At 43.8% G+C, this 144179-nt stretch overlaps 1 protein-coding gene and 1 long non-coding RNA gene across 2 annotated transcripts; one reads left to right on the forward strand and one right to left on the reverse strand.

The window, feature by feature from the left end:
- Window positions 1-52479: 52479 nt before the first annotated feature.
- LOC309339947 lies at window positions 52480-100553 on the reverse strand. Its single transcript, XR_014155689.1, has 2 exons — window positions 100520-100553; window positions 52480-52711 (listed from the first exon to the last, which is right to left on the reverse strand). It is a non-coding gene; the product is annotated as an uncharacterized lncRNA (long non-coding RNA).
- Window positions 100554-127418: 26865 nt separating this feature from the next.
- On the forward strand, window positions 127419-134378 carry LOC309340633 (uncharacterized protein; the record flags this gene model as incomplete). The annotated part of the gene is made up of 2 exons (XM_081859515.1): window positions 127419-128247; window positions 133357-134378. The coding sequence occupies 2 exons, from the start codon at window positions 127419-127421 to the stop codon at window positions 133929-133931; spliced, it is 1404 nt and encodes a 467-aa protein (XP_081715641.1). The 3' UTR covers window positions 133932-134378.
- Between the last annotated feature and the right edge of the window lie 9801 nt (window positions 134379-144179).

Here is a 144179-nt window from a genome sequence, read left to right on the forward strand (position 1 = left end):
AGTGAAGCCGCACAGCTGTTATCGGAGAGCGCTGACTTTTTCCTGAGCAATTGGACTTTAAAGCAGCTACCCGTGAGTAGGTTTAAATTGAACTAATTGGAGGAATAAATTGAATAAATTTGGCACCGAAATGGGAAGGTACAAACAGGAAGTCTGCCTTCCCTGCTTGTAGATTGATCAAAGCAAAGAGACTGTAAAGCGGAAACCTTCAAAGAAGTTTCGCAAAGACTTAAAATCCAACACAAAAAAAAGTGGTTTCCCCTCCAGATTGCAGGAGTGGAGGGGGAAAGATTTGAACATTCTCTACCTGCATGAAAAAGGGGGAAAGAAAGTTATATCCGCTGCCTCAAAACCTGGGAACGGACTGCCTTTAGATAGGAAATGCCGATCAGTGGGAAGCCTGTCCCAAACTAGAGTTTAAGAGTTAAAGACTTTCGAATCAGCTCTGCGAGAGAGATACAGTGTTTCTGGACTTCTCCTGTTTTTAAAGTAACTTTTTCCTGACCTTAAAGTAACTTTTTAGGGACATTGAAACTGTGGCTTTTAAGTGATTTGAGGGACTTATAAGGATTATATTTGTTTCTAAAGAGTTGCGAACTGAAGTTGTCCCCCTAGAGGAACATTGACATTGTTGCAACAACATCTAAGCCACTGGATAATTCCCTTCCATTTTTTTTTATATAAATATTTATTAAAGTTTTTTAAATATAAATGCACAAATAATAAACAATCTTACTTCTGTCACAAACATAGTTTCATCACTTCTTTGGACTCCCTCACGTCTCCCGCTCCCATTTACATTATTAAAAGTTTTTTTTCCAAACAAATTATCAACTTGTTTACAATCTCATATCCACTCATTCAAATATGATCTAGCAATTCTTCCAAAAAATTTTTATATTTTCTTTAGTCTCACTTATCATCAAATTTAAATCTAATTTAGTGGTGGCCAATTTTTTATAATCTAGCATCCTTCTTAACATTCAACCAAATTACAATGTTTTTGTAGATACATCTTAAATTTCTTCCAGTCTTCCTCCATTTTCTCTTCTCCCAGGTCTCGGATTCTGCCAGTCATCTTGGTCAGTTGCATCTCGGCATCAGCTGCATCTGCCACTCTTCCAGTGTGGGTAGATCTTGAGTTTTCCAATTTTTTGCGATGAGTATCCTTGCTGCCGTTGTTGCATACATAAAGAATGTTTGGTCCTTCTTTAACACCTTCTGGCCGACAATACCCAGAAGGAAGGCCTCTGGTTTCTTAGTGAAGGTATACTTAAATACCTTTTTCAGCTCATTATATATCATTTCCCAGAAGGCCTTCACCCTAGGGCATGTCCACCAGAGGTGAAAGAATGTTCCTTCATTTTCTTTACATTTCCAACATTTATTATCAGACGAATGGTATATTTTGGCAAGTTTAACTGGGGTCATGTACCATCTATATATCATTTTCATTACATTTTCCTTCAGAGCATTACATGCGGTGAAGTTCAACCCAGTGGTCCACAACCTTTCCCAATCCTCAAACATAATGTTATGCCCAATGTCCTGTGCCCACTTTATCATAGCCGATTTAACCATTTCGTCTTGTGTATTCCATTTTAACAGCAAGTTATACATTCTAGATAGTACCTTAGTCTTTGGTTCTAACAGTTCTGTTTCTAACTTCGATTTCTCCACCTGGAACCCTAACTTTTTGTCATTTTTAAAAACTTCTTTAATCTGAGCATAATGTAACCAGTCTCGCACCTTATCCTTCATTTTCTCCAAACTCTGCAATTTCCAATTGTCTCCATCTTTTTCTAATATTTCCCAATATTTTGGCCATTTGGCCTCCATATTGGGTCTTTTTCGGGCCTTAGCTTCCAGAGGCGAAAGCCACCTTGGAGTTTTATTTTCCAATAAGTCTTTATATTTTGTCCAGACATTGAACACTGCCTTCCTGACAATATGGTTCTTAAAGGCCTTATTGATCTTAACTTTGTCATACCATAAGTATGCATGCCAACCAAAAGCATTGTTAAAACCTTCCAAGTCCAATACATCAGTATCTTCGAGAAGTAGCCAATCTTTTAGCCAGCAGAAAGCTGCGGCTTCATAATACAACTTTAAGTCTGGCAGGGCAAAGCCCCCTCTTTCTTTCGCATCTGTTAATATCTTAAACTTAATTCTGGGCTTTTTGCCCTGCCAGACAAATTTAGATATATCTTTCTGCCACTTCCGGAAGCACTCCGTCTTGTCCACAATCTGTAGTGTTTGAAACAAAAACAACAGTTTTGGCAATACATTCATCTTAATAGCAGCAATTCGGCCTAACAAAGAAAGCTTCAGTTTTGTCCAACTGTCCAAGTCTCTCTTAATTTCAGACCAACATTTTTCATAGTTATCCTTAAATAGACTCAGATTTTTAGCTGTTATGTTTACCCCTAGGTACTTTACCTTTTTAACCATAGTTAGTTCTGTTTCTCTCTGAAACCGTTCTGACTCTGTATCTGTCAAATTTTTTCCCAGCACCTTGGTTTTCTGTTTGTTTAATTTAAATCCCGCCACCCGACCAAAGTCCTGAATCAATTGTAATACTCTTTTCGTACTAGATTCTGGCTCCTGCAGGGTCAAAACTAGGTCATCTGAAAAAGCTTTGAGTTTGTATTGTTTCGCTCCGACCTGAATCCCTTCCACCAACCGGTCCCCTCTGATCATGTTCAAGAGCACCTCCAGAACCGAAATAAATAACAGAGGGGAGATCGGGCAGCCTTGTCGTGTTCCTTTTTCAATTTTGAACTCTTCTGTAACCAGAAGCTGAGGAAGCAAAGGAAACTGCAATTGCCGCTCAAGAGAAGATACTACCAGCATATAAGAAACTAGAGGACCACGACCTGACATTGTCTATGATCAAACTACAAGGGAAGGAGAGGAATTTGAGAATTAGAGCGGTACCAGAAAGTGAGAAAGATAACCTGGCAGACTTTCTTACAAAAGAATTTACAGACTTTTGGCAACAGGACTTGGGGAAGGAAGAATTCAAGATAGTGAGTGCATTTAGAATTGGAAAACGACAAAGAAAGAATAAGGTAAGAGACTGTTTGATTACTTTTCGAACAAAAGAAGAAAGAGACAAAATTTTGAATTTGCACTACCAAAGAACCTTGGAAATTGAAGATTCATTTGTGGAGATCTTTAAGGATATTCCAAAATATATTTTGGACATAAGGACCAACTACAGAGATCTAGTGGCCCTACTGAGGAGAAATAGAATACTCCTCAGGTGGGAATTTCCCCAAGGCCTATCTTTTAAATACAAAGAAAGGAAAATAAGAATAAGAACAGTGAATGATAAAGACAAGTTTTTGAAAGATCACGGAGAAGACCTACAGAAAGAAGCGGAATCCGCAGAAGAACCAAGAACACTGGAAAAAGGAATATTAGACATAGCAAACTTATCATTTGGACTCATTGGTCCAGAGAAAGAGACACTACCGACAGAACAAGAACAGCTACTTGGAGCAGTTGGAGGTAAAGTGAAGTAACCCCACCATGGCTCTGCAACTTCTAAGTTGGAACTGTAATGGACTTAATTGAAGAGAAAAAGTGTTTTCCATATATTAAAAAAGGAACAATTCATAGAATCATAGAATCATAGAGTTGGAAAAGACCACAAGGGCCATCGAGTCCAACCCCCTGCCAAGCAGGAAACACCATCAGAGCACTCCTGACATATGGTTGTCAAGCCTCTGCTTAAAGACCTCCAAAGAAGGACCTGATTTGTCTACAAGAAACACATGTAATGAGGCTACATAGGAAAATACTTATTAATAAGAGATTGGGACAAGAGTTTATTTCATCTGATAAAGTTAAAAAAAGAGGAGTGGTGATATATGCAAAGGAGAGACTTTTACCGAAATTATTTTTTAAAGATGAGCAAGGAAGATTTTTGGCAATTGAAATTCAATTCCAAGGAGAGAAATTTTTGATAGTAGGAATTTATGCACCGAACGAGGGGAAATCTGAATTCTTTAAGAAATTGCACGAGACCCTACTGGACTATCTAGATTACAATCTGATTTTGATGGGGGATATGAATGGAGTAGTATCTACAAACATGGACAAGGCACAAAGACAGGTACTCACCAAAGATGGTAGACTACCAAAAACTTTTTTTGAAATGACTGACAATATGGATTTGGTGGACATTTGGAGAATAAAGAACCCCTTGGGAAGAGAGGGAACCTTCTTTTCTGAAGCCAAGATGACATGGACTAGAATTGACCAAATATGGGTAACTAGAGGAATGGCACCAAAGATAAAGAAAGTGGAAATCTGCCCCAAAATGTGCTCCGACCACAATGCTGTAAGGATGCAGATGAAACAAATAGCAACTGGCTCCTTCAGATGGAGGATGAATGACACCTTATTTAGAGATGAAGAAGTTTACAAAAAGGCCCAAAAAAACTTTGAGAGACTATTTTGAAATAAATATGAACACTGAGGTTGAAAAAAGAGTAATCTGGGACGCAAGTAAAGCCGTCATGAGAGGGTTTCTGATACAACAGAATGCAATAAAGAAGAGAAGTCAAAATGAGAAGAAAGATAAAATTTTGGAGAAAATAAAAGAAGGGGAGAAGAAATTGAGAGCAAAACCAAAGTCGCAGGAGATCTTGAGAGAAATAAAATTATACCAAACACAATATATGGAATTGATGAATCAAGAAATAGAATGGAAAATTAAACAAATGAGACAAAAGACTTTTGAATCAGCGAATAAATGTCGGAAACTCTTGACGTGGCAAATGAGAAAAAGACAAAAATTAAATACTATTACAAATCTAGAAGTGGAAGGAAAAAACATACATAACCCAACTGAGATTAGAAACTGTTTCCAGAAGTATTTTAAACAATTATACTCACAAGGGCCACAGAAAGAAATGGACATAGAACGATTTTTAGAGACAAGTGGATTACAAAAAAATTCTCAAGAAAGTAAACTGACGTTGAACTATAAAATATCAGAACAGGAAGTAGAAGGTGCCATTCAAAATATGCAATTGGGCAAGTCTCCAGGACCAGATGGGCTGACTTCCAGGTACTACAAATCTTTGAAGGAGTGCTTATTAGAACCTTTGAAGGAAGTCTGCAATGAAATTTTGGAAGGGAAAAGGGCGCCAGAGTCGTGGAAAGAGGCATATATCACACTTATACCGAAAACAGAGACTGAAAAGACTCAACTTAAGAACTACCGCCCCATATCGTTATTAAATGTGGATTACAAAATTTTTGCTGACATTTTGGCTGAAAGATTGAAAAAAGTATTGATGGAAGAGATTCATAAAGACCAAGCGGGCTTTCTCCCGGGAAGACATTTGTCTGACAATTTGAGGAATATAATTGATATTTTGGAAAAAAATAGAAGTGAATATAAACACTAAAGCAGTTTTGATATTTGTGGACGCGGAGAAAGCTTTGACAACATTTCTTGGAGTTTTATGAAAAAGAACCTACAGGGTGTGGGGGTAGGGCAAGGTTTTGAAAATGGTATAGGTGCAATATATTCTGAACAGAAAGCTAAATTAATTGTAAATAATGTGGTTACGGAAGAATTTAAGATAGAAAAAGGGACACGACAGGGGTGCCCAATTTCCCCACTGCTTTTTATATCGGTTCTGGAGGTCCTGCTGAATATGATTAGAAGAGACCAGTTGGTTAAAGGTATACAGGTCGGAGCTAAACAGTACAAATTGAGAGCATTTGCAGATGATTTAGTTTTGACGTTACAGGAGCCAGAATCTAGTACAAAAAGGGTTTTAGACTTAATTCAAGAATTTGGTCAAGTGGCAGGATTTAAATTGAACAAGTTAAAAACTAAGGTCTTAGAGAAAAATTTAACATCAATTGAAAAAGAAAGGTTTCAGAATGAGACCGGTTTGACTGTGGTTAAGAAAGTGAAATATTTAGGGATTAATATGACAGCAAAAAATGTGAACTTATTTAAAGATAATTACGAAAAATTTTGGACGGAAGTGAAAAAAGATTTAGAAATTTGGTCAAAGTTGAAGCTTTCCTTGTTGGGTCGAATTGCAGTTATAAAGATGAATGTATTGCCTAGAATGTTGTTTTTGTTTCAAACATTGCAAATTGTGGACAAGATGGACTGTTTCAAGAAGTGGCAGAAAGATATTTCTAGATTTGTCTGGCAGGGCAAAAAGCCCAGAATAAAATTTAAGATATTAACTGATGCAAAGGAAAGGGGGGGGGATTTGCCCTGCCGGACTTTAAACTTTACTATGAATCAGCAGCATTTTGCTGGTTGAAAGACTGGCTGCTTCTTGAGAACACAGACATTTTGGACTTGGAAGGTTTCAATAATGCTTTTGGGTGGCATGCATATCTCCTCAACACTGCCTTCGCGTTTTATTGTTTTATTGTTTTATCACCGGACTCGAGCTTCAGCCTTGCTGCCTTGCCGCACCCCCCGCCGTACATTTGGTGCTGTGGAGCTGAGTAATCTCCCGAAACGAGTGAAAGGGGAGGGTAAGAGGCCTGGCCTGACTCCCCTGTTGTGAAGGGACCCCCGTCACTGGGAAAGGAAGAACTCAAGGTGGGTGATCGGAAACACTGAAAAAATGGGGTTGAAGCAAGTCCCCTTCGAATCCCGCCGGTGTGAGTAAGAGCGTCTTCAGCAAAGCAGGCTGATAAGAGGCGCAGCTTGGAAAAAACCCCAGCTTCTATCAGCAAAAGAACACTGGGAGCCGACGGAAGAACTCTCAAACCTTCCTCCCTTCCTCCCTTTTCCAGCTCCACCAAAGCTGCCTTAATAGCTCACGGGTAGCATACCCTCTTGGGGCTGATAGTTCCTCTCCCTCGAAGCTCCGGAGCAACACGCACAAGTAACCTGCGTGAAGGCGGCTGCTGGACACTGGAACAGATCCTGAGACCCAAGCACCTCATTGCAACCTATACCCTACAACAGCAGAGCCATTTCTTTCCCCTCTTTTTCTTCTTTGTTCAGCAAGGCAGTTCTTAATTCAGCACTTTTATTGCACTAGCGTTTCAGCGTCTTTATTGCTTTTTACCTTCTGATACCTATATTCAAGCAGAGAAACATACTGAGACTGAGTGCTCCCTGACAAGCTAAGCAGGAGAAAGCTGCAGATACACCCCTACTCATCCATCGGCCCTGTAAATTAGGAAGAAACACTTGGGGACAACTGGCTTTCTAATTGGAAGACAACTACCCAACTACCCAACATGGTCCTCACCAGAAAGATATGTAAGGAGCTGGGTATCTTGCCAGATCCACCACTCAACCCCCCAGGACCTGGAAAGAGACAAAGTAAAATTATAAATTATTTCCCCAAGAGGGAGGAGTGCATGAGTGAACAAATTGAACTAATTACTGATGAAGTCACTCCTCCCCCCCTTACTCATCTTGACTGGTCACACTACTCCAAAGAGCTTCAACAAAATTCTGGAAACACAAACTCTCCAAGAAGCTTGGCGCAAGAACTAGCCCTAGCGGAGAAACCTGAGGAAAATATTTCTGTTATCAATAATCAGCGGCCTCGGGCAGAATTAACAACATTCCATCAAGACCAGACGCCCACTTCTAAGTATACTCAAACTGAACTGAGTGATGGCCTCTTTCAGGCCCACCTCCAAGACATAAATACAGACCTTTCCAACATAAAAAATTATTTGACAGTAACAAATGGGTTATTGCTGACCCTCGTGGAAAACTTTACTCCCCAACCAAAAGAGACAACAGCAACTGATGCACCTCAAGTGCATAAACCAGATGAACCTGTGAAGATGAGACAAGGAGTAACAACCAAGAAATTGCAAAAAAATAGACCAAAAGCGAGAGAAAAGAAAACCAAGAACATTAAAACAACAAGGAAAATAAAGATAAGTCGACATAAACAATGGCAGAAATTATTTAAACTACTTCCATCGGACTCAAACAAATCTGTCGCACGAGATAAAAAAGAGAAAGGTAAGAAGGGGAAAAAGAAGGCACTGTCACAGCTAATGGCTAAGGAGGTATCTCCAAACCGGAGTTTAGAACTAAATGGGAGGATGGAAGCAACGCCCCAGAGCCCTGGCAATAGGTCACTCAGTGAACTTGATACTGGGGGAGAAGCGGTCCCTAACAATGAAGGCAGCAAACCGCTTAGCAAATTGAGAAATGGGGACGATGCAATGCCCAATCGCGATGACAGCATTATACAAGATGGGCAAGCCTTTACTCAGGCAAGATGTTGGAACCTGATCTTAAATCCCCAAAAATTGGTATTTACAAACTTCCCAAAACCAAAGGGCTATCTTACAGGGAAAGATCGAAGAATGAGCTCCTTGAACATCCTGAATGATATATTGCCAGGAGCAGTAAAGCCAAATGATATCACTTCTGTAGATTATTTACATCATGATGGCTGTTCTATGAGAGCAATGATCACATTTAGGGACCAGAACCTGGCCAAGTTTATTTACAAATCAAGATATATATTCTTAAAGGCCCAGATAAAAATTCTCAGATTTTTTGAAAACAAGGCACCATTGAATCCCCTTCTGGAAGCTAAGCACACAACCCTAGTAAGGAGAAACAACCTCCCAAAACCTGGCCTGGTCTCCAGAAACAAGTGCCTCAAAACAAAAAAGAGAAAATGCTCACCTGCAAGACCCGCAATTTCAAGCGAACGAAGATGAGGACCTCTTTTCCGCGGAAGAAAATGCCTTGATCAGGCAATTTTGCCAATTTCCATCTCTAATACAATCTGAAATATTAGAGAGATTAGATATGCTGAGAATTAAGCTGGCTGGAAGAGACATAAATAAGGAAATCAATGTGGACGCCCATAAAAAGGACCAGACTTCCTTTAATTTGAACCCTATACAGGAACAAAACCCGGCGGCCTGTTGCCCACGTTACCTTCAGACGGTGGCTGAGATTAATCTGCCTTCAATCAAGGAAGCCCAGCACACCAAAGAGAACACTATACCACCTCCAATATGGAGAACCATCCCCAAGGTGAACTCACCAGGCTCTTGGGACAAGCTGAGGTATCTAGACGAGGCAGAATTAGGCCACAATCAGGCACCGGAAGAACACCTACAGAAGGAGATAACACACTTCAAAGGCCCGGTGACCACTAATGTCAGTACTCAACACTTACCAGCCGAAACTATAGAACATTTGGCCAGTTTGCCATGCACGGAGAACAATGGGCCGGCTCATAAAAGAGCAATCCCTAAAAGTTCCTTGGGAAATAATTGACAAAGATCAGACCAGAGGCAAACACCAGCCGGCTCCCTATCTCCGCGGAAATTCGACACCATTAGAAACAAACAGGCTCAATCCTTACCTACAAACCAAGCAAAAGTAGTTCTTTCCCTGAAAGGCGCATCCAACCCACCCCAGAGCCTTAAAATTGTCTCCTGGAATGTTAACGGCTGGGCGACAAAGCAAATGGATCCTGAGGCAATAAACTTCATCTCTTCTTTTGACATTGTGTGCCTCCAAGAGACCTGGTCCCAACAAAATATCGCTCTCCCAAATTATTGTTCCTTTAGCTCCTGTGCTCGCAAACTGGCTAACAGGGGTCGCCCTCAAGCTGGCCTCGCCTGTCTTATTTCAATCAGCTTATCCCTCACTATCTGCGAGGAACTCAAATCTTCCCCTTACTTTCTCACTATAAAGATCCACCTTCCAAAGACCAAAAGCCCATGGTTGATAACTACAGTATATCTGCCTCCAGCAAGAATAGGTCCCAACGACGATGCTATATTATCTTCCGCAGCACTCCTGGACAACCCCCTGCAGCCTCCTTGGGGAAACAGATGCTCTCTTGATCCCATAACAAATGCGTCAGGGAGGCTGATGGCCCAATTGGCCATCGAAAACGATCTTTGCATCGCAAATGGCAACGTTACTCCCTTGTCCTCGCAGCAGTTAACGTGCATCTCTTCCCGGGGAACCAGTGTTGTCGACTACATTTTATTGACGCCGGAGCTATTCTCAATCTCTACAAAAATGGAAGTGGCTGAATATTTTGGTGGTGACCACCTTCCATTGACTCTATTGTTAAACCTAACAGAGCCATTCTCAGTCCCCTCAAACTATAGTCCCACGGGACAAAACTACCCTGTATACAAAACAAAGAAATGGACAAGCCTCAGTTCCTCTCTTGCCCTGGACATACAAAAATCATTGGATATGCCTGCAGTTCTTTCTGACTCAATTCTGCCCGCTGACCAGTATCGGAAATTAATTGATGCTTTCTCAACAACTTACATAACCACCACCTCGCCTACCCACCAACGCTTCTTCTATGAATCACCCTGGTTTGACAAGGAATGTAAAGCCCTAAGAAGGCGAATTAGGAAAATGGTCAGAATCATCAAATTTTCCAACGACCCCCAAACCTGTGCAGAGCTTCCAGATATCAAAAGGACATACAGAAACATGATTCATTGCAAGAAACAGCAACACATCCTTGAGGCTTGGTCCACTCTTCGTTTGGCTGTAGAGAGACATGACTCCCGCTCCTTCTGGCGCTTAGTTAGGCCCTCGGCACCATTTAATCCAGCTACCCTGATTTCCGCTGACGAATGGATCGCCTATTATTCAGCCAGTTTCGCTTCTCCAAATCATCTCACAGATCACCTTCAATCCCCGTTGGACCTCTGTTCCTGTTCTCATAGTACCACCTCCTCAGTAAATTTTACCTCAACCCGCATCTTCAACATCATAATGTCCATGCGAAAGAACAAGGCCCCCGGCCCAGACATGGTCCCGTTGGACCTTTTCCTGACTGATCCTCTTTGGTGGAGTGAACAGTTGACTCCTGTATTCACCGCTATCTTCTCCGCCCTAGACATCCCCGACTCCTGGAGAGAAGCCACAATAGTTCCGATCTTCAAAGACGGCCAGCCAAACATCCCTAGGAACTATCGCCCCATCAGTCTGCTATCCATTCCGGGGAAAATATTTGCCGCTGTTTTACTGGAAGAACTTCTTTCATGGGTCCATGAGAGAAACATTCTACCGCCAGAACAGATTGGCTTCCGGAAGTCAGCATCAACCATGGACCACTGTCTAACTCTCTATCACCTTGCCAGTAAATACACTGCACCAAGGCAAGGCCACCTGTTTGCCGCCTTCATGGGCCTGGAGGCCGCTTTTGATTCCATTCCTAGGCAGAGATTATGGTCCAAACTTGCCCATCTGGGAATTGACCCGCACCTCCTCTCCCTAATTATTTCCCTTTATTCAAACACCACAGCTCGCGTCCGAATTGGTCCCAACGGCTCCCTTACCACTCCATTTCCAACGGCCAGGGGCGTCCGACAAGGTTGTCTCCTGGCCCCTTTACTATTTAATCTTTATCTTCATGATGCTCTTTCCCCTTTGAAGCTAGCAATTAAGTATCCTCCCCACTTAGCAGGCCACCCCGTTGCTTCCCTTTTCTATGCAGACGATGCCGTCATCTTATCCAGAACAGCTGCGGACCTAGCAAATGCAGTTAATGCATTTATCGCCTATTGTAAGGCGGAAGCTCTTAATATTAATTATAAAAAATCGAAAGTCCTTCACTTCACTCGTTCCCGCAAACTCAAGCTGGAGCCGATTAAGATCACAGGTGGCTACTTAGAAAAGGTAAAAGCCTTTAAATACCTAGGCTTAATATTTACTTATAATCTCTCCTGGACCACCCATCTACAATCTGCTTCTCTTGCTGCTACCACGACCTCTAATGCCATTGTCCGATTTTATCACCAGAAGGGCGGCAAACACCTTCCAGCAGCAATTCAAATATTTAATGCCAAAGTTGTCCCTAAATTATTATATGGCTGCGAAGTATGGACTACAGCAATATCAGGCAACTTGGATCGCCCACTTCACATGTTTCTGAGATCTCTTTCTGGCGTCCCGAGATGTGTCTCAGGTGCAGCCCTACGACTTGAGTTTGCCCAGCCCTCAATTGTAAAACGAGCATGGAGTCGAGCCATTTCCTATAGCTCCCACCTTCTAGCCTCGGATGCTCGAATTAGAGGTGGTTTGGAAAACTACAATTAATCTCAAATTCCGCTCTCTTCTCAATTTGAACTGCAAAACTGTTTTTAACTTAAAGTGTATTCGCCCGGTGGCCCTACCTCTAATCAAAAAGAAGCTCCAACAACTTGACTTCTCTAACACAGCTTCCCATGCTAGAGGGCCGTGTTCAGGCTTAGCCCTAGCTATTCCACCCCCTGAAAGGATCCCTCTATACTGCTTCACAATTCCTTCAGAGGCTAAGCGAAGGGCCTTTACCTGTGCCCATCTCAACTGTTTTCCTACAGCAGTTCTGTCGGGTCGTTACTCCAGAGTTCCCATCGCAAATAGAACATGCACCTGCAATGACACGGCTCTGGAGACTATGGAACATGTAATGCTCTTCTGTCCCAACTGGACAGATGAAAGATCTCGGTTTCTAACTCCTCTCGTGAACAAGCTTCATCTCCCAATCCAGCCTTGGATAGTGTCCCTTCTTCTGCAGGATTCTGACTGTTGGATTACCGAGATGACAGCTAACTTCCTGCTTAGTGTGATGAAGAGGAAAGCGGCACCAACTTCTTCTTTAATACCACAGATGTAGTCGATTCGTCGCACAATCGAACCTGTTTTTGTACTCTCTGTCACTCAATGTTTTAAATCCCCTGTTACTTTTGTTACCCCCCCCCCTTTTTTTTTTCCAAAGTATTTCGCCCAGGACGACATCCACTTTTATTTCCCCACCCCCATTTTATCTTGTTATTTCTATGTATATTATGCTATGGCCATGGCTAATGCAATAAATCGAAATCGACTTGGAAGGATTTAACAATGCTTTTGGATGGCATGCATATTTGTGGTACAACAAGGTTAGAATACATAAAGGATTTAAAAACCATATTGTCAGGAAAGCATTGTTTAATGTTTGGATAAGATACAAAGACTTATTGGAAAATAAAACCCCAAGGTGGTTGTCACCAATGGAAGCGAAAGCTTTTAAAAGACTCAATATGGAGTCCAAATGGCCAAAATATTGGGAAATTTTGGAACAAGAGGGAGATAAATTGAAATTGCAGAATTTTGAGAAACTAAAAAACAAAGTGCGAGACTGGCTTCATTATTATCAGATAATGGAGGCATACAAATTGGACAAGAAAATTGGATTCCAGGTGGAAAAATCGAAATTAGAAACAGAATTGTTAGAACCCAAAACTAAGATTTTGTCAAAGATGTATAACTTGCTGCTGAAATGGAACACTCAGGATGAAACGGTGAAGTCTGCTATGATTAAATGGGCACAGGATGTTGGACATAATATTATGTTTGCTGACTGGGAACAGTTATGGACCACCGGTATGAAATTTACGGCATGTAATGTCTTAAGAGAGAATATTATGAAAATGATTTATAGGTGGTACATGACCCCAGTCAAGCTTGCAAAAATTTATCATTTGCCCAATAATAAATGTTGGAAATGTAAAGAGAATGAAGGTACATTCTTTCACCTTTGGTGGACGTGCCCAAGGATTAAGGCTTTTTGGGAAATGATTTATAATGAAATGAAAAAGGTATTTAAATATACCTTCTTGAAGAAACCAGAGGCCTTTCTCCTAGGCATGGTTGGCCAATTGGTGCCAAAGAAGGATAGAACTTTTTTTATGTATGCGACAAGAGCAGCAAGAATACTTATCGCAAAATATTGGAAGACACAAGATCTACCCACTCTGGAAGAATGGCAGATGAAGATGATGGACTATATGGGATTGGCAGAAATGACCGGCAGAATCCGAGACCAGGGAGAAGAGTCGGCGGAAGAAAATTGAAAGAAGTTTAAAGACTATTTGCAGAAATATTGTAAAATTAATGAATGTTAGAATGATGTTGGATAGAAATTAAGTGGCTTCCAGCTGTAATGCTTAAGGGACATGGAAAATAAGGTTTTGAAATAAGTAAAAACCAATGGGTGAGGATTTGCTGAACTAATAATTTGAACTGGAATATAAGAAAGGGAGGTATGAGGAGGTCTGGAAAATAAGTTAAAAGAAAATAAGTAAATGGAAACTCTATGTGTTTTTAAGTGTGTGTTTTTTGTATTTTTGTATTTTTGTTGTTTCTTTTCTTTTTGTTTTACATTGTATTATTATTGAAAACTTCAATAAATATCTTATTAAAAAAAAAGGAGGAGGGAGGGAGGAGGCGCTGCCGTGGTGTGTGAGTTTGGGGGGATGGCACCACCTGAACAAACAGAAACCCCACGCCGATCCACGGACAGTCCGTGGGCTGTCCTGAACGCAATTGGGCCTGATCTAGCCCGGGAACTGTAGTTTGCTGACCCCTGGGCTAGAGCTTGGTGTATGACTCATTGTCAGGGTGACCAAACACATGCTAGAGCACATAATCATGCTGATAAAATTGCAGTCAGAGCAGAAAAGAAGGCCTACTTTGCTTCTTCAATTATAGCCTCCAACATAATTTTCCAAGTGGTGTGAGGCATATTAACATCCGCCCCAGTGAATGATACACTGGAAAGCTTAGAAGCCTTCTGCAACAATTCTGTCAGACATTTTAAGGGCAAAATTGCTTGCCTCCACGCTGACCTAAGTAAAAAGGTTAGTTGGACAGTTAAGTCCAGTCATCTCACGTTCAGGACAAGGGATCCGGCATTTGTCTGCAGACAGTTTTCTGGGTCATGGCCAGTAGGTCTAAACCACTTCTGGCGCAACGGAACACAGTGAGACAAGTGCCAGAGTGCACAGAAATGCAATATACCTTCCTGCCACAAGCGGTATCTATTCGAACTGCCGACCTTCCGACTGGCAAGCCCAAGAGGCTCAGTGGTTTAGACCACAGTACCACCTGTATCACTTGCTGACCTAAGTACCAGTGATTCTGTGACATGAATAACAGTGCTGTGACATTGGGCAGGAGGTTTCTGAGGCATAATCTACTTGATTATTAATCTATTCCAATTTTATGGGACCAGTTTCAATTGATGTGGCCTAGGGATGTGGACCAGTTGCTTATACCTCTGTACAGCCAACCGGATGTCCTTTCAATGCATCTCCACCATGTGGGAGGTTGATAAAAATGGGCCCAGGATGTGGTCAATGCATCTCTGCACAAGGGTGGGGCACTAGCTACCTTAAAAAGGTGGCTTTGGGGGCATTTCTGAAGGAAACCCTCCTTGAACTCCAATGCTTAGGAGAACTGCTGCCCAGCCACAAACACCTCCCTTTCGGACAAGATGCTTGAGAGGGCAGTGGCAGTCCAGCTGCAGATGCTTTCAGAGGATATGGATTACCTTCACCTAGACTGGGTCCAGGCCTCGTTTGGCCTCTGAATTGGCCTTGGTTGCCTTGATGGATGGCCTTTATCAGGGGAAGGATTGGGGTAGACCCACGCTGTTACTCATACTGGGTATCTCAGCAGCTTTCAGTACCATCAGCCAGAGATCTTCCTGGACCAACTCTATGAGGTGGGAGTTGGGGAAACTGTTCAGCAGTGGTTCCACTCTTACCTGTGTGGCCACTTCCTGAAAGTAGCACCACAGAATTGTGTCTTGCTCTCTCTTAACATCTTGAGCAAGGTATTATCTCTGATAAGCTATTTCTCTGATGCATCTGACTCAAGTCAGCCTTGATTAATTTCTGGATCTAGTGGTAGGCTGGGTGACAACCATAAACTTAAATTTAATCCAGTGAAATGGTAATTCTGTGTGTGGACAGTTTCTTGGTCTGGGAATTGGGGAATTTACATTTCCCAGATGAAGTAGTACCCCCTCTTTTGCACCCTTGGATTGTAATACAGAACTACAAATCCTCCCATGGGGGCTCCACAATGGTAGCCTTACATCTTCATGTATGTCAGAATAAATAAATGTGTATGTTCTTGGGACCAACCACAGTTTATCCTTCACCCTTTTCTAAATATTGCCAAAACTGAAGATTTAGCAAGCTGAACTTAATTAAAGGTTTTTGATGATGATGCATGATCAGTATTCAAATTCAGCTCATGCTCTTGTCATCATGATGCCTTCAAGGTCTAAGAGGGGAAATCATGCTAAAATTATTCATCAGCTTAAGACTCCATAGATGGACAGAAAAGGTCACTCAAGCAATAATACCTCATTTTCCAAGAAATTTCACATTTGGAAGTATAAGCAAGCTTCAGGCTTTTTGCTCTGGAACAATATTACAATTCAGTTCTTTAAAAGACTCACTACTGTCAGGATTTTTTTTCTTTTCCTATGGTAGAAGGTTCCTTGTAGGGGGATGAGAGACTCTACAGTGTACTGGCTAATTTTGAAAGATCTGCATCATGTGTGTAATGATCTCTGGCAGGCAAGCAAGCCCTGATAAGAAGTAATGACTCTCCGGCAGTTTTATGTACAACAAAAACGCCTCTAGAGCACGGCTTCTTGCCTGCTCGCATTAACAATAGTTGGCCGGTCTGAATTTTTGCCCCTCCCACAGCAGGAAGGACGCCAAACTCTCGCCTTTCCTCTCTTGCCCTTCCATTGCCCTCTGATCTTATCCAGTCTCCTAGAACAGGGACTGAGAGGCTGGCCTTCACCCTCCCCACTTTCAGCTGACACAGTCTCAGACCTTTGCTTATCTGCTGATTGCCTAGCAGTGCTCTGGCTGCCTTCCAACTCTTCCTCTTCTTGAGAGCGAACAGTATCTTCCCCGGGAAGGGGGGTCAAACTGCCCTTTCTCGACTCTGTCAGCCAGCTCTCATCTGCAGAGCCGGTCCCTCGTTCATTTAGCTCAATTTCTGAGTCTGACTCTTCCCCTGTGCTCTGGGGGGCCACGTTCCTGACACTGCTAAAAACATAGAAAAATAATAGAATCATCTAGTCCAGGGATGTCCAACAGGTTGATCATGATCTACTGGTAGATCCCCACGAGGTTTTGGTATATTGCGATCGATCTCTGGTTCCCTTTCCTTAGTGTTGCTAAAACCGACTTATGCCCTGCCCTCCATTGTTGTATGATCTCTGGAAGGGGAAACAGAGCTTTCTCTGTGCTGCTGTTTTGATCCATAGCAATCTTTTTGTGAGAGACTTTACCCCTTTGTCCCTTGCTTTTAACCCCCCCAAAATGGAACTCCCCCCAAAAAAACTTTTTTTAACCCCTAAAAAAGCGGGACTTTCTTCCTTTGTATAAAAGCTCAACAATTTTGAGCTGAACCTCCCCCCAAAATGGGGCTTTCCTCCTCCCTAAAAAAAATGGGGGTAGATCACTGCCAGTTTTTAATTATGAAAGTAGATCGCGGTCTCTTGAGAGTTGTCCACCTCTGATCTAGTCCAACCCCCTGCTTAAAAATTTCCAGTGAAGGAGAGTCCACCACTTCCTGAGGGAGACTCTTCCACTGTCAAACAGCTCTTACTAACAGAATTCTTTTCCTGATGTAAATCAATCATTAAAGTACAACTAAACATTGAAAGAATCAAATTATATACATATACAAAATCTGTTTAAAACATACCAGTAATTACAATAAAAATAGCATGGAACCAGCCCTTTCATTGAAGCAGTCAATTGCCAAAGGTGTACCAGAACTGGAAAGACAGCAAGGAGGGAGCCCGTCTGGCTTCGCTAGGGAGGGACAAAATTGTTCAGGGAACTCCAATTAAAACCAGTGAGCCAATAATAGTAATTTTATTACTTGTGCCCCGCCTGTTAAGTTGTGGGTGAACATATAAGACGACACAGCAATTCTTCAAACAGCTCTTGTTTATTCAGAGGCCAGAACAGAACTGAACTGAAGAGCTGAGTCAGCCTGCTTATATAGAGCTCCAGTACAATGTTACTGTAGCAACTTTCTAAAATTATCCAATCACTGAACATCACTTTCGATCCTTCATTTGCATAACTATTTACAGTATTCCCCTGCTGGCCCAGGGTGAGAACTTCAGTACATAACACCCCTCCCCACCAAGATAAGGCGTTAGTTACAATCATAATGGTTTTCTTATATATAGCACTACACGTATGGTTCAACAGCAGCACAACAGCATATCGGTTACATTTCACATTTCACATACTTCCACATACTTAGACCAACAGTGATACATGTCCAACAACATAGTCCTTTAAATAAGTTGGGCGATTGGAAACTCTGCCAGACCGCCGGGGACTGGTAGCCAAGTCCAGGGGGGGGGCACCCAATTCTTGCTGAGGCTGTGGTGCGACCCTAGGTGGTGTTGAAACCCAGTCCCCTGGATCTGATGCTGTGGGTGGAACCTCCGCAAGTGGAGTTGGCAGAATGTCAGGCACGGCAGTGGTCTGAGTCTGTGGTAAGTCTGGCAGACCCTCTGAAGTGGCTTGGTTCGGCTCCACACCCGCAGTCTGCGAGAGAGGTGTAGGTGGAGCCTCACCATCTGTAAGTGTCTGTTCCAGAGCCACGAGCGCAGGTGGGGGCACCACGGTAGTGTCCAAGTCCCCAACCCTGCGCCTAAGCTGGTCTATGTGCTGGCGCTACAAGCGTCTGTCTTCGAGTGCCACCTGGTACGAGCGAGGTCCAGTGACTCCCACTACTGTGGCTGGCACCCAAGGAATGTCCCCCACAAAGTTCCGGGCAAAGACCTGGTTTCCTGGAACAAATGACCGTGGCGCGTTGGCACAGCCTGGGGGTTCGGCCACGACAAAGTCTGGTTGTGAATGGTTGGAACTCCAATGCAAAAGGCCCTTGTGGCCACCCCCTCCACACCCAGTTGAGCACACAGCTGATGGTGCGATCCTGGGCAGATGCGGAGGCCACAGTGGCAGCCGATACAGGCGCTGCCGGAAGATCCTCAATTAGGAGGAGCGATGAAGCAGGAGCCGGATCTTCCACAAACGCTGGAAGAGGGCAACGGCTGAGGGCATTGGCATGGCCCATCGATTTCCCCGGGCGATGGACGAGCCGGTAGTGGTAGGCAGCCAGAAAAACAGTCCATCGCAGCATGAGCGGCGAGAGGACCGGTGGAGTTGGACGATCACCGGCGAGGAGGCCCAGGAGTGGTTTGTGGTCAGTGATGAGGTCAAAAGTCCTGCTGTAGAGGTATTGATGGAACCTCTTCACTCCAGCCACAAGTGCCAGTGCCTCCTTGTCAAGCTGGCTGTAATTCCGCTCAGTCAGAGATAGCGTCCTGGAAAAGTAGGTGAGCGCTGCTTCTCTTCCGTCTGGAAAACGGTGACTAAGGACAGCGCTGATGCCAAAAGGTGAGGCGTCGCAGGCAAGGACCAGCGGCCTGGCTTCACTGTACTGTACCAGCACACTGTCTGATGAAACGAGAGCCTTGACCGCATTGAAGGCCAATCTCCCAATGACCCCAGGACCAAGGTGTCTTTGTGCTGAGGAGTCGGCGAAGAGGCTCAGCCACCGTGGCTTTGTTGGGCAGGAACATGTTATAAAAGCTCAGCAGTCCCAGGAACGCCTGCAACTCTGTCTTGTTCTTTGGGATGGGGGCCTGCTGGATAGCACGGATCTTGGATGTGGTCGGGTGAAGGCCGGAGGCGTCAATAAGATAGCCCAGGAACTCCACCTGTGGAACGGCGAACTGGCCCTCCTGCCCTCCTGGAACCTGGCCAGCATGGCACAGAGGCGCTCGAACAGCTGCTGGTGTGAGTCTGTGGACACCAAGACGTCATCAAAATATGGTACCACGCCCGGAAGCCCTTGCAGGAGACGCTCCATAAGGCTTGGGAAGATGCCAGGAGCCACACTCACCTCGAACTGCAAACGGTGGCAACGGAATGCCCCTCGGTGGGTGACAATCGTCTGGGCTTCAGCAGTGGCATCATCGACGGGCAGTTGTTGATAGGCTTGGGCAAGGTCCAGCTTAGCAAAGACCTTACCCTCACCCAGGGAATGCAGCAGGTGTTGGACAACAGGAACCGAATAAGCGTGCTGCTGAAGTGCCTTGTTGATCGTGCACTTGTAGTCAGCGCAGATTCTCACTGACCCATCTGGCTTGACAGGCGTGATGATGGGGGTTTCCCACTTGGCGTGGTCAACTGGCTCCAAAACTCCTTGGGCGATCAGCTTGTCCAGTTGTTCGTCCACCTTAGCCTTGAGAGCAAAGGGAACCCGGCGTGGCTTTAGCTTGATGGGGGCGACTTGTGGATCAAGGCTAAAGGAGATGGGCGTACCTGTATATTGCCCCAAAGTGCCGTCAAAAACCTCGGCAAAGTCTTTGACCAGACCCTCAGTCTCTGCGTTAGAGATGCAGTTGATGCCGGTGACTTCCAGGCCGAGGGCATCAAACCAGTCTAGCCCTAGGAGGCTTGGCCGCTGACCTTCGACCACCACCAGTCGGAGCAGGCCTGAAAAATCCTTGAAGGCGATCCGGAACCGGCCAACGCCTACCACAGGAATGTTGTTTCCCTGGTAGTCTCTCAGGTGTACGCGGTGAGAGTCGAGTTGCCTTTTAGACACTCTGGGTACCAGTCTTTTGATGGTGCTCCAAGACACGATGGACAGGGCAGACCCGGTGTCAATCTCCATGTCACATGGAGCTCCTTCAATGAGCAGCATGACGTTCAGCTTGCATCGCGTAGGCGAGTCGGTTTGGCCAATCGTGGTTCCAGACGGGCAGCGGCAGTTGGTGAGAGCGAAACAGCTTTCCTTGGCGGACTGGAGTGAAGACTTGGACTTGCGAGTCGATGAAGGGGGGGTGTCAGACGGAGCCGATCGGCAGATCTTAGCGATGTGGCCCCTTCTGGAACACTTCCAACAGATGGCATCGCTGAATCGACACTTGGCACAGGAATGGTTGCCTCCACAGCCGGCACATTCCGGTTGGCCCTTGGACTTCTGTTGGAACTTCCTGCGCTCCCGCTTTGTCTGGTGCACGTCATCGTCTTCACTGGAGGATGCCTCATCATTGCTGGCCTCTTCATGATGCACTGGAACTGGCTCCCTAGCAAGACGCAGGCTGCTGGCCTTGCTGATCTCCTGGGCGGAGCGTTCAGCAGCTTCCGAGGCCACAGCCTCCTCAATGGCTTTCTGCAGCGTGAGGTCTGGCTTGGCGAGGAGACGCCGTTGCAGACGGATGTCCCGGACCCCGCAGACGATTTGATCCATCAGGGCATAGTCTAAGTCTTGGAACTCGCAGTGCATTGCAGCCTGTCGCAGGGCGGTAGTGTAGTTGTTAATTGACTCCCCCTCTGCCTGGTTCCGGTGGTAGAACACATGGCGGGCAGCAATCTTGGACGGCTTTGGTGCGTAGTGGTTGCGGAGCTTCTCCTGGATCGTGTCCCATGGTGTTGCCTGGACTGCTTCAGGCGCAACCAGTGCTCGGGCCATCTCAAACACCTCAGGCCCACAGAGGCTGAGGAATAGGCCCCGCTTCCGCTCCTTTGATACTTCTGTCAGCTCGTTGGCTTGGAGGTAGCAGTCAAACCGAGCGAGGTAGGAGTCCCATGATTCAGAGGCTGGCGCAGACGGTGATAGAGGTACAAGTGAAGCCATGATTCCGATGCTGGCGTGAAGGGTGATGGATGGAACACAGTGCTCTAGCCAGAACAGTCAGTTCTGAATTGGTTCTGTTCAGTGATTTCGCTCAGTGATTCAGCTCAGTGATTCAGCTCAGTTCAGAGGGTGGCCACATCTGGCTGTGCTCTGATGTCCATCGATCCCATCCTCGTTGCCAGTGTTAAGTTGTGGGTGAACATATCAGACGACACAGTGATTCTTCAAACAGCTCCAGTACAACGTTACTGTAGCAACTTTCTAAAACTATCCAATCACTGAATGCCACTTTCGATCCTTCATTTGCATAACTATCTACAGTATCCCCCTGCTGGCCCAGGGTGAGAACTTCAGTACATAACACCACCCATCTGGCTAGGGTTCCCCAGCCACTCTGGGCAGCTTCCAGCAAAATGTAAACAATAATAAAATGTCAGGCATTAGAAACTTCTCTGAACAGGGTTGCCTTCAGATGTTTTCTAAAAGTGGTGTAATTCTTTATTTCCCTGACATCTGATGGGAGAGTTCCACAGGGAGGATGCCACCGCCAAGAAGGCCCTCTGCCTGGTTCCCCACTGAAACCTCAGAAGTGGAGCCACTCATGACAGTTCATCTGGGAAGCAGCTCTACAGATGTGTCGGTGCTATTTGTCTGGGATTAATCAATGAAGCATTAATCAATGAAGATGGGTTAGAAAGTTGTTTTTGCGTTTCCATGCACTGCTCTGGTTCGCCAGAAGCAGCTTAGTCATGCTGGCCACATGACCCGAAAGTTGTACGCCGGCTCCCTCGGCCAATAAAGAGAGATGAGCACCGCAACCCCAGAGTCGGCCATGACTGGACCTAACGTTCAGGGGTCCCTTTACCTTTACATGACATTTATTTATTTATTTATTTATTTACTTTTTATCCCACTTTCAGCCAAAATTAGTTTTAAGTGTAGTTTCCAGATCACAAACAAAAAGACATTCCCCACCTCAGGCATGACACAAAAGGAAAATGGATAGGGAAGGAGGAGGAAGTATGCAAACTCAGGTACCAGATCTTAATGACAAATTCTTCTAATGACTAGTTAGGGTGAAAAATGTCAAGAAGAGGTACCAAACTTTTCTGGGAGCAGTGCTGTACCCCTTCCCTTCTACCATATGTTGCACCCTGATATTGTGACTATTGCAGGGTGACAGGGGATGAAGAGAAAGTGCCTTATATGCCCCCCAAAAGAAGGAAGGTCTCACTTTGGGCAGAGGAAGGGACAAACAGAAAGAAGGTGAAATACATGCCATATATCTCCATATAATCAGTTGTGCTGGGTTTGCAAAGGAAATATCACATTCAGCACTGGGATAACTCATCTGGAATGTCTTACTTTATTCCCCCATAACAAGATTTCCTATGAAACTGTGAGGTGGAGGGGGGTGGGTATAAAGTCTTCTGCTCTTCCCTCAGAAATTGTGTTTTTTATTTTGTAGAGTGAGTGTAGGAAGTGGAACTCTTCAGGCAGGAAAAGGACTAGAGTGACAAGCTTTGGTTCTGTGGAACAGAGGAAACTTGCAACGCATCAAGCTGAGTGCAGCCCACAAGCCGCCAATGGCAGGTGCTTGGCGACACTTTTGCAACCCTATGAAGGCAGCAAAAATGAACTCTATGCTATCCACGGTAGGCCAACAGATATGTACAGAGGGATATATTTGCCTTGCTTGGTCACATCTTATGCAACCCTGAAACAGAGGCAGGGCTATAGGAGGGGGTGGGTGGAATTACATTTCTTTGCATTCCTCTTCTCTCAGGCCTTTGGCCAATTAATCTAGGGTCTCCTAAACTGTGTGGAGGGGGTATTGCTTTTGTTTGACACTATGCTGTGTATTTTTGTGTTTTTATATTGTAAACTGTCTTGTGATCCTTGGGTGAAGGTTAATAATAATAATAATAATAATAATAATAATAATAATAATGTTCAATCCTCCTTCTCTTCCTCCTCCTTTTCCTGTTCCTGATAATGACAGTGATGTCCGGGTGCCTCTGCCAAGTCAGGTGCAGCAGATTTTCATTTAATATTTGATTGTCTTTGTAAGCCACTAAGAGAAATTGGTTACTGGAGAATGTATAAATGCTGTTATGAATGAATGTGTGTAGGTAGCACCTGCAACTGTTAGAAATATTTGGAGAAAGTTTTGAGGCACCCTTATCCATTTAGTGGTGCATAAAATAAGAGAACATATGGCCTTTTGAGTAATCACATATTTTGCAAATTACTTAGTAATTATATTTGAAGTTACCAAGTAGTTCAAAAGCAATTACCTTTGGGTTTCAGATCATGTAATAAGGCTTTCAAATTAGAAGAAAATAACTAGATAATTGTTTTCTGCTTATATGATCATTAAACAATGGCTTCAATAACAGCAGCCTTGCCTGAAAAAGAAGAGAGACCTGCCAAACAGCCACAGTGGCAACTTTCTGTCTCCTAATTAAAAGAGCTGAGTTATCTGCCGCAGATAAGAAAATGTCACATTGCCTATAGTTTAAAAAAGCAGCATTATTATTAATTGTTAGCAGAATATAAAAGGGCCACTGCACACATTACATTTTAAGTTATCACGTAAGATGCTTTAAATGTAAATGCAAAATATAAAATAAAATAATGTTGTAAATCAAATGCATTATACAGAAACTCTTGTCAGGGAGCTAATATTGGTTTTAGCTCCCCATTGTATGTGCTATTCAGTAGCAAACTCAGCTTTGCTCAGTGTGTAAGGTATGAAGTGCTCTTTAGACTTTTATTTGCTGTATTTCCGTCAAGCAATATGTTTAAGCCTAGTCTTAGTAAGTGATATGGTCTCTCCATAAACCTTTCATAGCATCCATCCCACCTCTTAGGCCCTAAGTTGGTTCCAGCTGGATGTCTGCTACAACAGTCCAGAGCATATTAGGGAGGATACGATCTGCAATTGCTCAGCAAAGCCCATGGTCTTTCTTGTCCCTTTTTCCTAGCCCAGTGAAGAAAGATGTGGATGGAAGAAGTGTGAGCAAGCAGCAGAGTGTGCTTGGAAAAATGCTGTTTCACCTGTTGGTTCAATTCTTTCCTTAATTCAGAAGCATGATAGCACAAAAAATGCCAAAAGGAGAAAACCAAAATAAAACAACCCACTTTTTCATTTTGGTAACTGAAAGAAGGAAAATATAATGGTTTCAGATTACTTCTTAAAGAATTATTCCTAAGAAAGGAATGTAGAGCATGGATCAAGTGTGTTAAAACTAACTGGAATATGTTGAATAAAATGAAGATAGTTGAAAATATAAAAATAGATAATCTAATGTTATCTATTGTTAGATAACATCTAATGTTATTTCAAAACTAGCATTTGCTAATAGTAAATGTGTAGCATATCATAGTAAAAGTATATCTATTAATTGTCATCAACAACTAAGCTTATTAGATGTGCATAATTTTACGCTTCAAAAGTCCCAGGACCAGGATTCTCCCAGGACAGCTGTGAATTAACATAAATTATTTGCACCTGTCACCTCAGCTGGTGTTGCCCCCTTATAAAGTACTCAGGCTTACAGGTTTATCACGTCTGCAAATCTATTATGAATAAGTTCCATGTAGCTGTTATATACAGTAACGGTATGTACATTTACAGATAGGTAGCCGTGTTGGTCTGCCATGGTCAAAACAAAATAAAAAAATTCCTTCCAGTAGCACCTTAAAGACCAACTGAGTTAGTTCTAGGTATGAGCTTTCGTGTGCATGCACACTTCTTCAGATACCTATCTGAAGAAGTGTGCATGCACACGAAAGCTCATACCTAGAACTAACTCAGTTGGTCTTTAAGGTGCTACTGGAAGGTATGTACATTTGTTATATCTTTGTATGTTTCTTTGAAATTTGTACAGCTAAGATATTACAAAGTGTCTATGTTTATATGATTTACAACTACGCACAGCTGATGAAGCCCCTTGCGGCGAAATAGGGGAATATCCAGGAATCCTTGTCTTGTCTGCCTGTGCAGCATCCACCAGGGCCAGTTTCTTATGTCTACCAACCTTATCATCATCATTAGACACTTAGAAGACTATTCCATGGTACTCTCCGTCAGATAGAAATATACAAGAGAAGATGAAGAAATGAATATACTATGGGACTGACAAAATAGGAATTGCATTCTGTACATACAGGACTTGGTGGTTAATTGAATAAGCTACATTTTAATATGTTATGCCATGGTGTTGATTTTGACATTATGAGAAACTGTTTTTAATTGTGAGAAGTACCGGTAGTTTCTAGTAAATAACTTTACAATTGTTATTATACAGCCTATTATGTTTACGTGTTTTTTCAATAGTAAATGTGTAACATATCATAGTAAAAGTATATCTATTAATTGTCATCAACAACTAAGCTGATTAGTTGTGCATAATTTTATGCTTCAAAAGTCCCAGGACCAGGATTTTCCCAGGACGGCTGTGATTTTCATATACTTATTTTGTACGTATCATACAGCAATGGACAGCTGTCCTCCTCTTAGTCTCTTGTCTGTGGAAAACTCTATGGTCCTACCAGTCCCAAGAAGCCGGTAAGATCTTGAAGAAGAAACGTTATCAGTCTGTCTAGACCCATTTAATCTTTTCCTATGTGGCAGAAAAGAGGAGTGAGGTAGACGAGACACCATTATTAATGTTGTTTTTATTGCTAGTAACTGGATTTTTGTTTTTAAAAAGAGTTAAAACGAATGCTCCTGCAGTGGCATCAGAGGATTCTTTCACCACAAAGTAGCCTTGCAGAGTTACCAAGTATTTTTGAGTCAGCATCTGTAGAGAGGAGGTAAAAATATCTGCAGGCAAAAATATATTCTGGAAAAAAAAATGCTACTATTTAAGATAAGACTGCAGAGAGAACTGCAAATGGGGAAGAAGAGGAAACCCAGAGAGGGAAAGAGTTACATTTTTTTAAAGAAGCAAAGGAAAAATAAGCATGGGTTTATGTTGAAGTGTGGAGAGCCAGATATGAAAGAAAAGTTTTAACTAGTGAAATGTTTGTACAGTAGTTATTGCAATTTGTACTGCTAACTGCGCTGGGATTCCATTGGGAGGAAATGCAGGATAGAAATGAACAGGAATAAATAAATAAACCTGTCTGCAAATAGAGAGAAAGAGCTGAAAGATCAGGACAGGAGACGGCAGAGAAGCTGAAGGAAGCCTTATATCTGTCTTTACAGATCCCAGTGCCTGAATAAGCTTTTGAAGGAAGGGCATCTGAGGTGATGAGGTAGATAGCGGCGAGGGGAGATGAACTTCTAGGCCTAATAGGGAGGGAAATGGACAAATTGCCCGTTCTGGATGGCATCTAGCTGAGAGTTCTCAAACAACTCAGATGTGAAATTGGTGATCTTTTAACAGAAATATGTCACTTGTCCCTTAGACCAGCCTCCACACTTGAGGACTGGAAAGTATCCAACCCATCACCAATCCTCCCCCCCCCTTTTTTTTTAAAGTATCCAGGGTGGGGTATTTGTGGGAAATTATAGGCTAGTTGGTTGAACATCTGCTCTAATAAAACTGGTGGAAACATTATTAAAGCTAGAATGATCAAGCATATAGAAGAGCTACTCTTACTGAAGAACCAGCATGGCTTCTTCAATGGCAAGTCCTGTCTCCTAAACCAGGCACGTTGCCTGCGATCTACCAACAGGTATCAAAAATTGGCAGTGATTTACCACCTTCCGAAGTCATTTAAGTTTATGAAATAAATAAATGGATCTTTATTTCACAGATACAGTAGTTATGTTTGGATATCATTATGACAGATCCAAATGGTTACTAGATTGACAAGTAACTAAACAAGTGAGAAAAGTCAAACTATATTTTTATATTAGTTTGCACAGAGCTGAGGAGCCATCTCTCTCTCTCTCCTCTTTCCCTTCCTTCCTTCCTTCCTTGCTCCGTGTTTCTCCTTCCCTGCTTCTCTCTCTCCCCTGTCAAAGGGAGCCGCACAGCTGATGTGGATCCCAGTAGTGCCTGCCCTCCCTTCCTCTTCCTCTCTCGGTCTTCGGCAGCCGCCCCCTTCCCCCATCAGGAAAGCTGCCCTGACTGAGCCCACCTCCCCTCTTCCAGCAGCAGCAGCATTGCACAGACCTCTCCCCAGCTCCCTCATGCCTCCTTCCATCGCCCCACATGCTGCTCAGGGTTGCATCCCTGAGGAGACTGGCAGCAGTGGCGGCTGCTGCTGCTGCATCTGAGGTTGCAGAGAAAGGCCCTGCAATCGACCAAAAACAACCCTGCGGTCCACAAGGGGCTCGTGATCGACGTGTCTTAGAGAGTGTCAACAAGCAAATAGATATATGTGATCTGGGTGACATTGTATATTTGGGCTTTCCAAAAGTTTTCAACAAGGTATCTCACCAAAGACTCCTGAGTAAGCTTAGTAGTCATTGAAGAAGAGCAACCAAAATGATCAAGGGGGTTAAGCAACTCTGCATTGAGTGTGACCTGGGGAATTTTTAGTTTTGAGAAAAGGTGACTAAGAGTTGACATGCTAGAACAGAGCTTCCCAAACTGTTTGTCGCAACACGTTCATGTGTCGGCTGCAGTGTGTAAGTGTGTCACGCAAACATCCCTGCACTCCTGGTGGGAGGGAGAGGCTGAGTGTGCCTGCCCCCTTCCTAAAAGTTCTCCGCATGAAGAGAAATTAGAGAGTTCTAGGCTACACAGGAATTTAGGAATTACTGTGCTGTGTGTTCTTGGTGGCTCCCTCACTTTGAGAAGATGTGTGTGTGTGCGCACACACACACAGGGATGAACTTTGGTTTTTCAAATTTCAGTGGCGCCCTGTGTGAGGCCATAGAGGCCTCTTGCCTTCTGTTCTGCTCAATTCACTCTGACTATTTCATAGTTGCAGCACCCTGCATGAGTGCCTGAGGGCCCCGCTCCTGCCACTCACCACCTGGCCCCGGGCGGGGCCTGACAGGCCTCATAAGGATGGTTGCTGTGACTGCTGCTGCTGTCCAGGAGGACTCGGAGGGGTGCAGAGTTCTTTTAAAAATGTTTTAAAATTTTCTTTTTCCCTTTTGAATTTTTTGTATGTGGAGGGTGGGGTGGGATGGATGTTTGGTTGGGCTTGGGAATTTGTTTGATTTTGACGGATTTGTAATTTTTACAGGTTTTAGTTTGTATTGTTTTATTGTGGGGTTTTTTAAAGGTTTTATTTTGTTCTTAAGGGGAGGGGTCAGGGCTGCCGGGGAGTGGGTCCCAGTCAACAAAATGGTTGGGGGATGTTCCACAGGGGGGATCTCAGTGATCACGGGTAGGAGGGGGAGTTACGCTAAGACCAGACCATGTCATTACAGAGGAGGCAGGTTTAATCGTTGTCTGAGGACTATCCCTGCCTCCGGGTCTGGTCCTGACCAGACAGATTCTAGAATCAGCAAGGGATACTCACATGACGTGAAGGTGCTGCTGTGCAATGCCAGGTCAATGATTCATAAGACCACTACCATGCATGACTTGATCATGGATGGAGGACTTGACCTGGCATATGTAACAGAGACTTGGTTGGATGAAGCAGATGGGCCTGTTCTTGCCACTGCTTGGCCACCAGGTTTCTCTTAAGCACAGCAACCCAGGCCTTGTGGGTGGGGAGGGAGAGTTACAGTGATTTTTAGGAAGTCACTAGTTTGCACCAGGCATCCTATTGGGAAGACCCAGTTCTCTGAGTACATGTTCTGGAAGTTGGGCAATAGGGGCAGTACAGGATTCCTTTTGGTGTACCGACCTCCCCACTGCACCAAGGATTCCTTGCCCGAGCTGCTTCAGGTCGTGGCGGATGTTCTCCTGGAGACACCTAGTTTGGTTGTCCTAGGGGATGTTAACATCCATGCCAACAAGACCTTACAAGGAGCCGCTCAGGACTTCGTGGAAAGCATGGCCTCCATGGGGCTGTCCCTGAATAAGTCTGGCCCAACCCATAGCTGCGGACATACCTTGGACCTGGTGCTTACCTCTATGGATGTTGGTGATCTGACACTAAGTAAAAGCAAAACAAAAGAAGTGCCATGGTCAGATCACTTCCTGGTGCAACTGGACTTCTCCGCAACCCTTCCCCTCTGCATGGAGGTGGGACCGATTTGGATGGTCCGCCCCCGCCACTTAATTGATCCAAATGGTCTCCAGAGAGTGGTAGGGGATGCTTTATCCCATGTTGATGGCCTTTCAGCTGTTCCCTGGTGGCCCGCTGGAATGTGGAGTTAACCAGGGCTATTGACTGTTTGGCTCCGAAGCGCCCTCTCCGATTGCATGGAGCCCGGACAGCCCCATGGTTTTCCACGGATCTTAAAAAACCATCTTTAGATGCTGCCAATATGGCCAACCATCACCCAGACCCAAATCTTTTTTTTTTTTTTTAAAGTAATATTTATTAAATTTTCCAATAAGAACATACAGATACAAAACAACTACAATGAAAACAAACACAAACAAAAAACAACAAGTATAATTTCAAAACTTATTTTCTCAAACTTATTTCCCCGACTTCCTCATACCTCACCATTTTGTATTCTAGTTTCATTATCCCATCAGCAACTCCATTCCCTTATTTCCCAAAAGTTTTTTACTAATTCCATTCCTTTTCTTACTCTAATGTCTCTGAAAACCAATATTTTTAAGTCCATGTCAATCTAACATTCTTTAATCTTGTAATATTTATTAAGATAGTCCTTAAATTTCTTCCAATCTTCTTCCACTGTCTCTTTCCCCTGGTCTCGGATTCTGCCCGTCATCTCTGCGAGTCCCATGTAGTCTGTCATCTTCATCTGCCATTCTTCCAGAGTGGGTAGATCTGATGTCTTCCAATACTTTGCAATAAGGATCCTTGCTGCTGTTGTGGCATACAAAAACAAAGTTCTGTCCTTCTTTAACACCACATGGCTTACCATACCCAGGAGAAAGGCCTCTGGTTTCTTCAGGAAAGTGTATTTAAACATCTTTTTCATTTCATTATATATCATTTCCCAGAAAGCCTTAATCCTTGGGCATGTCCACCAGAGGTGAAAGAATGAGCCTTCATTTTCTTTACACTTCCAACATTTGTTATCTGACAAGTGGTAAATTTTTGCAAGCTTGACTGGGGTCATGTACCACCTATAGATCATTTTCATAATGTTTTCTGTCAAGGCGTTACACGCCGTAAATTTCATGCCGGTGGTCCACAACCTTTCCCAGTCAGCAAACATAATGTTATGACCAATATCTTGCGCCCACTTAATCATAGCTGATTTAACTGTTTCATCCTGCGTATTCCATTTCAACAGCAAGTTATACATTTTTGATAAATTTTTAGTATTGGATTCTAACAATTCTGTTTCCAATTTCGATTTCTCCACCTGGAAGCCAATTTTCTTATCCATCTTGTAAACCTCCATTATTTGGTAATAGTGGAGCCAATCTCTCACTTTATCCTTTAATTTCTCAAAACTCTGCAGTTTGAAGTTACTACCCTCCTGTTCTAAAATTTCCCAATATTTCGGCCATATACACTCCATATTGAGTTTTTTCACAGCTTTTGCCTCCATTGGTGAAAGCCACCTTGGAGTTTTGCTCTCCAGTAGGTCTTTATATCTGATCCAAACATTGTACAAAGAATCTTCCATTCTTTGGCAAGGTGATTGAGCGAGTGGTTACTGAACAACTCCAGGCACGCCTGGAAGAAGCGGACCATTTGGATCCCTTCCAGTCAGCATTCAGGTCTCATCATGGGACTGAAACTGCCTTGGTCGCACTGGTTGATGATCTCCGGCGGGCTAGGGACAAAGGTGAGAGCTGTTTCCTAGTTCTGCTGGATCTCTCAGCGGCTTTTGACACCATCGACTATAACATCTTTCTGGACTGCCTAGAGGGGCTGGGAGCTGGGGGCACTGTTATATAGTGGTTCTGCTCCTTCCTCCTGGGCTGTGTTCAGAAAGTTGTGGTGGGGGATGAGTGTTCAGACCCCTGGGCTCTCACTTGTGGGGTGCCTTGGGGTTCCGTCCCCTCCCCCATGCTTTTCAACATCTACATGCAGCCACTGGGAGAGATCATCAGGTGGTTTGGGCTGGGTATTCATCAGTATGCGGATGATACCCAGCTCTACCTCTCTTTTAAATTGGAACCGGTGAAGGCAGTGAAGGTCCTGTGTGAGTGTCTGGATGTGGTTGGAGGATGGATGGCGGCTAACAAATTGAGGGAGAATCCTGACAAGACAGAAGTACTGTTTTCGGGGGACAGGAGGCGGGCAGGTGTGGAAGACTCCCTGGTCCTGAATGGGGTAATTGTGCCCCTGAAGAACCAGGTGCGCAGCCTGGGAAGTCATTCTGGACTCACAGCTGTCCATGGAGGCGCAGGTTAATTCTGTGTCCAGGGCATCTGGTATGCAGGCTGAGACTCTATCTGCCCGCGGACTGTCTTGCCAGAATGGTGCATGCTCTGGTTATCTCTGGCTTGGACTACTGCAATGCACTCTATGTGGGGCTACCTTTGAAGGTGACTCGGAAACTACAATTAATCCAGAATGCGGCAGCTAGACGGGTGACTGGGAGCGGCCGCCGAGACCATATAACACCAGTCTTGAAAGACCTACCATGGCTCCTAGTACGTTTCCGAGCACAATTCAAAGTGTTGGTGCTGACCTTTAAAGCCCTAAACAACCTCGGTCCAGTATACCTGAAGGAGTGTCTCCACCTCCATCGTTCTGCCCGGACACTGAGGTCCAGCTCCGAGGGCCTTCTGGTGGTTCCCTCGCTGCAAGAAGCCAAGTTACAGGGAACCAGGCAGAGGGCCTTCTTGGTGGTGGCGCCCGCCCTGTGGAATGCCCTCCCACCAGATGTCAAAGAGAAAAATAACTTCCAAACTTTTGTTGCTGTTTAGTCGTGTCCGACTCTTCGTGACCCCATGGACCAGAGCACGACAGGCACTCCTGTCTTCCACTGCCTCCCGCAGTTTGGTCAGACTCATGTTTGTAGCTTCGAGAACACTGTCCAACCATCTCATCCTCTGTCGTCCCCTTCTCCTTGTGCCCTCCATCTTTCCCAACATCAGGGTCTTTTCCAGGGAGTCTTCTCTTCTCATGAGGTGGCCAAAGTATTGGAGCTTCAGCTTCATGATCTGTCCTTCCAGTGAGCACTCAGGGCTAATTAAGAATGGATAGGTTTGATCTTCTTGCAGTCCATGGGACTCTCAAGAGTCTCCTCCAGCACCATAATTCAAAAGCATAAATTCTTCGGCGATCAGCTTTCTTTATGGTCCAGCTCTCACTTCCATACATCACCACTGGGAAAACCATGGCTTTAACTATATGGACCTTTGTTGGCAAGGTGATGTCTCTGCTTTTTAAGATGCTGTCTAGGTTTGCCATCGCCTTTCTCCCAAGCAGCAGGCATCTTTTAATTTCGTGACTGCTGTCACCATCTGCAGTGATCATGGAACCCAAGAAAGTAAAATCTCTCACTGCCTCCATTTCTTCCCCTTCTATTTGCCAGGAGGTGATGGGCCCAGTGGCCATGATCTTCATTTTTTTGATGTTGAGCTTCAGACCATATTTTGCGCTCTCCTTTTTCACCCTCATTAAAAGGTTCTTTAATTCCTCCTCACTTTCTGCTATCAAGGTTGTGTCACCTGCATATCTGAGGTTGTTGATATTTCTTCCAGCGATCTTAATTCTGGCCTGGGATTCATCCAGCCCAGTCTTTCGCATGATGAATTCTGCATATAAGTTAAATAAGCAGGGAGACAATATGCAGCCTTGTCGTACTCCTTTCCCAATTTTGAACCAATCAGTTGTTCCATATCCAGTTCTAACTGTAGCTTCTTGTCCCACATAGAGATTTCTCAGGAGACAGAGGAGGTGATCAGGCACTCCCATTTCTTTAAGAACTTGCCATAGTTTGCTGTGGTCGACACAGTCAAAGGCTTTTGCATAGTCAATGAAGCAGAAGTAGATGTCTTTCTGAAACTCTCTAGCTTTCTCCCTAATCCAGCGCATGTTTGCAATTTGGTCTCTGGTTCCTCTGCCCCTTCGAAATCCACCTTGCACCAAACTTTTAGAAGACAGCTAAAGGCAGCCTTATTTAAGGAAGCTTTTAATGTTTAATAGGTTATTGTATTTTAGTGTTTTGTTGGAAGCCGCCCAGAGTGGCTGGGGGGTATAAATGATAAATTATTATTATTATTATTATTATCATCATTATTATTATCATCCCCTAGGTTCAATGCCCAGTGTTTGTGGGGTGTGTGTGTGAGAGAGATAGAGACCTAACTTTGGCAAAGGCTGTGCTGTGTGGGCTGGCAGCCCACCCCCTTTCTGAAAAAGATCCTCCACAAGGAGATCAACGAGAAAGCCTCATGGGGACCACCTTCTCCTTGTCCTTGCCAGTACACTCTTCATCTGGAAAGTGCCCTCTGATAGCGAAGCTGACAGAGGCATTATTCACAGCTCAGCCTTTCTCGGAACTCACCCCAAGAAAATGGATAAGACTTTAATATATTCAAATATACACCAAGCTTCCCATTTGCAGCCCACCCACTCCCCTTCAAAACCAATTTGTTCTTCATGCTGTGTACTTTCCAGAAGGCTCCACAAGAATTGTGAGGCAGCCTGTTACTTCACTGTAGCCATCAGCCAGTCAGTATTCCCCGACTTCTAATATCACCATGTTTAACAAAGAAAAAAAGAAAAAAGGCACCAGCAGGAGTTTTCCACCCTAAGGACATCCCTTTGTTCAGGGAACAGCTTGTTGCTGTTGCAGAAGAAACTAGATGTGGGCAGTCTCTTTGCTACCACGTGCTCACAGACTCCACTTTGCCAGAAAAATGTGGGGAAATAGAACTTGAGATTCATTTAGTTCTGAAGATGGATATCATGCATTAGGTTTCTTCAAGGACCATTAGCTGTTAGAAGGTGACCATTTGGCAGCAGAGTCAACACTGTGTCTGTTTCCTGGACATTCAATAAATCTCAGTGTTTGGTCCCTCAGAAGAGAAAATAAAGAGCACACTCAGAGTTTGGGAAGAATGGATGAAGCACCCCAGTTTGTAAGCCTTTTTAAAACACCTAAACACAAAGGCCAATCCACAATTCCTTGCTATCCTCAGTGTTACCCCACCATTCCAAAGGTTTTCTGAATGTTTGATTCCTCCTACTAGAATGAGTGAATCTACCAGTTTCAATTTTCTCAGTTTCTAATTTCCAAGTCTTCAACTCAATTCTCCATGTTTCCACATTACTTGTGATTGTTGTTGTTATTATTATTATTAATAATAATTTTAAAAGTCCTCATGAAATTCAGTGCACATTTCCCCTAATGTAAACATTTTTGTGTGCCATTTTGCTTATTACACACATTTTTGCAAAACAATTCCCCCCTAAATTGAATCATAGAATCATAGAGTTGGAAGGAATCTACTCCAACCCCCTGCATTGCAGGAAGAGGCAGCTGTCCTGTACAGGGATCGAACCTGCAACCTTGATGTTATCAGCACCATGGTCTAACCACCTGAGCTAATATGTGAATTTTATTCATCTTTTACTGTGGTATATGCATTTTTGTATATGGCAAAAATCAGAGAACTGCAAATTTTGAAGGCTGGTACATTTTATTTCATGTGCTGTCTTAGAAAGTGAGGATTAGCTAAGTTCACCTTTGAATACAAACTGAATCAAATTTATTTCCCATTCCTAAATTCTTGTAGAACTCCGTTTCAGTCCTCTTATATTTAGCAAATTTTCCCCACCCTCACACTTATTTTTCTTCCTTCTTTGGGGTATTCTAAGAGTCCCCCATCATGTTAGCAGCATGGAACAGGAATGACAATTTCAGTGCTGGGGAAACAGTGTGTGAGTGAGCTTAGTGGGACAGAAGAATGCCTGTCAAAGGCTCTCAAAACAAAATGGCTTTGAACTCCAAGGGAAGCAGCCTTATATAGACCTTGAGGAGATTTCACCCCTCCCATATCCAAGAATCTCCTGAGGTCTCTGCTGACTCTACAGAGAGGAGGAGCAATGTACTGCTCTCTACTTAATTAGTCAAGTGAGTGAGTCAGTCTCTGTGTGAGAGAGAGAGTCAGTCAGTGTGTCGGAGAGAGAGTGCAAGAGATCGTGTTTAGTGATAAGATTGCTGCTAAGAGCAGCTGCAGGCACTCAGAGTATAGCATTGATTTATGCTTAGAATTTGTAGCTCTGTATATAGTTTTGTATTATAGCTGTAGCAATAGAATAAAAGGAAGATATTCTACAGAGCTGCTCTCCGAGTGGTTTATACTCTGCAAGACTCTGCAAAACGCTGCTGCGCAACGACTGTATTATTGAGACAGTGAATCCGGTGCTCTCAGCTCCAAGCTGTGAGTCCACAGCACTGTGACCTGTTCCTGTGGGAAAGGAGGTCTCTGGCAGTGCTACCCAGCTCGCCTAGCCCAGTCGGGGCTGTAGTGCATGAGTCCAGTTGGCGCACTGGATCAAGGGCGATGCTGACAGACCTTCCCCTTCCCTCTTCAGCAAGGGCTTTTTCCCATGAGCACATCACACAGAGATGTGTTTTGCTGCAATGGATGGTCCACAGCACTGCCAGGCAAAGGCGTCCCACGCTTATTATGAGACTTCTAGAAAAATAGCATTGAATAAAACTATATACCATATTTTTCGATCTATTGGACGCACCGGATCATAGGAGGGGAGAACAGGGGGGGGGGGTTCTTGTTCTCCCCCTCTAAGTCAAGGTGCGTTCTGTGCGTTCAATGGGTTCCCGCTGGGCTCTGGAGGCTTTGGGTTCCTTTCGACCTGCTCTTTGAGGCTGGAGGGGGGGAGCGCTGCTTTCCCCCACCGCCAGCCTCCAAACCAGGTCGGGTTTGGAGGCTGCTATCCGCAAGCCTTGGGAGCCCGGCGGGAACTCTATTTTTTTTTTTAAAGAATATTTATTAAGGTTTTACAAAGTCATAAATACAAAAATACATAGTAAAACAAAAAAAGGAAAAAAAACTCTCATACAGAAATACAAAATAGAGAAAACAAGAAACATAGAAGAAGAAAAAGAAGTTAAAACAAATCCATTTCTTATAACTTTAAACTCATTAGCTTGTTTCTTTGACCTCCTCACACCTCCCCTTTTTGTATTCCCATTAATATAATCAAATCAGCAAATCCTTACCCTCTTTCATTTATCTTAACTCTATATCTTAACATATTATAACTCTATATTTTCACCCATTATCAATTCATTTTTGCGTACTCTTTTTAACTTTGTTGCTAATGCCACTTATTTTCAATCCAACATCATTTTAACATTCATTAATTTTACAGTGTTTCTGCAGGTAGTCTTTAAATTTCTTCCAATCTTCTTCCACCAGCTCTTCTCCCAGGTCTCGGATTCTGCCAGTCATTTCTGCTAATTCCATATAGTCCATCATCTTCATCTGCCATTCTTCCAGAGTGGGTAGATCTTGTGTCTTCCAATACTTTGCAATAAGTATTCTTGCTGCCGTTGTTGCATACATAAAGAAAGTTCTATCCTTCTTTGGCACCAATTGGCCGACCATGGCCAGGAGAAAGTCCTCTGGTTTCTTCAAGAAGGTATACTTAAATACCTTTTTCATTTCATTATAAATCATCTCCCAGAAAGCCTTAATCTTTGGGCACGTCCACCAAAGGTGAAAGAATGTACCTTCAGTCTCTTTACATTTCCAACATTTATTATTGGGCAAATGATAAATTTTTGCAAGCTTGACTGGGGTCATGTACCACCTGTAAATCATTTTCATGATATTCTCTCTCAAGGTATTACATGCCGTAAATTTCAAACCGGTGGTCCATAACTGTTCCCAGTCAGCAAACATCCTGTGCCCACTTAATCATAACAGACTTCACCATTTCATTCTGAGTGTTCCATTTCAGCAGCAAGTTATACATCTTTGACAAAATCTTGGTTTTGGGTTCTAACAATTCTGTTTCTAATTTCGATTTTTCCACCTGGAATCCAATTTTCTTGTCCAATTTATAAGCCTCCATTATCTGATAATAATGAAGCCAGTCTTGCACTTTGTTTTTTAGTTTCTCAAAACTCTGCAATTTCAATTTGTCTCCCTCTTGTTCCAAAATTTCCCGATATTTTGGCCATTTGGACTCCATATTGAGTCTTTTAAAAGCTTTCGCTTCCATTGGTGACAACCACCTTGGGGTTTTATTTTCCAGTAAGTCTTTGTATCTTATCCAAACATTGAACAATGCTTTCCTGACAATATAGTTTTTAAATGCTTTATGTACTTTAACCTTGTCGTACAACAAATATGCATGCCACCCAAAAGCATTATTGAAACCTTCTAAGTCCAAAATGTCTGTGTTCTCAAGAAGCAGCCAGTCTTTCAACCAGCAGAATGCTGCTGATTCATAGTAAAGTTTAAGGTCTGGCAGGGCAAATCCACCTCTTTCCTTTGCATCAGTTAATATTTTAAATTTTTTTCTGGGCTTCTTGCCCTGCCAGACAAATCTAGAAATATCTCTCTGCCACTTCTTGAAACAGTCCATCTTGTCCAAAATTTGCAATGATTGAAACAGAAATAACATTTTTGGCAATACATTCATCTTTATAGCTGCAATTCGACCCAACAAGGAGAGCTTCAAATTTGACCATATTTCTAAATCTTTTTTCACTTCTGCCTAGCATTTCTCATAATTGTCTTTAAATGGATTTAGGTTCTTAGCAGTTATATTAACCCCTAGATATTTTACTTTCTTTTTTTTTTAAATAATATTTATTAAATTTTTCAATAGAAACATACAAATACAAACAACCATAAGAACAAATACAAACAAAAAACAAGAAGTATAATTTCAAACCTTATTTTCACAACCTGGTTTCCCCGACTTCCTCATACCTCACCGTTTTGTATTCTAGTTTCATTATCCCATCAGCAAATCCATTCCCTTGTTTCCCAAAAGTTTTTTACTAATTCCATTCCTTTTCTTACTCGGCATCTCTGAAAACCACATTTTTTTTTTTTAATAAATATTTATTAAGGTTTTTAAATATAAATGCACACATAATAAACAATCTTACTTCTTTTACAACAATTTCATCACTTCTTTGGACTCCCTCACGTCTCCCGCTCCCATTTACATCGTTAAAAATTTTTTCCAAACAAATTATCAACTTGTTTACAATCTCATGTCCACTCATTCAAATATAATCTAGCACTTCTTCCAAAAAAATTTTATATTTTCTTTAGTCTCACTTATCATCAAATTTAAATCTAGTTTAGTGGTGGCCAGTTTTTTATAATCTAGCATCCTTCTTAACATTCAACCAAATTACAATGTTTTTGTAGATAGATCTTAAATTTCTCCCAGTCTTCCTCCATCTTCTCTTCTCCCAGATCACGGATTCTGCCGGTCATCTCGGCCAGTTGCATATAGTCCATCAGCTGCATCTGCCACTCTTCCAGTGTGGGTAGATCTTGAGTTTTCCAGTTTTTTGCAATAAGAATCCTTGCTGCCGTTGTTGCATACATAAAAAATGTTTGATCCTTCTTTAACACCTTCTGGCCGACAATACCCAGAAGGAAGGCCTCTGGTTTCTTTGTGAAGGTATACTTAAATACCTTTTTCAGCTCATTATATATCATTTCCCAGAAGGCCTTCACCTTAGGGCATGTCCACCAGAGGTGAAAGAATGTTCCTTCATTTTCTCTGCATTTCCAACATTTATTATCAGACGAATGGTATATTTTGGCAAGTTTAACTGGGGTCATGTACCATCTATATATCATTTTCATTACATTTTCCTTCAGAGCATTACATGCGGTGAAGTTCAGCCCAGTGGTCCACAACCTTTCCCAGTCCTCAAACATAATGTTATGCCCAATGTCCTGCGCCCATTTTATCATAGCCGATTTAACCATTTCGTCTTGTGTATTCCATTTTAGCAGCAAGTTATACATTCTAGATAGTACCTTGGTCTTTGGTTCCAACAATTCTGTTTCTAACTTCGATTTCTCCACCTGGAACCCTAACTTTTTGTCATTTTTAAAAACTTCTTTAATCTGAGCATAATGTAACCAGTCTCGCACCTTGTCCTTCATTTTCTCCAAACTCTGCAATTTCCAATTGTCTCCATCTTTTTCTAATATTTCCCAATATTTTGGCCATTTGGCCTCCATATTGGGTCTTTTTCGGGCCTTAGCCTCCAGAGGTGAAAGCCACCTTGGAGTTTTATTTTCCAATAAGTCTTTATATTTTGTCCAGACATTAAACACTGCTTTCCTGACAATATGGTTCTTAAAGGCCTTATTGATCTTAACTTTGTCATACCATAAGTATGCATGCCAACCAAAAGCATTGTTAAAACCTTCCAGGTCCAGTACGTCAGTGTCTTCGAGAAGTAGCCAATCTTTTAGCCAGCAGAAAGCTGCGGCTTCATAGTACAACTTTAAGTCTGGCAGGGCAAAGCCCCCTCTTTCTTTCGCATCTGTTAATATCTTAAACTTAATTCTGGGCTTTTTGCCCTGCCAGACAAATTTAGATATATCTTTCTGCCACTTCCGGAAGCACTCCGTTTTATCCACAATCTGTAATGTTTGAAACAAAAACAACATTTTTGGCAATACATTCATCTTAATAGCAGCAATTCGGCCTAACAAAGAAAGCTTCAATTTTGTCCAACTATCCAAGTCTCTCTTAATTTCAGACCAACATTTTTCATAATTGTCCTTGAATAGACTCAGGTTTTTTGCTGTTATGTTTACCCCTAGGTACTTTACCTTTTTAACCATAGTTAATTCTGTTTCTCTCTGAAACCGTTCTGACTCTATATCTGTCAAATTTTTTCCCAGCACCTTGGTTTTCTGTTTGTTTAATTTAAATCCCGCCACCCGACCAAAGTCCTGAATCAATTGTAATACTCTTTTCGTACTAGATTCTGGCTCCTGCAGGGTCAAAACTAGGTCTAGTCACATGTGTTTCTTGTAAGCAGATAATGTCCAATTGTTCTTTTTTTAGTATATAAAAAATTTTCCTCCTTTTTTCCGGGATGTTACAGCCATTAATGTTCCAACTCAAAAGTTGCAGAGACATCCTGAATAAATCTGGTTATTTTTCAAGGGGTGGTACCTTATTTGAAGGATCTTCAGGGTCCAAGGGTGCAGGTACCTCTGGTGTTTCAGGCCCTGGAAGTTGATCAATTCCTTTGTGAAGGTCCTCTCCGTATACGTTCAGAAATTTATCTCTATCTTCCAATGTTCTGATTTTGATCTTCTTCCCTCTAAAGGTAAAAGATAGTCCTTGAGGAAATTCCCACCTAAAGATGATTGAATTCTTCCTTAGTAATCTTGTCAACTCCAAGTAGTTAGATCTAAGATCTAACAGTTGTTTAGGAATATCCTTGTAGATCTCAATTCTTTTATCCAGAATGTCCAGTGACTTTCCGTAGTGTAGGCCCAGAATCCTGTCCCTTTCCTCCTTTGACCTCAATGTTATCAAACAGTCTCTGGGCTTCTCTTTCTTTATAAGTCTTCCGAGCCTAAAAGCTGAAACAATTTTAAAATCCTTTTCCTCTAGGCTCCAAAATTTGGAGAATTCTTTGGTCAAAAACTCAGCTAGGTTGCCTTCTTCCACTTCTGGTATTGCTCTTATCCTTAAATTGCTCTCCCGGTTCCGCAGTTCAATCATAGATAGATAGGTCTGGTGTTCACCTACTTGTTTGCAGAGTGGTCTTACCTCTTGTTCTAAATTTTCAAGTTTTTGGCTGGTATCTTCAGCCAATTTCCGATTTTCCCCTGCAGCCTCCTTCAATTCTCCAATTGCTTGAGTATTCTGTGCAACTTGTCCAGATAATTTATTTAAACATTCTGTGTTCTGGTCAATTTTATATGTTTGCTCATCGGCCTTCTTGTCCAAAGATTCTACTTTCTTGTCCAAAGATTCTAATTTTTCAAAAATTTTCTCTAGAATAGTAGTGCTTGCCCCTGAGGCCATATCTTCCAATTGTAATTCCTCAGTTTCTCCCTCCCCTGCCCGTGGCAGAGAGGCAGCTTCCTCCTCAGAAGGCAAAGTAGGCACAGATGATCTACGTGCCTGTGAGGCTGCGGTTAAAGTTGTCAAAGTTGTTTGTTTAGTTCTTCCTCTCCTTCTTGCACCACTCATTCCAAGTTATCTAAAAGTCAAGGTCAAGCTGAGTTGTTCCCATGAGAAAGCAGCAGCCCAGATGGTAACAGTCAACAGAGGGCCGGGAAAAGGAAAGTAAAATACGAGTCACTGCTATAAGTCCCAAATCCTCTAGGGGGAGTTTAAAATATTTCAAGGAAGAGATCAATTTCAGTTAAAATAAAGTCAAATTTCTAAAGTCCAAGAACCTTCAATAAAAAATTTTTCAGCAGAGTTAGGGTTTAATACAGCAACAGTGTTTCTGGTGGTGCAAACTGGTAATCCAAATGCCTCAAAGTAGCAAGTTCAGACTCTCTCAGATTGTTTCAAAGTTCAGATTCAAAGTATCCAAACTGCAAACTGCAAACTGACAGCTCAATTTCTCAGGCAGCTCCAGCACCTGGGGTTTTTAGTTAAAATGTAGCTCCAAGAGAAGGAAGATATCCCCATGCAGCTAAAATTTATAAAGTCCAGTACATAAAATTGTTATTCCACTTGAGATAAAGTTCAATGGGTGCTCAGATCAAATAGTTTAAAAGGTCTCTCTTTGCCTCCACTCCTCCAGCTCTTTGCGTTCAAGTTCAACGGGAGCGGAAGACGGACTTCCTGTTTTTCGTCACTCCGCTTTCAGCCAAATTTAATGTTTTAAAGTTCCAAATTGCATACAGTCAATTATTTACTCACGGGTTGTTGTTTTCAAAGCAAAAATTTCAGGAAGAAAGGTCAGCGCTCACTGGCAACAGCTACGCGGCTTCACTCCGCCGATTGCAGAACGACCCTCAGCGCCGCAGCCTCCTCCACGATCCGGAGCCCCTTACGGGGTTCCTTCAACGTTTTGGGGGCCGCTACTGGCGCCCGCCGGGTCCCAGGACCGCAGGCTTCTGCCGCCTGCGGGTTTCCGTTGTGGGTCTCCGCTTTCGCCGTAGCGGACGACTCTTTCTCGAGCGGAGCTCCCTTCCCGGTTAGGAAAGGGCAGCCATTACCCTTCGCGCCGCCTCCGGAAGTCGAAAACCACATTATTTTTAAACCCATGTCAATCTAACATTCATCAATCTTGTAGTATTTATTAAGATAGTCCTTAAATTTCTTCCAATCTTCTTCCACTGTCTCTTTCTCCTGGTCTCGGATTCTGCCCGTCATCTCTGCGAGTCCCATGTAGTCTGTCATTTTCATCTGCCATTCTTCCAGAGTGGGTAAATCTGATGTCTTCCAATACTTTGCAATAAGGATCCTTGCTGCTGTTGTGGCATACAAAAATAAAGTTCTATCCTTCTTTAACACCACATGGCTGACCATACCCAGGAGAAAGGCCTCTGGTTTCTTCAAAAAAGTGTACTTAAACATCTTTTTCATTTCATTATATATCATTTCCCAGAAAGCCTTAATCCTTGGGCACGTCCACCGAGGTGAAAGAATGAGCCTTCATTTTCTTTACACTTCCAACATTTATTATCTGGCAAGTGGTAAATTTTTGCAAGCTTGACTGGGGTCATGTACCACCTATAGATCATTTTCATAATATTTTCTCTCAGGGCATTACATGCCGTAAATTTCATACTGGTGGTCCACAACCTTTCCCAGTCAGCAAACATAAGATATTTTACTTTCTTAGCCAATGTTAAACCTGTCTCCTTCTGAAACCTCTCTTTCTCAGTCGGTGTAAAAATTTTCTCAAACACTTTAGTTTTTGACTTGTTCAGCTTAAATCCTGCCACATGACCAAATTCTTGAATCAATTCTAATACTCTTTTCATACTAGATTCTGGCTCCTGCAACGTCAAAACTAGGTCATCTGCAAAAGCTTTCAATTTGTATTGTTTGGCTCCGACCTGAATACCTTTAATCAAACGGTCCCTCCTAATCATGTTCAGCAAAACCTCCAGGACCGAAATAAAAAGCAATGGGGAAATTGGGCAGCCTTGTTGTGTCCCTTTCTCTATCTTAAATTCCTCTGTCATCACGTTATTGACTATTAACTTAGCCTTTTGTTCTGAGTAAATTGCACTTATACCATTTTCAAACCCTTGACACACCCCCATTCCCTGAAGATTTTTCTTCATAAAACTCCAAGAAATATTGTCAAAGGCTTTTTCCGCATCTATAAAAATTTTTAGAACTGCTTTGGTATTAATATTCACTTGCAACATCTCCAAAATGTTAATTATATTCCTTGTATTGTCAGACAAATGTCTACCAGGGAGAAAGCCAGCTTGGTCCTTATGTATCTCTTCGACTAATACCTTTTTTAATCTATTAGCCAAAATATCAGCAAAGATTTTATAATCCACATTGAGCATGGATATGGGGCGGTAATTCTTAAGTTGTGTCTTTTCAGACTCAGTTTTCGGTATAAGTGTAATGTAAGCTTCCTTCCACGACTCTGGCACCTTTTCCCCCTCCAAAATTTCATTACAAACCTCCTTTAGTGGCTGAATTAACCAGTCTTTCAAGGACCTATAGTATTTGGAGATTATTCCAACCGGCCCTGGAGATTTACCCAACTGCATATTTTGAATGGCACCTTCTAGCTCCTGTTCTGTAATTTTATGGTTCAACATTATCTTATTTTCTTGAGAGATTTTTTGTAATCCATTTGTTCTTAGAAATTGGTCTATATCAGTCTCTTTCTGTGGCCCTTGTGTATATAGTTGTTTAAAGTATCTCTGGAAGCACCTTCTAATCTCCAATGGGTTCTGTATGTTCTTTCCTTCCACATCTAGGTTTGTGATAGTGTTTAATTTCTGTCTTTTTTTCATCTGCCAGGCTAGCAGTTTCCCACATTTATTAGCCGATTCAAATGTCTTTTTTCTCATCTGCTTAAATTTCAAATCCAGAGAAGACCTTCAACAAGTATCTCCTTTGCAGAGTTAACCATTGAAAAGTTACAATGTCTATAAATAGTGCGACTCTCAAGGCAGCAATTCTAGTGGACCTGGCAGTCCGTTCCTAGGAGTTAAATAATTGTCTCTATTTTTGTTCCACAAGTAGAAGAAAAAAGTCACTTTTCCCTCTCCCCCCCTCTCCAGCCTGGGGGGGGGGAATTCTTTTGCTTTGATGTTCGGGTTTGGAGCTTTTAAAACACCACTCTCTAGGTCTTAGCTTAAAGAGTCTTTGCTTTGAACTGTATACAAAAACAGAAGGTGGACTTCCTGTTTACACCTTCCCGCTTCAGTGCCAAATTAATCCTTTTTCTCCTCCTTTAAGTCCCAATTCTTAAACTTCACCTACTCACGGGTTGTTGTTTAGCAGCCGAATTGTCCCAGGAAAAAGGTCAGCGCTCTCCGGCAACAGCTTTTGCGGCTTCACCCCACGGAAAGAGCGATCGACTCTCAGCACCGCGCCAGACTCCCGTTACGCTCCGGAGCCCGTTACGCTCCGGGGGGCGCTACCGGTGCCTGCCGAGTCCCACGGTCACAGGCTTCTTTTGCCTGTGATTTTTGCAAGGGTCTCCGCTTTGCCGTAGCAGACAACCCGATTTCAGCGGAGCTTCTCCCTCCGAGCTAGAAGGAGACCGCCATTGCCGTTGGCGCCGCCTCCAGAAGTCCCCCCGGTGGGAACTCTAAAGCACCGACCTCTCTCGCTCTCCAGGCTTCAGCGAAAGCCTGCATTTGCTCCATAGGACACACACACATTTCCCCTTCATTTTTGGAGGGGAAAAAGTGCGTCCTATAGAGCGAAAAATACGGTAATTTTGTGTAATCATGAACTGGACCTGCGTTGCCAAAAATGTTTGATGTCTTCAGGTAGATTTCACACATCCTTATGCAGGAGCCTTTTATGGTCACAAGTTGGTAGCTTCAGTTTTCTTAGAAAAAATATCATTCACACGGCCCTGTACACCTGAGTTCAAGGACAGGATGGTTTTGTTTTGGGATTTTGACTCTTAAGATTTTCACAAAATCACTTTTTGCACATCTGATTAGAATTTGACAGGTAAAGATGAGAACAACAGTTTAATTGAAAGAACAAATGTGAGCAATGTATTGCAATACATATTTTCTTCCAGCTACCCAGTAGGTGACAATTATGCTGGTACTTGCATCTGAACAACAGAACATCTTCCCTGCATGTCGGCTGCCTGAGCCTAATCAGGCATGAGGCTTCACAGTCATGATGAGATATATGGGACATGCTAAGCAAAGGCATGTAAATTCCATGGGGATCTCTGCATTTCCAAAATAGCAACTGCACACTAATAATATCTGCTCTATTAATTGAGTGCATAGGACACAATCCAGCCATAGTGTAGGAGAAAACATTAGGCTGTGCTTAATTCTTCCACTGGGATCAGCTGCATTTTAACTTCAGCTGCATTTGGCTCATAGGTTTTAACTTGAAATAATAATCTTTTCTTAGTCTCATGGACAGGCAGCTAGGAGCGTGGCCAGATGACAAGGAATGTAGGATTCTTATATTTGTTCTGGAGTCAGAAGTTCAGCAGGTGCAACTTGGCATGCAGGGAAGAGAAAAGATTAATTTGCTTAAATTTCCTCCTCAACCTATTAAATGCAGATCAATATATATTTAGGACACATCTTATCTACATTTTAGATACATTTTGTGTATATATTTCTAGTAGTGCATGAACAACTCTCAATTTAAGGAAATTATCTAATTGAGCTGTTCTACAAATGCTGTTTATGCAAGGTTAGTATACGATAGTGATCAATGGCCTTCATTTATCTCGATTCCTTGTTCTTCCAAATACTATAAAACCAACAACGCAAAACACGTTCCTGAGTCTTTTGAAAGGTACACAAAGGATCACAAAAAACAAATGGATTTTGCTTCAGGACTGAGTTGGCTCTGATTGTCCCCTGGCAGAGCCAGCACTAGAGAAGGAAATGTTTCTCTAGAACTAGAGATAAAGTAGCTAAATCTTGATGTTCTGGAAGGGCTTCCTCCCTGAAAGTAGATTTCAGATGTGTATGGAGATGTGTTCAAAGCAAACAGAGTAAGGATTCCATTTGTGAAATTTAGGCAGGAAATTTGGTATGTTCTCTCTGTATGCTAACAGATGGCAGAAGTTGGTGTGTCTTACCACGGCATCTGAATCCAGCTTGAGGAGGGCAGAGCCAAGCTATGCAAAGCAGATGACAATGCATTAACATCTCTATGCTAGGCAGGATCTTCCCTGTGGGGAATAATGTTTCTATTCTCCACCTGCCGGTGAGTGCAGAGAAGACAACAAGGAAGGAAAGGATATGGGACACGGCTTTCCTTGTTCTCTCTAGTAATAAAATAACATAAATAAACAATGAAGTGCTATGCTGCTGTCAGGATGAGGATCAAATGCCTGTTGCAGCTTTGGGAATTGACAATCACTACAGGTTCTGGGGGGACACGGGTGGCGCTGTGGGTTAAACCACAGAGCCTAGGACTTGCCGATCGGAAGGCCGGCAGTTCGAATCCCTGCAATGGGGTGAGCTCCTGTTGCTTGGTCCCTGCTCCTGCCAACCTAGCAGTTCGAAAGCACACCGGCGGGAAGGTAAATGGCATTTCCGTGCGCTGCTCTGGTTCACCAGAAGCGGCTTAGTCCTGCTGGCCACATGACTCCCTCAGCCAATAAAGCGAGATGAGCGCCGCAACCCCAGAGTCGGTCACGACTGGACCTAATGGTCAGGGGTCCCTTTACTTTATTTTACTTACAGGTTCTGGGAGGCTTCTTTCCCTATGATGTCTCATGCAGAAATGAATGTAGCAGCCAGCCTTGGGAAATGTCAACCACTGCAGGTACTAGGAGGCTTTGTTTTACAGGCTGCCTCATCAAGAGACGACAGAGCCAGCCTGAAGGGGAATTAAGTAGCAAATACAGCATTTCAAGTAGGTCAAACACCTTTGCTGTGGTTTGTAAAATGTTAAGCTTCTCTCCATTTTCTTATCTAATCAAATTCTTTATCTAAGTTCTACTTCAGTAACTGTGACAGTGAATAAGTTCATCATGATAATGTTTCAGAAAGCTGAAATAGTGATAAATTGCATTTCTATTTGTTTTAGGATGATGCCTATGTAAATTGACTTTTAAAAAGCTGAACTTTAATTGGAAAAGTTAATGCTTTAATGAAACAGGAGATGGGTTTGTTCACTTGGTGTCCATTAATGCTGTCAGCATTCAGTACAGTTGAGCTGATCCAGTCTTGAAACTTTTAATGCAATAAGAACTTTAAGTGCTCTCATACCTCTGCTTATTATCCAGCAGAACATGCAGTGCTGGTTATTCTGGGCTGTGGGGAGGGAGCAAATCTGCATACAAATTCAGTTCTCATCAAAGGTGAAGTTCAGTCTGTATGCCAGTCTCCTTTAATCAGCGACATGGGATGATGGACTTCTGCATTCCTATGGCATGCAGACATAGGAAGCTGATTAATGGTATGGATCAAATCACACATGATCCCACAATTCATTCCTCCTCATTTTATTAGTTAATATAAAGCAGACTTGAGCAGGATACAAATATCAAATTGGACGAAAGGCATGCAGCCAAATGCAGCCTGGTGCCTCGGCTTAACAGTCCCAAGCAAAGAGTACTGGCATTTGAGCCTCCGCCAGGCACCACGAAGAGCAGAGCAGTGGGAGACAGCAGGGCACCAATGCTCACCTGATTTCCAAAGACTGAACATCGCTGCCAGCTGCTGAGGTGGAGGGCAGTGAGGTGGCAGGGAGTGTGGCCGTGGCCATGCCAGATTGGCTGCATCACTGTGCCATCCAGTTGCCAGCCCTCATCCTTCTCTTGACCCCATCTCCCTTTCCGTAACCAGCAGTGTCACTGGGGGGTTGGGAAGCCAGGGGAGCGATGCCACCTCACCTGTGCTGCACCACGAACCACTGCAGGGGTAGTGGCTGTAGGCAAAAGCAGGAATTGGTATCTGTAGGTTACAGTAAGGGCTTTTGGTATATATGGGTTATTTGGACTCTGCTTTGGACATCAGAATGTCTTGGGCTGGCACTGCTAATATTGCATACTTTAGTTGGCAGAGACACTCCTTGCAGCCCTGCTTTTCCACATAATGTTTCCACTGGGAATGCTGAGGATTGAACCCAGAATCATCTGTGAGCAAAATATACGTTCCTCCACCCAGAGGTGTAGCGGAGTGGGGGGTGCAGGAGCGACAGTATCTTCTGGAACAACTGATGGGTCCTCTTTGCTCTGGCCACTGAATGAGAAAAACATGAGGCCTTCAAGCTTTTTGTGGCAGATTAGTATAGAGAAGGTCAGAGAATGAGGGCAATAATCAAGCAAAGGCTAGGTACTTCTTTCCTTTCCTTTGATAGGATTTGTATTTCATGCTACAAGTTTAAATGACAAGGTTAGTGCCAGAATGTAATTAAGATTTGAGGTGTTGAATTAAATTTGTGTTAAAAAACTAAGTGTCAGACTATCTAGGGCTAGAATCTAAGGAAGTTTAATGTGTATTCTAGGCATCAGTAATTTAGCTAGTCAAGTAGGCACGCTTCCTGGGTTGTGTATTCAACATTGTATTCCTAGCCAAATCAGCAAGTCTTTGTGAGGGAGGATAGAGAGTCCTCCCTTCCTCAGTAGCTAAAGAGGGCTTAGTTTAGGGAAGGGTGGAGTAACGGAACCAGGAAGCCAAGAGGAGCAGTTTAGCCAGGATGTGGCCTGCAGAGCAAGAGAGGCTGCAGAGGAAGGATGAAGCTGAAGCTGCCACTATGGAATAAGCTGGAGTGTTTTGGGGTGCTGTTGCTGTGACCCCCTCCATTGAAACTTGTATATATGTGTAAATAAAGCATACAAAATAAAGACAACGAAGGCCTTGGGGAATGTACAGATCGCAATTGCCAGAGGATGTACAAGATGCAGTTATGCCCATTCCCTGGACAGTATGCATAGTCTGCAAACCTTTGCTTTCTGTCTCTACTGGAGGAGTGGAATCTGTGGTCATAGAATAGAATCATAGAATCATAGAGTTGGAAGAGACCACAAGGGCCATCGAGTCCAACCCCCTGCCAAGCAGGAAACACCATCAGAGCACTCCTGACATATGGTCGTCAAGCCTCTGCTTAAAGACCTCCAAAGAAGGAGACTCCACCACACTCCTTGGCAGCAAATTCCACTGTCGAACAGCTCTCACTGTCAGGAAGTTCTTCCTAATGTTTAGGTGGAATCTTCTTTCTTGTAGTTTGGAACCATTGCTCCGTGTCCGCTTCTCTGGAGCAGCAGAAAACAACCTTTCTCCCTCCTCTATGTGACATCCTTTTATATATTTGAACATGGCTATCATATCACCCCTTAACCTCCTCTTCTCCAGGCTAAACATGCCCAGCTCCCTTAGCCGTTCCTCATAAGGCATCGTTTCCAGGCCTTTGACCATTTTGGTTGCCCTCCTCTGGACACGTTCCAGTTTGTCCGTGTCCTTCTTGAACTGTGGTGCCCAGAACTGGACACAGTATTCCAGGTGAGGTCTGACCAGAGCAGAATACAGTGGCACTATTACTTCCCTTGATCTAGATGCTATACTCCTATTGATGCAGCCCAGAATTGCATTGGCTTTTTTAGCTGCCGCATCACACTGTTGGCTCATGTCAAGTTTGTGGTCAACCAAGACTCCTAGATCCTTTTCACATGTACTGCTCTCAAGCCAGGTGTCCCCCATCTTGTATTTGTGCCTCTCATTTTTTTTGCCCAAGTGCAATACTTTACATTTCTCCCTATTAAAATTCATCTTGTTTGTTTTGGCCCAGATCTCTAATCTGTCAAGGTTGTTTTGAAGTGTGATCCTGTCCTCTGGGGTGTTAGCCACCCCTCCCAGTTTGGTGTCATCTGCAAATTTGATCAGGATGCCATTGAGTCCATCATCCAAGTTGTTGATAAAGATGTTGAATAAGACCGGGCCCAAGACAGAACCCTGTGGCACCCCACTAGTCACTCTTCTCCAGGATGAAGAGGAACCATTGATGAACACCCTTTGGGTTCGGTCAGTCAGCCAGTTACAAATCCACTGAGTGGTAGCATAGTCAAGTCCGCATTTTACCAGCTTCTTTACAAGCTGGGGCACCTTGTCAAATGCCTTGCTGAAATCAAGGTAGGCTACATCCACTGCGTTCCCTTCATCTGTTCCCTTCATTTTCCTGTTCAGGGAAGTTTTTAATCTGTGATATTTTAGTGTATTTCTGGTTTTTATGGAAGCCGCCCAGAGTGGCTGGGGAAACCCAGCCAGATGGGCGGGGTACAAATAATAAATTATTATTATTATTATTATTATTATTATTATTATTATTATTATTATTTACCAGGCTTGTCAAAAACCGAGATCAGGTTAGTCTGACATAACTTATTTTTCAGAAATCCATGCTGACTATTGGTGATCACAGTATTCCTTTCTAGGTGATCACAGACTGCTTGCTTAATGATCTGTTCCTGAATCTTCCCTGGTATTGATGTCAGACTGACTGGGCGGTAATTATTTGGGTCCTCTCTTTCCCCCTTTTTGAAAATAGGGACAACATTTGCCCTCCTCCAGTCTGCCGGGACTTTGCCTGTTCTCCAGGAATTCTCAAAGATGACTGCCAGTGGTTCTGAGATCACATCTGCCAGTTCTTTTAATACTCTTGGATGCAGTTCATCTGGCCCTGGAGACTTGAATACATCTAAACTAGCCAAGTATTCTTGTACTATCTCCTTAGTTACTCTGGGCTGTGTTTCCTCTGCTGAATCATTTGCTCCAAATTCTTCAGGTTGGGCATTGTTTTCTTTATCGGAGAAGACTGAGGCAAAGAAGGCATTGAGAAGTTCAGCCCTTTCTGTGTCCCCTGTTTGCATTTCACCATCTTCTCCTCTGAGTGACCCCACTGTTTCTTTGTTCTTCCTTTTGCTACGAACATACCCATAAAAGCCTTTTTTGTTGCTTTTAACCTCTCTAGCAAGCCTGAGTTCATTCTGTGCTTTAGCTTTTCTGACTTTGTGTCTACACGTGCTGGCTATTTGTTTGAATTCCTCTTTGGTGGTTTCCCCCCTTTTCCATTTTTTGTACACATCCTTTTTTAATCTTAACTCAGTTAAAAGTTCTTTAGATAGCCACCCTGGCTTCTTTAGGCTTCCATGTTTCCGTCTCATTGGTATTGCCTGACGTTGTGCTTTTACTATCTCCCTCTTAACAAACTCCCAGCCATCATGAACTCCCTTTCCTTTTAGTATTACTGTCCATGGGATCTCACCCAGCACTTCCCTAAGTTTTATAAAGTCGGCTTTCCTAAAGTCAAGAAATTGAGTCCTAGTATGCTTGGCTGCTCCTTTCCGCTGTACAGTAAACTTCAGAAGAGCATGATCACTCGTGCCTAATGATCCTTCCACTTCTACCCCACTAACCAGGTCATCAACATTGGTTAGGACCAGATCTAAAATGGCTGTTCCTCTTGTTGCTTCTCCCACTTTCTGGACAACGAAGTTGTCTGCAAGGCCAGTGAGGAATCTGTTTGACCTTATGCTCTTGGCTGAGTTTGACCTCCAGCAAATATCTGGGTAATTGAAGTCCCCCATTACTACTATCTCTCTTCCTTTTGCATGCTTGGCCATCTGCTCCAGGAAGGCATCATCTATGTCCTCCGTTTGGCTTGGGGATCTATAGTAAACTCCCACAATGAGGTCCCTGTTATTCTTCTCTCCCTTAATTTTGACCCAAATGCTCTCACTTTGGCTTTGAGGTTCTAAATCTTGGATCTCTTCACAGGTATACACATCCCTGACATTTAACGCCACTCCTCCTCCTTTCTTGTCTGGTCTGTTTCTCTGAAATAGATTGTATCCCTCCATTATTACATTCCAATCGTGGGACTTATCCCACCAGGTTTCAGTGATGCCTATTATGTCATATTTAGTTTGCTGTACCAAGAGCTCAAGCTCATCTTGTTTATTTCCCATGCTTTGCGCATTAGTGTACAGACATTGAAGTCCATTAATCATTCCCCTGTGTCTCTTATTTAAGGATTTTTTCCTCCCACCACTAGGTCTGTGTGCTGTTTGCTCCATTTGGTCTATGACATTTGGATGATCATCTTCATCAGTTGATAGACTCCTACCTTCAGGAGCACTGTCTCCCTCCCCCACATTAGTCAGTTTAAAGCCCTCTTGATGAGGTTTCTGAGATTTTTGGCAAAAACATTCCTCCCAACCGTTGTGAGGTGCAGCCCATCGCTTGCCAGAAGTCCATCTTCAAGAAACTGCAGTCCGTGATCTAAGAATCCAAACCGTCCTGTTTACACCATTTGCGAAGCCAGCTGTTCACTTCCACTATTTTTCTCTCTCTCCCTGGGCCACGTCGTTCAACTGGGAGGACAGATGAGATGACAATTTGTGCATTTAATTGCTTCAATTTCCTGCCCAGAGCCTCGTAGTCTCTTTTGATCTTCTGGAGGCTATTGCTTGCAGTGTCATTGGTTCCCACATGAACCAAGAGGAAGGGGTATTTGTCAGTGGGTTTTATAATTCCTTGCAGTCGTTTAGTTACATCTTGGATCTTAGCCCCGGGGAGACAGCACACTTCCCGAGACATCTTGTCAGGCCCACAGATCACTGCTTCTGTTCCCCTCAGTAGGGAATCCCCTATCACCACTACACGCCTCCTCTTAGGTTTGGTCGGGGTTCTTCCGTGAGCTGCCCGTTCCAAGGTCGCCTGCACATTCCCTGAGGACTGACTTTGCTGCTCATCTTCATATACCTGATCGACTGTAATGAGGGAGAGATCCTCAAATGGAGTCTGCTCTTCGTCTTCCATGCTAGGGGAGAGGACCTCAAAGCGATTGTGTATTTCTAAACAATCAGAGCGAACCCTGGGCCTCCTACTTCTTTGAGTCACGTTTCTCCATATATCTGGCCCCTTGGCTGCACCCTCTGCCGACTCTTCCGTGGCTCAGAACATGCCCTCCCATAGATCAGCTGAGCATAGGGAAGAAGGGCTAGAGCTTCAGCAGCCTAGCCTCCTTTTCCTCTTTGTTCCCTGGTCACGTGACCTGCGCAGGAGGGTTACATGAAGGGGTTGTTCAAACCTTCCTGTACCTTCTCACTATGATTTTACCATATGCACCACAGGGCTGCTCCACATACGTTCATTTGGCACACAAATTAACGGCAATTACTTACTTTTAAGGCACATTATATAGAGTTTAACATTCCACATGATTTTCACCTATGTAAATAGTGCAGGGCTCAGGAGAAATTCTTTCATCACCTAAAAATATTTTTTGCCCAATTAACTTACCACTTCTTACATGGAACTAGCCACTGGGGAACACAAGGTGCACTTAAAAAAAAAAAATAGAGTTGTTTATTTGGTTTATTTTCACACCTTTACATTTTTACCTGCATGTATAATATTATTGTATTTCTTTGCTGCTATGCCTATGAGTTATGACTAAATACTGTATTTTTCCGTGTATAAGACGAGCCATTTTGACCCCAAAATTTAGGTTCATCTTATACACGGGTAGTGCTGAGGGAGGACGCGTGAATGGTTTTTTGGTGCGAGCCCGAGATTGTAAGTGGCGATCGACTGCTTGATTGTTGGGGGGGGGTGCCTAAAATCGCTCGCCCACCAGAACGCAGCACATAACCGCTGATGTTGCTTATAATTGCTGCTTACATTCTCGGGCTTGCACTTCATTGCGACGGGTGAGCGATTTCCGGCATCTCCCCCCGCCCCCAACAATCAAGCGGCCAGTGATGCACCACTTAAAAACTCGGGCTTGCACTTTGTTCCAGCCCGTGAGTGATTTTCAGCATTGGCTGCTTGATTGTTGGGGGGGGGGCGAATCCCGAAAATTGCTCACCTGCCGGAATGCCGCACACAACTGCTCCCATCGCAGCTGCCTGATTGCCGCCATTAGCCCTCCTGTTTGCTGCTGTGGCAGCCAATAGACAGCTGCCTTTGTCGCAGCAAGCGGGAGCGTGATTGGCAGCTGCTGGCGGCAATCGGGGAGCTGATAAGCCCAGGTTTTTAGCAGCGATTGGCCACTTGATTGTTGGGGGGGCGGGGAGATGCCGAAAATTGCTCACCCGTCGGAAAGAAGTGCAAGCCCGAGATTGTAAGCAGTAATTGTAAGCGAAGTGAGTGCTTGTGTGCTGCGATCTGGCAGGTGAGTGATTTTTGGCATTCCCCCAAAATAATCCTTCCCAAAAACTCAATCCCCCCTATTTTCTAAATTTTGAGGCTCCAAAAATAGGGGGCATCTTATAGACAGGAGTGTCTTATAGACGGAAAAAATACGGTATATGTTCACATTTTGTCATACCAACATTGTTATATTGATTTATATTGTTTGAAAAATAAAAATGTTACAAAAATAAGTGTATCATTTGTCACCAATAAAATGAACTGCAGAGTGACCTGTACAACCACATGCCCACATAGTTGTCATTGTGTTGATTGTGTTTGCCTTTCTGTGCGTAACCATTGTTAGAGACAGCGAGTTTGTTCCGCTTGCCTGCCCAGCTATTGCTACCACCACCCAACCCACGGGCCACATTTGTCTCAGAAGGTGAAAAAGGAAGTGTGGTGGGTTTGTGCACCTTTCATGGTCTCAACCCCCCACATACCACCACCATATAGTGCCAGGGCAGCTGCTGCCACATTGTTGTTGCAGCAAAGCATTCAGCAGAGCTCTTCCGGGGTCACCAAGACCTTGCGGACGAGGAGAGGGGGCTCTGGAGTGGGCCTGCCAGGGGTGCAGGAGGAATCAGCTTCCAACAAAATTTCCATACCTGGAATTTTGACCTAATCGAGCTTTGCCCACATTGGGACAGTCTCTTGCATCAAGCACTCTTTTATGTCCAAGCCTTCACCCTCCTTAAAGTGTAAAAAAATGTATAGAAAACTGTACAAAAATGTACATGGAAAAGTATATTATCTCATATTATGAAATATTATGAAAATATCTCATATTATGAAATGTAGTAACACATAATATGAGATATTTTCATAATATTTCATAATATGAGATAATATACTTTTGTAAATACAAAAAAAATAATTTTGTAAATACAGATGTATTTTTATACAGTTATGTGCATTGTTGTATGTATCTGTTCAAGTGCTGGTTTCTTTAGTAAATTCAGAGTCTAAATGCATATCATATACAAATGATATTAGACGTATGATGACATGTATAATTCTGCTTGGAATAATAGAAATAATGCTGCATATAATCTATAAGGATTGTTCATACGTTTAATTGAACCAGAAGGAAAACACCTTAAGAACAGGGAGCAGTTGCTGCTGTGGGAAAGCAGCAGCAGCAGAGTAGGCATTTTGGAAGAGCCCCCCCCCCCCATTTTGCAGGGTTCTTTGTTAGAGTGAGGCCCTGCCAGGGGTGGGACTGTGCAGGGGGGGGGGACTAGCAGGGCGCAGGAGATGGAGGTCCCCGTGCGTGGGTGATGCATAGGCAACTCTGCTTCAGGTGGCAGAGCATCTTGTGCTGGCCCTGGCTGTAGTGGCATCTTATCTTCATGCATCCTCCAAACTGGGCCAGTGACAATTAGTTCAGAAACAGCTGCTCTGATTCTTACATACAGTTCACAGATATGTGCCGTTAAGTGTGAATAGGGGGAGACAAACGCTGTCCCGGAAAAGAAAATATGCTTGTTACTAATAGGTTTGATCAGTGCAACACGACCCAGGAGAGAAGTGTCAGTTAATGGGGGGGGGGGAGTTCCCTATTGCAAGATTGCTTTGCCTGCCCTTAGTTCTCAAGAAGAATGCCGAGACTTTTGTATGTGGTAAGCCAAATGGAGTGCAATATGACACAGGAAGACTCTCGCTGGAACCTATTTTAATTTTCTGCTAATTTATTTCAATTAACAGCTCTGCTCTGTGAGAATGCAAATCACTATAATTTCCTCATGAAGTAATTTGCTGCTTGGTGGATGGAGTTTAAATTTCCAACTACTTTGCTTTCTGTTGTTCTAGTTTTGGTAGCAACAAACAAAACTTGGTTTGTCGAAGTCCCCTCTGCCCAAGAGACTATCCAGCAGCCTCAGCTTTTGTAGCTGGAATCAGTCTGGGCCCTGCCCTCCCAGGCTAGGTGGGGAAAGGGCTGCTAGGCAGCGAGCCGGTCTTCCAGGTCTAGAAAACAGAAGATCTAAAAGCAGTGGGCTAGATCTAGACACATCAAAAAAAGTTTCAGGAAAACGCATTGCAAAGGTTGGCAATCCCACAGACAAAGAGTGATGAAAGTAAAACTGGGACCTCTGCTTTTCCAGCATTTCTTTATTAATGTCATGGTCATTTTGACACATGCCATTTTCAATAATGTTGTAATGCCACATCCACTGAGATGCTGCTGTTTTTCTCTCTTCATGTTCTTTAACTTCCTGTTTATGTTTTACTCAGAGTAAATCCACTGCAATTAATGATCCTAACTGAAAGCTCATCCAAACTTTGTCCCATGAGTTCTAGACGCAGGTCCGAGAGATTTTCCTTTTGCCCCACTGCTTTCCCTGGGACTGGAGCAAACATCTCTCCACAGGAAACTTGATTCACATTTGTTCCATTTCAACAGTAAGCAGTGGGTTTTCCTCTCAGACCCAGGCCTAGAAATCACAGGGTGACCAGAAGTGTGGAGAATCCCTCAGCCACATTCAACCACTTCAACAGATCTACTCTGAATCAAACTTTGTTGAACCCTGGCCTTTGTTCTGTGCTCTGAGGGAGGGAGGGAGGGAGGGAGGGAGAGGGAGAGAGAGAGAGAGAGAGAAATACTGTGTTCTGCTCTTTCCCACTGTGAAAAATGCATAGCCATATGCATAACCTTACTGCTGTTAGGCTTCACAGTCATTTTATGACACTTCTTTAATGAGTTCAAAATTATCTCCTTACTTCAGGGTTTTGTTTGTTTTTTTTAAAAAAAAACATCCTGGAAAATACTTGAAAGCTATTGTCATCCCCCCCCCCCCTTCCAAGTCTTCTTTGCTCAAGATTCTTTTTATGGAAACTGCCTTCTCTTGGGTTCCAGATGCTTCCTCCTGCACTTCCAGCTACTTGTAACCTTCCGGGATGTTCATCATGGTGTTATCACAGATTTTTTGAGCACTCAAGTTCCTATTTGCCCATCTGCACACATTTACTCCACTTGTGATTTCTGCAAATGCTAGGTGGGTGTGAAGATGTGGATCCCAGTTTAGGACTTGAAAAAGTTGGACGGTATGCAATTACTACTACTCCGAACTTAAAATTGGAAAGTGTAATGCTGGTGGTCAACAAAAGAGGTTCAAAGACTCTCTCAAGGCAAATCTAAAAAAATGTAGTATAAACACTGACAACTGGGAAACACTGGCCTGCGAGCACTCCAGTTGGAGAACAGCCTTTACCAAAGGTGTCATAGGTTTTGAAGACACTCAAACTCAGGACGAAAGGGAGAAACACGCTAAGAGGAAGGCATGCTTGGCAAACCCTCATAGTGATCAACTCCCTCCCAGAAATCCATGTCCCCACTTTGGAAGGATGTCTGGATCCAGAATTGGCCTCCATACTTACGGACTCATAGATAAGACCGTGTTCATGGAAGACAATCTTACTTGGCTATGAGTGATCGCCAAAGAAGAAGAACTTTGCTAGTATGGTGTTTGAAGCAGAAAAATTAATCAAGTTATTTTGCAAGTGATTGTTGCACATCTGAATGTGCATGTTCAGCCCAGCAAGTCAAGCATTTGATTTGCAGATTTGAAAAGTACGTTTCTCTCTCTCCCCTTCCCCTCTCCCCTTCATCTTCAAACTCTGCTTCTAAAGATTGAATGCTGTATTCCAGCTGAGAGCATTCAGGCTTTTGGAAATATTGCTTTTATAATGAGCTAAGAAAAAGCAGAAAGTAAACATTAGCTTGATCCCTAATGAGAGGGGCACACAGATGAAATCTAGGGTAGATGAAATGTAAGCCCAGGTTACCCCCAGAGAATTGGTACTTAGATAACAAGAGGAAGAAAATCCTGGGGAAGAAAAAGATCGATGGAAAGAACATTCTGGAGATGTCAGTAAATTGCTGGAAGAGATTTGGCTTTCTACTGAGATTTCAAAAAGCCCAGAACCATTTCTACAATTATTTTCAACTCACAGTCCTCTGCTCTACAGGAATTTCCAGCTATTAAGCCTGGGGCTTGGTAGGAGAAAACACACACTGGAATTTTATCTACCTTGTGTTAACGAAGATTTCCTCTTAACTTGGCTTAGTTTCAAAATCCACATTGGGTTGTTGTTTTTAAAGACTGTTTAACTCTTTTCTTCTATTTGGATTCCTTCATAAAAATACAAGAAGAAATGAAATGTATGATCTATCCTTTAAACATATAAGTTTCTTACTTTACAGATAACAAGTGCATCAAACACTTTAGCTTCTTCACTGAAAATTGAAGAGGAAAATACATAATACTTCTTTTTATTAATTAATTTTTACTCTGACCCTTGACTCAAAAGGGTCTCTTTCAGATAGGATAAAAAACTTTAAAACAGGATAAATGAAACTTTTCACATGCTAAATTAGTCAGTTTGTCAGTATTCTGTGCCCTTTACCCTAAAATTGAGGCAACAATCCAATACTTTTTGTGGATAGAAATCCAGTAGTGGCCAGCTGGGTATGCCTGTGGGGACTCCACTAATAACCGTCTGTTTATAACCTTCCTAGGGCATCTTTATGAAGGCAGAGCATGAAGGTCCAAGGGGGAAGGAGACTCTTCCATCAGTTATCGGACAGTGAAAAGAAGTAGACTAGCTTGGTCACTAACTTCTTAAGAAATTGTTTCTTTGGAAGGGTTGCAGCTGAAGGTAGTTCACTCCTGAAGCCTCTCCTAGTAAATCCCCAGTGCTGCTGTCTGATATTTGCAGAGTTCTCACTTCAGAGCTCTCAGAAGTTCTTACCTGTGTGCTGTTGTGTGTTTTTCTTTCCAGCACCTCCTTCCAGCTTATTTTCCAAATGCTTTTCTCTGCCTGCTATCCTGACTTCACCTGCCTGCCTGCCTGCCTGCCTGCCTGCCTTTAATATCTGCTCCCTCTATAGCTGCCAACTGTTACTCCTCCCTTCCATTGCTCAACAGCCTGGGCTGGGGGTGTCAGAGGAGCTCCCACCCTCTTAACTTTCCTGTTCTGAACATTTCACTCTTGCTCTGCCTTCCACCCCCAGGATGAGGGAGTTAAGCTGGCATAGTCTGGCCGCACCAGAAACCTCCTCACTCAACTAGAGATCTGCTGGATCCCAGCCCCTCTGATTCTGGTGGATCTTTTTATAGGATTGCTCTGTATATCTTTCCCATAGATATATTTTGGTAAGGAGAATTTAACATGTGGAAAATGAAATGGCACCCATATGCAACATACTTTCCTTTCAGAAGTATACTTTAGTTAAGAGCCTGTCAAAGTGTGTTTAGAATAACATAATGCAAAATAGATTTTGTGTATACATAGTTTTCAAACGTGATTCATCATCACAGCTTGTTTTCTTGATTCTGTTTGGAAGGTGCTGCATTTGAATATGTGAAGTAGCATAAATGAAAAAGGATGCCATTCTGAATTATTCTTTTTTCTGCCTTAAACGAGAAAAATAAGACAATTTGACATAATCATCCTGCAGATCTCTCAGTGATTAAGGCAAAAAGGCATTCACAGAGCAACTAAATTATTTTCCTTTTAAGTTAAACAAAAACTACAGTGTTTCCCCCTTTATTGCAGCACAAGAATTAAGACTTCAGTGTGACTCTACTATACAGATGAGGTCAGAAATTCATACAGACTATTCAAATTCAAATTAACTTCATACAAATTAACTCAAACAGCAGGAAGGGAGCAGCAGCAGAGGAAGTAAGGAGTGACACTTCAACAACTTCTGCCCTCCCCCTTCTCTCTGTGGCTGCTGCTCCTTTCCCAGTAAACTGTAGCTGGACTGGGATTGACAAGAAACCATAGCACAAAGGCCTGCAGGTGAGGCTCACAAGAGTGAGCCTGATGGCAGGTGGTGAGTTGCCCCCAGTAGCTTCAGCCTGCAGGGACAACACCAAAGAGATTTCCATTGGGAACAGAAGCTCCCTGTTCAAGTCAAACTCCCTAAACCAGCCCTTTCTTTCTGAGGAGCCTGTCGGAGCACGCAGGGTTTCTCCCTCCCCCCCCCCTCTCTCTCTCTCTCTCTCTCTCTTGATGAAAATCAATCCCTTGATCGACTGGTCGATCGTGATCAACGTGTTGGACATGCCTGGACTAGATGAACCTTAGGGTACCTTCCAACTCTACAGTTCTATGATTCCATAAAAATATAACCCAGAGGGACAGGCAGGCATCAGCACCAGGTTAACACCAAAGACAATCCAGGGAAGGTACAACACACTGTGAACCCTAAATCCGAGGTGGCAACGATCAGTGCTGCTTCTTGCAACTGGAAGGTTTAGAATGAAGATCTGATGAAATATGGCCTCATAAATCACAGCTGCCAGGGATAAAGGTATTTTAGGAGTTGCTTGTTCTTGAGGAGACACTTGGTTCTTCAGGAGATCTCTCCTTTCCAGTCAAATAATTACTCTGGCTCTGTAAATTCATACTCTGTTTGTGGGAGTCATAAAGCCAAGGCAGAGGCTTGTAAATACTGCAGGGTGCCCCCTGACCTTGGCTGACCAGCATTCTGAGCTTTACAACCATATAGGAATGTATTGACTTAAATGGAGTTGTGTTTCCTCTGGGCAATGATTACCTTATATGGTGAGGGGAGTGTCAAACTTTGACCAGGCATGTAACGTGAGATTTTGCCAAACGGCCATGCGGCTGGGAGGACAAAGGAGAATAAAAAAAGTTACCGGAGGAGAGAGGTTCAAAGGAGCTGCCCTCCATTATTATGAAAATACTCGCTGCCTCATTGTGTCTTCTTTCTATGCTATGCTAAGCACCATCTATGACGGCAGGATTCCGTCAAGTGGTGCCTTCTCTGAGGCTCAATAAAAAGAAGAGGAAAACTTAAAAGAAAGGAGGCTGACTAAAGAAAGCAGTGTGAGACTGACTTCAAAGGAAACCGTGTGATCATCGACTCACCACGCCCGGCAAGGGTTTCAGGCGCTATTCATCTAAGGATCCCGGTGAGTCAATCCCTTTTATATTGATTTTAGAAATATGGGCAGCTCCCTGTCTTTTCCCCAACAGAAATTTTTAAAGGACTTAAAATTTCTCCTCTCCTCCAACAAATTGGAAGTTCCTGAGGGTGATTTGATACAGCTTATTCAAGCCATCAATGAGCATTGTCCCTGGTTTCCTGAGGATGGAACTTGGGAATTAAAACATTGGGATAAGATTGGAGCACATTTTCACGGGCACCCCAGCTTTGGTGTTCGGATTCTAAATGCATGGTGCAAGGTTCGTTATGCCATGGGCTCTTTATCACCAAAAAATATCTCCATGGCTGTATTGCCAACATGACCTCCGGCTTCTTTAGTCCAGCCTGCTGTGATGCCGCCTGTTCCGGCACTTGCCTTGCCCACAAAACCAGACCCCAAGCCTCCGGACTATAGTTCCTCAACAGAGGATCCAATCCTGCAAAAATACCATGGTCTGGCTGGCAATGATCCTACTCTCTCACCAACAGAACCAGCCAATCCTTTTCAACGTGCAGTCTTTGCCTGTTCCTTAAATCAGGATACTGTGGCATTTCCCGTTATAGTGCCACCTGCTGGTGCCCCAGCAGGAACTCAAGCCCAGCACCAACCTTTTGATTTTAAAATCTTGAAAGAGCTGCAATTGTCAGTAAAAGCTAATGGAGTTCAAGCCTCATTTACACAGGCACTTTTGGAAGCCACATTCGCCCAGCTTTTGGTTCCAGATGACATAAGGCTTCTGGCCAGTACAGTTTTACCCCCATCAGCAGGTGTATTGTTTGCCCACGAATGGGAAACTGCCTGCCGTGCATATGCTCTGGCTTTATATAATAATAATAATAATAATAATAATAATAATAATAATAATAATAATAATAATAATTTATTATTTGTACCCCGCCCATCTGGCTGGGTTTCCCCAGCCACTCTGGGCGGCTTCCAACAGAGATGAAAAATACACTAAAATGTCACATATTAAAAACTTCCCTGAACAGGGCTGCCTTCAGATGTCTTCTGAATGTCAGGTAGTTGTTTATCGCTTTGACATCTGATGGGAGGGCATTCCACAGGGCGGGTGCCACTACCGAGAAGGCCCTCTGCCTGGTTCCCTGTAACTAGGCCTCTCGCAGTGAGGGAACCGCCAGAAGGCCCTCGGAGCTGGACCTCAGTGTCCGGGCAGAACGATGGGGGAGGAGACACTCCTTCAGATATACTGGACCGAGGCCATTTAGGGCTTTAAAGGTCAGCACCAACACTTTGAATTGTGCTCGGAAACGTACTGGGAGCCAATGTAGGTCTTTCAAGACCGGTGTTATATGGTCTCGGCGGCCGCTCCCAGTCACCAGTCTAGCTGCCGCATTCTGGATTAGTTGTAGTTTCCGGGTCACCTTCAAAGGTAGCCCCACGTAGAGCGCATTGCAGTAGTCCAAGCGGGAGATAACCAGAGCATGTACCACTCTGGCGAAACAGACCGCAGGCAGATAGGGTCTCAGCCTACGTACCAGATGGAGCTGGTAAACAGCTGCCCTGGATACAGATTTGACCTGTGCCTCCATGGACAGCTGTGAGTCCAAAATGACTCCCAGGCTGCGCACCTGGTCCTTCAGGGGCACAGTTACCCCATTCAGGACCAGGGAATCCTCCACACCTGCCCGCCTCCTGTCCCCCCAAAACAGTACTTCTGTCTTGTCAGGATTCAACCTCAATCTGTTAGCCACCATCCATCCTCCAACCGCTTCCAGACACTCACACAGGACCTTCACCGCCTTCACTGGTTCCGATTTAAAAGAGAGGTAGAGCTGGGTATCATCTGCATACTGATGAACACCCAGCCCAAACCTCCTGATGATCTCTCCCAGTGGCTGCATGTAAATGTTGAAAAGCATGGGGGAGAGGACAGAACCCTGGGGCACCCCACAAGTGAGAGCCCAGGGGTCTGAACACTCATCCCCCACCACCACTTTCTGAACACGGCCCAGGAGGAAGGAGCGGAACCACTGTATGACAGTGCCCCCAGCTCCCAGCCCCTCAAGACGGTCCAGAAGGATGTCATGGTCGATAGTATCAAACGCCGCTGAGAGATCCAGCAGAACTAGGAAACAGCTCTCACCTTTGTCCCTAGCCCGCCGGAGATCATCAACCAGTGCGACCAAGGCAGTTTCAGTCCCATGATGAGGCCTGAATCCCGACTGGAAGGGATCCAAATGGTCCGCTTCTTCCAGGCGTGTCTGGAGTTGTTCAGCAACCACTCGCTCAATCACCTTGCCCAAGAATGGAAGGTTTGAGACTGGGCGATAATTGGCCATTGTGGCCGCATCTAAAGATGGTTTTTTAAGAAGCGGTTTAATAACCGTCTCTTTCAGCGGGTCTGGGAAGGCTCCCTCACGGAGGGAAGCATTCACCACCCCACGAAGCCCATCGCCCAGTCCTTCCCGGCTAGCTTTTATAAGCCAGGATGGGCAAGGATCCAGGAGACAGGTGGTTGGCTTCACTCGTCCAAGCAGCCTGTCCACATCCTCGGAGGTAACAGATTGGAATTGATCCCACACAACTTGACCAGACAGGACTCTAGCACTCTCCCGCCCCGGCCCTGCTCCCACGGTGGAGTCTACTTCTTCCCGAATCTGAGCAATTTTATCTGCAAAAAAATTTGCAAAATCATTGCAGGAGAACATGTGGCCCGTACTGGGCCCCGATGTTATAGGTGGTTCCGCTAAATTGTGAACCACCTGAAAGGGTCTCCTGCTGCTGTTTTCTGCAGATGCAATAGAGGCGGTGAAGAAAGTCTTCTTCGCCGTCGCTATCGCCACTTGGTAGGCTCGACGTTGAGCTCTAACCTGTGTCCGGTCAGATTCGGAATGAGTTATCCGCCACCGGCGCTCTAGCCGTCTCAACGATTGTTTCATTGCCCTCAAATCTGTGGAAAACCACGGGGCTCTCCGGGCTCCATGCAATCTGAGAGGGCGCTTCGGAGCCAAACAGTCAATAGCCCTGGTTAACTCCACATTCCAGCGGGCCACCAGGGAATCGGCTGAAAGGCCATCAACATGGGATAAAGCATCGCCTACCACTCTCTGGAAACCATTTGGATCCATTAAGTGGTGGGGGCGGACCATCCGAATCGGTCCCACCTCCCTGCACAGGGGATGGGTCGCAGAGAAGTCCAGTTGCACCAGGAAGTGGTCTGACCATGGCACTTCTTTTGTTTCACTTTTACTTAGTGTCAGATCACCAACATCCGTAGAGGTAAACACCAGGTCCAAGGCATGTCCGCGGCTATGGGTTGGGCCAGACTTATTCAGGGACAGCCCCATGGAGGCCATGCTTTCCACGAAGTCCCGAGCGGCCCCTTGTAAGGTCGTGTCGGCATGGATGTTAAAATCCCCTAGGACAACCAAGCTAGGTGTCTCCAGGAGAACATCCGCCACAACCTGAAGCAGCTCGGGCAGGGGATCCTTGGTGCAGCGGGGAGGTCGGTACACCAAAAGGAATCCTGTACTGCCCCTATTGCCCAACTTCCAGAACATGCACTCAGAAAACTGGGTCTTCCCAATAGGACTCCTGGTGCAAACTAATGACTTCCTAAAAATCACTGCAACCCCCCCTCCCCACCCACATGACCTGGGTTGCTGTGCGTATGAGAAACCTGGTGGACAAGCAGCGGCAAGGACAGGCCCATCTGTTTCATCCAACCAAGTCTCTGTTACACATGCCAGGTCAAGTCCTCCATCCATGATCAAGTCATGGATGGCAGTGGTCTTATGAATCACTGACCTGGCATTGCACAGCAACACTTTCAGGTCATGTGGGTATCCCTTGCTGATTCCAGTATTCATCCGGTCAGGACCAGACCCGGAGGCAGGGATAGTCCTCAGACAACGACTAAACCTGCCTCCTCTGTAATGACATGGTCTGGTCTTAGCGTAACTCCTCCTCCTACCCGTGATCACCGAGATCGGTTGTCCCAGTGCATTCCCCCCTGTGAAACATATCTCAGCCATTTTGTGGGCTGGGGCCCATTCCCCGGCAGCCCTGACCCCTCCCCTTAAGAACAAAATAACCCCTTTTAAAAAAACAACACAAAAAAAACAACACAAATAAAACAGTACAAACAAAAAACAATAAAAATTACAAAAATTACAAAAACATAAAATCAAGCAAATTCCCAGGCCCAATAAACATCCACCCCACCCCACCCCCCCCCACATACAAAAAATTCAAAATAAAAATTTTAAAACATTTTAAAAGCACTCTGCACCCCTCCAGCAGTATTTATTGCAAATAGTCAGAGGGAATAACCCTAACATTACCCTCGGAGATGTCATAGATGCCATGATGGGGCGTGGTCCCTTTGCTCAAGCTTCAGTGCAAGCCACACTGTCGCATATCTTATTGAGGGATACTGCACTTGCTGCTAAACAAGCAATGAGAAAAATTCCTGAACCCTCCAGTGTTCAATCTCAATGGGGTTCGATCAGGCAAGAGCCAAGAGAATCATATTCTTCTTTTATGGACAGGCTGCTTACAGCAGTGAGTCGCCAAATTGATAATCCTGAAGCCAAACAAATAATTATCAAACAATTGGCCTTTGAAAATGCCAATGAGGATTGTAAACTTGCATTATGTCCAATAATACACAATCCTACCACAGACACAGCAGCTATGCTTCGCATTTGTCAGTCTGTAGGTACAGCCACCCACAAGGCTCATCTGCTGGCGGCAGCGTTAAATAAAAACCAGCCTGTAGCCACCAATAAAACATGTTTCCAGTGTGGCAAACCAGGACACTTTAAGGCGCAATGTAGATCCATGCAACAGCCTAGGCGTCCTTCTATGAAATGTCCAATCTGCAAAAAAGGCTTTCATTGGGCCAATCAATGCAGATCGCTTCCCCAAAACCAGCAGCAGGGTCAGTACACTGCCCAAAAGCAGCAAGGACAACAGCAGGGAAACTGGCAGCCGGGCCCACCCCAGGCCCAGACAAACCAATAGGGGACCCCCAGGAATCCAGGGAAACAGCACCAAGGCTTCGCCTGACCCAGGACGTGGAATTCCATTTTCCTTTCTGCCCTTTAAAGACTCATGTCCTCGCTGAAACAGGGTTGGACAATCATGCCACTTGTCTGGTATTGCCTTTATTATCCATGCAAACAGCAGGAATTCATGCGGTACCGATGCTAACACACGGACCATATGTGAATTTCCCTGAGATCACACTATACGCGGATCGTCCATGCAGGGTACAGTCAAATACTTCAGTGACAAAGATTATCATTCCCCCCCCCCCATCCAAACAACCACCCTTAATTGCAGCAGCCATGAACATTACAGACTCGCGTCCTTCTGTGTCTCTGATAGTGGGAGGTCGACGCATTGTGGGACTTGTGGACACAGGGGCGTATGTAACAGTCATGGCAAAATCTGCTTGGCCATCCAGTTGGCCCACCTGTCCAGCCACACAAGTTATTGGTGTGGGAGGTGAATCACAGGCACAGCGCAGTCTCCACCCAATACTCATCCAAAGCGATAGCGGGGTTCAGCACACCCTCTATCCATTGATAATGGACATTCCAGTCTCCTTATGGGGGCACGATATTTTGGCTATTGCAGACACCAAATTGGAGTCAAATTTATTCTAAGGGCCGCCCCTGCACTCCCTCGCACGGCATTGCTGTTACGATGGCTCACTACTATCCCAGTATGGGTAGAACAGTGGCCTTTACCAAGAGAAAAATTAGCAGCAGCGGCCCAGCTTATTTCTGAACAATTGACCCTTGGCCACATTGAATCGTCCACATCTGCCTGGAACACTCCAATTTTCATTATTAAGAAGAAATCAGGAAGTTTGCGTCTTCTGCAAGATATGAGAAAAATTAACAAACAAATACAGCCAATGGGAACTTTACAACCTGGCATGCCAAATCCAAATATGCTCCCACGAGAATATCAGTTGGCAGTGATTGATTTAAAGGACTGTTTTTTTCTATCCCACTGGCTCCAGCAGACAGGGAACGGTTTGCTTTTACATTGCCAGTATATAACAATTCGCAGCCCACCCAACGATATCAGTGGGTTGTTCTGCCACAGGGCATACAGAACTCCCCTACACTTTGTCAACATTTTGTGGGTGAAGAATTGAAACCTTTCCGCATGCGCCACCTAGAGGTCATATGTTATCATTACATGGATGACATTTTAATCGCTGCAAAGGAACTCCCGCCTGGCATTTTTCAAGAACTTTCTGCCACGTTAGCGGAAGCGGGACTCTACGTAGCGCCTGAAAAAATTCAATTGACGTTGCCTGCCACCTACTTGGGACATAAAGTTTCTGCACAAGCAGCGCTGCCTATTGTTCCCCAACTGGCTATCCCTTCAAACATGAAGCTTGTGCAATTGCAACAACTTCTTGGGCATCTGAATTGGGCTCGCTCTTTCCTTGCATTACCTACCAGCACATTATCACCATTGTTTTCAGCGCTCGCAGGACACAAGGATCCAGCAGATGTAATCCAGGTCACGTCGGCAATGATCACTGCATTACAAACCGTTAATCAGCACCTGCGATCTATTCTCGTGGACAGGATCACAGAAGCCGCTGCACATGAGCTGCACCTGGCAGTGTTTGCTACAGCATTGTTGCCAACAGGGATCTTATATGCTCAGACGGACAAGAAGAAGACGATCTGCATTATAGAATGGTTACATTTACCACATACCCCTCCAAAAAACATTTATTCAGTAATTGAATCCACATCAGACATTGTCATTAAAGGACATTCACGTGCCTTGGCCTTGAGCGGTTTCGATGCTGCATCAATCTATTTGCCTTTCTCACAGACTGAACAGCAGCATTTATTCATAACTAATGCTGCCTTGCAAATCGCTTTGGCTGATTTTATAGGTGTCATCATTTTTAACCCTCCAAAGGATGACCGTTTGACATTTCTGACACAGGTCACCTATGTTTTGGCCACCCCTTGTCTCTCACACCGCTCCCCTCTGCATTGACCCTTTTCACGGATGGAACAAGAAGTAGGGGGGTAGTGACATGGGAGGAGGGAGGAAAATGGAGATGTTTATTTACCCCTCCACAGTCTTCTGCTCAGCGAGCTGAGCTAGCGGCTGTGATTCTTGCCTTTCAATCCTTTCCTACTCAACCTTTCAATCTTATTGTGGATACTCAGTATGTATATCGCATTTTTGCTGTCTTACCAATATCTTATATAACTCCTTCCTTGGATTCTGACTTGTTTTCTTTGTTTCTTGCCCTGCAAGCCTTACTTCAGCACAGAGAGTTCCTTTATTATGTTGCACATCTTCGCTCCCACACATCGCACCCAGGGTATTTAGCAGAAGGCAATGCAAGAGCAGATGCAGCGTTGAGGGACATTTCTGCCTTTTCTCTCTTTTCTGATCCTGTACTATGTCATAGCACCTTTCACCTCCCTGCGAAAACATTGGCAAAGCAGTTTTCTATTCCTTTGGCCCAAGCTAGGGATATTGTGTCCCAATGTGCTTCCTGTTCTAAATCTCAGCTGGCCGTTCCTTTTGATGCTGTCAATCCTGTCATCCAATAAATAATCATTCAGTTTCCATCTGAAAGTTCTTTCTTCAAATCCTTTGATTTCTAGTTTGATGGGACTATGATCTGAGATGACTCTCGGTTGAATTTCTACTTGGAGGATTCTTGGCGTTAATTCATTTGATATCCAAATTTGATCGATTCTAGACATTGACTGGTTTGGTTCCGAATAAAAAGTAAACTGTTTCTCCATTGGGTGTCGTAGCCTCCAGATATCTATTAAATTGCAGTTTTTGACCATTTCAAAAAAAGTTTTAGGTAATTTTCCTTCTTTTGATCCATTATTTCTCAATCTATCCATCTCTGCTGATACCACTCCGTTCATATCTCCCATCACAATTATCTTCTGGTCTGCGTATTCCAACAGTTTTTCTTCCAAATTCTTGTAAAAATCAGTCTTATTTCCGTTAGGTGCGTAGATCCCGACAATCACTATTTTCTCGCCTTGCCAATTAATTTGAATTGCAATAACTCTTCCTTCCTCATCCTTAAAAATTTGTTGGGCTTCGATTTTACTCCTTACATACAATATCACTCCCCTCTTCTTCTCCTTGTCTGATGATATAAATTCGTTTCCAAGTCTCTTGTTGATCAGGATTTTCCTGTGTCTCTTTGCTACATGCGTCTCCTGCAAACAGATTATGTCTAAGTTTTTCTTCTTTAAAAGTTGTTCCACCTTGTTGCGTTTCTTTTTTTCGTTCAGTCCATTCACATTCCAATTCCATATGTTTAAAGCCATATTTTTCAGATTAAATTAATTTGAATAATATATTTTCCTAAATTTTATAATCTTTCCTCCTCTTCTTCCTCATCTTCCTCTTCCTGCCCTTCCTCATCCCTTTGTTCTCCATTCTTCACCTTCGCAGCGGTACCTCCAGTTGCTCCTTTCATTTCTTCTTCTTCTTCTGCCGTCAGTTCTTTGTACTTTCTTTGGAACTTGCCTATCTCCGCTGGACTGTTCAGCCGGTGTCTTTTATTCTTGTAGGTAAAGGAGATCCCCTCCGGGAACTCCCATCTGAATTCTATGTTGTTCTTTTTGAGAATTTGTACTAGTGGTTTGTAAGGGTCTCTCCGCTTCAGCAGTTTGATTGGGATGTCTTTAAAAATAATTATGTAAAAACCGTCTATAGACAATCTTTTTTCCCTATTTTTTTGGAGAACCAAATTTCTCATATCTCTATCCTTAAATGTTATCAAGCAGTCTCCAGGATATTTCTTCGCTTTGGTCGTTCTTACCTTCATCCTGAAGGCATTTTGAATGGAGTTTGCCACCTCCACCTCCTGAAGCTCCAGCCATTGTGCCATTTCTCTTGTTAATCTTTGTTTAATATTCTCGTTATGGGTTTCTGGTATCCCTCTCATCCTCAGATTCACTTCTCGTTGCCGAAGTTCATTCATGGAGATGGCATCCCACATTTCTTCTTGTGTTTTGTTAGATTCCATGAGACCCGCCCTGATTTTATCCTCTTCCCGTTTCAGTTCCCTCATTTCCAATTTTGTCTTTTTCATTCCCTCCTCTAACATGTGGGTTCTCTTAGATACTTCTTTAATTTGTCCTTTCAATTCATTTACTGTCTCGTCTATTTTCTTATCCATTTTCCCAATCTTTGCGTCTAATTGTTCAATTTTTGTTTCTAAATTCTTTTCACTCTGCCTAATTTCACCAAACATTTTCAATATTTCCGCTCTGAAATCTGTTTCTTGTTTGGATCCCTTTCTATCTCCCGGAGTCCCCCCTTCACCACTTTTTTTCTGTATGTGTGACATTTTATCTATATATCAATAACCCTCTTCTGTATACCAATAACCCTCTTCTATATATACCAATTATTTATCCCTCTTTCAACCAAAGAATCAAATTAATCTCCCCAGAAACAATCCCCAGTGCCCCTTAAGTTCTTTAGTCAATTATATTTTTAAATCTATTTTTGCTCAATATAGTTATATCCTTTAACCAGTCTCCCTATTCAATGTTCCTTCTTCTTGCCCCCACTTGGGCTAATCCACTGGTTAAGATTGTTAATGATCGAGTTCCAAATCCAAAATCCAGAGTACCAATCCAATCAATACTCGGTCTAGAATCTTCCTGCCACCATTTAGGCTAATCCATATCGTATTGCATATATCCACCTTCTTAAAATTTTAATCCTTTTTGGTCTTCCTGCCCTCAATTGGGCTAATTCCCTTAAGAGTTCGGGCTAATGGGGTGTTCCGGAGGTTAAACACCGATAGGTTAAATCCCAATTAAATTTCTTCCCGGCAGTCAGAAGTCCCACCTCGATGACAAGTTCGCTCAAAGAGACCAGCCAAAATCAAATAGAAAAAAAAAAGAGAAATCAAGCTGTAATTTTCCTTCCATCCACCAGGAGGTTGCAGTCGGTAGGGAGAGTCTAGAGAGCACACACACACACGCAAAAAAAAAAAAAAGGAAGAAAAAAGGACTGCAAAAAGAAGTAGGGAAGACACTAAGCAAAATAGAAGCTTCCCCGCTTCACAGAGTGAGATCTTCTTTAAACCGGTGACCAGATTGTTTTAAAGTTTAAAGTTATTTGGGTTAGTTAAGATGATAGCGCCGTACCAAACAGAAAGTCCCTTTCTCCTCCTTCTTCCTCCTTCTTCCTCCTGGCACGTAGCAACCAAAAAGAGTAATGGAGTCTCTGACCCGATAAATTCTTTCGTTGCGCAGAGCTTTTGAAAGTGAAACTATCGCCCTTTTTTCGCCTCCCGTTGTATGGGGGCTGGGGAAATCAGGAACATATATACAGGCTGATCGCAATATAGTAACTTATTGCTCCCCTCTACTTTCCTCTTTTATCAGTTACTTTGTTTCAAGCACTCTGGAAAGTTTCCAAGGGGAGAAGAGTTCGACCGCTAGCGACACTCACGTTTTCCACTGCTTTGCCTAGATCTCTGCGTCCGCCATGATTTCAGATAAAAGTTGAGCTCTCTTTTTAACCTCCTTCTTCTTCGAAATCTCTTAATATTCACTCCGAAATTATAATCTCCTTATTTAGACTCGAATTTGCTTTTTCTGAGAATCCGGCGCTTCCCCCTCAGGCTCGGGGCTTCGCTTTCTCGAAGGGAGCTATGGCTTCCCTCAGCCCGCTCCTCCCCCCGTCGTACTCTTCGCTCCGATAAAACGGAGTTACCTGACGTCTGAGGGGTCCACGATTTCGGCTCCACGGGAACCAGTGTATCTGCACACCCTCCAGATACTTTTCAGGGGACCGCTGCGCCCTGCGGAACCCCTTTTTCCTCCGAGAAGCTCGGGATTCTCCGCAGTGAAGAAATCCCCGCCTGAGTCGGTGTCGCGCTGGACCGGAAAATTGTGCAAGATGCACAAAAGAAATTGAAAGAATATTTTGAAGACAATTGCAATAAAGGAACGAGGATGAACACCGTGTGGGACGCAAGCAAGGCGGTGATGAGAGGCTTTTTTATACAGCAGAATTCGATCAAGAAGAAAAATCGAGAGAAAGAAAAGAAAGAAATTTTAAAACAAATTATGGAAAACGAACAAAAACTAATCAGGAAACCAAACAATGAAAGAATTAAGCAAAGTATCAAGGTTTTACAAACTCAATTTGCAATGATGATAAACAGGGAGGTGGAATGGAATATAAAAAAACTGAGACAAAAGAATTTCGAATTCGCAAACAAGTCAGGAAAATGGCTTGCCTGGCAGACTAAGAAAAGGAAGGAGCAAAATACAATAAATAAAATTGAAGTGGGAGGAACGGAGATAAATAACCCCAAAGATATCAGGAAAGGATTCTTGGAATATTACAGACAATTATATAAAAAGAAAGAAAAGAATAATATGAGGAAAATAGAAAGATACTTAAAAGAGAAAGAGGTGCGAAAGATCCCGACAGAAGCACAAGAAAGGCTGAACACCCCGATAGACATAGAGGAAATAAGAGTGATGATAAAAAAACTGAAAAATGGAAAGGCCCCAGGACCAGACGGCTTTACAGCAAGATATTACAAAGAATTGGGAATATCCCTGTTGATACCACTGAAAGAAGTGATGAACAACATATTAAAGGAGAAAGAAATTCCAGAGACATGGAAGGAAGCACTTATAACATTTATTCCAAAAGAAGATGCGGACTTAACCCAAGTAAAGAATTATAGACCAATCTCACTATTAAATACGGACTACAAAATTTTCACAGGAATTATAGCAGAAAGATTAAAAAAGGTTTTACAAGGAATTATCCACGACGACCAAGCGGGTTTCCTCCCAAGCAGACAGATGAGAGATAATGTGAGAAATGTAATAAATATTTTAGAATATCTGTCTGCAAGAAACGAGAAACAAGCAATGCTGATGTTCGTGGACGCTGAAAAAGCATTCGATAATGTCGCATGGGATTTCATGTTGAAAAATATTGAACAAAGAGAAATGGGAAGTCACTTCTTCAATGGAATTAAAGCAATATATACGGAGCAAAAAGCGAAGCTGATAGTGAATAATGTAATAACTGAAGAAATAAAGATTTCTAAGGGTACCAGACAGGGATGCCCATTGTCACCACTACTATTCATTCTGGTCCTGGAGGTGTTATTGGACTCAATAAGGAAAAAAGAAAGTATAAAGGGGGTGTCAGTAGGCCAAAATCAATATAAAGTCAAAGCCTTTGCTGACGACTTAGTCTTGATGATAGAAGATCCGCTGGAGACGGCAGCTGAGATACTGAAGGAAATTGAAACATTTGGAGAGGTGGCAGGTTTCATAATAAATAGGAAAAAAACTAAAATTATAGTTAAAAATATGGAAAAAGCAACAATGGAGGCACTGCAGCAACAAATTGGTATTGAAATTGTCAAAAAGGTCAAATATCTGGGAATATGGCTAACCCCCAAAAATATTGATCTGTTCCAAAACAACTATATCCCGGTGTGGAATGGAATTAAGAAGGATCTGGAAGTATGGAATAGATTAAAACTATCCTTCTGGGGTAGAATCTCAATGATTAAGATGTTAGTGCTACCAAAGATGCTGTTTTTATTCCAGATGTTACCAATATTAAAAGGAGTGGCGATTTTTAAGGAATGGCAAAGGACGATCTCTAGATACATATGGCAGGGCAAAAAGCCGAGAATTAAATATAAATTACTAACAGATGCAAAAGAAAGGGGAGGCTTTGCCCTGCCAGATCTGAAGCTATACTACGAAGCATCGTGTCTTTGCTGGCTAAAAGAATGGATTAAACTTAAAAATACAAAACTCCTAGATCTGGAAGGATTCGACAACAGATTCGGGTGGCACGCGTATCTTTGGAAAGAAAAGAAGAAGGGATATAAAACCTTTGAAAACCACATCTTCCGGAAATCGCTATGGGAAGTTTGGGACAGATACAAAAATATATTGGAAGGGGGGGTGCCACACTGGCTATCCCCGTTAGAGGTCATGGGGGTCAAAAAAGAAAATATGAGAAGTGATTGGATTACCCATGGAGATTTGGTGGAGAAAGAAGGAGGAAAGTGGAGACTAAAACCATACGAACAAGTTAAAGAATACGTCTTTGATTGGCTGCATTACCATCAAATAAATGAAATGTTTAAAAAGGATGTGAAAGAAAAGGGGTATAAAGAAAAAGATTCGAGATACCAAATAGAGATAGTGAATAACGACTCCAAAACAATTTCTAAAATGTATAAAATTTTGTTAGAATGGCACACAATAGATGAGGAGGTGAAAGTAGTTATGATCCAATGGGCCAAAGATTTAGGATACAACATAGACCTTGGTGATTGGCAGAAAATATGGAATGAAAATTTGAAATTTACGGCATGTGTTACATTAAAAGAAAACGTAATGAAGATGGTTTACAGGTGGTATATGACACCTGCAAAATTAGCAAAGATGTACAAAATCTGTAATAAATGTTGGAGGTGTAAGGAGAAGGAAGGTACATTTATGCACATGTGGTGGGATTGTAAAAAAGTAAGGGGGTTCTGGGAGATGATACACAATGAACTAAAGAAAATGCTAAAATATAGCTTTGTTAAGAAACCAGAACTCTTCCTGCTGGGAATAACAAGAATGGATATAAGTAGGAGAGACTGTAAACTGTTTCAATATGCTACCGTCGCAGCAAGGACATTGTTGGCCCAGAGGTGGAAACAAGAAGAGGTTCCGACTTTGGAGGAATGGAGGTCAAAACTAACAGACTACGCAGAGTTAGACAAATTAACAGGGAAAATTAGATACCAAAAAGACCAGAAATTCATTGAGGACTGGGGGAAATTTACAGAGTATTTGAAAAACATATGTGAGGATAGTACAACGCTAGCGTGTTTCAAAGAAGCTTTGTGAAAATAGAAGGAGTATTGCCAAAAGGCAAGCAAGGATAGAAATATAATATTTAATGGCAATATCTAAAGAAGGAATGTGAGGAGAGGATTTGAACTACGAAAGATTGTCAGAGAAGTTGAGGGAGGTCCAAACAATGTGAAATATGTGATATATAAATGGATTGGTTTATTAATTTTTTTTATGGAAAAACTTCAATAAAAATTTATTATAAAAAAAAAAGATGCTGTCAATCCTAGGGGCACGTCTGCATTGGCGTGTTGGCAGATGGATGTCACACACACACCTGTGTTGGCTCCACTCTCCAAGGTTCACCTCACGGTGGACACCCACTCTGGATTCATATGGGCTACGCCCATGAGGGGGGAAACAGCTCGTCATGTGATCCAGCACACCATTCGCTGTTTCTCAGTCATGGGTAAACCTGCGCACATCAAAACTGATAATGGTCCAGCATATATTTCTAAAACATTTTTGGAATTTTGTATGTTGTGGAATGTAAAATTAACTCATGGCATACCCTTTAACTCCACAGGACAAGCTATAGTGGAAAGAGCGCACCTGACGTTCAAAACACTGTTGTTTAAACAGCTTGGCGGCCGAAGCGTACCAACAACAGATATCCCTTCGGCAGTCCACCAAGTTCTTTTTGTACTTAACCATCTTTTATATCCACATAATATGACCCATACTCCCGCTGAATTGCATTTTAGGAAGGAGGAGGCACTCCCTCGCCCCTTGGTGGTGTACCGACGCTTGCCTGATCCCGCGTGGCATGGGCCTGTCCTGCTGATCATGTGGGGACAAGGATACGCGGCAGTGGACATCGAGGACAAGCCTTTGTGGGTTCCAGCTCGATGCGTGAGGCCATGGCGAGTCCCTTCAATTGCGGAAGCGCCTTCCTCACCATCTGCCTCACCATCCTTTGTTGCACCGTTACACAAGGAAGAGAAGATGTGTACAAAAAATGGAAAAGGGGGGAAACCACCAAAGAGGAATTCAAACAAATAGCCAGCACGTGTAGACACAAAGTCAGAAAAGCTAAAGCGCAGAATGAACTCAGGCTTGCTAGAGAGGTTAAAAGCAACAAAAAAGGCTTTTATGGGTATGTTCGTAGCAAAAGGAAGAAGAAAGAAACAGTGGGGTCACTCAGAGGAGAAGATGGTGAAATGCAAACAGGGGACACAGAAAGGGCTGAACTCCTCAATGCCTTCTTTGCCTCAGTCTTCTCCGATAAAGAAAACAATGCCCGACCTGAAGAATTTGGAGCAAATGATTCAGCAGAGGAAACACAGCCTAGAATAACTAAGGAGATAGTACAAGAATACTTGGCTAGTTTAGATGTATTCAAGTCTCCAGGGCCAGATGAACAGCATCCAAGAGTATTAAAAGAACTGGCAGATGTGATCTCAGAACCACTGGCAGTCATCTTTGAGAATTCCTGGAGAACAGGCGAAGTCCCGGCAGACTGGAGGAGGGCAAATGTTGTCCCTATTTTCAAAAAGGGGAAAAGACAGGACCTAAATAATTACCGCCCAGTCAGTCTGACATCAATACCAGGGAAGATTCTGGAGCAGATCATTAAGCAAACAGTTTGTGAGCACCTAGAAAGGAATACTGTGATCACCAATAGTCAGCATGGATTTCTGAAAAATAAGTCGTGTCAGACTAACCTGATCTCGTTTTTTGACAGAATTACAAGCCTGGTAGATGAAGGGAACGCAGTGGATGTAGCCTACCTTGATTTCAGCAAGGCATTTGACAAGGTGCCCCATGATATTCTTGTAAAGAAGCTGGTAAAATGCGGACTTGACTATGCTACCACTCAGTGGATTTGTAACTGGCTGACTGACCGAACCCAAAGGGTGCTCATCAATGGTTCCTCTTCATCCTGGAGAAGAGTGACTAGTGGGGTGCCACAGGGTTCTGTCTTGGGCCCGGTCTTATTCAACATCTTTATCAATGACTTGGATGATGGACTCAAGGGCATCCTGATCAAATTTGCAGATGACACCAAACTGGGAAGGGTGGCTAACACCCCAGAGGACAGGATCACACTTCAAAACGACCTTGACAGATTAGAGAACTGGGCCAAAACAAACAAGATGAATTTTAATAGGGAGAAATGTAAAGTATTGCACTTGGGCAAAAAAAATGAGAGGCACAAATACAAGATGGGTGACACCTGGCTTGAGAGCAGTACATGTGAAAAGGATCTAGGAGTCTTGGTTGACCACAAACTTGACATGAGCCAACAGTGTGACGCGGCAGCTAAAAAAGCCAATGCAATTCTGGGCTGCATCATTAGGAGTATTGCATCTAGATCAAGGGAAGTAATAGTGCCACTGTATTCTGCTCTGGTCAGACCTCACCTGGAGTACTGTGTCCAGTTCTGGGCACCACAGTTCAAGAAGGACACTGACAAACTGGAACGGGTCCAGAGGAGGGCAACCAAAATGGTCAAAGGCCTGGAAACGATGCCTTATGAAGAACGGCTAAGGGAGCTGGGCATGTTTAGCCTGGAGAAGAGGAGGTTAAGGGGTGATATGATAGCCATGTTCAAATATATAAAAGGATGTCACATAGAGGAGGGAGAAAGGTTGTTTTCTGCTGCTCCAGAGAAGCGGACACGGAGCAATGGATCCAAACTACAAGAAAGAAGATTCCACCTAAACATTAGGAAGAACTTCCTGACAGTAAGAGCTGTTCGACAGTGGAATTTGCTGCCAAGGAGTGTGGTGGAGTCTCCTTCTTTGGAGGTCTTTAAGCAGAGGCTTGACAACCATATGTCAGGAGTGCTCTGATGGTGTTTCCTGCATGGCAGGGGGTTGGACTCGATGGCCCTTGTGGTCTCTTCCAACTCTATGATTCTGTGATTCTGTGATTCAGTCCAGTTGAAACCACCATATTTCACCTTATCAGCTGGCAAGCCGCAGTCGTCAGAATCCTACTCTGGCTGGCAGTTTCCACGGCTCAGCCACTCTCGAACTAGAAGAACTGCGTTGTTGAATAAGACTTTTAGGGGAGAAAATTATCATAAGATATGGAGGGATAATATTTTTGTACAAGATATGATTATGTTTACCAGTTTATTGCATGCTTCTAGATGCTGGCTGTGCATGCACATGCCCCCTTTTGCCCGTCATTCTGGCTTAATGCTTCATGGTGTGCCTGTCATTGAATCTTTTCAATTTACAAATCTTATATCACCTAACCAAACTTTTTGGCCTCCAGTACAATTGACCCTCCATGAGCCTGCCTCCATTTGTTTCCAAATTAAAGAGGGGAAAGAATCATGGGGCATATATCCAAACTGTCAATATACATTGAATTTCACCTTTAATAGCTCTTGTTCTCTTACAGGAACATACAGTGACCAATCTCAGTGCTATAGGAGTGACACCAGTGCATGGCTAAAAACTAGAAAAGAAACCTACCATGCAAATTGGAGTCTGAATTCTTCTATCCCTGGCTTGGCAAATGCTGCTGATGAGCAATTTCATATCAGTTCTTTATTTACTGCAGCCTTTACTTGGTCCCAACAGAGTAGTAATCTCAGCTATTTACTCCAAAGAGAGTTATGGTTGCTTTGTGGTGAAAAAGCATACAAAGCCATTCCTCGAAACCTCACAGGCACATGTACCTTGGGTATTGTGGTTCCGTTGTTGTATAAGGTTGATAAGTTACCATCTTCTCTTAGACTACGAAATCGTCGGGAGGTTAATTCACCCATAAATCAATATATCGGTACCCAGATTTCTCGGGCCTTGCTGCCCTCAGTGGGTGCAGCAATGAACTATAGGGATCTCTATCGGCTAGCAGTTTGGACTGAAGGATTATTCAATGATACCATAAAAGCTTTGAAGAATCTCAACCAGGAGGCATCTGCAATGAGAGAGGTGGTCTTACAGAATTGTTATACTTTGGATGTCATTTTAGCCTCAAAAGGAGGGGTTTGTGCACTTGTTCATTCTCATTGTTGTATGTTTATTCCTGATAATAACGTCAGCATATCTGCAACGATTGATCATATGGAAACCATGGTAGCCCACAATCCGTTTGCCCCCCCTCCTTCCGTTGATCCATGGGCATGGTTATATTCTTGGCTTCCGGATGGAAGTTGGCTTCGACATTTATTGATTTTAGTGATCATTATAGTAGTTATTTGTGTTATTTTGTGTTGCTGTATACAGTGTATTCCTTCTTTAATCTCTATATGTACTGCATGGTTCTCCGGTCAGCGGCCTGCTCCTGGCCTTACAAGAGTAGCCCATCGCGCTCGTTATAACCGTATTGGTACTGACATATATGATTCTGATTAATAAAATAAAGAAAGAGGGCATGTGGGAGTCATAAAGCCAAGGCCGAGGCTTGTAAATACTGCAGGGTGCCTCCTGACCTCGGCTGACCAGCATTCTGAGCTTTACAACCATATAGGAATGTATTGACTTAAATGGAGTTGTGTTTCCTCTGGGCAATGATTACCTTATATGGTGAGGGGAGTGTCAAACCTTGACCAGGCATGTAACGTGAGATTTTGCCAAACGGCCATGCGGCTAGGAGGACAAAGGAGAATAAAAAAAGTTACCGGAGGAGAGAGGTTCGAAGGAGCTGCCCTCCATTATTATGAAAATACTCGCTGCCTCATTGTGTCTTCTTTCTATGCTATGCTAAGCACCATCTATGACGGCAGGATTCTGTCATCTGTTGTTGCTCATCAGCCCAGGCCCAGACCTTTTGGCACCTGCATTCTCAGGGCTTGGGGGTTGATTCTCCTCCACGTCTGACAGCCCTGAGGGTTTTCAATATGCCCCCTGCCCTGAGAGGCACTGAAAAATCACTCACATTTGCTTTAACCTTGATGGATGGGACTTTGATTTGAGAACTCCATCACTCATTCAGGTGCAGTGGATGGAGTGCTCTGCTAGGACCTGGGAGGCCACGGTTCAAATCCCCACTTGGCTGGGAAGCTCGCTGGGTGATCCTGGGCCTGCCACTGCCTCTCAGTCTAACCTTTCAGACCCGTCTCAGCTAACAAGGTAAAGGTAAGGTAAAGGACCCCTGGATGGTGAAGTCCAGTCAAAGGCAACTATAGGGTACAGCGCTCATCTGACTTTCAGGCCAAGGGAACTGGCATTTGTCTACAGACAGCTTTCTGGGTCATGTGGCCAGCAACAGGACAACGTGATGGAAGTCAGAGCACACGGAAACACTGTTTACCTTCCCACCGCAACGGTACCTATTTATCTACTTGCACTGGCGGGCTTTTGAACTCCTAGGTTGGCAGAAGCTGGGACAGAGCAATGGGAGCTCACTCCGTTGTGCGGATTTGAACTGCTGACCTTCCAATCAGTGGCGCTGTGGTCTAAACCACTCAGCCAATGGATTCACTTGCCCCATGCCTGGAAAGCATGGGTCTAAGCAGGCTCCCCCTTGTCCCACTTGTTTCCTGTGGAAAACCCACTCTTTAGTGCTAAATCAGAGCAAACGTCAATCTGGAAAAAACTAAGATTGCTATTTGCTCTGATTGAGCACTAAAGAGTCAATTTCCCTAAGGGGAAAATAGTGGGAAAAGAGGAAGTGTCGGTAAACCCTAAATTTTAATAAGCACAAATACATTTCCCCACAGTTCTGGATTTGCTTTCTCTAGAGGCTCATCAATGAAAGACTTTAGCTTGGGTTGGCTTTTTATAGCTAGGACTAAGGAACAGTAAATGTGTGTGTGTGTGTTTTCTTTTCATTTCAGCAGGTGTCTCCACACTGCTGTTTCCATTGTGCTACCAGTCTTATCTAGCCTAAACTCTAGATATGGGACATGATAGAAACTGGAATAAATATATTCCCAGTCCTGTCTTTTGCAGGTTTTTCTTTTGAGACTCTTGCCACACAAAATGGAATGTGCAATCCATCAGTCGTGGTATATGGTATTATGAACCTGGCATTTAGGCTGGTCTTGGTTGACAATATACTCTTTAAAGGCATGAAAATCCACTTCGCAGCAGACATTGATTTTCTATACCTTTTAGTATTTTTTTTCAAAGATAGCTTCTCATATTTGATCTATGCTGTACATTACTTAAAGCTTCAAATTCAGTTATTTTGGCACATTATGGGGCACATTATGGCTGGTTCTAATGAAACAAAAACAAACACTAATCCTGTTTTTTCTTTGTTTTATATGATTCATTTAAAATGTATATTATATATTTATGCCTGTAGCAACACTGATAGCAGAAGTCATTATTTTTTACCCTTTTTAATCATTGGGGGATTGATTCTGAAGAGAAGTAGACCAACACATCTCCATCAATATATAAAAATGACATAAAATTCAATTAAACTTTGAATTGATTAATTATTCAATGATCAAAACACCTGCCAGTTTAAGAGCAGAGTTAATACACTCTCCGTTTGGTTGGGACATTGGGAGCTAAGACCTTTGCCCCGTAATCACTGATGGTCTTGGCAGTGTAGCAAACAGGGCAGCTTCCTAAGGAACCTCCCCCAGGGGACCTACGCGCCCCCTTGGCATTTCAGCCCCAATCCAGAAGTGATCAAATGCCTGGGCCAGCAAAGGTGCCCCGCATTCTCCTGGTTATGCATCTTCATGTTGGAGCCTTGCTCTATTTGCTAGAAGGATCCTCCCGTGAGTTGGTTGCTTATACCAGTTGCTGGAACGATGGATTGGCTGGCAGGCAAGGTGGAGTCTCTTCTGACACAGTCAGGGTGAGATAGGTTTGCTGCTAAGGAACTGAGGTGTGTGGCACTTATAGTTGTGCTTCCTACCCCCATTGCAAAAAACAATTGTATCAGTAATGAAAAACATTAAAGCAAGTTTTCAAGGATTTCTAAGATGCACTAAGAGAAGGTGCATCTTGGAAGTGTGGAGGTGACCAATTTACTTTTATTGATGAGGAAGATGTTGCTTAACTATTATTGGCCAATGCCTCCTCCCATTTAAAAAGTGCTCCTGGGAACTTGCACAGAAATCAAGTAAGGGAGCAATCCTACACACAAGAAAGTAGAATAAAGCAAGTTCAGCATAAACTAAGCCAGCATCAAGCACACCAGCTCTGCAATTGTTACATTTGAGCAAAGGCACTGCATGTGAAGGCTGCTTTCTCCAGGAGACACCGTGTTTCCTGCAGTTGTGTTGGCCGCCAATTGAGTCACCACAGTTCTGTAAGGCTTGACAAAGAAGTATTTTTTCATAAATGGCTTTCCCTGGGAATGCTGGCAGACCATAAGCCCACACTTGCAAGCTGCCCATTGAAGGCCACTAGATGATGGTATAATGAGCCGAGATAGAAAGAAGAAGCTCCATATGCAGAGGGAGCATATAGCTGAGTACCAGATACTGGGGCAAAATGTCAGGCAGACAGATCTAGAAGAGCATCCTTTTGTTCTCCCACTGCTTGGGTTCTTCTCAGAGGGGCTTCAGTGTGGCCATAGTCCCCCTTTTTCACAGGGAAACATATACACTAATAGAGAGTGGTCTCAAAGCAGAAAGGTCCTGAACTTTACCCACCTTCCTACCTGCACACCAGTTCAAAAAAAGACCAGGGTTCATCTCCTTGCACCAGTATGCAGGGGGAAGAGTGTTGCACCAGTGGAAGTCTTTTCTGGAATTATCTAAGGGGTCTCTGATGTTAGAAAATCAGTTTTGCCCCATGTAAGGTATCCACAAGATTTTCTGTTTGTTTCAATATTCAATTAATTTCAGTTATTAGACCTTGTTTGTTTTGTTTTGTTCTTTTATTTAAAAAGTGTTTGTTTGATCACTCATTTGCTTCTTTACTCATTCTATGTTTTGTTTTTCCCTTTTGCATGAACATTTTATTTCTGCCCCTTGTGGAGCAAGCAGAGCTGGTTTTGACTACCAGTCCTTCCAACTACCATGCTAATTTCTCAGAATGCCACAGACATTGTATCCTTCCAGAGCATCTTTTATCCCTCTCTGGCTGTTTTGCAATGGATTTAAAGACTTGGCTATTCCAATCTACTTTTAATGGAATAAGACTGCTGAATAAGGGAGCAGGAGGCGCAATGGCTCAGTGCACTGGCTGTTAACCAGAAGGTGGGGGGTTTGAGCCCATGGCTGTGGGCAGCATTCCTGCACTGCTGAGGGTTGGACTGGATGACCCTCAGAGTCCCTTCCAGCTCTACAATTCTATGATTGTTGTAGATTGGGGGGGGCGCTAAACTCTATAAATTAATAAATGGTAGGATTTTTATTATTTGGAGTATTGAAGGGAAGATTGAAGGCCAGTGGGAAAAGACAGGCTAAGCTTTCTTTCCATGCCAGGATCTCACCTGGGATAAAGGCATTAATATGACAAAAGGTGTTGATTGCCCAACTAGGAGGAATTTTGGGGCTAGGCAGACAGAGGTTGCCATGGTGCTGGGGGTGTTTGAGGTGTCAGGAAAAGAGTCTTCAGAGCAAGGTGTGCTGGGAAGAAAAAGGGAGAACAAAGAAAGAACGATCTTGGGCAGCTGCCGGAAGGCTGGCTGGGAGAGATGCCTTGGAGTCCAGCTCTGCTCTGCCCCTCTTGAGATGACCATGCTGTAAGATCTGGACTCCCTCCAAACCTGGGTGTAAATATGTGAATGAACCATATTTCTTAAAGCTACAACAGTCTCGTCCCTTACAAAATTACCTAAATAAATAACTCCACAATTAAGAAATGGTGGCTTCCACTGGCAGCCATTATTTTTTTGGACTCCCCAGGGTGCGGCAAAGGCTAAGGTACTGAAAGAAAATTAAATGCCAAAAGGAGCCATCAAAATCCACTCACTGAGCACAACGGGGGTAAGGAAAACAGGCCCAGCCCTGAAGGAATAGCAAATGGGTACAAGTTGGATACTACAAACAATATTTATTGCCCCCCCCAGAATGACAGTGCCCATTCGGTTCAATTTTAAATTAAATGTGAAATGAATGCACACCTGTGCCCCATGCTTGTCACACTATGAGCCAGAGCTGCAAAATTTGGGAAGATTTGCCAATGGTAGAGACTTTTCTGTAGTGAATGTTGGCATTTTGTGCAACATTAGTGCTGATTCTAGAGGTTGCTCGCAAGCACCAGTTTTGTTCAGGCTGGAACATAAGATTGCCTAAAAATTAAGATAAAGAAATTGAAAGGAGAAATGACAAAATAATGACTACAGAGCCAATTGTTCTGTATCTATATCTGGAGTACTGGAGAAATTTTGAAGACAAAATGAAACTCTTCCCTTCTAATGGGTTATAAAATAGAATTTTATGAAGCCTTTGGCAAAATTATGTATTTCTAACTTTTAATACTTTCTTCTGTTTCTCATAATATATCTTAGATAAATAATTGTTTTATAAGGCTTCACTGCTAGTTTTTTGTCACTATTTGTTATATAAAGATATTGTTATAAAGATATTGATATAAAGATTTGGCTTCCCCACCCCAAAGTGTGCTACTAAAATTACATTATCTGGTATAATTGGATTATCCAGGAATAAAATCAAGAAAAGGAAATGGATATATAAAATATAAGGGCATAGAGAAAACATTTAGTGAAAAATTGAGGATTGCTGTGTTACCTCTCCCAGCCGACACCTTCAGTAATGTTGAATGGAATTTCTCCCCCAACAGCTGAATGGAGTGTCTCAGACTATCCTTCGAAATGCAAGTACCAGCTACTTTTTAATAAGGTAATATTCATGCATTTTGGTTCTGGCATTATCTTCTATGGATTTCCAGGCAAAAGCTGTCCGAAAATAAGATGAAAAACAGATTTGGATATGCCCTTATCACCTCTGAAGCGGACGTTCTTAATGTGCACATATACCAGCAGAACACACACACAGTTACATTTGAAAATGTGATTTCCAGAACCATAAGAAAATAACACGTTTTGGACATCTTTTAACTTTTATGCAGTTTAAAAATGCAGTTTATTGGTGGGCCAGATGCCAATGCTGAAGGGAAGGCACAGGGCACCTGAACTCCACAGCAAAACTGTGGGGTGCACATTTCTCGGAAGTAAAACACAGTCAGCCTAGTTGTTCCAGTTCCAGTTCCTGTAGCGAATCCTCTAGCATGGCTGACCAATGTGTTACCCTCATGATGTTGCTGAAGTACAATGCCCATCACCTCTGGCCACTGGGCCTTGCTAGCTGAGGTGGAGGGCAGCGGCAACATCTACTCAGAAGTAAGTCCTATTTGCTTACTCCCAGATCAGTGGGGTTTGGATTGCAGTCTGATTCACTAGTTGGATTTCACACTACTGATTACACTAGCTGTGTATCTGAAGAAGTGTGCATGCACACGAAAGCTCATACCAAGAACTGACTTAGTTGGTCTTTAAGGTGCTACTGGAAGGAATTTGTTTTGTTTTGACTATGGCAGACCAACACGGCTACCTATCTGTAACTGGATTTCACAGTTCAGTCTAAACCTACCATCCTGTCTCCTTTGTGTTATTTAGGCACCAGGGAGGGACAGTTGGATGTTTTGCTCTTTGTGTCCTGGATTGAATTAATCACCCTTCACTCAGTTGCAATGCTATTTAACCACATACAAGCCCTTTTTTACTGCAACATTTTATTTCATAAATGTATATTTCATTCAGAAAATGGTCATACGTTTCTCAGCTGAAAGATAATGGTGAAGCTAATTTATGCTTTAAATGTTTTGGGATTTGGCTTAGCATGGGAAAAGATTTGAAAGCAAAGTTTTATTTAGGGGATGGATCCAAATAAAGATGTTTCTCCCCACATTAACAAAGAGGCTTAGACTTTACTTAAGAAGCACAGATAGAACCTATGGATAACTAAAGAGATTAAAACAAGAGATGATATGAAAAGAACAACAATGAACTATTCCATGTACCTGGAAGTAAGCCCCACTGAATTCAGTGGAGTTTACTTTTGAGTAGACACGGTTAGAATTTTAACTTCATTGCATATAGGCTGCTTCTAACAATGAAACAACTTACACAAAGTCAACCCATAACATGTCAGACAAAAGAACAACAATGAAGCAACTGTTGGGACAGCAGCAATTACATACCCATTAATAGGAAAATAATGTACATTGCAAAGCAATACTTACATATTAAGTTTGCATGTCTAAAGTTTTTTTAAAAAAAGTTTTTAAAAAAACTTTTGTTGTAGAGAACTAAGGTGAAAAGAGTGTTTCATGATGGGCGTTGAATGAGCAAAAGAAAGGAAATTTGCCTGCTAGTCCATTTTCAACAGATTTTTACAATATCTCTAATTGTAAGCCACAGGTGTCATTGCTAAATTTCATAGAAAGCCCTGCACCTGAATTTGTTTTATGTCACCCTGCCCAGCTTCATGAAGTCATCTCTCTGTCTTCCTTCAGATCCCTCCTCAAACCCAGTTTTTATGTGAAGCACAATTCTTTAGTCCTTATACCCTTCTAGAACTCACTAAATGCTCATTCTTTACTTCTTGCCCCTTCCTTGAGGGATGGACAAATCAATCTATTTTTAGTCCAAGTTGCTTTCATATGTGTTCAGTTATAAGTCCATTCTGTTCCATTTCTGCATTAGACTGCATTTGGGGTGAGGGAATCAGCACAAAATGTATCTAAATACATATTTTTGATAGTCTTTTTTCTTAAAATACACATTTCAAAACATACTGGATCTCAAAAGGTGCGTGTTAAAATACATTTTGTTCCTTTATTTTAGACTGCAACAGTCAGGGAAGTGTGGAATCCAATGCCTAACTTCATTCTGATCTGTACCTGGTATGGGTCACTTTCTTTGTTTCAGGTCTAATTTCTCAGGCATCTCTCCTTGCCTTCTTCATCCTGCCTTGAATCTTAGAACATAAACTGCTCAGAGCTGGAAAACCAAGGCATTCAATGGAATTGTGAAAAAATGGGTATCAGTAGTGTCTATAATTTCAAGCTTATGAAGCTTGCAAATTCCTTTTCTACCCAAAATCAGTGCTTTTGAGAATTTATTGTGGCATATGATAGCATTAATTTTTTTAAAAAAATTATGTAACCCAACTCCCATATTTCAGTGATAATAGGGCCCAATTGCATTTAAATGAATGAAACCAAAACTCAATGACCTTTTTTCAAGGAAAAGGCCACAATTAAAAGATAAGAGGAGCATTCAACATTTACTCTACCCAGTCAGGATTTTAATGCAACTACTTCATACTTTCTGAATCAATACACGAACTGAAGCACAGCTATCCTTTGAAAATCGCACTTCTCCAAATTTGGAGATGCAGTTTTCCAATGAAATTATTTGTACAAAAGAGTGTATATTAAAGGAAAGTATATGCAAAACACATATTCAGTTGTACCTTGCAAGCAGAATGGAATCCGGAAACCAAAGCGTAGCTTCTGATTGGCTACAGGAAGCTCTGGAAGTCCCATCAGATGTTTGGCTTCCAAAAATAGTTCGCCAACTGGAACAGTCACTTCCAGGTTTGCGACATTCAGTAGCCAAAACATTCAAGAACTAAGCTGTTCGAAAACCAAGGTACGACTGTATATTATTATGGGGGGGGGGGGAGATATAAAATGAATTATATGATGGGAAAATGCTTGAAAATGTATGAAGTAAAATTGCATCCCAACATTTATGTATTGCAGGGGAGGGGGCGGATTGCACTAAAATTATGATTGAGTTTTATGAGGTCTTTTTAAAGAAAAAATCACAAAATGATGCAGAAATGTGGAGAACAGACGAATGGAAAAACAAGAAACTGAGAGAAATTGAGAGATTTGTCCATTTGTCTTCCCAGCTACTTCCATGACCACCACAGGGTTCCAAAATTATGAGAGTTGTTGTGACGTGGGGTTTGTGATTTCAGCTCTCTTGACATAATATGCTGGAGACAGTTCTCTAGTAACACTTCTTTATTAAAAGCAAGAAGACTGAAACCTGAGGAGGGGAGAGCTACATTTATAGGGACAGGGAACAAGCTAGAAGGGATACATTTTGGAGGGAACAATATCAGGCAATCACAGTCCTGCCTTTTGGAGGCAACCAATAAGACAGAGGATCCAAATACAGCAGCTTAAATGAACCAATAGTAGCTGTACCCTCTGGAACCAAAAGGCAGTTACTTTACCCTAATGCAAATACAGACAATAATAATACAGATATAAAATCCTTTGACTCAATACACAACACCCCTCCCCCCCTAGTGAGCACAGCAGACGTAATCTCTCAGGTACTGTGGGGTCCTACAACTTCTACTTGATCTCCTGACAACAGGTGTTGCCGGTTCTGGATTGGGTGTCACCAGTGGTAGGGGGGCTGCTATAGGGGTTTCGTCAGGAACAGATGGAGTCCCAGACATCTCAGGGTCCCCTACCTGTACCTCATCATCCTGAGCACCAGCAGACCCTGGTTCATTTGCTGAAGCCCCTGGTGATTGCACCTCTGGGCCATTTTCACTCTGGTCTTGCAGCTCTGCGTCGTTAGCCAGGGATGAATTATCAGACTCCTCCCTGCTGAGCGCCCGGCGCCTCAGCTGATCTATATGTCTCTTCCAAACTTGCCCATTTTCCAAGGTCACATAATAGGACACAGGTCCACTGGCCCGGGTGACCACACCAGCCACCCACCGCGAACCTTGTGAATAGTTCCTCACCCAGACCAGATCTTCAGGGGCGAAATACCTTGTTGTGTCAGTCTCAGCCTGGGGGTTTGCTCTTGAATTACGGTTTGGCATTTTATCCGGGTGGACATAATCCAACACCGTTACCAATCTTCTACCCAAGAGCAGCTCAGCTGGCGACTTGCCCGTCGTAGTACACGGCGTCGCATGCTGCAAAAATAACATTCGCGCAATGCGAGCTGACCAGTTACCCTCCATTAAGCGCGCAATGGATTCTTTGGCTGTTCTTACCATGCGCTCCGCCTGCCCATTGGAGGATGGGTGAAAGGGCACGGATGTGACCCCCCTTATGAAGTTATCAGCCAAGAATGCCCTGAATTCCTGGGATACAAAAGCTGCCCCATTATCTGATACAATGGTCTCAGGTAACCCATGGGTTGCAAACAGCTGCCTCAACACCTTGATTACGGCAGCTGATGCCATGCTAGGGACCATCGCCACTTCTAACCATTTGGAATATGCATCGACGATAACCAAAAAGACCTTCCCCTGGAATGGCCCAGCAAAATCTAAGTGCAGCCAGCTCCAGGGAGATCTGGACTGCTCCCACCAGTGAACTGGTGCTCTGGCCACTTCTGGCTGCACCTCTTGGCATGCCTTGCATGTTCGTACCCATTGTTCTATGTTCTGGTCCATTCCAGGCCACCACACATAACATCGGGCTAGCGACTTCATCCTGACCATTCCCGGGTGTCCCATGTGAAGCGTCTCAAGAACCCTGTTTCTCAGTGGTGCTGGGATGATCACCCTATCTCCCCACAGGAGACAACCCTTATGCATGGATAACTCGTGCTGCCTTGTCGCATAAGGCCTGAATTTGTCTTCATGAGGACCACCTGCCCACCCCCTCCCCACCCAAGTGAGCACACGGGAGAGAACAGCATCTTTCTTCGTTTTCTCAGCAATATCAGTAGCCGTTACAGGAGCCCCCGGAAGTGTTTCCAGCATCATTATGTGCTCCGCTGGAGCAGGATCCTCATTGCTCCCGCCAGGAAGGGGCAATCGACTCAGCGCATCAGCGTGGCACAACCGTTTTCCCGGCACATGGGTCAAGGTGTACTGGAACCCGTTCAGGAATATAGACCAACGCAACATTCTGGGGGAGAGAATTTGTGGCATTTGTTTGTTCGGGTTGAACAACCCCAACAGTGGTTTGTGGTCCGTTTCAATGGAGAAATGGCGACCGTACACATAATCATGGAACTTTTTGATTCCTGCCACAATTGCAAGCGCCTCTTTGTCAATTTGAGCATAGTTGCGCTCCGTGGGCGACAACGTACGGGAATAGAAAGAGATGGGCTTTTCCTGAGCAAACATATAAAATTGACCAAAACACAGAATGTTTAAATAAATTATCTGGACAAGTTGCACAGAATACTCAAGCAATTGGAGAATTGAAGGAGGCTGCAGGGGGAAATCGGAAATTGGCTGAAGATACCAGCCAAAAACTTGAAAATTTAGAACAAGAGGTAAGACCACTCTGCAAACAAGTAGGTGAACACCAGACCTATCTATCTATGATTGAACTGCGGAACCGGGAGAGCAATTTAAGGATAAGGGCAATACCAGAAGTGGAAGAAGGCAACCTAGCTGAGTTTTTGACCAAAGAATTCTCCAAATTTTGGAGCTTAGAGGAAAAGGATTTTAAAATTGTTTCAGCTTTCAGGCTTGGAAGACTTATAAAGAAAGAGAAGCCCAGAGACTGTTTGATAATATTGAGGTCAAAGGAGGAAAGGGACAAGATTTTGGGCCTACACTACGGAAAGTCACTGGACATTTTGGACAAAAGAATTGAGATTTACAAGGATATTCCTAAACAACTGTTGGATCTTAGATCTAACTATTTGGAGCTGACAAGATTGCTAAGGAACAACTCAATCATCTTTAGGTGGGAATTCCCTCAAGGATTATCTTTCACCTTTAGAGGGAAGAAGATCAAAATCAGAACATTGGAAGATAGAGATAAATTTCTGAACGTACACGGAGAGGACCTTCACAAAGGAATTGATCAACTTCCAGGGCCTGAAACACCAGAGGTACCTGCACCCTTGGACCCTGAAGATCCTTCAAATAAGGTACCACCCCTCGAAAAATAACCAGATTTACTCAGGATGTCTCTGCAACTTTTGAGTTGGAATATTAATGGCTGTAACATCCCGGAAAAAAGGAGGAAAATTTTTCATATATTAAAAAAAGAACAACTGGACATTATTTGCTTACAAGAAACACATGTGACTAGGCTCCATAGAAAGGTGTTAATAAACAAAAGACTTGGTCAAGAATTTATATCTTCGGACAGAGTAAAGAAGCGAGGAGTGGTGATATATGCAAAAGAGAGCCTGTCACCTAAATTTTTATTCAAAGATGAACATGGAAGAATATTAGCAATTGAGATACAACATCAAGGAGAAAAGATTCTGATACTAGGAATTTATGCACCAAATGACGGGAAATCGGAATTTTATAAGAAGTTGCATGAGATTATGCTGGACTATCTGGACTACAACAACCTCATTATGATGGGAGATATGAATGGGGTCGTATCGACTAACATGGATAATTCACAAAACCAAAATGTTTCAAAAGACGGCAGACTACCAAAGACCTTTTTTAAAATGACAGACAATATGGACTGGATTGACATTTGGAGAACTAAGAACCCCCTGGGAAGAGAGGGAACATTCTTCTCTGAAGCCCAGCTGACTTGGACAAGAATCGACCAAATATGGATAACTAGAGGTCTGGCACCCAAGGTTAGAAAAGTGGAAATCTGCCCAAAGACCTGCTCCGACCATAATGCGCTGAAGATGGATATGACACTTTTGCCAACCGGCTCCTTTAGATGGAAGATGAATGACAACTTGTTTAGAGACCAGGAGATTATTAAGAAGGCCCAAAAAACTCTGAAGGATTACTTCGAGATAAATATGAACACTACGGTGGAAAAAAGAACTATCTGGGACACAAGCAAAGCTGTGATGAGGGGGTTCTTGATACAACAGAACGCCGTAAAGAAAAGGACACAAAATGAAAGGAAAGATAAGATCTTGCAGAAAATTAAAGAATTGGAGAAGAAATTAAGATCAAATCCGAAGTCACAGCCGATTCTGAGAGAAATTAAACTATACCAAGCACAATATTCCAAATTGATAAACCAGGAAATAGAATGGAAGATTAAATTAATGAAACAAAAAACTTTTGAATTGGCGAATAAATGTGGGAAACTGCTTGCTTGGCAGTTGAAGAAGAGACAGAAATTAAACACAGTTACAAATCTAGAAATTGAAGGAAGAAACATTCAGAACCCCATGGAAATTAGAAAGTGCTTCCAGAGATACTTCAAAAAATTATACACTCAAGGGCCGCAAGATGAGGCTGAGATTAAACAATTTTTGGAAAGAAATGGACTAACAAAGTTGTCACAAAAAAACAGATTAATCCTGAACAACAAAATAACACAACAAGAGATTGAACAAGCCATTCAGAACATGCAACTGGGCAAATCTCCAGGGCCAGATGGCCTGACTTCCAAGTATTATAAGACATTAAAAGACTATCTGATCCAACCAATGATGGAGGTCTGTAATGAAATTATGGAGGGGAAGAGGGCGCCGGAATCGTGGAAGGAAGCTTTTATCACATTGATACCAAAATCTGAAACTGAAAAGACACAACTCAAAAACTATCGTCCCATCTCCCTTCTGAATGTGGATTACAAAATATTTGCAGACATTTTGGCAAGTAGACTTAAAAGAGTTCTTAATGAAGTAATTCATAAAGACCAGGCAGGCTTTCTCCCAGGTAGACATATGTTTGCCAATACTAGGAACATTATTGACATTTTGGAACTTTTGCAAACAGACATAAATACAAAAGCAGTGTTAATTTTTATAGATGCGGAGAAGGCCTTTGATAATATTTCTTGGAAATTTATGAAGGGAAATTTAAAAGAAATGGGAGTGGGACGGGGGTTTGAGAATGGGATTGATGCAATATATTCAGAACAAAAGGCCAAATTGATAGTTAACAATGTGGTTACAGAAGAGTTCAAAATTGAAAAAGGAACACGACAAGGCTGCCCGATCTCCCCTCTGTTATTTATCTCGGTTCTGGAGGTGCTCTTGAACATGATCAGAGGGGACCGGTTGGTGGAAGGGATTCAGGTCGGAGCGAAACAATACAAACTTAAAGCTTTTGCAGATGACCTAGTTTTGACCCTGCAGGAGCCAGAATCTAGTACGAAAAGAGTATTACAATTGATTCAGGACTTTGGTCGGGTGGCGGGATTTAAATTAAACAAACAGAAAACCAAGGTGCTGGGAAAAAATTTGACAGATACAGAGTCAGAACGGTTTCAGAGAGAAACAGAACTAACTATGGTTAAAAAGGTAAAGTACCTAGGGGTAAACATAACAGCAAAAAATCTGAGTCTATTCAAGGATAACTATGAAAAATGTTGGTCTGAAATTAAGAGAGACTTGGATAGTTGGACAAAATTGAAGCTTTCTTTGTTAGGCCGAATTGCTGCTATTAAGATGAATGTATTGCCAAAAATGTTATTTTTGTTTCAAACACTACAGATTGTGGACAAAACGGAGTGCTTCCGGAAGTGGCAGAAAGATATATCTAAATTTGTCTGGCAGGGCAAAAAGCCCAGAATTAAGTTTAAGATATTAACAGATGCGAAAGAAAGAGGGGGCTTTGCCCTGCCAGACTTAAAGTTGTACTATGAAGCCGCAGCTTTCTGCTGGCTAAAAGACTGGCTACTTCTCGAAGACACTGACGTACTGGACCTGGAAGGTTTTAACAATGCTTTTGGTTGGCATGCATACTTATGGTATGACAAAGTTAAGATCAATAAGGCCTTTAAGAACCATATTGTCAGGAAAGCAGTGTTTAATGACTGGACAAAATATAAAGACTTATTGGAAAATAAAACTCCAAGGTGGCTTTCACCTCTGGAGGCTAAGGCCCGAAAAAGACCCAATATGGAGGCCAAATGGCCAAAATATTGGGAAATATTAGAAAAAGATGGAGACAATTGGAAATTGCAGAGTTTGGAGAAAATGAAGGATAAGGTGCGAGACTGGTTACATTATGCTCAGATTAAAGAAGTTTTTAAAAATGACAAAAAGTTAGGGTTCCAGGTGGAGAAATCGAAGTTAGAAACAGAATTGTTAGAACCAAAGACTAAGGTACTATCTAGAATGTATAACTTGCTGTTAAAATGGAATACACAAGACGAAATGGTTAAATCGGCCATGATAAAATGGGCACAGGACATTGGGCATAACATTATGTTTGAGGACTGGGAAAGGTTGTGGACCACTGGGCTGAACTTCACTGCATGTAATGCTCTGAAGGAAAATGTAATGAAAATGATATATAGATGGTACATGACCCCAGTTAAACTTGCCAAAATATACCATTCGTCTGATAATAAATGTTGGAAATGTAAAGAAAATGAAGGAACATTCTTTCACCTCTGGTGGACATGCCCTAAGGTGAAGGTCTTCTGGGAAATGATATATAATGAGCTGAAAAAGGTATTTAAGTATACCTTCACTAAGAAACCAGAGGCCTTCCTTCTGGGTATTGTCGGCCAGAAGGTGCTAAAGAAGGACCGAACATTCTTTATGTATGCAACAACGGCAGCAAGGATACTCATCGCAAAAAACTGGAAAACTCAAGATCTACCCACACTGGAAGAGTGGCAGATGCAGCTGATGGACTATATGCAACTGGCCGAGATGACTGGCAGAATCCGTGATCTGGGAGAAGAGAAGATGGAGGAAGACTGGGAGAAATTCAAGATGTATCTACAAAAACATTGTCATTTGGTTGAATGTTAAGAAGGATGCTAGATTATAAAAAATTGGCCACCACTAAATTAGATTTAAATTTGATGATAAGTGAGACTAAAGAAAATATAAAATTTTTTGGAAAAAGTGCTAGATTATATTTGAATGAGTGGACATGAGATTGTAAACAAGTTGATAATTTGTTTGGAAAAAACTTTTAACGATGTAAATGGGAGCGGGAGATGCGAGGGAGTCCAAAGAAGTGATGAAATTATGCTTGTGACAGAAATAAGATTGTTTATTATTTGTGCATTTATATTTAAAAATTTTAATAAATATTTATAAAAAGAAAAGAAAAGAAAGAGATGGGCTTTTCCAACCCATCCGGTTCCCTATGACTCAGCACCGCCCCCAGGCCATATTGAGAGGCATCACATGCCAGGACCAGCGGCTTCGATTCATCATAATGAGCAAGGACGCTCTTGCTACTCAGCATTCCTCGCAAGGAGTCAAAAGCCTTCTGCTGCTCCTGCCCCCATCGCCACACATTCTTTTTCTGCAACAGTCTATGTAATGGTTCAGCTACCGAAGCTTTCTGGGGTAAGAATGAATGATAAAAGTTAATAAGTCCCAGGAATGACTGCAACTCCGTCTTGTTCTGTGGTCGTGGTGCCTCGATGATGGCCTTAACCTTAGCATCTGTGGGGTGGATGCCTGATGCATCAATTTTAAACCCCAAGAATTCCACAGTTGGCACCCCAAAACTGCATTTTTCCTTTTTTAGTTGCAACCCCGCCTCCTTGAACTTGAGCAACACTGCACGGACACGCGCAACCAGTTCCTGTGGGTCTTTTCCAGCAATCAAAACGTCATCAAAAAATGGCAAGACCCCCGGCAGACCTCTTAACAGGCGTTCCATGAGCCCTTGAAAAATCCCTGGGGCCACACAAACTCCAAATTGTAATCTGTTAACTCTGAACGCCCCTTTATGTGTGACAATAGTCTGTGCTTCCGCTGATTGTGGGGTTACTGGCAGCTGTTGGTAAGCTTGTGCCAGGTCAATTTTGGCGAACACCTTGCCCCCAGCCAGTTTAGCCAACAGATGTGATATGACTGGAATGGGGTATGAGTTTCCCCTGAGTGCCTTATTGATAGTACATTTGTAATCAGCACAGATCCTGACTTCCCCATTTGCTTTAAGGGGCGTGACGATTGGAGTCTCCCACTTAGCGGAGTCCACGGGTGAGAGAACTCCCTGCTTGACCAATTTATCCAGCTCTGCTTCAATCTTGGGTTGCAGTGCAAATGGCACTCGCCTTGGTTTGAGTCGGATTGGGGCCACCCCAGGGTCCAATTCGAAGTCAACTGGGGGCCCTTTATAACAACCCAGTTTTCCATTAAAGAGACCAGCAAATTCTTTGCATAATGCCTCGCTCATCTCAGGGCAGGTTTGGATTGAATTAAGCCCTGATATACTCAGTCCCAGGGCGGGGAACCAGTCAGTGCCCAGGAGACTGGGGCGACTGCCCTTCGCAATCACAAGTTTGAGTACCGCCTGTTTGTCCCGGAACTGTACTCTCACGGCACACATTCCCATGACATGGATGTGGCCCGCTGAGTATGACTGCAAAGTTGCCGGGAAGGGCTCCAGAGGGGGCAACTTACCCCTGGGGAAGAATGTCCTCACGGTCTGGTCCGACACGATAGTGAATCCAGATCCGGAGTCCACCTCCATGTCGCACAGCTGACCCTCAATCTTCACCTTGACGTGTGCCTTGCCTTGCGCTGGAAACTGCACGACCCTCCCGTTGATCTCCGTTACGTAGTGGCAGTCCTTTAGAACATGGTTTGCTGTGGGCGATCTGCGATGCTCCAGTCTAGGTGCTCCTGTCGCTCCCAACGCCGCCGATCTACAGACCCTGGCGATGTGACCTGTCTTTCCGCACGTCCGGCACATAGCATCCCGGAAACGACAACTCTTCCGCTCATGGTTTCCGCCACAACCAGGGCACCTGCCTCAGTGATCTTTGTGCACTGTGCAGGCCTGACGCACTGACTTGACCCCACGGACTGGGCTCTGGCTCGGAGTAGCCTCTAGCTCGTCCATGGCATGCACAACTTCTATCTGTGGCTTAGGGGCCCTGCGACTGGCATCAAGCTCCTCTCTTTCATAATTCTCCGTGGCAGTGGCCTCTTCAAGGCTGAAGCAAGGGCAACCTCTTCTTTAGCCACGATGCGTCTTCTGGCTTTCTTGCTGCTCAGACCACCGACAAACCGATCCAGGAGAGTCTCTTCCAGATCTTGGAAGTCGCAGTGCTGAGCGAGCTTCCGCAGTTCAGCTAGAAATGCAGATACAGACTCCCCAGCACGCTGCTGCCTCTTATGAAACTCCATCCGCCGGGCCATCTTGGTCTCAGTAGGCGCTAAATGGCTTGTTAGGCAGGCAAGAATATCTTTGAGAGATGTCTCACTTAGCTTCGCTGGAGCAAGCAATGCCTTGGCCAGCGTGAAGATCTCAGGCCCACAGTAGCTCAGGAATGTGGCCCTTCTTTTGCTGGCATCGGTGATCCCTTGAGCCACTGCGAAGAACTCGAAGCGTTCGACGGAGTCTTCCCATGTGTGGGGCTCTGATGGCTGGAAGGGCTCCAATACCCTTGGACTCTCCATTGTCCTGTGGGCAGGGTCGTCTTCTCAGCCGGCCAGTGAGTCTTGTTCTTAGCTACAATCCGGACTCTGAGGCAGGGCTGCGTTTAACCGCTCCTCAGCATTCCGGATCCCATCCTCGTCGCCAGTTGTTGTGACGTGGGGTTTGTGATTTCAGCTCTCTTGACATAATATGCTGGAGACAGTTCTCTAGTAACACTTCTTTATTAAAAGCAACAAGACTGAAACCTGAGGAGGGGAGAGCTACTGTCAGGGAACTGCCATCGGAGAGACAGGTGGTGGACAGGCTCCAGGAGAATAGGAGAGAATCTGCAGCAGAAGAGGGAACCAGCAGGGGGAGTGCAGGAGTCACAGCGGAGGGGAGGCTCCGGGATGCTTCCAGTGAGAGTAGTGGAGAGGTAACGGGACCCCCGTTGGGAACTCCCACCCTTCGCCGGAAACTGTCACGCAGAGAGTCACGAAGGCGCATGTCCGTCAAACAGCTTTTATGTTGGCGTAAATTCCGTAGACGCCCACTGTCAGATTCTACCAGCGACTGACGGAGTCATGCTTTGGGGGCTCCGTTAGTGCATCGGTTTGGATGACCAGCCAAACCCCAGAGGGATCAAGCTTTTACGCACAAGCAGCTCATTATCCCATCACAGCTACATTTATAGGGACAGGGAACAAGCTAGAAGGGATACATTTTGGAGGGAACAATATCAGGCAATCACAGTCCTGCCTTTTGGAGGCAACCACTAAGACAGAGGATCCAAATACAGCAGCTTAAATGAACCAATAGTAGCTGTACCCTCTGGAACCAAAAGGCAGTTACTTTACCCTAATGCAAATACAGACAATAATAATACAGATATAAAATCCTTTGACTCAATACACAACAAGATTCATCTGGAAAACCAGAGGAAACTGGCAGGTTCATTTACATTTGTTTGTGTATCATATGTTACATAGGTCCAAAGGAAGCAGAATGATAAAATAAAAGTCTGAGCTAGCTTCAGTTAGCTTTATATTTTAAAGATGTGTAAAAAATAAAAGCCATTATTTGAAGAAGATTATAGCTGCAATGGATTTGAAAAAAGACTGGAACAGGCCTTTGTTTTGTTGTGGTTAAAGTTTTGTTGATAAGCTCAAATCCCTTGGACACAGTCCTGTTCTCGATTCGGAATGGTATGAAGTTTCCAGGTATAATCTCCTTGTTTACAAAATCATTGGCAAGGTTCTTTTGTGCACTCTAACTAGTAAGTTAGGCATATAAAAAGCATGCAAGGAGTTGTTAGGAGAGCAGTTTTGCAATAAACAAGACTTAACTGGGGATATATATGCTCACTGGAGGAGAACCGCAGAGACTTTAGCTACAGTAGCTGATCCAAGGTTTTATTTTGGTTTTATATCTGTGGAGTAAGTGAAGGGGGAGCAAGAGAAATGCAGTTCTGGGACTTTCTTCAGAGCAGATGCAATGACATCATCTACCAGTACACCAGTGTAGTTGACAGACAAATAAATAAGGTGACAATGAGGTTTTCATGGTTTTTTGTGGCTTTTTCATGACAAATTAGCAATGAGGAAGTTAGAGAGTGAGGAAAATAATCAAGCGCAGCTGAATACTTCTTTCACTTTTTATGATGAGGTTTCTTCATCATGCTAGCAGTTTAAATAGAGACACTTTTTTGTAAGATTGTTTGCATTTCAGATTATAAGCTAAAGGTTGCATTTTGGATGGCTCATGTGATTTTGTTAAAGTTCATTGTTTAAGAAGATGAACCTATGCAGTCAGAATTAAGCATCCCTGAGTTCACTGGTTTCCTTCCAGGAAACCATGCATAGTACTGCATTCATGCAGATCCTAAAAGACTGGGCATTATACCGTGCAATAACGATGCCTGCTGTGCATGCACACACATTTGCATAGTAGGTGCATGTTCAGGGGCTGATGAATGGCCCAGATCCTTATCTCCCCTACTCTGCCCCCTCCTGCTTTATAGCCACACTAACAAGGCTAAGGATCACAGCATCACAAGGCTGGAAGGACCCATCTGACAACAGCTCATAAACACAGCTCCAATTTTATGAAAGGCAACAGAACACATTAGCTCTGCTGGTCTTGTAATCCATCAAAGCAAGCAGTTCAGCAGCCATATGAGAGCATTTATAAACCAGTTAATATTTCAAAAATCTCCTAAGTGGTGAGCAGTTATATATATCACTAAAACATTAAAATGAGATGAAAAACACAACCTAAAACCCTTAAATGGCTGCCAACCAGAAGCTAAGTTTTAGAGCTCCAGTTTTAGGACTGCCTTGGCACTGCCAAAACCAAGTCGGTTTCTCAAAAGGCTGACATGAGAACAGCACCTGGCAGAGCTGGGTTCGGTGTGCTGAGTTGCAGGTTTAGTGATTCTGTTTTAATGTTCTCTTGTGATGAGCTTATTATTATCACTGGAAAGCCACCACAAATGCTTCCTGTTCCAGGTAACGGTTGTATGTGTGGCATTGTGTTCAGTACTAGTTGACCTTTGCCAAGAGGTTGTGTGGGAGATGAAGTTCACAGATCTGATGGAATCCTAAGGGCAACTCCTATCACACATCTCATGTGGGGTGAGGAGAACCATATCCTGTCTTATAAACAAAATACCGGGCATAATTTCTCATCACGTGAGCTAAATGGCTGTGACAAAGATCCACATTTCTTTTTTTGGAAAGCAACGGTGCTGTTGATCCATACTTGGTGGGTAGAGCATGAGACTATTCATCTTAGGGCTTTAGCCCCACATTGGGCAAAAGATTCCTGCGTTGCAGTGGGAGTTGGGCTACTTGACCCTCGTGATCCCTTCCAACTCTACAATTCTACAATTATTCACTGTACCTGTACTGTCAAGGCAGAGAAAGCCATTTTAGGAAGTTGCCTTTTCAATGTCTCAAAGATGTCACTTTGAAAAACAGCAGATGTGTCTTCCAAATCCAATTATGATGTGGTGAGACAATCATCTCCCCTTAACAAAATTATCTTGCATTGCAGTGATCAAGCAGGCCTATGCTAATGAACAAAATGTCAGGCATCTGGGTGTTGGAAAGAGAGCAGGATGTGCCCTGGCAGGTTAGGAGGAAGGAATCCATTCCCAGGTAATTAAACAAGCAAGCACCCGATTACTGCTTGCTGAAGACTGGGCTCATCTGTGCCCATGTTAAATTTATGGCTTTAATTTACCTTTAACTTAAAATATAACTTCCCAAGTTTTAATACATCACTTGTCTTTAATAAATCTGCCATGATTATGTGTTGGCCTTGTATGATTTTTCCAAAGTAATCTAAGAGTCTAAGAAAAACCAATGTAAATCACCTGGCTTAATGTTTGCTATATACATAAAATATATCTCACTTCATATTTCAGTTGTGGTCTCAGCCCTGCACTGAATAGGGTGCACAAATATCACTGTATTAATGTTTTTGGCTAGATAAAGCCATATGGCCTTTAAAATATTTGTGATTAGCATTTGCTGAAGTCGGCTCAAGTGGGAGGAAACCAGCAGTGGCAAGAAATTAGTCATCATAATTAAAGAAAACTGTTATATGCACTAAAGATTGTGAGGTTCTTGGCAAAACACAGAAACAGACTGAAGTGGGTGGGAAACAACATGAAATAAGAGCTGAAGACTAAGAGCTAATTCTGACTTTTTTGTACATATTTTTTTGTGCAGAATCCACAGCTTGCCCATCAAACACGAGGGATGTAGAATCAGGCCCCTATGTAGGTAGGTATGTAGGTATGTAGAATCAGGCCCCTATCTCTTCAGCCCTGGAAGTGGCAACGGGAAAAGATTAGCCTGTTGCCTCTTGAACGCAGTACCAAATGCAGGGGTCCCTCGGGTTAAGAACTTAATTTGTTCTGGAGGTCCGTTCTTAACCTGAAACTGTTCTTAACCTGAAGCACCACTTTAGCTAACAGGGCCTCCCGCTGCTGCTGCGTGATTTCTGTTCTCATCCTGAGGTAAAGTTCTTAACCCGAGGTACTATTTCTGGGTTAGCAGAGTCTGTAACCTGAAGTGTATGCAACCTGAAGCGTATGTAACCCGAGGTACCACTGTACACCTACATACCCAATTCATCCTGGATACAGCCATCTTCCTTGAGGCACACTTGTATTCTGCACTCAGAACACATATTTTTGCCCGCAGAGTGAAGCTGACTTTACTAGCATGTTATACATTTAAAAAAGATTGCCTGTTTGCCTATTGAGACAATTTAGGAATTGTTTAGGAAATTTTGTTTAGGAATTCAAAGCAGCTTCCAGTCTTTCCAAAACCACAAATCATTTGCAGCAGAATTGCTTGATTGTGATATTGGAAAACACAAAAGAGACATTGTGATCATGAGGAGAGAGCATGTTATCTATCTGATACTTTCTGTGGAGACATCAGTCTGCTCAGCTACTATTATTTAGTTGCTCACCTTCACCCTCAGGCCTTAGGGTGGGTTACAACAAATAAAACACAATATTGCAAAAAGTTTCGAATAACTTACAATCACAGAAACAAGGTTTTTTTCCTGGTTGTGACCTTTAAGGAGTTAATTTTATGTAGAAATTTTGCATAAGAACTCACAAAGAAATATCCCAGCAACTCAAAAGTGGTTTTTTTTTAATGCTTTCTACTTTGTAGTCTTATCTTGCAAATAAACTCTGTTAAAATGAAACTTGAAGTCTCTTTTTCTTGTCTTCCTGACCCTCTCCCACATTCTTGAGGAAGAATGTTGTTTCCTCAAGCAATCCGGTTCCAGTAGCAGCAGTGACCCAGCTGGAGGCTATGGTTCTGAGACCATCAGGTGTGGCAACACAAGGGGGCTTGTGAAGAAGGCGCAGCAGAGACTGTACTTTTTGAGAATCCTAAGGAAAAACCATCTTCCGCAGAAACTGCTGCTTGCCTTCTATCACTGTGCCATTGAGAGCGTGCTCACTTATGGCTTATGTGTGTGGTACGGAAGCTGTACTACCCAGGACAGGATGGGGTTGTGCAGAGTTGTGAAGGCAGCAGAGAGCATTGTTGGCTGCCCACTCTCCACCTTAGAGCAGATTTATGCCACAAGGTGCCATAGGAAGGCACTGGACATAGTAAAAGATCCATCGCATCCTGGTCACTGTCTCTTCGAGCTCCTGCTGTCGGGACGGAGATACAGGACGATGAAGACAAGAACGAGCCGTCTCAAGAACAGCTTCTTCTCCAGAGCGATCTCGGCCTTGAATGGGAAACCTGGACTTTGAAAGTCATCTAATCTTCCTTGCTGTATTATACTGTATTGTTTTAATTAGTGTTTTTATAGTTGTTCTGATTTTGTGTGGAGTGCCCTACCTGGGTGGATGGAGCAGCCAAGTAATTTTCGTTGTCCCCGAGAGGGGGCAATGACAATAAAGGTATCTATCTATCTATCTATCTATCTATCTATCTATCATCTCTCTATCTCTATCATATATCTATCTATCTATCTTAAGATGGCTCCCCGGCCTGGCTTTGCACTGCAAAGTTTGCAGCAGCACGTGCAACAAAATGGCATCCAGCATTCAAAAAACCCCTCAGCTTGCATTAACTAGCCACACACAAGGCATGCAAGCTCCACCCCCCAGTCGTTTTTAGACTTCTTATTGGGTGAGCAACACAGCCAAGAAACACAGTTGGAGCCTCCCTCCTCCCTGGCCAGCAGGGAGGGAGGGAGAGGAGCTGCTTCCTTTGAAATTTAAGGGACATCATTTAAGGGAGATTTAAGGGACATCTATCAATAAGGGACAGCAGCGGGACATAGTGCTGGAATAAGGGACTGTCCCTTCAAATAAGGGACACTTGACAGCTATGAACAAAGGTCCGTATAGTTAAAGCTATGGTTTTCCCAGTAGTGATATATGTAAGTGAGAGCAGGACCATAAAGAAGGCTGATCGCCGAAGAATTGATGCTTTCGCATTATGGTGCTGGAGGAGACTCTTGAGAGTCCCATGGACTGCAAGAAGATCAAACCTCTCTATTCTGAAGGAAATCAGCCCTGAGTGCTCACTGGAAGGACAGATCCTGAAGCTGAGACTCCAATACTTTGGCCACCTCATGAGAAGAGAAGAAGAAGAGTTTGGATTTGAGTTTGGATTTGAGCCTTTCACTCCCATTCAGGAGTCTCAAAGCGGCTAGCAATCTCCTTTCCCTTCCTCCCCCACAACAAACACTCTGCGAGGTGAGTGGGGCTGAGAGACTTCAGAGAAGTGTGCCTGGCCCAAGATCACCCAGCAGCTGCATGTGGAGGAGCGAGGAATCGAACCCGGTTCACCAGATTACAAGACTACCGCTCTTAACCACTACACCACACTGGCTCCCTAGAACCACTACACCACTGAGAAGACTCCCTGGAAAAGACCCTGATGTTGGGAAAGATGGAGGGCACAAGGAGAAGGGGACGACAGAGGACGAGACGGTTCGACAGTGTTCTCGAAGCTACAAACATGAGTTTGACCAAACTGCGGGAGGCAGTGGAAGACAGGAGTGCCTGGCGTGCTCTGGTCCATGGGATCACGAAGAGTCGGACACGACTAAACGACTAAACAACAACAACAATCCCAGTTTCTGATTTGATCCTGGAATGTCCTACTTTTCCTTAGGATGTCCCTATTTTTGTTGGAGGAATATTGGGGGGGGGGTATGCATTTTTCTGTGTTTCTCCATGCAGAGGACCTACTGCTTTCTTTTTCTTCCTCTTGCTTCCAACATAGCCAAATAAACCTTTTAATATTATTTTTAACCTCTCTTTCAAGCATGAACTTCCTGACCTCCTTGCAGCTGAGAAGAAAGAGTCTAGTAATGGAGTTTGGAAGAAGACTAACATGGTTCCAGGGTACAGGAAACTACTTCAAAATGAAAAGGTGTAAGGAAAAGAAAAAAGAAAAACTTTGAAGGAGACAACTGGGAAAGAAATTTAAAGGACCTGGGAGAGTTGCAGCTACTCAGCTTACTGAGAGGGAACTTGAGGGAGAAGTACTCTGTCATTAAAACTATCATATTGTCCTTGGGAGATTGTTTCCTGAATGCTTAGAACTGAGAGCTCTTTAAGAAGAATTGTCTCCTTGTTGCAGCGCACTGCATTTTTCAGCAGTTGCGCTTTATGGCAGAATGCTTCGTGCCAGCACTACTGGCTTCCTGCATTTTACTGCCATTTTTGCAGCACTGAGATTCAGTTAATATGTATATTGTGTTCAGGTAGTTGTTACCTGCTACATCATCGTCTGAAGGATGCAGGAGTGAGTTAGGCTGAAAGATAGGCAAAGTCTTTCATTTTTCTAATACACCTGCCAACGTTTTTGTCCTGCATTTTCAGAGAGTTTTATAATAAATAAGTGATTCCTATGCACAGAAGCATGTCAGATCATGTCTGCTGCCTCCACAATTCAGTAACTGTCACCTTGGTCAGAAGTTTGAAAGAGAGAGCTGTTATAATAGTGAGCATAGATTACTCTGCACCGAACAAATTAACTATTCATATAAAATCCAAAGTGGCAATTATAATAACTGAAACTAATAGACAACTCTATAGTTTCATAAACCCACAGTGAAGCTCCATGCTGGTTGAAGTCAAACACAATAGGAATCTACTAGGAAGCTACAGCTGATCTAGAAAGCAGGTGGCAAGTGAGTTGGCAGCAGATGCCAGGAGCACAATGCAGCAAGATTTCAAGCCTGGTGTACCATCTGCTTCTCCTTACATTTGAAGAAACAGGGAATGGTCTTCTCTATATGCCATAGTATTAAAGGAGGGAGACGAAAACTTTGTTTAGCATTAGAAGGAGCAAAAGCTATATATGCTGAACAATGAGGAGAAGGAAGAAGAGTCCATAGGGACAGAGCACAGAGGGCACAAGGAGGAAAGAGGTACTAGGAGAAAAGCAATCAGAAATCATCTGAGTGGTCAAACAAGGAAACATTAGTAGTTAGGACATCTGCGGGCCAAAACAACATGATATTTTCCGTACCTATTCAACTTCTGTCACACTTTGGAAAACTGAAAGGTTTGAAGCCCTTGTAGCCATGAGCTAAAGAGTTCAGTATCACAGTGCTGTGGAAACTGGAGCGCTCCCAATTCTCAGGGGAGCACTTGGACTTCGTTTTGAAAGGGGGCTCCAAACTCCAACAGTACATCCACTGAGCCAACGTCATGCTCCTTCAATCAGGACCTTTGAACTCAGCTGCCCAAAGGCATACAAAACTATACACCAGATTTCATTTCTAGAACCTCAGACTATATCAGTTGTGATATTTGGCCCCGGTTCAGCCAGATACAATAATAATAATAATAATAATAATAATAATAATAATAATAATAATAATAAATATATATAATATATTTGGAGGACAAATATAATAATAATAATAATAATAATAATAATAATAATAATAGCTGATTCCAGAAAAATCAGTCAGGATTACTGCAGTTTTTCAAGTTTCCATGCTTACGTTGTGGGGAAAGCATGTCTGTGCCATTTTTCATCAGCATCTAAGGGTAAAATAATGTGGAAAACCGCTCAGTTTTGGCTGTAGCTCACAGCTCTTAGCACAGCTTAGATATTTTCAAAGGTTACTGATACTTTGAAACATTCCCTCTTTTTCTATATTGTGGATGGCTTGGGGAATAGACAAGATGACATTTGGGTGAGGGAAAAATCCCACTGAAGGATTCTGTTCAGGACTGTGGAATGTTTGGTGAACTGATGAAAAGGTCAGTTGTCCAGCCCCCATCAAACTGTGTTAGCCCACGGACCCTGTGTGCCTGCATAACAGCATCATGGCAATTGTTTTCATACTTTCTATTTTTAAAATACCTTTCTCATATAGATTCAATTGCTGAGCATTCTGGGACATGTTCTTGAGTGTATCCTCAATGTGTGCAGATGATTTACCTGGCCTCCTTGGCCTCACCTTCACCAGCCACTGCTGTTCTCAATAACTGGCACTTAAATTGCATACACCTTAGCCCTGGCTGTATTAGCAGACAGTACTTTGTGGGCTGCCCCACAACTGGCTGCCAAACCTGCCTGCATCCATTGCCGACTGACAGATGCGGGGAGGGGGGACCTTATTACAATCAACCCCAAATACTCTGGGAACCATGACATACCCTCCAACATTTCTCCAATTAAAATAGGGATGTCCCATTCCATAATGATAATTTTACCATTGATACCCCACACATCTTACTGGATTGCCTCAGCCACTTTGGGCAACTTCCAACATATAGAAAAAAAACATAATAAAATATTAAACATTTAAAAAACTACTTCCCTATATAGGATTGCCTTCAGATGCCACAGGGGTCAGATAACTCCATACCCTCCAACACATCTCCAATAACATTCATGGAAATGTTATTGGGTGGCAGACAGAAGGGTCTTCTTCAGACCCTTTCACACCCCTGCTTTCATCTTCAACTCCATTGAAACCCCTCCATTTCCCCCCTCCCCCTCCTTCCCCCCCCCGCCTACTTCCTTTTCTCAACTTGCCTTTGCACACAGGTCATCCCCATCTCCAGGCCTCTCTCCTATTCTGCTAACCCCTTTGCCTGTTTGCACCATGACCCCCTCCCCCTACTTCCTCCTTTTTTCAGCTCTACCTTGCACATAGACCACCCCCATGTTTGTGCCTCCGGCTCTCTCCTTTTTTGCAACATGGAAATGATAATGCTCATTTACATGTTGTTTACGTCCAGAAAAAATCCATTTGCAAATGGAGGATAAACTGCTGTGTGAATGCATCCTTATGTGCACTCAAAAATTCCATTCCAGCCCTTGACTTAACCTTCTCTAACAACAGGTCCATATTGAGCAAGTGATACCCGCCCCCCCCCCCCCCCGCCTTGCATCCTTTAAGGCTATAATGTTCCAGCCTCGCATGCTGCTGCTGCGGCACCTTTAATAACAGCACATTGCGCAGAAATCTGCTACGGAGATTGCAGGGCAGGGGAACGAACTTCAATATAGACTCCAGCTGAAAAAGTTTATGTTTCTGAGAGTCTGTCCAGAGACATGATTTGGCAACATCTGCTTTTTAAATTTGTTATAAATATTTTATTGTGTTTAATTGCTTTCAGATGCTTTTAACAGTTTTTGAATATGGTTCTATTTTATTTTTAATTGTATTTTTATCACACCTTTTGGTGGAAGGGTGGGAGATAAATGTAATAAGAAAAACATTTCAAATAAATAAATAAATAAATAAATAAATAAATAAATAAATAAAACCCCTGCTAAAGTCACCCAATTAACCAATTGTTTCAGGCAGAGAGATGGCAGAATTGGAGAACCTGTTAAAGATACAGGAGCCTGATTAGGAGAAGAAGGAGAAGAAGTAGTAATGAACACTTATTTCTAATTTTATTTCTTAAAGCTATTTTACTTAATAAATTAGTCACTGCTTGTGAATTCCTGCCCTTCTATATGGTGTGCAATTTCTTACTAATGGGGGATTTTTCTTTCTACCTTAATTATCATTTATTTGATTTATTACTTGCCATTCCAAAGGAGGTGGGTCACAACAATTCAAAATGCAACATTTTAAACAGTTTAAAACAGGGGTCAGCAAGGCTTATCTTGCCTGGGCTGGATCGGTCCCGTGGAGATCCCTCCGTGGGCTGGATCTCTTGCGTGCGTGAGCGCGCATGCCTGTGATTTCTGGCATCTACGCAGACATGATTTCTTGCTCCGCAGAAGCGAGTCCCTGCACCACCAGTTTAGTGCAGCGCGCAAGTGGGCAGCTCTGATCGGAGGCGACTCAGGGGCCAGTCAAACAACCTCTAAGGGCCGCTTCCGGCCCATGGGCCTTAGGTTGGTGAAATATACTCAGAGTCGCAAAGTGATTTCATGCTCTTTATTCAGCTCATAGTGGTGAGGAGGAATGAATGGATGTCCCCTCAAAGTATCTGCTTTATATACATTATTTACACAATGGGCTGCACATGATTGGCTAATTCCAGGATTCTACTGTAGGCCAATCAGGTTGTGGATTCACTTCTATCTGGAGCATGATTGGGTGGTTCCTGCTAACCAATCATACTGCTGCATTGTTCTAGGACCAATCAGACTGCTGCATTCTGAATCCTATTGTTCTAGGACCAATCAGACTGCTGCCTTTTGGAGCCTATTGTTCTAGGACCAATCAGACTGCTGCAGTTTGGATCCTATTCAACTCAGTACATAACACCCCTCCCCTCTAAGTTCCAGTCCTGCCCGGAAGGTCGCATTCATAGTCCTCAAGGTACGCCGGTGGCCTACGTGTGCGTTGCGGCCTGGGGTGTTCCCTGGTCCGGGGTTCAGGTTCTGGCTCGTGTTCCAAGGATGGGGCTGTTTGGTCTGGCGCAACCGGCTCGCTCAGTCGTGGTTCTGGTTCCGGTGTCCTTTCGGCCTCGCGGGTCCTCTCTGTATTTACTGATTCTGCCTCTCCTGCTTGCCCCTGCTGCTCTATGGGCCTCACTGCCCCACTGTTCCCTTGGGACTCCTCTGACCTGTCCTCCTCCTCCTGGTTTTCTCCCGGGAATCGTCGCCGTATCTGGTCGCAGTGGCGGCGCCAGCATTGCCCCCCATCTGTTAGCACCTCGTACGACACGGGGCCCGTGACCCTGGTGACTGTGGCAGGTACCCAAGCAGGGCCTGCCCCAAAATTCTTTGCGTACACTGGGTCCTGGGCCTCGAAGGTCCGGGGGTTCCTGCCTTCCCCCACCACTACCTCATCCTGAGCTCTATCGGGGTGAAGGCGGTCCAATCTGATTGCAAGGCGCCGACCCATTAGTAGTTCAGCGGGGCTCCGGCCAGTCGTTGAGCTGGGGGTGCTGTGCTGTGCTAGAAGGAATGTGGCAAGGCGGTACTCCCAATCCCCTTGCGTCATGCGGCGAAGGGTGTCCTTGGTGGTCCGCACCATGCGTTCTGCTTGGCCATTGGTGGCAGGGTGGAATGGCGCCGAACGGATGTGGCGGATGGCGTTCTGCACTGTGAAGGTTTGAAATTCTCCTGATGTAAATGCAGTCCCGTTGTCTGAGACGAGAGTGTCAGGGAGCCCGTGGGTTGCAAACAGCCTGCGTAGTACCCGGATGGCTGCGGACGTAGAAGTGGACGGTACCAGTGCGACTTCCAGCCATTTGGTGTAGGAGTCCACCACTATGAAGAATGTTTTCCCCTGAAAGGGGCCAGCGAAGTCCACATGCAGGCGTGACCATGGTGCTCGGGCGGACTCCCAGGACTGGACTGGGGCCCTTGGGGGATCTGGGCGGGATTCCTGGCAGGCCTGGCAGTGTTTGACCCAGGCCTCTATCTCTCCGTCGATCCCCGGCCACCACACATAACTCCTGGCAAGGGCCTTCATTCTTACTACCCCTGGGTGTGTCTCGTGTAGGGCTGTGAGGACCCTTTTGAGGAGGGGCTGGGGAACAACGACCCTGCTTCCCCATAACAGGCACCCCTTGTGGGCTGACAGTTCATGTTTGCGGGTTGTGTAGCCGGCGAATTCTGGCCCGGGGCTGCGGCTGGGCCATCCCCTCCACACCCAGTCCAGGACCCGGGAGATGACCCTATCTTTCTTGGAATGGTGTGCAACTTCTTGTGCCTGAATGGGGCGGTCAGGAAGCAGCTCCAGGCTCATAACCTCTTGTGCAGGTGCTGGGTCGGGGCCTGTTTCCGGTAGTGGTAGCCTGCTGAGGGCGTCTGCATGGCCCATCGCCTTTCCAGGGCGGTGAATCAGTGCATACTGGTAGCTGGCAAGGAAAATTGACCACCTGAGGACGCGAGGAGACAGCACTTGGGGGGTCTGCTTTTCGGGGGCAAACAAGCCAAGCAACGGCTTGTGGTCAGTCACCATGGTGAAGGGCCGCCCGTACAAGAAATCATGGAATTTTTTTACTCCCTTCACGATTGCCAGACCCTCCTTGTCGATTTGCGAGTAGTTCCGCTCGGTTTCGTTGAGTGTCTGGGAAAAGTATGCTACCGGTACCTCTCTTCCATCCGGGAGTTGGTGTCCCAGGACAGCGCCGATGCCATAGGGCGAGGCGTCGCATGCTAGCACCACCGGCAGCCTCTCGTCGAAGTGTGCCAAGACCGAGTTTGAGACAAGCAAGTCCTTGACTGCCTGGAATGCGGCCTCCTGGCGCTGGCCCCACACCCAAGGGGCCCGCTTGTCCAGGAGTCTGTGTAGGGGCTCCGCTACCGCCGCCTTGTGGGGAAGGAAGGAATGGTAAAAGTTCAATAATCCCAAGAAGGCCTGAAGTTCAGTCTTGTTCTTGGGCGCTGGGGCATCACAAATGGCCCGTACCTTGTCCCCAGTCGGGTGAACCCCTTCTGCATCCACCATAAATCCCAGAAAGTCCACTTGAGGCACTCCTAGTAGACATTTTTCCCGCTTCACCTTGAGACCCGCCATCTGGAAACGGTGCAGAACAGTGCGGAGGCGGTCCTCAAACTCCTCTGGTGTGGGCCCGGCAATCAACACATCATCAAAGAAGGGGGTGACACCAGGAATCCCTTTAAGGAGAGAGTCCATTAGATTCTGGAATATGCCTGGTGCCACGCTGACCCCGAATTGCAGCCGCTTTACCCTGAACGCTCCTCTGTGCGTCACAATCGTCTGTGCCTCTGCTGTGGCCTCATCTACTGGCAGCTGTTGATATGCTTGGGCCAAGTCCAGCTTGCCAAAAATTTTCGACCCAGCCAGGGTGGCAAGGACATGGCTGACCACTGGCACTGGGTATGCATGGGCCATGAGGGCCTTGTTTATGGTACATTTGTAGTCTGCGCAGATGCGGACCGAACCATTAGGCTTGACGGGTGTGACGATTGGGGTTTCCCAGGGGGCATTAGGCACCGGCTCCAGCACTCCTTGCTCCACGAGTCGGTCCAATTCCTCGTCTATACGGGGTTTCAGGGCGAATGGGACCCGGCGGGCCTTGAGCCTGACTGGTCGTACTGCGGGGTCAAGCTGTAGAGCAATGGGGGGGCCCGTATACTGTCCCAATTTCCCATCGAAAACCCCCGAAAACTCCTTGCATATGGCGTCCACGTCCACTTGTAAGCTCATGTGGTTCACCCCGGTGATGGCTAGTCCCAGTGGTCCAAACCATGCCAACCCCAGTAAGCTAATGTAGGGGCCCTTGACCACAAGCAAGTCCAGTTGCCGCGTCCGCCCTCGGTATTGCACCCTGAAGGTCCCCACCCCCATTGTGGGGACCTTACGTTTCTGGAAGTCCCGGAGGGTGAATGGGGCCGGCCTGAGTTTGGGACCCCCAGTAGGACACAGTTTCCTTAAGGTCCTTGCCGAGATTATGGATAGAGTTGAACCCGTGTCAAGCTCCATGCGGCATGGGGCCCCCTCTATCTGTACCTCTACATAAATTTTCTCTACGTTGGGGTGGGGCAACTGGTATACCTGGAAGTCTGTGAGCTCCGTCGAGTTGCCTTGGTGCGTTGGGCCCCGGGACCTGGGGCTCTTGGATTGGTCATCTGATGCCTGGCTTCGGGTGGGCCGAGCCCGACACACCCGGGCGATGTGTCCCAATTTTCTGCACTGCCTGCACTCTGCGTTGCGGAAACGGCAGGTCCTCCTCTCGTGACTTTCTCCACAGCTTGCGCAGTTCCCTCCTTCTCGTCGAGGCAGCTGTGGTATGTGGGCTGCTTGAGTGCGCTGCTGTACTCGGTGCACCTCCTCCCTGTCGGATCCCGAGTCGTTGGTGAGGTCTTCGTGGTGGACCCTCGGTTGGGACGGCTGGCTCAGCCGTGCCTCTTGCGTCGACCTCTCAGCAGCTTCCGTTGCCAGGGCCTCCTCCAGAGCGACCTGGAACGTTAGGTTCTTCTTAGCGTAGAGGCGTTGTTGCAGCTTCTCATCCTTCAGGCCACCGACGAGGCGGTCACGAAGCATGTTCTCCAGCTCTGAGAAGTTGCAGAACCGGGCAGCTTGGCGGAGAGAGGTCACAAACCCAGTTATGGTTTCCCCAGGGGCTTGCCGCTTTGCGTAGAAGGCATTTCGACGAGCCACCACTGAGGGCTGTGGCGAAAAGTGCCCCTTCAGCTGTTCCATTATTGTTTTGTATGGAACAGTAGCGACGTCTTCAGGCGCAAGGAGAGCCCGGGCGATTTCAAATGTCTCCTCTCCGCAGACGCTGAAGAATATTGCCCTCTTCTTGGCGTCTTCTTCATCGGTGACCCCTTTGGCTTCTAGGAGGAAGGTGAAACGGGAGGCGTACGCTTCCCAGTCTCCAGATGCTGGGTTGAATGGCGAGAAGCTGCTGTCAGTTGCCATTCTGAGTTCCTTGTGTCCCGGAGCTGAAGCCTGGATACACGGTGCGAGGCAGCGGTGCGGCAGGTGGCGGTGCTGCGGTGCTGTGTGTGGCAGTCAGCTCAGCGGAATCCCATCCTCGTCGCCAGTGAAATATACTCAGAGTCGCAAAGTGATTTCATGCTCTTTATTCAGCTCATAGTGGTGAGGAGGAATGAATGGATGTCCCCTCAAAGTATCTGCTTTATATACATTATTTACACAATGGGCTGCACATGATTGGCTAATTCCAGGATTCTACTGTAGGCCAATCAGGTTGTGGATTCACTTCTATCTGGAGCATGATTGGGTGGTTCCTGCTAACCAATCATACTGCTGCATTGTTCTAGGACCAATCAGACTGCTGCATTCTGAATCCTATTGTTCTAGGACCAATCAGACTGCTGCCTTTTGGAGCCTATTGTTCTAGGACCAATCAGACTGCTGCAGTTTGGATCCTATTCAACTCAGTACATAACAGTTGGTGACCCCTGGTTTAAAACAAAGCTGGAGCCTTGTACTCCACTGCTCAGCCAAAACGACTCTGAGAGTGGCTTTGTCTGTGAGCCAGAACAGGAGAGTCCCAGCCTGTCAGGGTTACAATCTGAAAGACACACAATCTAGGAAGGAGCAGGACTGGTGGGGAGATGGAACTGAACACAGGATATAGCATATCCTAATTATTGTTACTATATATTAATTATAACCCACCTATTACAGATGAAATAAGAACATAGTGGGGTGAGGAGAGGGGAAACCAATAACTGAAAAACACTTGAACATTACTATAATTAAGACTGTCTCTCATTAAAAACCATACAAATAATTGCAATAAAAGCACCGCACCAGCAGCCCTTTCACTGAAAGCAGTCTGTTCCCAAAGGCCTGTTGGAACAAGAAAGTCTTCACCTGCCTGTGGAAGGACAAGAAGGAAGGAGCCAGTTTGGCTTCTCCAGGGAGGGAGTTCCAGAGTTAGGCAGCAGCCACCACTGAGAAGACCCTCTTCTGCGTCCCCACCAAGAGTGCCTGTGAGGGTGGCCAGACCGAGAGAAGGGTCCACCCCAAAGATCCCAGAGCCTGGGCAGCTTTGTGTGAGGGAATAGGGTCTTTCATTTGGCTTGGACTGAAGCTGTGGGATGGAGGGGGAGATGCAGCAAATCAGATAATGTTGCCTAAAATAATGCAATTTCTTGACATTTTGGAGCTTGGGTGAACCTGTTAATCTGAAATGTTTTTCTGATAACTGGAATATGTCCTTATTTCAATTTTCTGTTATATATATTTTTGGTATAATAATAATAATAATAATAATAATAATAATAATAATAATAATTTATTATTTATTATTTATATCCCACCCATCTGGCTGAGTTTCCCCAGCCACTCTGGGTATAGAGGTGTGCAAGTACATGCAGGTATATAAGAGCTGAAATGCACCACTTTCAGATATTTAACTTTTGGGGGCTGAGGCATACGAATGAAACCTTAAGGACTCTAATGTAGGTGTGTGCACACTGACACTATTTTAAAAGGCTTCTCTTCCAAGGGTAAAATGTGGTAGGACACAGTGGTTTGTCAGAGAATGGAAAATAAAGTTGGTACAGACTGCAGCGCCTTAAAACACCCGCCCACCCCACAAAACTGTTAACTGGCCATGTACAAGACAAGGGTCTAATTTATGCTTGAGGAATCAAGCTGGAAAGAACTAATATTTTTAGGAGGTACTTGAGAGGGAACTGAAGGATAAAATGCTAGATTACCGGTACATAGTAATGCAATATTTGGATAAGACACTGAATATGCCACCATCATCAAAAGGGATGCCATCTGGCAACCCAGACGGCTCCCTGAAGAAGTACACTGTTAAGAATTACACCGCTAAAATGAAAAGAAGAAATGCTTTGACTAACAGAAGACCTTTCAGCAACTTAGAGGGAAAATGGGAAGTGAAGAAAGTATTGGTAAGAGTCACAGCTAGAAGTTTGCTATGCCATATATTTCAAAGGCTGAAGGGTGTATTTAAGATGAAGAAAAAGTATAATATTTACATCTCACTTTGAACTTTCTTTAAAGAACCCTCCAAAATATCAGAGCTGTTGCATTAAAGCAGCTCTGAAATCTAAAGCAAGTTCAAATTAAAATGCCGGAGGTAACACTTATAAAACATCAGAAAGAACATCATAGCCCTAGTTATTATGAACAGCAGACGAAGTGGTTAATTTGTGTTTGGACTGTACCATTTCAGACATCAGCTCAGAGCTCATGAATGACTTAATTACCCTTCATGAAAAACATTACCTGTATATAAAACATTGCAAATATTAATATTGCACAGTTTGAAGTTACTGGATGCATAAAAACTGACTCCTTTTGAAATGAAGTATTGTCCAGACCCACTAGATTGTTCAAAATTTTACTTGCAGAACTTTCTTCAAAACAGAACAGAAACATCAAATGATAAATCCAAAAATATCAATAAAATCATGTACAATGTCCAGCACAGGCTCAGCTTCTTAGAAATAACTTTGAATTATAATTGGAGCTGGCAAACATAGCTCTCTCTCAGGATGGATCTCAGGATCCATTTTGCCTGCCTTCCAACCCCAGGGTTGTATGTTCCTGAAGAGCCATTTACACATTCTTACTTCCTCGGAGCCTGGGATCAAAGAACACCAGCCAGCACTCTTCCAAGATGGCAAATCTGAATTTCAATACCTCTCATGTGATCTAAAGTTAAACACTCACATGTTAGCTAGCAGAAAACAGCAACAGTTAATTATCAACTCAGTTAAAGCTTAGAGTCCCTTAGAATACTGCAGTGGAATTTTTCAGTGTTAAACCGTTTCACCAATACACACACGTATTCTCATTTCAGTATGAAATAAACCAATTGTACTTAACATAAAAACTAGATGTGTGTTGGGAAGAATAATTCTAGCTTGTCACAGCATCAGAAATTGATATTGTGAGCATGTGTCCCCAGATGGGAGTTATGAAAACCATACTTTCAAGGAAGACTAGAAAGCTCCATTTCAGCATTCCATATGCCTGGCCTCTCTGACCCCATCAGAGAAGTTTTGGGAGAAGGAAAGAAGTGGTGGTGAGTTTCTCAAAAATATATCACAGGAAGCATGATGGGGTCCAAGTTCCAGAGAAGGCAATGAGGTGTTTCCAATTTTTTTAGATAACTCATTAACCAGAGCCCATGTCTAGCCCCAGCCTAACCTTCCACTGGGTTGCTAGTTTTCACAGGTACAGGTGGAACATTCCACTATGTGAGCCCTCAGCCAGTTTGAAGTGTTTTTCATAGAGTTGTAATTTGCCATATGTTTTCATCTCAAGTGCCATCTGAGAGACTGTTTATATTTCTCAGTCCACAGCACTTTCAGTCCACAAAACATCCAGTCTAACTGTCTCCGAAGCAAGAGGAAGAACAAGCAAGTGGTAGGTCCTCTGTGCAGAGAAGAGAGAGAAATGTTATTGTGTGACAGTGAGAAGGAGGAACCATTCAACACCTACTTTGCCCCTGTCTCCACCCAAAAGGAAAGTGATGCCCAACCTGGTAATAACAGGATAGACAATGTAAGGAGGAAGCTAGAGACCTAGGAAAAGAGGTAGTAAGGGAACAACTAGCTGCTTTTAATGACTTCAGATCTCATGGGGCTGATGAGCTGCATCCTGGAGTACTAAAGAAGCTTGCAGATGTAATCTCAGAGCCTTTCTCTATGATCTCGCGAATTCTTGGAGAACAGGTGAGGTCCCTACAGACTGGAGGCAGGTGTCATGTGACAAAGACACATGAGAGCAGAAGCAGCAAAGCAGGCTGGGAAGTGCTGGGAGTGCACAGTCATTTTGGGCCTACCCAAGTTCTTCAGGCCTAACTGGTAACTGTGGAGTCACTCTGACGTGGGACTTAGCAGCCAGTTTCTCTTTTGTGTTTTCTGTAAGATGTCAGTCAGTGTCAGCCTGCCTCAGTTGTGAGCAGAGTCAGTGTGGAATCTCAGTCAAACTGGAACCATGTTGTTTATGAAGAAGTTTATTTTAACTGAGTAAAGCTTTTATTCTTTAAAACTCTGCATTATTAATTTACACTGCGCGTCAGCAGGTACTATAAATGTTGTCCCCATCTTCAGGGGGAAAAGGAAGACCCAGGTAACTACCGATTGGTGAGCTTGACATTGATACCAGGAAAGGTCCTAGTACAGATAATTAGACAGTCAGTCTGTGAACACTTAGAAAAGGAGGCTGTGATTACCAAGACCCAGCATGGGTGTCTCAAAAATAAGTCATGCCAAATGAATCTCATTTCCTTTTTTGATGGAATTACAAACTTGGTGGATCAGGGAAATTCTGTGGACATATTGTGTCTTGATTTCAGTAAGGCTTTTGACAAAGTCCCCCATATTCTTGCGAGGAAGCTGGTAAAATGTGGGTTGAATGAGGTAACTGTTAGGTGGGTTTGCAGCTGGTTGACTGACCAAACCCAAAGAGTACTCATTAATGATTCCTCAACATCCTGGGAAAAAATGGCAAATGAGGTGCCACAGGGTTCTGTCCTGGGCCTGTTGTTGTTCAACACATTCATAAATGACTTGAATTAAGGAATTGAAGGGATGCTTATCAAATTTGCAGATGACACCAAACTGGGAGTGGTATCTAATGCTGCAGAAGACAGAATCGGGATTCAAGAGGACCTTAACAGATTGGAGATGCTTAGAGCTGTTTGACAGTGGGAGATTGTGGACTCTCCTTCCTTGAAGGTTTTAAGAAGAGGTTGGATGGACATCTGCCATGGATGCTTTAGCTGAGATTTCTGCATTGCTGGGGGTTGGACTAGATGACACTTGGGGGTTACTTTCCAACTCTACACATCTATAAATACAGTGGTACCTCAGGTTAAGAACTTAATTCATTCCGGAGGTCCGTTCTTAACCTGAAACTGTTCTTAACCTGAAGCACCACTTTAGCTAATGGGGCCTCCTGCTGCCGCCACGCCGCTGGAGCACGATTTCTGTTCTCATCTTGAAGCAAAGTTCTTAACCTGAAGCACTATTTTTGGGTTAGTGGAGTCTCTAACCTGAAGCATATGTAACCCGAGGTACCACTGTAGTTTGATGGTCTCTTAAAATGGTGTCTAATGTAACATCCAGTACTCCTGTTATTGTCTACATAGGTTTGCTGGTAGTTTCTATTCACAAATCACTGAGCTGGCTAATTGCCCATCAAGCATTTGCCCACAGGGTTATTTTTTGTCTAGGACATGATGAAAGGACAGCGAGAACATGGTGTCGTCCTGTCCCCCCTATTCATTCTAATGACAAAGATGAAATGCGGAGGCTTGGTGAACTGAGCTGAGCAGAATTATGTTAAAGTATTTTGCAATGAGGAAACTGAATGCACTAACATACTTCATATGTTTGGGTGATACTGAAAAGGGGCACTGGAAAAGTTTCCCCCCAACTTGACTATTAGCCGGAGCAGGCCCTGGTGAACTGTTGTGTTGTGTTTTTATGATTTTCCTGAATACAAACTACACAGAGCAAAGGAGAGTGTCTGCAAAACGTTTAAAATGTCAACAATTCATACCATCCAGGACACAAGGAGGAAAATAGCAACTTCACTGATGCTTGAGCGAGGATTAAGTTTATACTGAACTGCAAAAGCAAGATAGTCAGTCTACACTCCCTGATCCACTTACCTGGGAGTAAGACCAACTGAATTTCAATGGGGCCTTCCTTTGAGTAGACATGGTCAGGATTGCAGTCATAGATGACTTTGTGATGGGTCATTAACTCTGCCTTTCAGATGCACAAGACTTTTGTTTCTGCTGCAAAAGTCGTAAGAGGGATACCCCACAGAGCTGCAATTTCCAGGGTTCCTTGTAGAGACAAATTGATTGCTAAAATACTCTGGAAATAAGGGGTGTTCTAACAACTCTCAGCACCCTTAACAAGCTACAGCTCCCAGAATTATTTGGGGAACCCCATGGCTGCTTAGAGTAGCAACTATAAGCCCTGCACCATCCTTTCTCTGCAGCCTAACAGGAATAAGGGATGTTCTAACAACTCTCAGCACCCTTAACAAGCTACAGCTCCCAGAATTATTTGGGGAAACCCCATGGCTGCTTAAAGTAGTACAGTCAAACCTGATTGTCAAATATTCCAGAAGCCCATTCAGCTTCCAAAATGTTTGACAACTGAGGCACAGCTTCCAATTGGTTGCAAGAGCTTCTTGCACCTAAGCGGAAGCAGTGTCGGACATTCGGGTTCTGAAAAACATTCAAAAACCGGAGCATTTACTGCTGGGTTTTCGGCATTCCAAAATGGAGCCATTCGGGAGCTGAGGTTTGACTGTATCATAGTTCTTTAAATGTGTTAATGTGCCCTATGGCCCAAGATACCCAGCTTTCAATTCCCACTCAGTCACAAAGCTCACCAGGTAACCCCTGGCCAGCCATTATCTCTCAACTTAAGCTACTTCAGAAGGTTATTAGGAGGATAAAATGATTGAGGGAACCATGTATGCCACCCTGACTCCTTGGAGGAAGAACAGGATAAAAATTAAAGTTTAAAATCCCCAGTATATAATATTATGCGATATGCAAAGATTTGGAATTCCTGAAACACTTTCACTCATTTGATCACTGGTTTTTCCTTTTCAGCGAAACTCCTGAACTCTCACAAGAGCTATGTTTAGGAAAAGCAGTATTTTTATTTTGACTCATTTAAAAGCTGGGATAATAAGAAACTGTGCTGCTGCTAAGAATTAGGGATTGGTGCTTCAGATTAGAAGAAGGGCTAATTTATATCTGCACCAATGGAAACTTTGACATTTTGTGTTTTTGCAAAGATAAATGGAAGCTGCTGTCACATTTTGTAAAATTTGGCTCAAGGAGCAGTTCTGCAGTGGCTCTCTGGCTTAGCAAATGGGCTGATTTACATTCAGCAAAAGTCATAGCAAGCCCCTGCAACCATAACAACATTCACATTTTGAAGAGAGCATATTATCTTCAAGTCATCGGATATAATGTTCAATAACAACACATATATGACACTGTGTGTATCTTAGTCCTGAAATGTGTGTGTGTGTGTGTGTGTGTGTGTATCAGTATCATTTATATTTTGATGCTACACATGATACGATAAATACTGAAATATTCATTATCAGTAGGAGAAAATGCATCAAATCAGAATCCTAAGATAAATGTTACAGATAGTTAAATTGCAATGAAGAATGTGATTTTGACAATATCAGTATGTTACCTTCAGGGTAGTTAAAATTTTAGTGAGCCATATGGTATAAGGAGGAGGAGGAGGAGGTGTAATTGCTGTGAAAGGCAAATTCTTCTCTTCTTGAGGCTGGGTTACCATAGCTCCCTTTTGGCTGCAGCTCCACTCTCTGCCAGGGGAGATGTTGCCCTGCCCTCTTCAATCACCAGGGAGGCACCTCTGGGTGCGCTTCCTCTTGTCCGCATGACGTGGCAACGGCCAGCCAAGATGGGGCAGGCTGCCCTTCCCATGGCATCACACGCTTTGCCCAGAGAAGCAACTTGCTCACTCTGTGGGATACCTGCTTGCTCTTCTGGGGGCTGAGTAGGAATTGTTGGCTTAGTCCTGTGGGTTAGTCACCTTTGGGACATGGGCATTTTTGGTTTGGCTTGGCCTACTTTGCAGTGTGCAAATGACTAGGATGTCTGGGGGGGGTTGTTTTTGGTTTCTATGGGATGTTCTGGGTCACAGCTGGCAGGCACTGTGAGTAGGCATTAAGGACTCCCTCTGGTGAATACTTGAAAGCACCCCCTGGGTGAAGTGATGAGCCACATGGAGGCATCTTGAAATGATTCACTACTCTCATTTATTCCATTTATCCTTCAATCGAGGATCACAGTGTGGTTTGCAAGTATTAGCAGTATAAGTATGCAGAAATTGGCACAGACTGCTTTTGAACACAGAATCCTTCAGTGTCTGGCATATATGCACCTACAGAGAGAAATACCCAGTGCCTTCTTTCTGGGGGTATTCTAAGGTATGCAGTCCTGGCACCTTTCCCAATGCAAATGTTTAAAATGTGGCACTTACTGTAACAACTTCATGGTGAGTACAGGCACATTTTTTTTTCTGGAAAAAAAGCACTGGGAATACTGTATGTGATCCTTTTATGAAGATATTTTTGCAAACAGGGTCATGTGTTGGATGGATTCTTGTTTGCTACCACAAAGTCACAGTTGTCATTTTATTGTGAATAAATATCTTCCAATGACCCGATGCCACACTGAGTATGGTAATGATAGGTATTTCAAAGTACCACAGCCTTGGAATGTGTCCAGCGGAGGCAGGGGAGGCAGAAGTGAAGCTTTTGACCACTTAAGGCCGACTGCAGCAATGACAGTGGTGAGGATTCATCAGGATATTGGAATGCAACGAAGAGGGAAGGGGCACGAGGGGAATGGGAAATATGGAACAGGTGGGAAAGGGAAAAGGGAAGGGAAGGGAAGTAGGAGGCCGGGGGCCTGCCAGAGACAGCTTCTCTTTTGGCTCGAGGCAGTTTGCTGTCCAGTCCAGACCAAATCAGATGGAAGTTGCATGTAGGTAGAGCTGTTCCTTTTCCTGTCAGGCTTCTGAGAGACTGACCACCACACATTCAGTAAATGCCCAGGAACTTCCAATCACAATGTTCATCCGGCACATTCAGATCAGGTCAGATTGTATCAGAATTCTGATTATATTTTCCTTCGTGTTTCCTTTATGGTTAACAAGACAACATAAAACCTTTTCTCATTTTGGCTTAATTTTAATAATGATGGAAAATCATTTGTATGCATCCTTTTCTTCTTCTTTTTCACTTGCCCCACGTGCCCACACCCCTTTTAAATAGAAAATATTATTGATTTTCCACTCTATGAAGACAGGAAAGAGAGAAGTCTGATAATAATAATAATAATAATAATAATAATAATAATAATAATAATAATAATACGAAGACGACGACGAAGAAGAAGCAGCCCCGGGTTCAGGGCGGCTAACAACAATAAAATAAGACAACATTTTAAAATAACTTCATTAAAAAATTACTTCAAATCAAATTGATGGCAACCATTGGGTAGAGTTCTGTGAAGATTGCCAAAGGAGGGAGTCAGGCTTGGCGGAACATCTCTGTCTTGCAGGCCCTGCAGAAAGATGTCAAGTCCCGCAGGGCCCTAGTCTCTTGTGACAGAGTGTTCCACCAGATTGGAGCCGCAGCCGAGAAAGCCCTGGCTCTAGTTGAGGCCAGCCTAACCTCTCTGTGGCCTGGGACCTCCCAGATGTTTTTGTTTGAAGACTGTAAGTTCCTCTGTGGGACATACCAGGAGAGGCGGTCCCGTAGGTACGAGGATCCTAGGCCGTATAGGGCTTTAATGGTTAAAACCAGCACCTTTAACTTGATCCTGTACTCCACCGGGAGCCAGTGCAGCTGGTATAGCACTGGGTGAATGTGATCTCGCAGCGAGGACCCCGTAAGGAGTCTCGCTGCAGCATTTTGCGCCCGCTGCAGTAGCTTAGCAGTGTAGCTTAGCAGTGGAAAATAAATACAAATAGTGTTTGTGGAAGGGGAAAAAAATAGGTATCTAAAAAGAATAATTCCTGGATGGAAATATAGGCTGTTGCAGCTTTAAAATATGCCCTTCTAAGTTCTTTCTAGGTTCCCCTCTTCCCCTAGAATAGAAAACAACAACAACACACATTTGGTAAGTTCAAATTAGTTTACTCTCCAAAGGTCAGGTTCATGTGCACTCAGAAAAAGTTGCACAAGCAGTAAAACTTGGCTAAGTTGCAAAGTAGTAAAAGTTATTAAATTATTGGCATAGGAACTCAAGGCTTGTTAGAGCCATACAGCCCAAACTTGGAGCAACCAGCTGAGACCTCTTTACACACTGAACTTCTCAAAAAGACTGAGGTGCAACAATAGGCTTGCTTACCTTCCTCCCAAGGAGGAAGAACCTTCCTGAGACGTCCGGGTATAGGGCAGTATATAAATTCAATAAATAATAAATAATAAGCCTGGCAGGACAGCTTACTCTATTGCATTAACTCCTTCATGCAGACTTAAGCATGTTGGTTATATTTAGCTGGTTATCCCATGAATAGAAAATGAGTTTTTGTCATACAAACAGTATGTGATAATTTAATAAAGCTCTTAAAGTGAGAAAGTGTATCTGCTTTTCATGTTGAGAACCTGTGAAGTAAATGAAAGGAGAATAGATATGCTAGTACAATAGTATTGTCCTTGCCTTAGTTTCCAGCTGTTGTGAAAGCTTGTATTAGAGAAGCCAGACGGAAAGGTCGATTACTTGATGGCAGGCTGTTAACAAATGTGGAAAAATGACCCCAAAATGCTCTAGAATGGTAAAGCTGCTTTTGAAACATTTTGAAAGTCCAATTTCACTTTCTGATATCATGATTGTCAAAACCAAGAGCACTGGCCAAAGTTAGTGCACCTCCAGACTGTGAGTGTTTTCTGATATCTTGCTTGAAAAATGCAAAGGCCCCAGGAAATTTCAGTATTTTTCCAGAGCTTTTGAAATCCCATGCTAGCAGGTCGTCTAGCCTCCCTATTTATGGCAATAAAAAAGACAGGACAATTACCCAAGGGGTGGAATGAAGGAATTGTGGTCCCAATATTTAAAAAGAGCAACTATATTGACTCAGCAAATTGCAGACCAATCTCTCTATTGTCTGTAATGAGCAAATTGCAGGGTACTGTACCTATTTTCGAGGTTGAAAGACTGGATAAAAGAAACAAGCGTTGTGGCCTGGGAGGTAATACGGTTTTAAGGAGAAAATTCTACAGTTGACCATTGTTTTGTGATTTCTCAATTGATCCATAAATAGGTTAGAGTTAATGATGATGATGCTGATGATGATGATGATGCAGCCTGCTTGTTGATGTGAGAGTGGCTGGGGAGACCCAACCAGATGGGCAGAGTATAAGTATTAAATTATTATTAGTATTCTGGTCTGGTCTGGTCTGCCTCTGTTAAGTGTCCTTGTGTCTGGGTGCAAGAGGCTTTCACACAGTTCCTGCCCGCTCTCCTCCACCCACCGTGGTAGTTGTGCTACGATGCCATGCCGGCTCCCAGAAAGCAGGACCCACAGAAAAGCTCCCATTGCAGTCTGGAGAGGGGAGGAAAGTGGGTGAAACAGGCAGGTAGAGGAAAACAAATAACTACAAATGGATGGAGGGCAGGGGAGGGGTGCAAGCAAACATGGAAGGGGAAAGTGAGCTGGTTGGTGTGGATCAGACAGATGGAAAAGCTAGCAGCAGGAAGAGATAAGGAAGCAGCTGTGTGTGTGTGTGTGTGTGTGTGTGTTTGCACATAATTAATTAATTAAATTTATATACTGCTTATCATCAAAAGATCTCAGGGTGGTTCACATGCCTGCTGCTGTTTCTTTTCTTTTTTTTGTAACTCAGAAAATTGCCAGGGTCCCCCAGCAGAAACATCTCCCTGCTTTCATCATCATCATCATCATCATCATCATATCCCACTTCTTTCCCTGTTAGGGACTCAAGGCAGCTTACAGATAAAAATAAGAACAGCTAAAAACAAAGGGAAAATAATCATTTAAAAAGCAATTAAACATTGATACTAATCTATCTATCTAAGTATGCATTAAAAATCTATTAAAGCTATGCAGATAGTGACTCTTCAAATGTAGTTGCTTGTGCAGTGACATCATGCCACCAGCTACCCCACAAGCAGCGCACCACGCATCACCTTTCAACTGCAAATTCAGAGATTCAAGTTTCCCAGGGTGCCTATGCAATGTGCTTCTGCATTTGCGAGGAAGGTGGTAGAAGATCTTCCTCTTTATTTAACTACCCTTTGTACACCAAGTGATATTTCTGGAACCAGTATTGAAAACAGGGTCCTATTGGTCAGTATCCCTTAAATAGTAGATTGCCTGAATATGATTGTCAAATTACTGGGGCAATGGCTTCTTTTGCATTACTGCAGCAAATGCAGAGCTAAGCTGTCACAGGGACTAAATTAGCAATAACTGTGAAATACAGAACTATAACAATTTGCTTCAATTACTACCCTTCAGTGAAATTTATGAAAATTGGTTGAATTGTTCATTTTGATTATGTTATGTTTTATCCATTATGTTTTGTACTATGCATTTTTGCTTTCTGATATGCCCTTTGACTGACACAGGTATTGAATGCATCTCCAAGCTTCAACTGAGCTTCCAGGTCACCAGCGGTGGAGAACAATGGGGCTGAATAATTGGTGTAGAAGGAGCTACATGAGTCGCTGGAAGGGACAGAGCAGTAAAACATGTAAAGAGAACTTATGAAATCAGTGCTAAATAAAGGAGGCCTGCAGCCAAGTGTTGCCATGTCGCTTAATAGCAGGGCCCCTGCTCAGGGCCCCAGCTGGTCACACTCTTCTATGCCTCACTCTTTTTCTAACTTTTTCTTTTCCAAATGTTGTTTAACATCCCATGACTCAGTTCTCATTGGGCTTTCTTTTTTTGGTGGTGGTGGGGAGATACCTTTTTGTTTTTTGTTTTTTGTAAATTCCAAACCACAGGGTTCCCCGGGCGTACGAACACATCCCCTCACCTCTCAGGTGTCTCATTTGGGCTTCATTTCTGTTGCCACCTGAATTTCCTATTAGAAAGATTGATTACTGTAGTTGCACGCTTCCTATAATTAAGGATTCTGTTTTTGTCCTTGGCCTGGATCTAAAGAGCTACTTCAGGTTCACTGAGTTCTTAGGCATATGGAATCAGTGGAATTTCTGCCCGCCCACCTCCCCCTGAATGGCAAAGCGTGTTCTCCCTAACAGAGAGCACGTGTTGCGGTTGGGGAGCAGGCCGCCCTGCCATGACTAGGCAATTGATCAGCAACCTGGCCTTAAGGGTTAATTGGGTTGCTGGGGGAATTGGATTGTTGCCAAATTGGAGGAGGAGTCAGAAGCTATAAATAGAAGGGCCAGACGTAGGGACGTCCTCTTGGCCGTTTGCATCGGATCAGGAGCTGCACTGAGACGGTTGTATTCTGCCTTTTGCTTGATTCGTTGGGCCTATCTCAAATTTCCGTTTTTTCCCTAGTCATTACCCGGCCTCTATTGATTTCTCCCCCCCCTTCTTTCCCATTACCTTTTCTAGAATTCCTTCCATTGCCCTGTTCCTTTCCCCAGCCTCCCACTTAATATCTTTCCCTCCTTTTAACTTCTCTTTATAATTTTAACGGTCTGAGACATAGGCCTGAGGGTGGGTTCCCCCCCCCTGGCCTTCCAGGGCCTGCCTCTTGGCTAGGCACTTGGTTTTTTCTTGGATTAGGGGCGCTCGCTGCCGCCAGGGCCTTGGCTAACCCCCCCCCCTTCGGCCGTTGGTCGTGCTGGTGTCGGGGCCGGGAGCTCGGAGATCGCGGTAGGGGCGCGCGGTGAGCCGCTGGGGCCTCTCGGAGTCCCGCGGCCTTAAGGCCCCCCTTCCCTCCCGCTTAAAATAAATAAATAATAAATAAAAATCCGCTCCCCCCCCCTTACCTAGTCGCGGTTTCCGGGTGCCGAGAGGGGACAGTGTCTTTCCCTGGTCTCTCCCCGGGCTGCGGCAGCGCCTCGCGGGGGGGAGGTTTCACCCTGCTTCCCGGTTCCCGGAGGCGCCGGGAACAGGGACAATTTTACCCTGCCGCTTGGCCGTCGGCGCGAGCAGCGGGGCGTACGAGCGGCCCAATTGGTGGGGAGGTTGGCCAGGCGTCGGCTGCGTTCGCTGAGCCGGCGCAGCGGCGGCGGGAGGCCAGGCCTTCCTGTTCGCCCGGCCTTCCCCCTTCCTTGTTCGGGGAAGCTGCAGGGCCGCATCCCCAGGATCGGGTGCGGCAGCCCGTGCTTGCGCCCGACATTCTAGTCTAAAATCCAGTGGCGCTCACCGAGGGAGGCGAATCCTCGCGGTTGCTGGTAGTGCCACTGATTGCTCCCCCTTGTGGCCAAGTAGGTCACTGCAGCCGGTTTATTTGTTTGGAGCTCCCCCTGGTGGCCCAGTGCTGTATTGCACCTTCCCCAAGAGGGCTTGGTGATATCGGGCGCCCCCTGCTGGCTGAAAGGAGGAAGCGCATTCCTTGGTTTAAAGCACAATTGTTGGAAAGCAAATAAATAATAAAACAAAATTGTTAAGAATAAAAAATAAATAATAATTAATTAAATATAAAATATAAAAAGGATACACAGTAGTTGCTTGTTATTAGTTAGGTAGATAGATAGATATTTAGATTGCAAAATAGACACTTGTTTTATTGCTTTATCTAGTGTTATCTTCCAGCATTTGGAGTATTATTTTATTGCTTGAATTTATTATGTGTGGCCGGTAGTGACGCCTGGTTGTGGCAATCGTTAATTCTCTTTTGAATCTAATAGCAGGTATGGCTCCTAAGAAAGTCGCTGCCTGTCCCAGCGCAGCCCCTGGTGCAAAATGGCTTATTAGAGGTCCATCGCAGGCTCTTCGTTCTCCCACCTCAAGTCAACCGGTGGGACGCGTACAATCCTTGGTGGAAAGTATGGCAGGCAATCCAGTGGCCCTGTCTCGCTTCGCAGCCGAAATGGATGGTCTCCTTCAACAGTGTTCTGCGCAGCCTTCCGCGTCCAGAAGGCGTACGCGTCCAGTTGTGGCGCCATCCCCAGCCTCACCGTCATCTAGTGAAGAAGAGAGAGATGGCTCATCACCTGGGGGTTTGACGATTGACTCCCAGATAGCCCATCCCCGTGTCTTACCTGCTGCTCATGGCCGTTCTCGGGCGCCACGCCGTTCCTCTGGGAGGGCCACGGGGGGAAAAACCCCTTTGGCAGCTTCCACCCGCCGAGCTGTGCTCACCCAGCCTTCGGATGAGGTGGCTTCAGGTTCCGGTATCTCACTTGTTGTTTCTCCTCATTCAGCTCCAGGTACATCACAGTTGAGCCCTGATTCGGATTCTTCCATTGAGGATGGTCTACCAGTTCCTGCCAGGAAGTCTTCGGGTGGTAGATATCACTGCAGGAAGTCTTCACTGAAGCGTGCCAAGCGGAGGCGGGGCGAATCATCTTCTTCATATACTGCCCCAGGTCCTTCGCAGCAGGATCCTGACTCTGAGTCCTCTATTGAAGACAGCTTGCCAGTGCCTGCCAGAAGGTCGTCAGGCGGAAAGCGTCGCCGCAGGAGATCTTCGCGGAGGCACGCAAAACGGAGGAGGGACGACTCGTCGTCCTCTTATACCGGTATGTCTTCCTCTAGTTCTGAGGGTGAGGCAGATAGTTCTATGCAGCTTTACTGGGGCTATGGAGAAGCAGCCTCAGGGCTCCCGAGGTGGGCTTGGGAACGTCGGGCTAACATGCACCGGGCAAAGTATGGGGCAGTACAGGAATGTAAAGATGGAGTGTTGGTACCTGACGTTAAGGTCTCTACCAATTCCGCCAGAGACGTCATTCCAGGTTCACATTTGTCGGCTAAGTTGCGAGCTAGGATTCTTGATGGCCATTATGTTGAGATTTTTCAGTTGGCCCCTCCTTCAGAGGACCAGGAGAGGGCGAGCTATTCAAGAAAACGCTCTGGTGTATCCGGTGCAGACAGGACATTCGAACGTTGGCTCGATTGTTTCCAAGTCTTTGCTGGAGTGGTCATGGCGGCTTATCCGCGGAGATCTCTTCATTTGTTAGTTTACTTATCTATTGTTCGCTCTGCTTTCACCAAAGCTGGTGAAAAAGCTGCGATCAAATATGATGAGAATTTTAGGTGCAGGGCGGCTAAGATTCCCTCGGCCCGCTGGGATCGAAAAGATCTTGACGTATGGACCACTCACGTGGCCCCACTCATTGACAAAAAGGTGCCAGAGCAACAGAAGATGAGGCCAGGGGCCTTTAAAACCAGCCGTCGCCTATTGTGCTGGGATTTTAATAAGGGTTCTTGTCAGCGTCAGGGGTGTAAATTCGCTCACATGTGCGAGAGATGCAATGGCTTGCACGCCGCTTCCTCCTGTTATGCTGGTCGGCGGCCCTTTCGCGGGGGAAGAGGGGGTTCCCAACAAACCCCCAAGGCAACCCCCCCGCCTCAACCTCGGGAACAGGAAAATAATGTGTTGACCTCCCTGGCTTTTACGCCAGTTCGCCTGCAGGTCCTGCAAAGTTGGTTGAAATCCTACCCCAATAGGGAGGCTGCATCTTATTTGAGTAATGGTTTTTCCTTTGGTTTCCGGATTCCAGTAGCCATGTCCCCCGTGGCACGTAATCCTGCTAACCAAAAATCAGTTCGCGAGCTACCTCAGGTTGCTCGCAAGAAGATTGAAAAGGAGGTGACCATGCTGCGCATGGCCGGGCCTTTCAGTGTCCCCCCGTTTCCTAATTTGCATGTATCCCCATTGGGTATCGTGCCAAAAAAGGCCCCTGGTGAATTTCGTCTAATTCATAATTTGTCACATCCCAAGGGTACGTCAGTTAATGATGTTATTCCTCCGGAGCTATGCTCCGTGAAGTATGCATCCCTTGATCAGGCGATCAAGATGATTCGGAAGTTTGGGCAAGCGGCTTTATTGGCAAAATGCGATATCGAATCGGCTTTTCGCCTTTTGCCAATTCATCCGGAAGATTTTTGGTTGCTAGGCTTTCAGTTTGAGGGCAACTATTATTTCGATAAAGCTATGCCTATGGGATGTTCAATTGCATGTGCTGCTTTTGAATCTTTTAGTACCTTTTTGGAATGGGCCCTTAAGCATAAGACAGGAATGGGCGGAGCCACACATTATTTGGATGATTTTTTATTGGCCTCGGCTGGTGACACAGGCGACGGCTTATTGCTACTGCAAGCATTTGCTGACATCACACGGGAACTTGGGGTTCCCTTGGCCGCGGACAAGACTGAGGGTCCTTCGACCCAGCTTACTTACCTGGGTATCCTTTTGGATACGGTGGCTCAGACATCTAGCTTGCCGAGTGACAAACTGGTGGCCTTAAAAAATATTATAGAAGAATTGCTTCCTTTAAAGAAAGTGTCTCTTAGGCAACTCCAGTCGCTTTTAGGACACCTGAATTTCGCTTGCAGAGTGGTGGCTCCTGGACGCCCTTTCTGTTCTCGCCTAGCTCGACTCACTTCAGGTTTGAAGGCTCCACATCATAGGGTGCGCCTTTCAAGTGAAGTGAGGGCTGACCTGTCCATGTGGTTGGAATTCCTGGAGGAATTCAATGGGGTGTCGTTATGGCAAGACACGTTGAACTTACATAATGACTTTCAGGTGCAATCTGATGCTGCAGGTTCACTAGGTTTTGGTCTTTATTGGAAGGGCCGCTGGTGTGCACAACGTTGGCCGTCAGAATGGAGGGGAGGTGAGATTACGCGGGACCTAACTTTTCTCGAGTTTTTTCCCATTGCAGTGGCAGTGCATTTGTGGGTCGAGGAGTTCAGGAACCGCCGTATCTGCTTCTGGACTGACAACCAGGCAGTGGTGACAGTGCTGGCCAAGCTGTCGTCACGCTCCCCTCGGGTGTCGGCCCTTTTGCGAGCCTTCGTGCTGCACTGTTTGCGTTGTAATATAGTTTTTTCTGCTCGTTTTATTCCGGGGGTCTCTAACGAAAATGCTGATGCTCTGTCCCGTTTTCAGATGGAGCGGTTCAGACTCCTGGTTCCAGAGGCACGGATACTTCCGGAATATTTCCCGGATCATCTCTGGAACCTTGGCAACAATTAGTTTTGCAGGGAGTAGTGGCATTGGTTTCCCCTTCCACCCTGCGATCTTATACAAAAGTTTGGGATAATTTTTTGACATTTATGCGTCAGTCTGCCAGCAAAATTAAAAGGGTCCCACCCACCTCTTCGCAAGTGTTAAAATATCTGGCACACTTATTTCAATTGGGGCGGGCAGCTAAGACAATTAGGATGCAAGCAGCTGCCATTGCATTTTTCTGTAAAACATTTTATGATAAGGATCCTTGCGCAAGGTTTATTGTTCGCAAGGCCCTTGAGGGTTGGAGTAGGTTGTGTCCTCCTCGGCCAGCGAAACGGCGCCCCATATGTTTTGATATGTTAAGCGGTATGCGGAAAAAGCTGCGGCTGGTGTGTTGGTCGGGGTATGAGGCACGCCTGTTCTCGGCTGCCTTCTCCATCGCCTTTTCGGTGCCTTAAGAGGTGGCGAAATGGTGGTGGAAGATCATGGGGATGGTCGTTCTTGGGGCCTTTTCCTGCAAGACGTGCAGCTATTCCCTACTGAACTAAGGATCAATGTTAGGCATTCAAAGACGGATCAGAGGGGTAGGGGTGCTCTCATTCGTCTCCCCACTACGGGGGAAGCAGGTCTGTGCCCTGTAAAAGACGTTAGTAATTTTTTTTTTTTTAATAAATTTTTATTGAATTTTCAAATTTTTTTTAACAAACAAACAAACATATAAAGACAGAACAAAACATACATAATTTCATAACCTTACTTTCATAGCCTTCTTTCATTGACTTCCCCGCACCCTCCCTCCCACATTCCAATTTCATTGATTATCTCAGCAAGTTATTTCCTCTCATCCCTTAAATATCTTGTCTTTTCTTAAAATTTATCACCTATGCTTGACCCATTAACTTATCCAATTTTACACAATAAATCATTTCTCTAAGGACGGCCTAAGTTTTTTCCCATAAATTCCTCCCTTCCCATATTACACCTAAAATCATAATATAGCAATTCTAAATCTCAGATTTCAATTATTCTACTCTCCCCTCCCTCCCTGCCCCGGTTCTGTCCCTTCCCAAACCAATGTCCCAATAAATTGGCTGCTTTAGCCCGGGTTTCTCACATCGGAGGCTCTTAAGCCCCAGTTAGTTTCTCTCCACCAGTTTTGTTGATAGTCCATTTTGTTGGCCCTCTCTTTTTGAGGAGGTTCTGTCACCAGCCCCTCATATTTTTCTCCTTCCAAATCAGTCAGTATCAGTTTCTGCTCAGGACCACTCAATCTCTCATACTCCAGCCGAATGAAGAAGTCCCAATCAAACTTGTTTGCTCTTATATAGTCCAGTATTCCAGTTATTTCAGGGACTTCTTCCTTTCTCTTTCTCTCCTTTTGCAGATTTGCGGTCCACTTGTCATTTTCTTTATATCCTTTGTTCCCAAAGGTTGCCGGCTTTTGGTTGATTTTTTCCACCTGAAATTCCTCTCCTTCTTCCTCTTTCTTTTCCCCCAATTCCGAAGTTATCTCATCCTCTGCAGCTGCCGAGTTTTTTTCCATCAGCTTTGTATCATTAGCAGGGTTGCCTAGTTCCAAACCGAAAGTCTCCAGTTGTTTACTCATTGTGGTACTTTGCTCTTGTAAAGTTCCCACGAGAAAAAACATCCTTTCAATCTCTGCCCATAGTTTCTCTTCTGCAGCCATTGCAATATCTTTAGTTCCCTCCAGGGGGATTTCCATCATGATCTTATTCCAACAATCCGTTACTGTTGTTCCCCGCTACTTTGTTATTCCCAGTCACTTTGTTTCTAAAAGTTCAGTTTTAATGTAGCTCTTTTAGTCCAAGAAAGTACTAACAATACGGTTCCAAATCTTTACCACTCGTTTGACAGCTCTTTGACAGCTGTCAAACTCTTTGTTCTTTTTCCTCGGGCTCACACGCAGGGCACTCCCGGGTCCAAGGGGGGGGGGGATTGCCAAGAAAAAAAAAAGGCTTCCGAAATTCTACTCTTTTCCACTCCAGCAAAATAACTTTATAATCCAATTCATGAGAATGTCTATTTAAACACCAAAGTTTTCCCGCCTTAGTGCTCCTCTCCTTGCTTTGAGTCTTTCTGTGGGGGGGGGGGAGTGCGGACTTCCTTTTAACACACCCCCGATCGTACTCAATTTTAGGTATAAAACTTTTAGTGCCAAAATTTCCTTCTACTCACGGGTTATTTGTTTCAGTCCGAATTTCAGGAAGAAAGATAGCGCTCTCCGGTCATGGCTCGCGGCTTCGCTCCGCCAAGGCAGCGATCGACTCTCAGCGCCACGCCACTCTCCAGTCCACTCCGTAGCCTTTAAAAAGGCTCTTCGTGGGTCGGGGAGGGCGCTTAAGGTGCCCACCGTAAAAGACGTTAGTAAGTACCTGGCGGTGCGCACCCAAGGGGATGGGCCTCTGCTCAGGCATGAGGACGGGTTGCCACTCTCAAGGCAACAATTTACAAAAGTGATGCGTAAAGCGATTATGGCTTGTGGCGGCACAGCTGGAGATTTTGCCCCTCATTCGTTTCGGATTGGGGCTGCCACGACTGCAGCTCATTGGGGCTTGTCAGCCGCCAGGATAAAGGACTTGGGCCGTTGGAAATCGAATGCGTTCTGAGGCTATGTTCGCTAACTTGTTTACTCTGTTTGTTTATGTTATGTCAGGTCTGGCGGCTGTCCGCGTATGGATGGTGGGGCACAGCATCGTCCATTGGGCTGGTGTCGCAGCACGGCAGGCTGGTGTGGGTCCAGGTCTTGGCCTTCCTCCACATGTTCAGTTGTCCTGGCTGTCCAGGCGGGGAATGCGTTGGTCGGAGCTCCTACCACGGATCCGGAGCCAGTTGCTCCGTGAGGGGCCGCCATCGGCTATTGTAATACAGCTGGGAGAGAATGACCTGGTTGCTATGGACTGTTTTTCACTGCGTGCTGCAATTTTGACGGACCTGGGGACTTTGCAGGCTATGGTGCCTACAGCGAAAATATTTTGGTCTCAGCTTTTGCAACGATGCGTGTGGAGGGGCAGCCATTGCCCAGTTGCCACTGAAAGGGCCAGAAAGCGCATCAATACAGCTGTGACAAAACGGATTGCTGAGCTGGGTGGAGATGTGATTGCTCACCCTGCGATTCTTTTTAAGATGCCATCCTTTTTCCGAGCTGATGGTGTGCACCTTTCTGCTTCAGGGAATGAGGCTTGGATAGGTGCGGTGGCAGCCAAGCTGAGGTCTTGGTTGGGTCTGTGAGTGGTTTGGCGGTGAGCTGGAGGCTCCATGGCGGTTAGGCATTGGTTAATTGGTGCTTGGAGGGGTAAGTGCCTACCCCTCCAAATGATGCGGAAAGGGAATTCCGTTAAAGGAATCCAGGGGCTTGCCATTCTTTTGTCCTTGTCCGTGGAGCCGGACTTGGGCCGTGCAAGCCCCACCGGAACATGAGGGTGAGAAGTGAGGGTCTGTTTCCCGGCCTCCCTTCTCATCCAATACTTGTTTCCCACGCTGGCTTCCGGTGGAGTCCGGAAGGGCCAGCTCTGTCCTTGAGGGCCAGGACAGATAGTCATAACCAATGCCTAAGCAACCACTCACAATTTTTTGTATTTTGAATAAAGTTGTGGCCAAAATTATGCCAAAAACCTTAAACAAAATTGATGTGTGAAGTGTGTAATTATTTGGGGGGCGGCACTGTGGAACTCAACACGCAAGCAAACCTAAACACTATATCACAAATTGCTTATTAAATTCCCTCAAAAGAGATCTGCCATGTTGCATGGGTAGGGCTGATCTTTAAGCACTTGAAAAGGGGAGCAAAAATAATTTGAATGAAACATATCTCAGAAAGTTTGCACAAATCCTTGGTAAACTGGGGTGGTGGTGGTGGAAGAATGCTGATTTATCCATACTTCCTGCTTGTAATGTCAGGCAGGTATTTGTAAACAAAGGAAAGTGGCGTTGCCCATAAGAATCACTATAATATTAAAGCTTTTATCTGGGATAAAATATCCTTAGGGGAATTTAAAAAAATAATAATGAGAGAGTTTATGGTCTTTGCATGTTAGCTAGGAAATTATCCTGTTTGTGTGGAAAGGGCACATTTTTGGAAAGAGTCAGAATTGATGCTCCTTTGATTTCCCAAGAAACTTTAAAAGGTCAGATGAAAGAGAAGAGGATCTATTAATTCTTCTTGGACTGTGTCTCTAATGCAAGAATCATACAGCTTGGCTATTTGCTTAAGCTACGTCAATAAAATGTGATGGGTATTCAACAGGATTTGCAAATATTGCTGTTAATTATCCTTTCCAAAAATAAAACAGTCAATGATATATCTCAATGTTTCTGTCCATGACTTATATTTTCACATGCTCAAAAGGAGTACAGCTATTTCCAAGATAGATGGCCCCGCATCCCTATGCCCATTCCCAACTCCAAGATCTAGGAGCTTTTTCGTACATGAGCTTAGGGTCATTTCACACACTGAAATCTGCATTTGTAATTAAGAGAACTCTCAAGAGGGAGCTACAACCAATCTAGGCACTCTTGCAGGATGCAAGTTTGAAATTGTGTCGGCCATATTTACATTTTTAAGTGTATACCGTACTTAAAATAGTCTAAGTACACACCTGAAGTGTAATGTAATGACACTATTCATGTGTATGTCTATGTGGTGATATCACCCTTTTAAGACCCTTTTATGGGAATGGATTAAGGCTTCAAGGCTGCTGTCACAAGGCTGCTGTTGGAAGAGGTGAACGCCCATGGTCCAATTCCCCACAAAACCTGGATTGGTGGTAGCTCTTGGCAGCCAGCCAAGCTGAGGTCAGCATCTATTTGTGCTTTTGACAGCATTGTGTTCTGTTTCTCAGCCTACGGAGATTTAAGTGTAAGCATTTATGATAATCAGCTGGATAAGTTAGTGTTTGTTATTTTCTTACCTTCTAAGCTATTTTAATATGTGTAATTATTTGGAGTTTTTCCTCTCTTGTAGAGAGAGTCTATGTATGATTTTACGAAATTTGGTCTGGTCGGATTTCCTGAACCCTTTAATTTTGACCCCATGCTTTTCAGAGCAAGGTTCACCCACTACAGTCTGGGACCCTCTTAATGTGAATAAAAAACAGAAGATTCCACATATTTGCCAATAGGCTCTGAAGTGGTGCTTCCTGACCATGAACAAGACCTGGAGGTCACAGTAGATGGCTTGATAAAGACGGTGGCCCAGTTTCTAGCAGTTATGAAAAAGGCAAGTCCTATTTTAGCAATCAATATCATAATGCCATTATACCAATCTAAAGTGAGTTTGGATGACCATCATATCTACTACTGTGGGCAAGAATCCTGTAAAAGAAATGGAGTGGCCCTCATAGTCAACAAAAGAGTGGCAAAAGCTGTACTGGGATGCAATCTCAAAAATGATAGAATGATCTTGATATGAATCCAAGGCAGACCTTTTAACATCACAGTAATCTTGAGAATACATCAAGAAGAGGTGGCAAGAATACACAGAGGAATTATACCAGAAAGATATGGATGTCTTGTACACCCCAGATAGTGTGGTTGCTGACCTTGAGCCAGACATCCTGGAGAGTGAAGTCAAATGGGCCTTAGAAAGCACTGCAAATAACAAGGCCAGTGGAAGTGATGACATTCCAGCTGAACTATTTAAAATTTTAAAAGATGATGCTGTTAAGGTGCTACACTCAATATGCCGGCAAGTTTGGAAAACTCAGCAGTGGCCAGAGGATTGGAGAAGATCAGTCTACATCCCAGTCCCAAAGAAGGGCAGTGCCAAAGAATGCTCCAACTACCGCACTCATTTCACACGCTAGCAAGGTTATGCTTAACATTCTACAAGGCAGGCTTAAGCAGTATGTGGACCGAGAACTCCCAGAAGTGCAAGCTGGATTTTGAAGGGGCAGAGGAACCAAATTGCAAACATGCGCTGGATTATGGAGAAAGCTAGAGACTTCCAGAAAAAACATCTACTTCTGACAGTAAGAGGTGTTCGACAGTGGAATTTGCTGCCAAGGAGTGTGGTGCAGTGTCCTTCTTTGGAGGTCTTTAAGCAGAGGCTTGACAACCATATGTCAGGAGTGCTCTGATGGTGTTTCCTGCTTGGCAGGGGGTTGGACTCGATGGCCCTTGTGGTCTCTTCCAACTCTATGATTCTATGATTCTATGATTTATTGACTACGCAAAAGCCTTTGACTGTGTCAACCAGAGCAAACTATGGCAAGTTCTTAAAGAAATGGGAGTGCCTGATCACCTCATCTGTCTCCTGAGAAATCTCTATGTGGGACAAGAAGCTACAGTTAGAACTGGACATGGAACAACTGGTTGGTTCAAAATTGGGAAAGGAGTACGACAAGGCTGTATATTGTCTCCCTGCTTATTTAACTTATATGCAGAATTCATCATGCGAAAGGCTGAGCTGGATTAGCCCTAGCCAGAATTAAGATTGCTGGAAGAAATATCAACAGCCCCAGATATGCAGATGACACAACATTGATAGCAGAAAGTGAGGAGGAATTAAAGAACTGTTAATGAAGGTGAAAGAAGAGAGTGCAAAATATGGTCTGAAGCTCGACATAAGAAAAACCTGAAGATCATGGCCACTGGTCCTATCACCTCCTGGCAAATAGAAGGGGGGGAAATGGAGGCAGTGAGAGATTTTACTTTCTTGGGCTCCATGATCACTGCAGATGGTGACAGCAGTCACAAAAATAAAAGACGCCTGCTTCTTGGGAGAAAAGCAATGACAAGCCTAGATAGGATCTTAAAAAGCAGAGACATCACCTTGCCAACAAAGGTCCATATAGTTAAAGCTACGGTTTTCCCAGTAGTGATGTATGGAAGTGAGAGCTGGACCATAAAGAAGGCTGATCGCCGAAGAATTGATGCTTTTGAATTATGGTGCTGGAGGAGACTCTTGAGAGTCCCATGGACTGCAAGAAGAGCAAACCTATCCATTCTGAAGAAAGTCAGCCCTGAGTGCTCACTGGAAGGACAGATCGTGAAGCTGAGGCTCCAATACTTTGGCAACCTCATGAGAAGAGAAGACTCCCTGGAAAAGACCCTGATGTTGGAAAAGATGGAGGGCGCAAGGAAAAGGGGATGACAGAGGACCAGATGGTTGGACAGTGTTCTCAAAGCTACCAGCATGAGTTTGACCAAACTGCGGGAGGCAGTGGAAGACAGGAGGGCCTGGCGTGCTCTGGTCCAGGGGGTCACGAAGAGTCGGACACGACTAAACGACTAAACAACAACAATAAAGTGAGACAACACTTAGAATACTGTTTACAGTGTATCCTACAATACAAAAAAGATATTGTAGAGATGGAAAATGTTCATAAAAGAGCGAACAAAATGATCAAACAATTCTTGTATGAGGAAAAGTTTCAACATATGAGACCTTTTTGTTTAGAAAAAGGCAAAAAGGGAGGGCGAGTAAGGTATATAAGATTATGAATGGCACAGAGAACTCAGGGCCAAGTTGGAAGATTCAGGAGAGACAAAAGGAAGAGCCTTTTCACACAGAACATAATTCAACTATGGAATTTGCTCCCACAAAATTCAGGGACGGCCACCAACATGAATGGCTTTGAAAGAGGATTAGACAAATTCATGGAGCCTAAGGCAGTCCACAGCCTCTAACCGTGAGGACTATGTCCCACCTCCTCCGCTGTCAGGGGCAGCCTGCTTTTGTATTCCAGTGGCTGGGAATCGCAAGAGAGGAAGAGAGGAGAATGCTGCTGCTAGGTTCAGGTCCTGCTTTTGGGCTTCCTGCAGGCATCTGGCTGACTTCTGTGAGAATGGGATGCTGGACTAGATGGTCCTTTGGCCTGATCCGGCAGGGCTGTTCTTATGCTCTTATGATGTAGAGTGACATACCATTGTCATGAACTGGGTTTAAGCTAAACAAGATTAAGTGCTCACCCAAAATGTTGCTTAATGTGGGTATAGTAAACTTCATGGACCTCCAGCAATTCTCCACGGTTCACATGGCATTCCCCTCCAAACCACCACCTTCCCACACTTTCTCCTTCCTCAATCCATATTTTCTCAGACCCTTTCCCTTTGGGGGTATCCTTGTTTTGAGACAATCCAGAATGAGGGAGGAGCATCACATGAACAAATAATTAATGAAGCTACGTGACAATTAGTGTGCACATTAAACAGCAGAATCCATTGCTCAGTTCTGGGGTGGGACAAAGCTGAGTTTGTTGTTTAGTCATTTAGTCGCGTCCGACTCTTCGTGACCCCATGGACCAGAGCACGCCAGGCACTTCTGTCTTCCACTGCCTCCCGCAGTTTGGTCAGACTCATGTTTGTAGCTTCAAAGACACTATCCAACCATCTTGTCCTCTGTCGTCCCCTTCTCCTTGTGCCCTCCATCTTTCCCAACATCGGGGTCTTTTCCAGGGAGTCTTCTCTTCTCATGAGGTGGCCAAAGTATTGGAGCCTCAGCTTCACGATCTGTCCTTACAGTGAGCACTCAGGGCTGATTTCCTTAAGAATGGATCGGTTTGTTCTTCTTGCAGTCCATGGGACTCTCAAGAGTCTCCTCCAGCATAGTCACCTTTGGGGTCTTTAGACCAAAAGTGAGAATTAAATCTTTTAAATTAATAAAATGGCATACATAGAATCATAGAAGCTCATAGAATCATAGAGTTGGAAGAGACCACAAGGGCCATCGAGTCCAACCCCCTGCCAAGCAGGAAACACCATCAGAGCACTCCTGACATATGGTTGTCAAGCCTCTGCTTAAAGACCTCCAAAGAAGGAGACTCCACCACACTCCTTGGCAGCAAATTCCACTGTCAAACAGCTCTTACTGTCAGGAAGGTCTTCCTAATGTTTAGGTGGAATCTTCTTTCTTGTAGTTTGGAACCATTGCTCCGTGTCCGCTTCTCTGGAGCAGCAGAAAACAAACTTTCTCCCTCCTCTATGTGACATCCTTTTATATATTTGAACATGGCTATCATATCACCCCTTAACCTCCTCTTCTCCAGGCTAAACATGCCCAGCTCCCTTAGCCGTTCCTCATAAGGCATCGTTTCCAGGCCTTTGACCATTTTGGTTGCCCTCCTCTGGACACGTTCCAGTTTCTCAGTGTCCTTCTTGAACTGTGGTGCCCAGAACTGGACACAGTATTCCAGGTGAGGTCTGACCAGAGCAGAATACAGTGGCACTATTACTTCCCTTGATCTAGATGCAATACTCCTATTGATGCAGCCCAGAATTGCATTGGCTTTTTGAGCTGCCGCGTCACACTGTTGGCTCATGTCAAGTTTGTGGTCAACCAAGACTCCTAGATCCTTTTCACATGTACTGCTCTCAAGCCAGGTGTCACCCATCTTGTATTTGTGCCTCTCATTTTTTTTTTGCACAAGTGCAATACTTTACATTTCTCCCTGTTAAAATTCATCTTGTTTGTTTTGGCCCAGTTCTCTAATCTGTCAAGGTCGTTTTGAAGTGTGATCCTGTCCTCTGGGGTGTTAGCCACCCCTCCCAGTTTGGTGTCATCTGCAAATTTGATCAGGATGCCCTTGAGTCCATCATCCAAGTCGTTGATAAAGATGTTGAATAAGACCGGGCCCAAGACAGAACCCTGTGGCACCCCACTAGTCACTCTTCTCCAGGATGAAGAGGAACCTTTGATGAGCACCTTTTGGGTTCGGTCAGTCAGCCAGTTACAAATCCACTGAGTGGTAGCATAGTCAAGACCACATTTTGCAGTATGGACTTTTGCTTCTGATTCTTCTTCTCTCTCCTCTCCCTAATCCTTCCCATTTGAACGGGCAATTTAAAGTTTCCAGTGTGATTTGCTTCTGCCCAGTTCATAACTCCAATAGGGCTTGCTGCCTCCTGCTGGGTTCCTCAGGAATTCTTCCTTCGGTAGGAGCAATAACAGAAACAAAAGTACCACAAAACAAACCACATTTTTGCATATTTCCCTTCCCTCTTCTTATGTCCTCACATGTATTTATTTTTAATGACTCTAATAGTGTTTGATATTATCATAATGATGATTAATATTATTGTTGATGCTCTTATTTTGGCAGAAAGCAAATTAAGGGCAATGAGAGATTTTATTCTATTTTTGTTCTTTTCACTTACTGTTTTTCCAAAGTTTTTTGGGGGGAAATGGCTCACATTAATTTCTAACTGTCACAAGGGATAAAGCCACAAGTTTAACTAGAATATCTTGATCTAAAGTACTTCAGATGTAACCATGACCACAGAGAAAACTTTTTCTTTTGTCAAAAAGTTTGCAGCAGAACGGAAGTTTTTACATGTTTGTGTACCATTACTACAAACTCTATGCAATACAACATTAATGCATTGTAATTCACATTTTAGTTACGAGTGTGCTTAACACTTTGAGTAGTGATGCATTTGCATATAGCCTTTCAAATCACAAAATGTCTTTCCCTTAAAAAGTGGATATTTTCCCTAAATAAGGAGAATGAGAAAAAATTAAAATAAAAATTTGGGCCAAAGGCAAGACTTTCCCTGTCCAGCCTTGCCCTTCAGGGAGGTCACTTCAGTGCTGCTAACACAGGGGTTTGGCTTCACCCTCAAGGTGCACTCCAGATGGATGCCAACTCAACCACAATTCACACTTCGCTTTTTTAAAAAAAATATTTTTATTAGGAATTTCAACAAAACATTTTCTCAAAAAACACATCATCCTTAATTCCCCCCCCTGTTTTTCCTCCCCCCCTAAAATAACCCCCCAACTTCCCTCAGCTCCTCTCTCTGGTTTATCAACAAATGTTATTCTCTGCATGTTACAAAATGTTATAGATCCTAAGTTTATCTGACTGGCTATTATCAATAAAAAGTTTGTGTGTGTTTATTCAAAACCTGCCAAGGAGTCCAGTTCAGTTTGTTGTTTCTTTAGGTACTTTGTAAAGGGTTCCCATTCTTCCTCAAAATCACAGTTGTCCTTAACATGTAGTTTGCATGTCAGTTTCGCCAATTCCGCATAGTCCATCAGTTTTTCTTGCCACAGTTCTTTGGTCACGATTTCTTCATTCTTCCATCCCTGTGCTATTAAGTCTCTTGCCGCCATTGTCGCATACATAAAAATGTTTTTCAATTTCCTTGGCAGGGCTTTTCCTACAATCCCTAACAGAAAGGCTTCAGGTTTTTTTTACAAATGTTAATTGGAACATTTTCTTCATTTCATTATAAATCATTTCCCAGATTTTTTAAATTTTACAACAATCCCACCACATATGATAAAAGGTCCCTGCTTTTTCCTTACATTTCCAACATATATTTGAAGCAATTTTGTACATTCTTCCTATTTGCACAGGTGTTATATACCATCTGTACATCATTTTCATATAATTTTCTTTCAACAGAGAGCAATCTGTAAATTTTAAGTCAATTTTCCACAATCTTTCCCAGTCTTCAAACATTATATTGTGTCCTATATCCTGTGCCCATTTAATCATAACTGATTTCACCTCTTCACCTTTTGTTTCCCATTCTAGCAGAATACTCTATGCACCTTTCAACAGCTTCACTTTCCCTTCTACAACTTCCTTTTGAAATCTGGATGTCGCACAACTAAATCCTTTCTTATTATCTTCTTTATATATTTCATGTAATTGCCGATAGTGTAACCAACTCTGAAAGTGATCATTTATTTTGTCGTAATCTTTTAATTTCCATTTTCCTTCTTGGTCCTTTAACAAGTCAGCATATGTGAGCCACTTTCCTTTCTTTCCGAGTGGTTTGAGCAGTAAAGCTTCATGTGGTGAAAGCCACCAAGGAGTCTTTTGTTCTAATAGATCTTTATATCTCTCCCGTACTCTCATTAATGATTTCCTAATTATATGATTATACAAGCTTTTGTGTACCTTCCCTTTCCCATACCATAAATATGCGTGCCAGCCAAATCTATTCTCATGTCCTTCCAATTCTAATGCTTCTTGCTTTTCCAATTTCATCCAGTCCCTAATCCAAACCAGACAGGCAGCCTCATAGTATAATTTAAGGTCTGGGAGGGCAAAACTGCCTCTATCTTTTATGTCTGTAAGTATCTTATATTTTAACCTTGGCCTTTTGCGCCCCCCCCCATAAACTTGGAAATTTCTTTCTGCCACTTTTTAAAACATTCATCTTTCACCATTACTGGGACTGATTGAAAAAGGAACATTTTTGGCAGCACATTCATTTTGACTGCTGCTATTTTTCCTAACAATGCGAGATTCATGCTGCTCCATATTTCTAAATTTATTTTTATCTCTGACCAATTTTTTCATAATTATCTTTATATAAATTTATATTTCTTGGTGTTAGACATAACCCTAAATATTTAACCTTGTGGATTTCTATCTCAATGTTTTGCTCCAGTTCCCTTTTTTCTTCTTCCTTCAAGTTTTTAACTAATAGTTTTGTCTTATTTCTGTTTAATTTAAATCCTGTCACTTCCCCAAATTTCTGGATCTTTTCTATAACTTTAGGGAGTGAAATCTTTGGATCTTCCACAGTTATCACTAAATCATCAGCTTTTCCCAGTGTTTACACCTATGATCTCTTTGCCTGCTCTTATATTTCTGGCAAGTACTTCCAATACCAAGATGAACAGCAATGGTGATAGTGGACAACCTTGTCTAGTTCCTTTTTGTATCTTACATTCATCTGTTATCACCTGCTTTATAATTAATTTTGCTTTTTGCTCTGAATAGGTTGCTGATATTCCTTTTAGAAATTTAGGACCACATTAAATTTCTTCAAGTAACTTTGTCATGAATTTCCAAGAGACATTGTCAAAAGCTTTTTCAGCATCATTACTGCTTTCTTTTCATTTTTAACCTCCAGGTATTCTATTATATTCAAAATGTTCCTAATATTCTCCTTCATTTGTGTACCAGGAAGAAATCCTGCCTGATCTTGGTGAATGTACTCATTTAGTATTTTTTTCAATCTGTTAGCTAATATATTTGCAAACAATTTGTAATTGTTGTTTAACAAAGAAATAGGTCTGTAATTTTTAATTTGCAGCAAGTCTGCATCTTGTTTTGAGATTACTGTTATATAGGCCTCTTTCCATGTTTCTGGGATTTCACCTGTAATCAATATCTCATTCATGACATCTTTCAAAGGATTCACTAATTGCTCACTTAATTTTTTGTAATATTTTGCCGTCATTACATCTGGGCCTGGATACTTGCCATGTTTTGACTCTTTTATTGCTTCCAGCAGTTTTTGCACTATTATTTGGGTATTTAAAATTTTCATTTGTTCTTCTTTTATATGTGGTATGTTACTACTTCTAATATATTCTTCTATCTTAAAGATTTTTTCTTTCCCTTGCCTATACAAATCTGAAAAATATTTTACAAATCCTACTCTTATTTCTTTCAATTTGTCTGTGATCTTCCCATTTAAATTAATTTTATTTATGGAGTTCCTCTGCTCACTTTTCTTTAACTACCAAGCTAGCAGTTTTCCCGGTTTGTTTGCATGCTCAAAGTATTTTTGTTT

This window comes from Podarcis erhardii (assembly GCF_964252035.2).
Source record: "Podarcis erhardii genome assembly, chromosome: 4".
NCBI lineage: Eukaryota > Metazoa > Chordata > Lepidosauria > Squamata > Lacertidae > Podarcis > Podarcis erhardii.